Source organism: Hylaeus volcanicus, chromosome 2 (assembly GCF_026283585.1).
Source record: "Hylaeus volcanicus isolate JK05 chromosome 2, UHH_iyHylVolc1.0_haploid, whole genome shotgun sequence".
Lineage (NCBI taxonomy): Eukaryota > Metazoa > Arthropoda > Insecta > Hymenoptera > Colletidae > Hylaeus > Hylaeus volcanicus.
This window is the reverse complement of record NC_071977.1, coordinates 6,679,128-6,823,306: the sequence shown is the minus strand read 5'-3', so window position 1 is coordinate 6,823,306 and position 144,179 is coordinate 6,679,128. Positions and strand designations below refer to the sequence as shown.

Here is a 144,179-nt window from a genome sequence, read left to right as displayed (position 1 = left end):
TGCTTCCCAACCTTTTCCACATCCTCGCACACTTAGAAGGGCCTGTACGTTTTCATCGTCCACGAGAAGGTCCCACAAGCAGGCAGCAGCAACTGGCATAAGCATATCTCCGATAGATCGAGGGAAGTCTTTGGCAAATAAAGCCTTTTTATTGCTTAATAACAAATTTTTTCGCGGCAGATCTGTTGAGAAGCACTGGATTAAAGGACCAACAGCAACAAGGGGCGTCTTCGGGGCTCCTGGAAACCTTTGCGCCGCCGCAATACTCATAAGCTACGAATTCTTGGACGGAACTCAAAGCATCGTGATTTCTCTTTAGGATTCCGCCATCGTCGTCTTAGCAGACCGCCGCGTAATTAAGCCAGAGCTTAATTAGCATCAGGTATTTTCCATAGCCTAAGCGATGGAGATCTCTGTGGGGTTTCATTAGACGGGGATCGGATTGATATAATAAATGCAGTAGGAGTAGCAGCCTTATTGGATGAGACAGCTGACACTCGAGCATTGGACACTGCTGCCAACTGTAGGAACGTGTGGAAACCATTGACAGGTAATTCAACGGAAATACATAAATAAATTGACAGAAGTTTCGAAGATGTCCTCGAGTTCCTCGTATAAAATGTCCCTGTGTCACTCCATCAACTTTTATTTATCATTAATGGCCAATATGATAAATCGCTCGGTTTAATATATACTTATTAAATAAATAAATAAAAGTACAGCAGATTTTATATCCCGTTTACGAATAAAACAAACAAATATATCGACAAAGGAATACTCAATTTCAACTTCAAACATTTAAAATTACTCCGGGAGCCAGCTGCTCTCTATAAATTTTAACGCGGGTCTACGTTTTTAAATTGTTTAACAGTAAAAGGCTCGAACGACTCGATCGGCTGAAAATTCTTTACCATAGGTTTCCGATCGAGATCATTTGCGTTCGCTCGGTATGGCGACGTCGGCACCGATTAGGCCCCTGAAAGACCGCGGTTGGAAATTATTTAAGCGACAGAGCTCGTTCAGCGTAAAGCAATAAATTATGATTTCTTAACTTTATCCGCGACTCGATACCCCGCTCTGTTCGACGGCCGTCATCGTACACGGTGCCTTGGATCAGAAATTATCGGATTACCGCATTGTGGCTGCCGGTATTCATGCTCGTTTATGACAGTCTTCTCGTGTAATGCTACCGATCGAAGACAGACGTTAATAAAACCACTGACCACTGGCGCGCGCTTACATTTTTTCGTAATCGAACATGAGTCTTAAGAGTCGAAATAATTCTAACGAGGCAGTAATTTATCCATCGACAGTAATGTAACGTAAATATGAAAAAAAAAAATGTAAGCACGCTAAATAATTTTTTTATAAAAAGAAGAACGTCATCGACTCGTGCATATTCTGAATAATACATGCGACGTTTCCGAACTTACGAAAATATAAAACGAAACAATGGATCTGGTTTCTTCCACGCTCGCATATGCGAATCGAAGGATATTATTATTCATATCGTCGAGTCGTTAATATTCCGCGGGCAGCGTCGTTTCTCCCTTTTTTTCGAAAGAAACTCCTCCGGCGTATCAGGGTTTGCCACAATGTTGCAAATTACACGGTTCAATGCATCCATGGTTCCTTTCATACATATTTACGACGGTCTTTCGTGGGTGGAAGGGGATAGGGGGCGACGACGACACGGAATAAAATGGTGGGAAAACAAGAAAGTCGCGGTGATCGCGTATAATGCCGAATACCTTGTCATAAATTTACGTTAAACACTGGCGGTTTCAAATGTAGACGTCTCGATGGCATGCGAATTGTACATTAAAAATGTACCCCTATATACTCTGGAGCAAGCACAATGTCGTTTCTAGACATACAAAAGTAGGTGCAGAGTGCCTTTGTATACGATACGTATACTCTTCAGGGATATCGACGAGTAATGGAGCCAGGCAAATTTTCTTTTCTTTTAATAAGGGTTTTAAATTATATATTTCTACCTCACGAATGTGTTCTTTTCTTTCTGAAGTGAAGCTGCCATTCAAATATCGAACAGTCTCCCTGACAAATATTAGCTTTCAACGTTTCTTTATCATTCGACACAGAAAACGCACGTCCGGCCATAGCTGAAAGCCAAAATCGTTAAATACTATACCTATTGCACCGTAACCATCACGTTTATGAGATTCTTTCACGGGCAAGAAAAACGCCAAGGCATTTTCGTAGAGAGAAAAACAACAGATTAATAAAGATCGACCAGCTCGGTGATTAGCTCGAGTGCCCTTAATTAGGTAAGTCGAATTACGTAAACCTCCCGCGGGGAAACACTCAATATAACCCCTGGAAAGATATAGGGAAGCTCGCAATTTATGAAGTTGCATTAGTTTTCAATTACAATTAAATCCAGCGTCCAATACACAACAATTAATCCCCTCCATTTGCCAATAATGATGTCGCTACCATCGCGACGGGAGATTTAGGAATCGCCTAGAAAATGAAAAATCGTTGATATCAGCGTGTCGAAACGATTTTCGGAACGTCTGAACGACGATATTTCTATAAAACACTCGCGCACGCGTAATGGGTCATTCGAGAGCCAATTAAGAACCGAGATCGGCCATTACGGGCGACGTAAAACTTGGATTACGCGCTGTAACAGGTGCTGCACACCGTGTCCGTAAACATAAGATGTATCTCAGTGTCAATGAACACGAAGGCATCGATAAAATGGGAATAATGGAAAGTAAAAGCGAGGAAAAAATGACGAACACTCGGGGTAACACCGAGAGAAAAAGAACGAAATGGGGGCCCCAGTTTGGATACGATGTCGTTATCTCTAGCCGATTAAGTGCAAGGATACGCCGTAGTAAACGTCATTGTTGGGATCGATTAACGGGCAACACGAGACCCTTTACCTATCCCGAGCAAAAGGGGCCAAAGAAATAGACGAGAGTGACCTGGCTGTAAACGTGTTCGCACCTAACAATTAGCGGGTACACATCGGGGAGCACGTAATAAAGCAATGATCGTGGTTTACGAGGCAGTATATATCCCCACCAGGAAACCGTCCAACCGCAGAGCAGTCTTCTCCTTTGCCCGCTGCCTCTACCTATCCTAACGACGGGCACAGTCTGTCCCGTCCATTGCAGCACTTATCACAGAAGAAACACTTTGTCCTCCTGCCCGTAAAAGTAACGCCTTGTAAATTGCCGGAGGGTCACCCACGCCCGGTAGTCGCGCTCCCTTTTATTTCAAAAACGATCCGAATACCCTTACCAGAGATTTCACACCGGACTACCCGCTCCCCTTTTTACACTTTTCTTCTTCAGAGTTCTCTTGGAGTTCTTTTCCTCTATTTGTAAGCTTGGGTGATTCGACAGAACTTTAAAAAATTTGCGATGCAGGCAGATTCATGTCCAAGCATAAGTGATCGAACTCTGGCGTGGACTGTTGGTGGATAATTAGAGTCGTACGCCATTCTTATTTCTCGCTCTTTGTCTCTGGAATGGAAAGGTTCTCGGTAAAACACCTTCAGATTTTATTTTTCTTCGGATTGATGTACTTTACTGTTAGTTAAACTCCAATAAAGTCACCTTAAGAGACACAACTGGAAGACAGTTTTAAGGTGGCCCAAAGATCGAAGTCAAGAAAAAATTGTACAATTATATCATTGTACCACCCATCGAAAGGACTAGCACTCTGAAAAAAGACGATTCTTCGATGCGTCAAAACCCCGCAACGACGACCGCGTAACGTCGATTACTTTGAAACGTGTCCCCCGCGAGGTCGATCGAGCTTCGACCACTTTGGCCGTCGTAAGGAAATTCGCGTTCGTTCGGTTAACTGCGGGAACTTCTGTCGGGAGCCAACGAAAATTACACGATCGTTTTTATTATGGTTACGGTAGCAAACTCGTAAATATTCCCGGTGTCAGGTCCTCCCTGGACGTCCGCGACTCTGGATAGTGGAACGCAAGAGGAAAGGGTGGGGCAAAGGGGTGGAGAGAATATCGTTAATTGGGTTCGACCAAAAGCGAACGACGAACCACCGCGACGAAGTTGATCCCGGGCGGCGAGCTCGCGGAGATATACAATGATGTAGCAATATCTCTGATGGCAAGGAACATCTACATTTTATATGCTACGTGGCTCGAGTGTCTGACTGGTCCTGTCTCCTCGCCCCGTGGCCCGCTGCGCTCACCGAGCCATCTGCTCAATAAATTAGGTTGCTCGAACCTGGCCTCTACGCGCACGCCTCGCGGCAGAAGAAAAGAGAAGAGTCGTCGAAGGTGGTAGGGGCCGGGATGCTCGAGGAAGAACGCGATAGTCGAGAAATGGTAGAAAAGGAGCGAAAAGCTGGACCGTGGAGGAGGAGGGCTGGATTGGAGGCCAGAGCCAGAGGAACATCACGGAGAACGAAACGGACTCAGACAAAAATAAACGAGTGCCCCAACAGAAAACCCACTCTCGGTCTGAAAATGAAGCGAATCATTCCCCGCCATGCTTCGCCGCCCGATCCGTGGATCCCCTTCCTCCTTCGGTCGTCTCGTTGATATATCTTGCCTCTGCTCCCGCTGATCCGCGGAGTTCGATGCTACCAAGCCGATGTCGTTAGGGGGTCGCGATCTCGAGAAATACATTTTAGCTACAAAATCCATTCCGTCTTCGTCATCGCGGATAGTGGTGGTGGACTCGTGGCGACTCGTTGGATGGGGATGCTGGCAGATAAAGAGTGGAGGATCAGCGATGGCGGCAGGGAAGATCGACGAGACAGAGACAGCTATGTTCAGTCTGTGTGTTCAGGGAATCCTCCTATCCTTCTCCTCGCGCGGAAGAATAAGAAGGCAACATCTCGGGACCAGACCCAGTCTCCTGCTTTTTCATTTCTCTGTCGTGGCTGGTATGCGCCCTCCCCACCACGCCGATTTTTCTGCTGCCTTCCTACGTAATCCTCCAGCCTCCTGCAGACCCCCCGTCTGTCAATCCGGTGTTGTCACGCCGGATACGAGTGCAAACATGATTTAGAGTAATGTCGCTGGCAAAGGAATAAAATCCACGGCTCCGATACTGAACAAATAACTCCAGACGTCTTGGTTCTGCTAGCCTATCGCACGCTCCATCTATCGCAGATCTTTATCTATCTCTCGGGCGTGATATCTCCCTTTCTCTAATTTTACAGATGGCATCTGGTGCTCTTGATAGTAAAGGTTGGACGAGAGATTCGATACGTACGAGATATGTGTATACTCCGTGTTATAGCTCCTCGATTTGTGGATTTTTCGAAACGCCACCTGGTTTTTCAACCTTTTTATCAACCAAGCGTTCGATCATGGATCATTTTATTTATGATCTAGGAGCCTCGATGACGTAACTTCAGGACACGCCTATAGCGGTCGAACACGAAAGTAAAATGTACGAGCGTACACGCGAATGGTTAAATTCCAGCCGATCACTTAGAACTGCTGGCATAGTCTGATCCCATTTTTTCTACTCCATATTTCAACCTAAAGTGGTTCGCACTCGCGTGCCAAGAGAATTGCATCATCGTTTCTTGTCGATGACTAATTTTTCCAGAATACCTGCTTCGTCCACTGTCACCTTTTAAAGTAGAATACGTGTCGTGGTGTATACAGAGGGAGGTGTACTATCTGTGTTCGTACGTGTGGATGAAGCAGCCATCGATGGACCTAACATGGATTCCTTGTTGATATTACCAGTCTGTATTTGTATACTTCAGGGCCTAGAGATTTCATAACCTAGGGATGCTGGAGTACAGTAGAGGTTACAGTAGACGTTGACAGAGCTAAGGTGGATTTCCAGATCGTGACGAGCAAAAGAAAAGCCGCGTGAAATGTTAAATAGGTCGCGGTCGTAGGCAGCGGTGCACGTTTCGAGGGTAGCAGTTATCTACCTTTATGAGGGAAGGTGGTAAATGGTTTAATGTTTCGTACCAACAGGTGGCCGCTATTGGACCGCGAGCTTATGGCTTTACGAGGACCTAAAGCGTTATTCTAGCGTTTCCACTGATGTATGGGCGGCGAGAAGTAGTCGAAGAGTGTCGTTTCAGCTTGTGACGGAAATTGGCGTGCTCACCCACTTCTAGTCAATCTCACCCTAAAAACAGTGGGTGTTCTGAAAACCTCTTCTAAGGTAAAACAAATATCAACAATTCAATAAGCCAACTGGTAGGCTTAATTATTCGCTCTGTCAATAAATATTTCTATCGATGAAGAACCATTAATGGCGGAAGGATACCAGAATCGTTTCCACAGAATTTTTTTGTCAGTATGTAAAACTACGCTGTAAATCAACATTGTCTTCTTCCACAATTATAATCCTCGTTTTTCCGATTGATAAAAACGAATCCGGTTTTCTCGGAAAGAAAAACGTTTAAGCGTTTTCCTATTACAGGGTTATGTTGCTCGCATAGTGACACCCAAGTTCCAACTCGAGATTTCCTAATGGAAATATACCGAATAGGATTAATCCTATTACCGATCCTGCATCCGTGACGATTCTCGAGGATAGCTCGAATTCCCCAACCAGTTATCTTTTTCAGAATCTCGTTAGAAGAAACGTGGTTAACCTTAATTCGTCGTTTGGATTCGATTCATGGTAGCGACGTGGACGCCCGGCTCGCGCAGCTATGACGGTGTTCTTCGGAAGCGACAATTATCGCAGCGGCATCTGTATGGGGATCATTGAAATAGGTCGTAGGAAGGAGTGCATAAGGCGGTTAGCCCGGGACCCCATTCCGCTAACGGTAACGACCGACTCGCTGGTTCGAGTCTCGGCTAAGCTTCGAAACGAATCGAGCCGTCATGGCGGTGTTCCGCTCGATTTTTTAAATCCCCACCACATCGACCAGCGTGCCATATTGCGCGTCATCACGCAGGCGCACTGGCGGTGAAATTCCAAAGATCGAAGCGACTGGTGGAAGAGAAAGAGAGTAACAATGCTGGGCGGAGGGAATGAATTGCATCGTGAGAAGAATTGAAAATTTTCTACTCTCATCGCTGACTTCTATCGGTGTAAAAAGAATATGGGAAATTTGGTGGAAACGCAAAATGATGTAGAAAGTTACTTCCAATGGTTTAGTAATACTTCACTTTTGAAATTGTTTGCTATATAATGAGATTAGGTTTACTAATATAGGCTATTATGATTCTTGAAAAGTTAAGGTTGTAAGCTTTGAATGAATTTCTTTGTTTCGAGTGAAAGGACTGTGTTTAATCCTGATATATTCGTTTGGATAGAGGTATAGCTAGTATCCCCAGGCTGCAGGAATCGGGAAGCCATAGCGACCCTACCGGTAACTTGCAGCGGCTTTTACGGGGATCCACCAGGAGCACTTTATTACCGACGCGGCGATCGATTCTGCCACTCATTGGCAGCGCTCTTAATCCTGGTAATCCCCTATTAGCGCGCAACGATTCGAATTAACTTATTCAGGATACTAGAATATTGTCGATATTTAATATTGCATTCAATATTGTTTTGCTTTTTCACGGCTGTAGAAGTAATTCGCACTCGTGCAATTATGTTTTCAAAATATGGTTTCAAATCTTTTGTTTTAAATAATAAAATAGAAAGCTATCTCAAACTTACTGCTCCGATCACTTTACCATCGACACTCGCACAATTGCCTTAAACAATATTCACCTTTTTAATTCATATCCCGTCACCAATGTTTCTCAATATCCTGTTATACAATATTTGTCAGCAATCAATAAATAACATGGGTTAAGAGTCGATTATTGGTAATTTGATTCTGACTTTGAACAAAGTGAATTAAAGTCATCGATAATTTAAAATGTAAAGTATACGTTAATTAATTAACGAAACGATTCATTTCTATCAGATGGTTTCCAGCAAGCTGGAGAAAGGAAACGGAACTTTTATTCAATTTTATTTTTATGGTATTTTATTGTACCGGGGTCTGTGACATTATCGCCTTTGACCGTCGATACTTGGTAATATATGCTGCAATCTCACGCGAAATACGCTGTAATGTAGAGTTATCGATGCCTCGCACGATTAAAATGCCGTTACTGGCGCGAAATAATAAAAGTAAACGACACACGATGATTTAACGCGATTCACGCAGACCCCTCATCGAGTCTACGCAAGAGCTCGTAAACGGCCACCCGTTTAGTAATTCCGTTCGTCTTATCTTTATAACCGTTTAAACTACGATGATTAGATTCCCATTATTAACAGGACACGGGTTAGAGTTTTTGGAGAAGTACTTAGTTTCAAAATCGTCGGTAACATCTGAATTTCCTTGTTGCTTTCCTTCGAATTAAAAGCCAGTAACTACTGCTCTATAAAGATTTAGTATCTCGAATAGGCATTTAAAGCTACACTGGTAAGTATACGCTAAAGTAAATTAAACGCCTATTAAACGGTAATCAAGAATTACTTTCGTACACCCTTTTTACATCGAATAAAACCCATGAATTGTATGCCTCCGTTCTTGAGACCATTACAAACGATTTAACGTTATATTGTTAGTGTGTAATTTATGTATTTAGTTTCAACGTCTTCGTTATAGTATCCTATGCTGTCTTAAGTTAAGTACCAACATGTCAACAGAATCATACTTCTGGCCAGTACAGCAATAAATAAAATAATTGTTTAGGAGTACTTAACACTGAAAATAATTATCTGAGCTCAAAATTTAGAAATTCAATATGGCGGTTTTATTACAGCAGAACAAAATGCGAAAAGTGATTCGATTTGAACGAAACTTGGTATACAGGAAACTTTGATGGCACTGGTTCAATGTCTGAACTCGAAATTAGAAAATCAATCTGGAAATTTATAGTTTTACTTATACGTTAGTTTATCGTATTAATGCGTTTATGTTATTATGCATAACGACAGACCGTAATCGACGCAACATTGTTGGCAATTGATGGAGTTTACGAGTGCATTAATGGTGTCTATTAACTCGCGTTTACTATACGAAGGTTCGCGTGCTGACTATCTATCCGCTGACCTTGATATGCACAATTCAATACCGCATGTTTCATCGCGATACTTTTCTTCTTCAATAAGAATAAAAAAAAAAACTATATGGAATATAATTAAATATAATTAAATAACAAGGAATATAATTACATCTAAATGAAACCTGTTTACCACTCTGTACCCGACAAGGGACCAATTATTTGCTACGAATAGAGGTAGGAACCACAAGGGCTCATGAATAGCGAATTTTCTGCAAAATAAAGAATAAAAGGTGGATGCAGTAACTCATGCATCTGGACGTTATTATGCATCCTGCTAGATAATATCGCCTCGCGTGCTAGCAGATCCTACATCACCCGGACAAAAGTCAACCCCTGGAAAGCAACGTGGAGAACACACGCAGCATGAAATCCAAGAATGCGCGTATACCTGCGTGCGCAGCGTACACAGAAATTTCTGAAAGCCTCTTTAAGCAGACAGGAACATTATCGACGATCGTTGAAGAGTCGTTACATTTAACTTATGCCTGACTCAAGATGGAAGCTCACGATTTTAATTTTCGAAACGCTTGGAACGAGCGGCGAACTATGGCCGTTTATGAACATTCGAACGATAGACGAACAATAAGCAGAAGGACAGGCTGGTAATCGACCGAAGATCTCCGGCTAAACGGCACCATTAGCTCGACAGGTTGACAATTCCTACAATTACGTTTTGCTTAGACCGTTCAGCAAACATTGCGAACAAAAGAAATGTGACAATGATAGTGATTTACTTGCAGATATAAAATCCTTTGGTGTATCTACGGTTCAACCTTTTTGTTGTCTATTTTTGTTAGCTACTGCTCGGCTACTATTTTTAATCGATCGACCTCCCCTATGCAAGTGCGCAGAAAAAAGTGATGAATTAGAATCCGATTTAAACGTTTATTAAGCGTATAAAATGCGACATAGTAGTAGTTATTTGATATTTCAGACCATTAAGCATGAATTCATAAATTATACCGCTGCGATTTGAATTATGATAATTTTCAAAAAAATGCTGGTTTAATCTCTACTATAAACGTAACATGTACACGAAACTCCTGTAAAATATTCTACGATGAACCTACTTTTGCTAAAACGCAAACATGTGCGTTTTAGCATATCTCGGTAATTGCAGGATACCAGACTACAGGTTCTTACTAGTACAAAGGGTTTATGTAATAATCAAGAAAAGTAGTTCCTTCTGGTTACTTCACTTCTTGCTAAGTGATTGGAACGTGATTGAATTTAGCGAGGTTTTTACAGCAGTAATGACAGCAAGGACGTACTATACAAACGAATGTCCTTCGTAATGGATCGATTGCGTCGACCACATCGCGTAAATCTCCATACTTGTAGAATTTTCCGAAGAAGACCAAACTATTACAATATTAATAATGAATGCCTAGTGACTAAAAACACGTTGTACTATCCAGAGATGAGCAAAACCCTAGGCATCAAATAAACCTGAAGTTTGCCGATGTGTTTGTCTCGTTTCTTTCTTTGGAAAATGTTCAAAACAAGAAACGAGACAAACATGTCGGCAAACTTCAGATTTATTCGAAGTCTAGGGTTTTGCCCATCACTGGTACTATCGAACCTCAAATTTTCTACTTTCCTGAGGAACATACGAGGTTCTTCAGAAATTGTATACGGATTGTTTACACGTCTATTCAGCTGAGAAGCACTGAAGTGGGCCGATTAGAAACGAAAGAAGAGAGAAACTAAGAGGAAAAGCCAACGGAAGGTCGAGAGGGTGGAGTTGCCAGAGAACGAGGGTGGAGCAGGCCAGGATTAGGATTGGACTTCGTTAAACGCGCTCGACCGAGACGAAAATGGTAGACGACGGCCAACTTTCGAATTTTTTCAACAAAGTATACAATTTCGAACAAATATCTTAATCCTCGGAGCCGGTCCGTATTTTATTGCCGACATTTAACGCCAGATGCGTGACGCCGTAGCAACATAGTCTTCCTGAAATATCCTGCGGTCTCTTTTCGCGCCGGCCTACGCCTTTTCCCTTTTTTTTTCTCTATCAACCTCGTTCACGCCGATGAACTTTAGTGCTTGCATGGATCCTGGAAGCTCGATTCGAGGAACGATCATCCAAAAGAATTTCGTACCTATTTGCATTCGGTGCAGGGCGTTCGTTCTCAAGAAAATTGACTTTGAAGCCATCCGTGTAGCGCGAGCGCGCGTTTCGCCCAGAATTTATCGCGTTTACGTGACAAGTATACGGAATTCGTTGTAGAAAAAAGTAGTAGGTATTTATAAACCTTCTCCTTTCTAATTGGATACTGTTCGAGACATGCACGGTAGGTAACGAGGAAATTAACGAGAAGAGTAGATTTAATACTAGAATCGTGGCAAAAGGATCGTTAATAAACTACGGTTACAATGTAGTTACTGACAAAATTTAGAACATTTATCGTTCCATCCGAAGACGATTAATCGTGGAATAAATTTCACGTCACCTCGACTTCACGTTACATAAATGTAAAACGAAAACCTGGTCTCCGAGTTGGTAATAAGTGTGTTTTAATAATTCATGTACTCTTTTAGCCGAGTTCATCTAGGCAATAAACGTTTATGTAAGCAGCGCTGATATCGACGCCGTGATACGCAATAACCCATTATTTGTACGCAATTAAACGCTCAGGATAAATAATGCATGCTACCAGTTACGTGTTAATAGTACTATAGATCTCCCTTTCATTCACCCGTGAACATTTGATTGAAATTTTGTCGAACGTGGACGACACCTTCCGTACATGCAAATCAGTCCATTGAGGTTAATTCGATAGTTAGAAAGCGTTTCGCGGAAACTTCAACGAAGCGTGGTTTCAGATCTTACTGATCGCAAACATAACGATTAATAAAGTTATTCGAGCGAAAGAAGTTATGATTCGATGATTGCTGTACGGTCTTAATAGACTAGTTAATTAGTTTGGTCGTATTTTTAATTTGTGTAGTAGCGATCTTAATCTGATTATCAGTATACAATTCTTTTATGCACTGAGAGCAACTCGGGATAAACCAATAAACTTGGAGATGCCTTCTCACTAAGAAACGACACTCGATTACAGGTACTTATAACAAGAACACGAATGCAACTCGTGAAAAAGTAGATGTAACATTTAATATTAGTTGAGTACCAGTGTTTTATTTAGAAAACAGAGAATCCTTGTTTTACGGGCGTTGAAGTTTATTCGGTACAAAGTTGAGAACTCAATATAATATATTACGAATAAACAAATTGATATTACCAAACAATTAATTTGCAATTGAGGGAACTTTAACGACTCATAAAGAACGTTATGGTTCCAGCGGATAGGCGGAGGTTATCTAAACAAACGCGCGAACCGAACACAAAATTATAATCAAAACGTGCCATTTTCCAGCCTCGACGATTCAAGCTCTGTAAGATAACAAACGTGTTAAACCACGCGTATAACCAGCCGCGTTTCGAATTCCCTCATTTCGCTTCACGCTGGTGCGCAGCGATATAATTTTTCCATCGACCACCCCGAACTTTTCTCTGTAAAAGCAGAAAAATGGCCACGCCGGATGGAGGCCGTGTAATAATACCGATCTTTCGGCGCGAACGATAGGGAATAGTTGGTCAGACGGTTGAACGATAAAAATACATATTTCCACCGAGAGTTCGAAGTCTGCCCCTTACACCCTCGCCGCTCAAAACGACCACACCCTTCCAGATTTCGGTCCCGGCTCACAGTGTATACTCCTTTTCTTTTTCTCTTATTTTTTCCCCTTGTGTATCCATTCGACCCAACGCACCATTTTTTGCCCAGACGAATTCTCCCCTCCCCGTGCCTCACGAAACGCCTAACCCCAGCTCCCTTTGGCCGCGGTCACCAGAAAGGCAAACCCGTGGATGATTCCCGGTTCTGTAAACGCGGGCAAACGTAACCCAATATTTCAACCCGTGGCCCGTGTTATACGGCCAGAACTCTCGATTGGAGCGTGATTCTCCGCCTCTCGGGCTACTTATGGGCGACCATCTCGAACGAATCCCTTGAAACATTGTATTGGAGACCCGGTTTATCCCCCCCCCCCCCTCTCCGCCCCTGGTCCATCGACCAGCGATCGTTTATTTGGAAGCGACAACATCGAATTAGATTGCCAGGACGAAGGCGAACCAACACTTTCACGGAGCGGAGCAACCCTCGTAGACCTTTCACGAGACCGACGAAGTCTCCCCCTTGTTTCGTCGCGACTCTGTTGGCCAAACAGAGTGGTATTCATGTTGTCGCACGAATCAAAGATAATTGAAACGGTTATCTCGGATACGACACAAGTAAATTTTCTCGATTCTCGAGGTAAACATACGCCCCTATTCTCGGCTTCTCGACCCGTTGGAAATTGCAGTAAAATTTCTGGAATAATCGGGACGACCAATTTCGCGACTAGCTCCTTACTTGTTGCTCGGAGACCTTCCGCTATCGACATCGTGCAATAAACGAAGCTCTCGCGCAACAATCGTGACCCTACACATCTTATTTTTCCCCCTAGCATCAAACTACTCGCGCGAGTTGCTCGATATCTCGACCCACCGGTGGCCAGACCTCTTTTCCGCGAAATCTTGATCGATAAATCATAACGCAACGAACCGCGGGGCGTGGTCGGTTCAAGTTTCCCGCGGTTGCAATTCCGCGAGGTGGCGCGCTCGCACGGGAAAGCACCGCTGGCGAACACACGCTGGCGAACACGCTCCTAAATTCATATTCGCGAATAAGCGTTCCGTGACTGTTGAGATAAGTGATTGGTCGACGTGGGACGAAGTAAAAGTGGGAAGGGGGGATTTCAAAGGGGAGGAAATTGTGCAGAGGATGCGGGTGAAGTGGGAGGAAGCGGAGGTTTGCGTGCAACGGCGGCCCCCGTCGCTATTTTCGCATATTTCTATGCGTTCTCCAAAGGGGGCAGGAGATGGAGGATCTCGATGCGGTTTTACGAGTTATTCCATATCCGAGAGAGAAGCGTACTCCGCGCGGAGTTCGCGGGAACTGTCCAAGTTGAACGATTACAGTAAAACTTCGGGTGGGAGGAGAGGGAACACCGAAGGGAACCGTCGACCGAGCAGTCGTGGGATTTGCAATGCTAACAGCAACTCCCACCCTCGAGTCGTCGTTACACGCGTTTATACACGCCGTCGAGCCGAAGTTTCAGCTACATACACTTTGTACATTTGCATCCCGCGGATTAACGTGACCGACTCGACGATCTCTTCGCCTTTGAGGCGCGCCAACGGATGACAAAGAGATTTATACGTTAACCATTTCGATTCACTTGATACACAAGAATTAAAGTTTCACCCTACGACGATGTCGACCATGCATGGATGCCTTAAGCGATAAAAATAACCAAAACGACTCGAGTGCACCCGCATCGTCATGGTACCCCGTAATGGTTGTATCGCCATGGCGGAGATTCTATCGGAGACGTCGAAAGACAATCGTTTCGTTGTCCAGGTAGACGGTGCGCACCTCGAAGGTTGCACGCAAGTGCGTAAAAAGTTTATCGCCCGTGGGAAGCACCTTTTAAAAACGTATCGCGATCCCCTTTACGAGGCAACGATTATGTTCTAACTCGGGACATCATCGAGGCAGCATCGCGCGCCAGGGCTATAAAGAGAACGTTTTGCGCGACGTGGTTTACATCGATCTCTTAAAATACGTCGCACGGTCGGTCCCTCTAGCCGCGACTGTAAACGCGGGGGCGTGACGCGTTCCGATTCCGTCGAGAAAAACGAGGGTGAACACGGAAAAGCCCGGCGAATCGGCTGCGATTAGGCTCAACCGTGCACTGGTCGAGAATAGAATCGAGAAACGACGTTAAACGTCGGATACGTCGTGATAGAGGAGCAACAACACCGCGTCTTTCGCGCCTGAATCATGCGGTAACTCTTCGGGGTCTTTGATATGTTAGTCACCTAATAGCTGTAACATATTGGAAATGCGAGGGCGACGTTAGCACACAGTATTCTTGAATATCGAGTAGTCTTTTGCTCTTTTGCTCTTTTGCTCTAATAAACAGTCGGACGAGATGCTGGCTTTGATGTCATTTATTGGACGCGACGACAACCAAACTATTCTGTAAAATCGATTGTTCTTCTTACCGACTCAGGCATTTTACTGTCTGTAATGCTCGATTAGCTGCTCCAAGAGCCGCACTGTTTCTAAACAGGGTTGAAAACTACGCGAGTCTACTTTAGCGCTAACAACCCGTTGTTTAAGACTTTCCCTACTCAATCGTCTGTAAAGCGAAGAGTATAACTTTCAAAGAAAGACTTCCTTTCTCCGCAAGAGCCATACTTAGACCGTAGTCTTCCACGGAACTGTTCGACGAGGCTTGTCCACCCTGGTAATTGGCGATCCAACGCGGGATCCGCTTGCGTTATCGTTCCGGAGAATGCAAGATCCAGAAGAAACGACAATATTTCATATGCGCCGAGTCCAATAGAATTTAAACGGCACCGCGTGATACGTTTCGCTTTACGATGCTCGATAACTCAAGGCGTAACAACTGGTCCAAGGTAGAATTCGAGCGCTAGCCATAGATCCGGCGGCTTATAAAGACAATTTCACCGAACGGGCTTAAGCCCCCGATCGAAATATCGCGTACATTCGCGGTGGAATTTGCTCGTTGGCCAGAGGAACGTTTTACGAACCCGATGGCGCGTTAGGGCGGATTTCGAAGACCAATCGAAATATTTCTTTGCCAGATGCCTGACGCTTACTTCAAATGATCTCTCGATTTATTTAATACTCTTCTGGATTTCTCAGTCCTTGTTTTACCAGTCTTTTATCAGTCGTTTCTTCTTCCTGTAATGGATTATATACAAAACTCTAATAATACTTTATTCTACTAGAAATATTCAACACGAGTGATCGATACATGCAAGCCGAGGACCTCCAATATTTATTCCCATGCCTGTACACTATCAACGAATGCCTAAACAGCGCTTCCTTTGAAATGCAAGTAAGGTGGCTGCGTCTGCGGAAGTGGGCGTCGATTCGCCGTTCCTCTTCGTGATTATAAAAATGTCGGACGCTCTGTGAAATCTCTGTAGTATGCGTATGGAAGCGGCGAGTAGCGTAGCGAGCGTAACTCGTACAAGCAGACCATATCTCTCTCGAAGTTATACGGAATGTTGCGTTAATTAGCGGCGTCCATTGGCCGTCCCCTGTCCGAAGGGGATGGCGTGGTTACGCCGAAAAGGAAATCGAGTTTGGTTAATCCAGGACGCGTTATTGGTGACGCGCGCGGCGAACTTAACCATGGCGGATGGAAAAAAGGAGTCGAAAGGCATCGAATAATAAAGAAGAGGCCACACAAGACGATCAGACCGCACGCTGCGCGATTATTGGAAACGTTATTCCATGGCCCCTGACTCGTAACGCGCGCGAGGACCGCGTCCATTGCATTCCAAGTAAAAATCACCGCGAAGGAATTTCGATAGGGTCGAGTAATTGCTGCGCGATTGAGTAATTCAAGATTATAGGGGGACACTGTCTGGCCACGTGGTTGGACGAATAGGTATCGAGGATCCTATTGGTCCGCGAAGACTTTACGCTCTTTCGCTAGAGTTCTGGCTCACCGGGTTCTTTAATTTTTTTAACTCGTCCGGTTGTGTTTCATCCGTAACGATTCCAGACGTCGATTACTGTACGCGTTGGTAGCCCTGAAGGGGTTCGGATGCCTTCGCGCATAAAGGTTGGATGATCCTCTTATGCAATTAAATTTGTCTGAGGAGATATTCGAATGTTGTCGATACCACTTGAATATAATTAAAGTAGTATACGCCTGTCGATATCAGACGTCGTTTCTTCTCGAAAAATTAAAAACAAGTTCCGAACGTTCGGAGGTTCGAATTTCGACGGCAATTCGAAGGAATTCTCTGACGATTTGCTCTCGCTCGGACAATTTATTGTCCCACGACGTCTGGTTTAAACGGAAGCGACGGACCCTCGACCTCTCAGTTTTTATACCACGCATTTCAACGGTTCGGAGGTTTTCGGAGCCGTTACCTGGACATTTTTTTCATTTAATTTTTTTGCCAAACAGACCTCCTACTTTCCTTCTTCCAGCCTTTCGCGAGGACACTCATTTTTTTTACGTGCATTACACCGTACGTCTCCCAAAGATTCCCACTTCGAGGAGCGTGAACGAAACAGCCAGGAAACAGCGATTGCCCGATGCGTACCCAAAGCTGTCGCGGCCGATTGTCCACGGCTACCCGCAACCCGTTACCTGCTCTTTCTGCTTTTTTTATACATAATTTTCAGCTCAGACCGACCGCGAGAAGAAAACCACGGCCAGAAGAAACGCGGCGCAGCGACAGAGCCGAATTCTTCTCGGTGTTTACAGTGCTTTACGACGTGGAAGAGGGCGAGGAGGATGAGGAACTAGAGGAAAACGAGAGGCTCACCGTTATGAATGTCGAGCAACACGAACGAGAACATCCACCGGTGACTGGCCGACCTCCGTTGTCGGTTCCCCGTCTCCCCTTCTGTCGCTGGCGAGCTTTATGGTGGTACCGGTGCAAAAAAAGGGTTAGACTCCCTCGTACGTACCAGAATCCCTAAGGTCTGGCTCCTCTCCGAGGGTTACCGTTATTATCCCGAATGCAAAATGTCTTCCGTCTGTTCTTCACTCAAGTTCGGACTCCCGAGGGCGACGCTGGTCCTGTGTCTATTCCAAAATCACGCTCGTCTCCTCGTGAAAGTGTCCGCATCCGATATTCCCGTCGGATGCTCACGGAAAATGTCGCTTCGATAGTATAAAAACAGTGGTCGAAGAGATTGGGAGATCGTCAAAGCAAGGGTGACTTTGTGTCGGAAGAGTTGACAAGTAAAATTTGCCACATCGATCGAGCTCGCTCAGCCCACGGTTCACACTCGTGACCTTTGGTGAACAGTGGGCAAATGGTGGTCGCCAAGATAGGCGACGAAGACAGTGCGCGAGTGTGTGTGTCGGTGCACCGCCATCTTCGGACGCCACGGCTTATCGAAATGGCTTCGACAACGAGCATCATCGAGAACCTGTCGTGGTTTACTCCTGGCAGAAGATACATTAACATAAATACGAATAACACTTTATATACATTCCACTTGCATACGAGTTGGTACGTTTCGTAGTAGAGTGCAAGGACTTTCTTAAAATAGCATGATATCACTGCTTAACGTAGTACTAAGTGAATTATTCTATCGAAGACAAACCTCCGTATCAGTTACTTTATAATACTAACACAGTATACGCTGCCATGTTTGGACGACGTTCTTATCGGAATGACTTCGACAAAGAGCGCCTTTGAGGTATCTAAAAGTGTTTATTCTTTCGTTGAACGACGGGTCAAGGGCCAGCCCCGTTAAACAGAACCCTCCGACGCGGTAATTAGCGATCGTTCACCGCGTTTTAATAGAGAGATTCATTGTCCCCATGTTCGATCCACGCGATCAGTCGGGAGCAGTAAATTCTCGTCCGAGTTTTACTGCCTTCGCGCGAAGCACGAGTAATATCGCCCGCTGAATTCTTCCTGGGAAGATTAACCTTCCAGATCACAGCGCCTTCATCTTTGAAAACAGTCAACCCTTCAACGCGTAACGGTGTCACAAAATTCCTTCGACGTTATTTAAAATTATTTCTTGGACGATGCTCTCTGAAGTATCTGAATCTTTTTTAAAAGGATTAAAGAAGATCAAGATAGAGAAACTTAAGGCACGACAGATGAGGTTTCCATTTTTCTATATTTTTCAAGTTCTATGCATCGCTTCATCAAGGATGCACATTTTCTTAGTTTTAATTAATTTTTCAGGCTTGTGGTGTTTTTCTCTATTGTCACATCTTCCTCCCATTTATCATCTATCTTGTAGATTTATTTTCCTCGCGATCTAGACTCTCCCGAGCAGTGCTGTTCGTCGACCCCGGACCAGTTTTACATAATTGAAGGATCACGGTTAGCGTAAACCTTTCGCGGAAGACGTTGGTCGCAGATGTTCGCCGAAGAGCGGCGATCCCGCGCGGGCTAGCTTTGATAGAGCGACAGAGGGGTTACATAAATTTTCGCGAAAGCTGAAACGTGTTTTCGACGCTCTCGATCGTGTCCAACAGAGGCTGGTACATGTGTTCGCCAACCCTTCGTGTTTACACCGCGTTCTCCGGAACTGGGGAAGGATTTCTGTCGGTCTTCTTTTCGAACGCCTCCGACTCGAGCGTTTATTTCTGGGCGTCCACCCACTTTGCATCCCCTCGCGTATGGGAACTTTGTGAACTTATGCCTGACGAGCTCTCGCCGCGGTAAGCCGAACCTACTTCCTAGAAATTTCTCTGGGTGCCACTATAAATTTCCCCGTATACAACGCGACGTTTATTTTTTTCTTTGTTCATGGGCCTCGATAGGAATTTTGAATGAGATAAGCAAACATTTTTTTTAGAGAACCATATTTTACCGGATTCGAAAGTCATCGGCGCATTTTTCACGGGATGGCAGGTGGAAGTTTCATTACTGTAGCTTGTAAAATTCGAACGAAATTGCATTGTAAAATACACCTCGTATATAAATGGAGGTCAAGCTTGTAATTTCAACGAAAAATCGTCGGCGACTCGAACACACCCAACAACCACTCAAGTTCGAATCGAGTACCTTGAACGGAGTCTAAAGATCGGTATTGGCAAGTGCAGGGAGGACGAGATGGAGGAGGATGAACGTTCGTAATATCTTCATTTGCATTGATGACCTTCTTCGTCGATAGGATCCTGGCTCGAAGCCCTCGAGGCTCTCGAAACTCCGTGTCGCTCGTAATCCGCAGGCGAATCAGAGCTCGTCGTGGAATATCGAGTTCTCAGGCAGTTTCCCTCGATGTCCCTAACAAGAATCAGGGACATTTCGGACTTAACGCAAGCCAAGATCCCACGACTAAGGATCCCAGGACTTTACATTCATAAGGATTCATAAAGACATGTAGGAAGACTGTATAATACTGCGAAATACAGCATAACACAGAATATTCCAGCAAAATACAGGATAATTCTACAAAAAACAGAGCTGTTCTGTAGAGAGGAGAGACTAGAACAAACTCAACTATGTTCCCCAAAGTTCGCGCTCCAGAATGCCAATTAGCGAAGAACTAACGAGAACTATCGTCCCGCCTGCGTCAGGGTATGAAAGATTGTCGTGTATCGTAGTCTGGAGATTCGTTGATACTCTCAACTTTTAATTGGGCCCCGAGAAAACATTAATACGTTCCAAACAACGCCGGTCCCAGAGGCCTCGCGGTATCTCTTTGGCAATTTACGCGCGATTAAGGCGAAACAAAGTCGGCCTCTGACAGAAGCGCGTTAATTCAACATTACGATAACGCTGATAAAAGAAATAACCGACGATCGGTTTATACCGGACCCGTGGGGAACGCAGAGCTTCCAACTTTGTAAGCAATTACACGTGAATATTACATGGAACAGATATACAGGTGGCCCATTTGTCGGGAACGAGAAGGCAGAAGGAAAGAGAGGGGGGGAGTCGTCGCCGATAAAAAGGGCGGCGCTCCCCCGTACCTCGTTAATGGATCTGGTTTTGCTACCTCGATGCGCTACACCTTCTTCGCTGCTCCTTGTATCCCCGATTTCTCTCTGACCAACTCCCGCGAGGCCATCCCCTCTCCCTCATCGAAAGGGGGGGATCCCTTTTTCCCAACGGGTTACCTTGATCCACCTCTCGCTGGCTGGTTATTACAAGCTATTCCCCTAAAAGGGAGTAAAACCTGAAATTAGTTCGGAACTTATGTCTTCGCTACGCCAACGGAATCCTGGCACGTAGAAGAAGCTCCGCTCCGATACCTCAGTCCAAGCTCGTCTTCGGAATCTCGTTTCCTTCGGTACCGTCGTTTTCTGTTATTAAGGGGTTCGCTTCATTACTTTTTCGGAGGTTCCACCGATCGGTTGCGCTCGATCGCATTGCAACGTCGTATTGCTCGTATGTTTAATTAAATAAAACTAAAACGGTGTTGGTGGAATAATTCCTTGGAAGCACAGGCTGTCACTGAGGTAAAGGACGACTCTTCGATCGTATATTATTAAAATTTTCCTAAAGAATAAGAAATCTTGGAGTCTTGCAGCCTCTTTGCTTGACGATGTGAAATAAATGGGCCTGAAACTGTTGCCTCATTTTTCTCTGCCATTTCGAAAGAGACGACTCGGTCGATGTCCCTGTTGCGAGACGTAAAAATTTACCGCGAACCTGGTAGCGAGAATCTCCATTCCTCCTCCCTCTCTCTCACGGAGGGTCAAAGGGTTGGAATTAAATTTTCCAGTGGGAACACGCAGCCTTCTCTCCGGTTTCGTTGTCTCGCTCCCTTACGAGGGATCCAAAGTTCTCATTTCTAAATTTACTTCCTTGCACTCCGGCTGTGCTCTAAACTTTTACGAATTTAAAGGCTTTTCTCTGCCACGGTTGATATCCTCGCCTCAAGGATGCAGTCCTTCCTTCCTACCCTGATACGCGCTTGAGCATAAATCCGCCAAGTGCTTTTAAGCTTTACAAGTTCCAGGAAGAAACCAGAATGTCGCAGACTCCGTCGACATCTCGAAAGTTTCGACTCGAGCAACTTGTGTGGAAAAATATCACCCCTCTTTCGCCACTCCTAGCTCGCGGTTATTACGAGCTTTATCGTAAAAACGGCCAGAACCCAAAATTAGTTGAGGAAACTCGCACCGTTGCAGCTATGTGTAACTTTCGAAACGCTAGCCTTTGCCATCTTGCGACACAGAGGAAACTATGGGCGTGGCACTTCGATATTAACCCTATGTTAGATAACGTGTCGAATCCTTGAATTTTTTATAATCCTTGGACGTAGATGGCATCTATCCTAGCTCCTATTCTTCCAGGATGTCATCCTCATTGTTTCATAAAAAATGTTCAAGTTTAATTAAGATTCTCTTTTATTTTCATGGGGAATTTTCGTGAATTCTGGCACGTCTTCGAGCCTCAATTTTCCAGCATGAATGCACGGGGTAGCAAATTGTCGGCGTCCTGGATCTTGAAAGTTTCAGAGCCGGCCAGAAGCTCTTACGACAGAGCGGAAACTTTTGCCACCGAGTGAAATGGTTCCGGCCATGCGATGCTTGTGGCACGTCACTGCCAACTTTCTAGCAAAACTTCCACCCGACAGTGTGTATCGTTAAGGGCGTGGCGATCGGGAGCTCGATAAGATTGATTCGCCAGAATTACGAACACGAAGCTGCAACCGTTTTCGTGTCAGTGAACGCTCTCTGCAATTTGTAGTCCCTCCGGCTCGGTGGGATCAATAAGTTGCAAGATAAGCGCGAAAAAATCTTACTCGCAAGGCAATCGCACAATTGAACCCTTTTAACTTCTGAAACGAAGCGTAGTACTTCAAGGTTCGAAATAAATGGAAATATCGAGCTAAGGGTTGAATCGAACACTCGTCCTCTGTATAAAAATCTTACGGAAGAAATGAGTCTATAAATAGTACCGTAATTAATGGAATTCGGTACATATCGGTGGAATTTCGTAACAGAATTACGTTTAGTGAATTTCACGAGGGGTTATGCAAGGTTAAACAACTATTCCAATGAAGAAAATGGCCGGGACTGAGAATGTTCTGGAGTCGACGCAATTTTGTCGCGGCGCGAAGGGTTAATAGGGAGACGAGTTACGTTTAGCGATCAATGAGCAAGTCGCGACGATATCGTTTAAAAATACATATCAGCCGCGGGAAGGACGCTCGTAAATTCCGCGAGAAGGTTAATTCTGCAGCGAACCGGAGCGACGGACCAATGAAGCAGAAAGCAGCGGGAATCGACGACCGGCGCCAGATCTCCTCCGCTACTCGCCAATTTCCTTTCAAAAATATTATTCCCCGAACCGTCGCCTAGCCAAAAGTTGCTAGAACCGACGGACCTGCTATTATCTAACGTCCGATTCGGACCAAACGTGCCGAATCCTCCAGAAAAATCTATGGAATTTAATTTTGCTGGATAGTCTATCCTTATAATGATTCGATATCGTGCAATTGCTCGAGTTTTGTTTTTTGCTTTTAATACGAGCTCGAGAATCGTTAAGAAAGGAATAAAATAGAGTAAATGTATGGAGAAAACTACTTGAGAGATAATTAATAATCAATGATTGCCCTTGGTAATTGGAGCGGTTTATTACCGTTCAAGCGAGAACGTGTTTTCCATTTATCCTCGCTCCGATTAGAATATTTAAGAGGAGAGACGGGAGACTGGAGACACTTGTAGGACCCCCGCGTTACTACGTTTCTAAAAAATGTATTTCAAGGTTAGACAACTCGTGAAAAATGTGTGTATTTCAGAGCTTGCCTTTGGTACTCACATTTTTGCGAGAACCAATACTGGCTCGAAATAATCATAAGGAAATTTATGCGTTATCCGCGGGTAATGTTTTTTCGCGGTATCTGGTATTCCTCGACGATCGTTTCCATCGCCGGTTTGTGTAAGTAAAAAGCCCTCGAAATGCACTCGAAACGCCAGGATAAAGAAAGATACACGGAAGGCCGTGTCCATTTTATCGACCCGGAGCGACGCGCGCAGGTCTTCTCGGTTGGTTCCGTCGGGAGGACGATCATGGCGGCTGAATACTGCCTAACCTCGTGAATTTTCGACACTCTTTTTCGAACTGAGCAAAACGTTTCCTTATGTTCGTGGCCGTTCATCCAAACGCGTCGATTTCTCAAAAGTTCCGTTATCTTCATCGTTTCGTTTACAACTCTCGCACTTTCTTAAGCTCGGTGCATAAAAATGCATCGTATTTTAACGTGAAATCAAGGTGAATGTACCAGTAGTGGACTCCTTCGATGTTTTCTGTCGATGTTTTCTGTCGACTCAATAAAACGCTCACGAAGTGACAAGATGGGACGCTCCATTAAATATGTACTGCGATCCAAAGAGGACTATTACATTAAACGTATTTATTGTGCACATTGCTACAGCGCAAGTTGCACGTACAGTAATTTGCATAAAGACAACCTACAGCCAGAGACTCCACCCTAAAACAGTATCGTTCCACTATAACGAGCAAATACTCGAAATTAGAATAACGAGCAAATACTAGGAATTAGAATCTTATTACATTCTAGAACGATATTCCTCTTCCAACCAGATGGTTCGCCATCTTTTAAACGAAACTGGCAAATGATCGAGTTACAACCCAGCTCCCCACATACCTACCAGCGAAATTCATTTCCTGCTCGATGGAAAATTCAATAAATTTCAAAGCAATACAATCTTGACGTCGCCGTTCCCCGCGCATCGTCGTTCACGAGCCACGACTATTCTTTCCAATTCACGTTTACGATACTTTTCGTTATCTGGCCGGCCCGCCGCTATTTTTAAACGCCTCGTTTTATCACTTTTCGATACACCTCTGTGTTCGATTAATTTTCTTTGGAGCCACTCCGTTTCAGGCATAAATTTCGCGGTCGTTTCTGGTTATGCGACGGAGACGCGTTCGGAGAGGAATTCTACAGATAACCGAAACGACGTTAAATTATCGAAACAATTCCGTCCGGTTGCAAACGTAAAATCTCGTCGCTGGACGTTTCTTCCCCCTGTCCCAGCCTCCTCGGATCTTAGAACGGTCCAATTACGTCACGGGATCGTATATTTTACATTGCTAGGCGCGTGTTCCGTTTCGCGTGTAATATAGGGACGATTAACTTCACTTTCCAAGGCGCGACGGGCGTTTTCGTCTATGAAAACACGACCAAGCAAACTGGATTCTGCGCCGAGAATAAGATATTTTGCATGTAACCATATCCAACGCGTAACTGCGACCCGTGTCGAGCAAAATCCATTTCGTGTTATCGCGTAGAGTTCTCGTGGCGAACACTGATAGAATTTCCAACAAAAATTGAAATCCGAAATTCTAATTCGATAGAACAAATTATACGAATATTTGGATTTTCGATTTTCGTCGAGCTGCGCATCGCCCTGGTTGCGACAGTTTCCGCGCATGCACCGTCAATTCCGCCTAGATGCAACGCAGATGCATGCGAACCACCGCCCACGACCTTTTACTAGCTGAAACTTTATTTCTTTTTTCAAGCAATTTAACGACATTCCGAATACAAGCATCGGTATTCCTCGACGGCAACAAATGTTTCATATTTTCTTTCGTTTCGTTTCCTTTCTGTTTGCGAGATTAGCAGACTTTTTGTGGAGGCATAAAGTAGAAGCGAGAAAAGATAACAAAAAGGGAATCGTATTAAGGTCGTCCGCGAAGGAACCCTATCGGGACATGCAGTTTTACGGGCTTCCTTACGTTCGTCTATTACGCAAGTCTTCTAGGTTTCACGATGGTTATCATTACAGGTCAACGGTCCACGAAATTGCTCGACCCTTCAATTCCGCAGGGCTTTCAGGGCTACCGAGATTCTACGCGTTTCCTCCGATCGACCCAAGTTGCGATTAAAAAGAAAACTCGTTAAGGAAGACCCAGCGTTGGTCCTCCCACGCACACGAAAAGTTGTACCGATTTTCGTAATTGGAGGAGCTTCGGAATCTTTCCAAATTTTACGATGGAACATGCTTGTGCTTCACAGCTTATTCCCGGGGGTGTTTTCATTTTAATTAGCTGTTCTACATTTCTAAACTTCACTTCTCACCGCTTCTCGCTACATTTTCTTTTATTCTTCCTTACTTTTAAGCCTGGCGAACTACCAGAATCCCGAGAAAATGGAAGTGTTCGATAATACTTGGCTATCGCGTTAAAAACCATCAGACACGGAGGGGGTTAATCAAACCATGTCTCGAAGGGTTAATCAAACTCAGTACTCGGAAGCTCTTGGCTGAACGCGTATCCTGGGCGCCAATGCAACGATAATTAATGGCGCGCAAGGAATGAAATTGCACGTTCCATCGGGGTCCTGCATTTCCCTCGGAGCTCTTTGACCGGCTGGCTGCGAGAGGTCGTCCAATTCGGAGCCAGACATTCGTCCCAGCATCCAGCAGCTCTCATCTTTCTCGGAGTGTATTAGATTGGCTTCGAAATACGTGACCTCGCTCGAGAATCAGCCTCATTCCCAACCTTTCCCGTCGTCCATGAGCTTCGTCACTCCTCCCACCACCCACGTCGACGCTTCCAGCGAACCATCGATGCAACCCAACCCAACCTTCCTGGAATACATCCCTCCTCCTACTCCCTTCGTAGAGTCTTTGCCCTCGCAGAATGGTTTTTCCCTTTTTCCCTACTTTTTTCCAACCCTACACCTCCTCTCGCACGCTTTGACGAACAACCAGCGTCATGGCCGACATCCAGACTTTCTGTCCACCCAAAAGGGAGTTCGCGAAACCTGTGTGTGCACTTTGCGCTCGGATATCGCCCATGTAGGGGTAAGTCTGGCAAATTTTGTTAGTGGTTACGTAGAAGAAATTTATGCTAGGGCAACTTTTTAAAAATGCATATTTCCTTTAAGTTTTCTTATTGAAATTGCACGAGAAGCAAACTAGAATATGTGAGTATTACGTGGAAAGAGGATGAAGTAATGGGTCTCCTAAAAGAGGCTTCAGGGTTTTGTTTTTGATAATAAAATATGCCCGTCAACGTGGCGTAGTGGACACCTTCAATTATGTTTAAATATATATTGAATGTATTAAAAACAAAAATTCTAAAGCCTCTTTTATCTCGGGAAAGTACTGTTGTGGGCTGGGGAGAACGATCCTGGGAGGAACGTGGGATTCGATTGGTCGGGACTTCTATTTCTTCTTCTTTAGGACGGTGGGCAGTTCCGTCGAGGGAAATTCGGGCAACGCGTACGTCCGAGTTTTCGGTTCTGGGAGACGGGATTAAAGTGGTGGACGCCATGTAACGTAGCTAGGATCCAGCGGAATGGTCAGAGCGTCTCCTCCCAACCGGTTATAAAAGTTCGAATTTCATGCAGCCACGTTGCTGCAGCGCCACATGCGCGTTCCCACGAATGTGTAAGTGTAACCCCGAAGTTAACGTACCTAGAGGAGCAAACTCGTTTCCAATGTGTGCCCGCCACGGACTCTTGTCTCTTTCTCTTCGGCCAGATCCAACGAGCAATTCCTATGCCAACGACTTTCCGTAAAAACGTCTCATATCGTGAGACATTGTTAAATATATTACGCCATTGCCTTCCCGGGCGCACAGCGCTATGGTGCAATACATATGTATGCGAGAGCAAGGAGAGCCACATCGTCGATACGGGATCACGTGCCTACAGAGTTTTACAGTCCTCATGTGTTGATCACTGTCTAGACGCAGACCATCTGACGTGTTTCTCGAATCCTACTCCCAGACCAGAGGATTCCAAATTTTATCACGACTCCATGCCCTTATGGGGACCCGATCGATATACCCCGGGCTAACGGAAAAATTCGCTCGGCTCGAAATTAGCTTGCGCGCCATTCCGCTCGGACGCTTCGTTCCTTTTGTTTTCGCTGCTGCCTATCGGAAGATGAAACGCGCGAGGGTCCGTGTCCTCTTGTTAGCTCTTTTTACCTTTTAGTTTCGCCAGAGCCGACGAGTAATAATTGAATCGTCGCGGCTGTGTCGCTCGATGCAAACTCCTCCCGAACACGTACTCTCAACAGTGTAAAAGGTAATGAGCGTTTAAAGATAGTATAAAATACGTCCGAGGGAAGTTACGGTAAGACTGCAGCCGGCGAGAATCTCCGCTGATTCCGCGAGGGATATCTTCTACTCTTGCCTTTTATCTCTACGTCCCTCTTAACGTTCGTTCACCCTCGGCCCTCTCTGGTTATCGCGATCCCCTCTTCGTCGCTCTTGGCGCGGTGAAATTCTTGCATTTTCACAATCTCTCCAAGTTTTCATGTCTTCCTCCGAATATCCTCGGACGCTTCAAGTTTCCTTGGCTCGTTCCACGGGACTTCAGTCTAATGAGACTTCCCCAACGTCGCCATCGAGATAGACGCATGGATATATACGTGTGTATGTATCCCTAAACCCTTCGCAGGGTTACATGGCCGCTGTACATAAACCCACGACGGTGTACACGTCGCCGGTGGCGAAACACACGAGAGCGTCGCGCACACATCCCCGTTCTCGTCCGACGTTTCTCTCTGGAAATTCGTCGACGACATTCTTGCTCGGTCTCCTCGTCTTCCGCTACCCGTCCCCCGAACCGCCTCTTCGACGTCCTCAGGTTTTACGTAGCCAATCTTCGCGTCAACAATGTAATACGCTTTACGTCTCGTTGGAGGCGAATAAAATTTCGCAAACGAAACCCGTTCCTGATGAGAAAACTTGCAAGAGGCCGTTCGACTTTCCGCTCACTGGAGTGGAATGCGGCTTTTCCTTGTTTCAGCCCGAAATGGCGGGGCCCACTGTGACGAAAGACCCTGGCGCGGGGTTGTCAGAGGGTTCGCGGGGAAAATTTGCATCTTCTTTTTTTCCTACGTTAATTCTTAGGGCTTCTTTGATGATGACCAAAAGTTTCGTAGGATTACTGAGTGCGTTTCCGTTGAAATTTCACAATACGTAATTTGGAAACACGAGGCTCTTCGATACTGTAGGAGTCTCTACGAAAAATAAGGCACGGAGATTCGAACCCACGATCCTCGGATCCACAATCATCTGCTTTTCTTACGCGACCAATCCGGGGCACCCTACGATTCGTGTTCTTGTTTGACTTATTCTTGGGAATGGGGGGCGCGATACTGCGATATTTTTCGGACAACAATAGGAACTGTAATTGACACGTTGATCGCCACGAGAATATTTGCGAACATTCCTAGGAGAATCAAATTTACAGAAGGGACCTACAGAATCTAACGTTTAACGATTTGTTAAGTCCTGACATCTACACGTGTGTGACGTAGCGATGAACGCGTTAAAGAATTGAACGATAAAGAGTTTTTCCTCAAAGCTTGGACCGCTGGTTTTAGCGCACCCTGTGAAGTATCATCGTGGGTAGGGCGCGAAGAAAGACGAAAAAAAGAAGACGATAAAATCAAAGGGTCGAGGCTCCCGCGTCCCGACGCGAGATACGAACCCGAAAACATCGTCAATTCGTGGCGTCGTTTCGCGACGCTAACATTGCAACAAGTTGGACATTGCTAAAAATAATGAGGGGAAGTACGGGCGAAAATGGTGATCAACAGCTGGACGGGGAGCCAGTGGACGCATAAACGGCCAGAACGCATGTGACTACCGCGGCGATCGGCCGCGAATCAGCGTAAAGAATCCTCTTTACGATATCGCTTGGCGCGTTTTCAAGCGGACTCGAGGCTCGGCGACCAGTTGGTTGGATTATCCAACTTGGATTCCTCAAACGAGGAGGGACACCTAGATGCCCCTTGGGTTCGACGACGACTCGCAGCTCTTCTATGCTTCTCGCCTGCCATTGGTCCAGGCGGTTTGCGCACAGTGTCGCTGCCATGGCTCGATTAAAGCTCCACTAAATAATCCCTTGTGTCAGGACGATCTCATCTTCCGAGTATACTGGTCTTACTCTAGTCTACGAGCGTTATTTTCGCCTAGCCGGGTCCGAGAAATTGGTGTTAAATTATTGCAGAGGGAGTGCCCGCGAGACAGAACTCGTGGTGAATATGTACAGAATGTCCCAGGATTTATATATATTTTTCCTTTGTTTAAGTACGGTATAAAATTCCACGTTCACTCTGAGATGCTTATCAGTGACTATATAGTTTCTCTGAAAACAGTGTTCGCTAATAAAGGGCAAATTTGTTTTCGCTTTAAAGCCGCAAAAATTTGTATTTAATTTATATCCGAAAATTTCGGAAATTTGCACCAAGCAGAGTTTGCCCTACAGACTCTGTTCTCAGGCCCTCGGATCAACCTTCCGCGAACCAATTATCTTTTGTATGAAATAATTCTAGAGAAGCGCAAACTCCTCGCCGCGCAGGTGTAGATAATCGTCCGTAATGATCGCTCATGCATATGTAGGCCGCAAAACGGAAGAGTCAAGAATTAAAGCGACACCGTCCTCATCCATTCATAACGTTACGATCGACTAAACTCTCGAGGCATAGTGTTTTCCAGTCTTTTTTCAGATACTTTGCAGCCGTTTCCAAGAAACGAAAAACATGAAATTCCCGATCGTACGGTGGTTTCCGACGGTTTAGTTTCACGAAAGACGACCGTGATCTCGTTTCTAACAGGAAAGCAATCTAGCAGAATCGTCGGGTAGGCCAACGGTATCCTTCGGCGTTAAAATGGTTAGCCGAGGTATTAAAAAAAAGGGTTGATTTTCTTTTCCTCTTGCTTCTAGGATACTCTTCAAGAAGGACGCAACTCGAGCGGGTCTGACCGCTGAAAAAAAATTTTTTTCCACCACCGTTTCGCTCAGGTAAACCAGTCTCTATATACCATCTCGTCGAGGTACTGTTAATATTTTTCATCGATTCCCCGTAGAAATTCCTGCGTTATGAACAGCTCGACATAATATTCCGTGTCGAATACTCTGATGTTTATCGAACACGAATATCCAACAGCTGCCAAGTAAAAACAAGCGAGCCGACTACCAGCCAAGTATTGGAAGATTGTCGAAAGTGCAGGCGAAGTGAACTCTAAATAGAATTGATTAGATTTCAAACAATGCAATAAAAAAAAATCCCGTTGATTTTTTTAATTCAACGTAACTTCTACGATAAAACTTTGTGCCTCCTTCTCAATACAACGGCAGCAGGGATTCGTGGCGGAGGTGGTAATGGCGGTAAGGGACACGACGTGTCGGTCATGCAGAGTAAATCGTCTGGCTACATACTACCCGGTTGAACATACTTATATTTTACGACCTTCCATGAATACCTCTGATTGTTTCTTTTCTATTGCCAAGGCCTTTCGAAGTATGAATGACTCGTTCGAAGAATGATTTATAACACGGACACCTACACCATACCGTATTTATGTGAAAACATTTATGCACATTTACAATACCCATTTTTCAAGGCGAGAGGTCCAGTTTCTACGCCAGTTCCAACATGTCCGGAGCCGGATTTGAAATTCATCGCTGACCAAATCATGGCGAAACAGTTAATAAACTCTCGGAAGTGAATCCTTCCTGGCCGTATACATCAAGCAAGTACCTACATCGAGCCCTCGTAAGTCCATCGCGTGGCAAGTTATTAACTACCAAACGGTCGTGCAAGGATAAATCATCCCCAGGACTCTATAAAGTAGGAAAGCTTATCGCGAGCACAATTGACTTCAACGATACCCGGCAAAACTCGATTCCCCTCGGACCCAATTACGCGTACACCCTGAACGTTCTCGTCTTTCAATTATTCTATAATTAAGAACCCACCTTCCGCTAGCCGTACCTTCATTATCTCACGTTAACGGCTTAACCGAACGAGCCCACTAAATCGACGATTTTATTCCAGCAGTATTTCATCGTGTCGATCCAGCTGATAAATACTTTAATTTGTTTAGGCGTCGAGCATCTTCGCTTCTCAAGATTACAGCCCCTTCCAGAACACGGGTCTTATACGATACGTAGCAAACTCCTCGATTTTATCAAGATTTTGCGATATAGTATTCGTAACATAAAGTCAATCCCATAAGTATTCGTACCTTCAATATCTATTGAAGAAATTTGTCTAAATTAAATTATAGAATTAATGTTTCTGAATAAATTTTTCATTAAAAGTATTTATAATGAAAGATTTCATTCGTATGTATAATGAAACATTTATTTGAAGACATCAAACCTATCATTTAATTTAAACAAATTTCTTCGATAGACACAGAGGGTGCGATTATTTATGAAACTGACTGTTTCCTTTACTGTTTACTTTAGTTAAAATCCTGAATTGCCCAAGGTGCACACCTAATAAAAGCACGGGACTCTTTCCTACACCTAATGCATACCCGTGGCCGATGTAATTTCTCCCAGGGAGCCTGACGGTCGCAATAAAAGACGAATACGCGCCGGCCATGGCGAAAGATCGAATGTTGGACGCGTGACGAGCGTGGTCGAAGCAGCGAATGAGAAAACGCAGGTGTATGGCACGGACGAAAACGGTGCAACACAGACCACGACGAAATGGCACCTAGAGAGCAGCCCACTGCGGCAACGCTGCGGCTAAAGCTGAAGTTTATTCTGCGCCCTGGCAAAATATTTCGCAGCGAGACCGTGGCTGCGGTTTGCGTTGGGATTATGCGACGAGGACATTGTACCGTCTAAAATCGTCTGGCTATCAAAACTCGCCTCTCTCTCCGCCCGCATACCTCGTCGGTAGCGAGCTCGAGGTATGCCGCATCGACGAGAAACTAGACCAGAAGGCACAGTCGACAGATCTTTATCCAGGCACCCCGTTTCAAAGGGTGACGAACAAACGTTTCGCGTCGCTACAGGTCTGTTTCGGCCAAAAATACGGGCAAATACGAAGACTGATCCGCGTTAAGATCTCGCCAAGTCCTCTTTGTTAGAGCTACTTTGTCGTGGGATGTCTGTTTCATGGCTATTTACCGCGTGGAACGACGCATGATCGTCTTATCTCCTACCAAGGTAAGTCCTGATATATTTTGTTAATATTTTGTTTCGACTACAATCTCGCAACCATGTGTATACTAAGATTCAGTTGGTATCTGTTTTTAGCGCGACGGACGTTCCCCCTAGGCTGGATTCGAAAACGAAGAAGAGGAGAGGATGAATTTCATTTTAAATTTCCATCACGTAAGCTTCATCGAGCATCCGTTCCATTATATCCCTATGAACGTTGACTCCTGCCTATCGACTACCATTACTCTATCTTAGTAGGTTCTAAGTAAAATTAAGAGGTTATTGGCACGATGCACTCCAATTTTTCAGAACAAGAAACATTTACCTCCTACTTCTGAATATTAAGTAAATAAAAAATGAACAAGTCAGGAGTGTCCAAGGCTCTTTTAACATGAAAGCCCGAAGCTTCATTAACTCCTCAGTAAACCCGCCCCTGCAGACGTATCTCGAATACTTCCGCGAGCACCATACGATTCGAAAGATGTTAATGTATTCTACCTGTCCGTCTTCCACCTTTACCGTGGCTCCCGTCTCTGATATCGAAACTAATAAACTGGACCTTGTAATAACGACAACATCGCGCATGAAATTTCGAGACAACCTGATATATATTATAAATTGTACCGGTTACGATCTCCGAAGTGTCGTAAAGTCCGTATCTTGTCATCTTGGTCTTTGCACCTGTCCAAATAAAAGCTACCAGCGTTGACGCGAGATTCGACGATAAATTGGTGCACGGTTTAATTGTAGTCCACGCGCGCGCTCCAGAATAGTCCGTCCGCGTCGTATACAACCAAGCGGGTTAATGAAATCGCAACGTCGCCGCGGGTTTGCATGTATGTTTTTTTTTTCTCGTAGAAATTGCGAGCCGTAACGAGATGCTGTCCCGGAGATACCCAACCGAGTGCCACGAGGCTGCGGGGAAAAGCAAAAACGCGTAAGACGAAATGAAAGCCGCCGGGGTGCTCATTTCTCCGGGCGATCGCGAGGTTCACGGTGAAAACAACAAAAACAAAAATACAAGAAACACGAGAAAGAAAGAAAACATTACTCGAACTTTATTTTACGTGACAAGTGGCCCTGAATGTCAGCTTGGTACAACGTTGGTACGCGAGCGGCGCGTATGACACTCGGCGGCATAAATCTCTCCGGATACATGGTTAATTGTACCATCGCGATAAATCAAACGATCAGCGGGAGACCGTAATTACCCGTATGTGGACAATGATAAATCAAATGTAAAGGCGTACAATCGTAAAATGTAATAGCCACGTAGGTTATGAATAGTTCTGGTAAACGTGCCCAGTGTCGGGCCTCTGATTGGGCTTAACGAAGATACTTTGCTAGAAAGAAACTCTTCAACGCGTACCGTCCCCCTGCTGCTTTTCACCGTGGAATCTGATACGTTGCGCGTGTTGCAAATAGCTTTAGGTGGGGAAAAATCGCAACTAAACCTCAGACATTACCTTTGCATGATTTTATAAAGACAAGAGTTTGGGAAATTATTCGAAGAACATATACAGATATCAGTATTCCAGCCTAGCATGATTTAAAAGTATTAGCAGAATGTCTTTCAAGAACTTATTTATGCATATACTATGAACAAACTGGATTGGTTAGGTTCGGTTTCCAAATAGCAAAGAGCTCGTCAGATACAGAAATTCCAATATTATGAAGTTGCTCTTATCTAGAATTACTCGAAGCTCTATTCCTTGCGATATATTCAAATATCATAATTATCTATATTCTATGCAGTATAAGTATTGGTTAATAATTATCGAATGAAATCTCACCCACTTTGTCTCGTCGCGCCATCGTCAGGAAATCCTCTTAACTAGCGTGCTCTCTCAGCTGTGAGCCAGAGCTCGTTAAACTGGCGTTTCACTCGCACGACATTGTCTCGGCTGCGTTTAACAAACGACTGACAAATGACGGAAGCTCGCTCGGCACTCGATCGGGCTCGATCAACCGCCGCTCATGTGTGCTGCTCACTATTCAAGGTGCCATCTCGATCACTGTGAAAACACCCGCGTGACATTGAAGAGAAAATGCTGACTAAAATGGTTACGTGACTCGAACACGCATTTCACGCATCGCCCGTCTGGCGTACGCCTCAAGCTCCGTTTTTACGTGACACGTGAAGTCGCGACTTTTATTGCCGTGACTCAATTTACGACACGGCATTAAACGTAATTAACACGTGGTATTTTATCATGAGTCGTGATTTACGCGGAATAAAAATACCCCTGTCTGCTCCGTCGCGATGACAATACGATTGACAGACAGGTTTGTGCGTCAATGGGAAATTTATCTCGTCACGGCCTAGCAACGAGAGGTTTAATGTTATGGGATTGACAGTCGACGCTTTATTGTCACGTGAGAACGGAGCTTAAACGACGCTACGTGTAATGCTATTTATCGTTCGAAAGAACTGTATTATCTATGAGATGGAAATATAACCTTAACATGGAAAGAAACAGGATATGCTTATCGTGCACGTCTGGCGTGGCATTATCGTCGATAGGAGAAAGCCCGAAAGGGCGTGAGCGGATCGATGGTGAGACGAAGCTGTTGTACTGACCTGTGCGTGGTAGCTGACAGAAAATTCCAATAAACGTGGTGCATCGTTCACCTGGACAATTAAGCCGGTCACGTGGCCGTATAACACGCACGTTGCTACGCTTCGGAGAGGACGCCATATTAACGTTCGACGCATGCGCGTCGACAAGCACACTCACTCGCGATCGCACGGCTTACGCGATAGAGGTCGCAGACGAATTATCCGCGGGCAGCGTTACTTTGTCGTTGATTCCCAGTAGAGCGCTCGAGGAACATTCACGCTCGAGTGACGCTCACGCCACATTAAATACACGGAGAGCGCGAGTAGTGTCCTCTCTGGTGTAAACTCTCGCGTCTGGAGCAATTCTATAATTACTTGGATGATGAGGGACGAGATAGCCGAACGTGCTTGACACGATACGTATCTTTGCTTGGCTATACTTTTAAGCGAAATCTACGCGAATAAGAATACAGATAAAATTGCGCAAACTATGATTTTCATTACTAAATAGTTACTACTCATAATTATTCATTAATCAGAAACTATCAGCTATGCAAGTTTAAACATGATCGATTAAGAATTATACATTCAGTTTATTATTATCGGTCAACCTAGCAATCGTGAATGATCATCGCAAGCGTAATCACTAAGTAACCACTGCCTAACTCTGCCTACGGTCCGACGGTGGATCTTTAACGAATCCTCGCGATCGACCCAATCGCGTGTCGCGGCTTCAACTGTTCACAGTTCCTCCTCTTCTGTCCTCGCGTACATATACGCGCGGGATCGTCAAAGAACGGCCTCGTATCCCCGATACGCTATGACGGAACGGATCACAAATCACGCGGTTGATTACACCCCGAGATTAATCTTGCGCGCGCGCCTAATCACGCGTGCGTCCACTCCGTCGACGCTTCAACCCCTTCGTACCCCAGCGCTCTGATGTTGAGACTATTTCTTTTTTCGTACACGTGCCGAGTACAATAAAATTGCAAACAAATCGATTACGTTCACTTTGCATCAACTGTTTGATTTATGCAGAACTTTAAACAGTTTTCCCTATTCTGTATTTTATGGAGTTGATCTGGAGATGTAAATTACATGACATAGTACAGAAAAAAAATATAAATAGAACGCGACAAGGGGACAAGTATGCTGCCTACAGAAACTCGTCTCATAAAGTATACGTTTATATCATTCTGTCTAGGCGATTCGAACCTTAATCTGAGAATCTAAAATGTTTATTTAACCACCTGTCCACTTGAATAGCAATAAAATCAAACCTTTATTTACAACAACTCTACCAACTGTACTAATCCACACAAAAATAAAATACACGCAAATATTTCAATATCAATATAAATTGCCTGAGACTGAAGCCGGAGAGTTATCGAGGATACTCTGGGCGCGAAGGGGTTGAATGGCCTAACCGGATACTTCGAGATACTTTTCTCCGGCACAGGACGACGTCGCAGAGCCAGATCGACGCGCGTTTTCGCGGTCGTCGCGTTCTCCCGATGAAATATGTAGCTCATGATATAATCGAAAGTCCACCGACCGCTGGAGCCCTGTTCATTGGCGCCGGCGTCGACGACGACGCTCCAACCTACGTCGCTTTCGTCGAAGGTGTTGCTGCCGTAGGTGGTGCTGTCGTTTCGATCCTAGGTACAGGTAACTCTGTCTGAACAAGCCAGGAGAAGAACCACCACGGTGGGGGTTTATGGGTTTGCATCCTATGCACACCATCGTATCTCTAGTTATGGCGCCACGACAAAACCTACCTATATAAACTCCCTGGCGTTACTTTGTGTATCGAATGTACCGGTGAACGTCGATCCACGTAGGTATACGTGCGTACGTGTGTAGAAAGGATGTGTGCTACATATGCAATACACCTTGCTAGGCATGCATGCGCCACTCAGTCTTCGACGCGGTGGATGACGCCGGGGCGAGTTTGTGTAACCCAGTGCTTCCCAACCATTTCGAACGCACGCTTCAGAAAACGGCTAATTATGTTTTTTTTACAGAGGAGTATATATAGAGTAAAATGTTCCTATATCCGTTCCTGTTTTAGTTTTTATTTATCATTGAAACTCAAACAATCTCATGAATTGAATAAAAACCCTTGCAACAATAACTTGCAATTTCTGATTAAATGTTTGTAACAGCAGCCGTTTTACATTTAATTCTAATTACCACTTAGTCGTTCGTTCACATAAATAAGTAGTAAGAATCGACCACTGGGTATACAATTTTAAAGAAATGTTTGCTTTCGACATACTTATTGAGAAGCACTGGTGTAACCAGAGACGATTCGGTAAAAGGTGACGTTGCATCGCCTTGGTATGCATACCGGAGGATTTTAGTAAAATTGAGTTTCCCCCTCCTCTCTTCTGCTAGTAAGCCCTTGCTTCCTTTACACGATGTGTATCTACGCTGGCGCCAATGCTTCCATCGTAGTCGCGGCGAAATTGAGGCTTGTTTTGTTCCCTCCAAGCATCGCGGTATCTCGCTGAAGTTTATTTTTCCTCGTTATTAGCAACTTCTTGTTTAGATTAAAATTTTTATTCGCGGCTTGATAACCGACGAGGATACGTTTAAGCTGGGGTAATATCGCGTTGCTCAGTGTTTCTCAGCCGTTTTTGTCTGGTGGCTCCCCGAGTTTTATTTATTTACAAAGGCCCACCTCGCACCAATACTCGAGGCTGATTTATTTCAATTTGTCTTGCATCATTTTGTCAGTTTACTTATGCTGATACTCTTCTAGAGCGAATACACTATCGTCCTTGTAAGTGATAAATGTAAAACGTGTAAAACAATTCGTACAATAATATGCGTTTGTTGTTTAATTATCTTAAAGCATAGAAATGTACGCCCTGCATAAAGGACGCGGTTGTAAACGAAGGATCGCACTGGTGTGCGTTGCACGAACACGCATAGGACGCGCGGATGTTTATAGGATCGGTACAGTAGGACGCGGTCAAAGTTATCGACCGGCACGGTCCCCTATTCGAAACTGCATTAATCAAACTCGGGTTTCCATTGGCGCCAAACTCTTAACGATTCAGCGTCCAATTAACTGAAAAGCTACTTAGAAAAAAACAACAGTTTCAATCAGTCAGTATACAACGAAAAAAAATACTCTTACAAATTTACATTCCTCTTGCAATAAGCATTTAAAAAATAAATCGATGATTTAAGAATTCTATGTTTGTTTAAATTTTACGAGCAACGCAATGGTTATTTGAAAACTCTGTATAAACTACTGAAAAATAAAAACGATACACACTAATTACTAGGAAATACACGTGTGCTGATTAGTCTGTCATTCTGATAAAAAAGTAATAGTAATTCAAACTTGACGCGCCTAAAAATGTCATCCCAGGGAGATTCCCCAGCAAATGGGGGATAGACGAGGAGAAAAGCCCTGCCTGGCTACCTATTTCTTTACCCTGGAAAGATTTAACATAAACAAGGATAGCGAGGTTAGGTCTGGAGGGACGGAAATCGGTGGTTAGGGTCGAAGTGGTGGGGATAATCCTGGACAGCGAGCGGCCATGATGCTTCTCGCAGCCAATCAGCGTTCAACGTTGTCCCGTTACGGAGTAATGGCCGCGAGCCACCGCCCAATGTAAAACTCGATGGACTATACGCTTATTGGATGCGAAGGCGTTAAAAGTTTTATCGCGCTACTGACAGTTACACCTCGCATTCGAAACCCCGCCACGGTCGTCTTTCGCCCTTAAATCGTAAAAGGCGAGACGCGGGGATCCGTCGCGACCCATGGACGCTCCTGGGAAACCCTTAGACCGAGAATGCCCCCTGGACTACGCCCTATGAACCAAGCTTCATCTTGCAGAGCAACTCCATTTTCTCCCTGTTTTTCTACCCTCCCGCCGCGTACAAACAACCGCGTGGGGTTTCAAGGGGAACATAGTCTCCACGAACCTCCATGTTGTATTTTTTCCACCCCTCACCCGACCTTCGAGTTTTTAAATGGAAGCATTTTTGGGATTTCGATTGAGCATATACATTTCTTCGTCGTGCATCAGTTAGTTAGAGCGCATGAGACCGAATTTTATTTATATAATATAATATATATAATTGTTACTTCCGTAAGATACTTCTTAAAAGGATCGCCAGATGTTACGAGTCGATATCTGTTTGAATTTGTATTTATTTCAATCGGAGTAATCCATCCTCGGTGAAGCTAAGCGTGTCTGACGCTGAATTAAGTGGAATATTCCGTCTGTGGTCAGACAATCGATATTTCAATAAATACACCTAGTAGGTGTTTGTTTCTCGTATCTACTGCAAAAAATAGGAACAAAAAAACGATATCAAAGTACTATTATCGTTTAAAACGAAGATTGTCGAAATGTCTCCATAATCAAGAACGTTTATCTCGCCAGCGATATCAATGGCTGTATCCCACGTGAATGAATAAATGCATAAATGATTCAGTGAAAAACAAGGAAACGGCATTCGATCAATGTATAATATACGTAAATAAAGCCGCAAACATGACTTTGTAACAATTATTAAAAGGTCAGCGGTTATAAAACAGGGTACTCACTCCTGGCAGCGATCGATGAACTCCGATCCCTCAGCGGACGCTGCACTCTATTATAACCAGCACGCTATCGTCTAACAATAGACCACTCCCGTGTCGCGGCCTCTTCGACGTCCCAGACTTCGCCCATGAATTGTACCAAGGAACAATGGCGATCATCGACGAACGCGACCAACCCAAGGCAGCCATCGATGATTTTTTCGACCTAGGTCAAGGACGTCCGCTATGCAGCTCTCACAACAGTCACTCCCTTCTCGTGGCATCATGCTCTTCTCCACGACAATTGTTTCTGTTTATTAATGGCTTTTCTTCGTCGCATCTTGTGATTCCCTTGCTCGAAATAATATTCAACGTAATCCAATTCTTCTATTCCATATGCAAACAGTTCTGTAGTTAATACTTTTGTAGCTTGAGGTGCTCTCGCTTGAAATTTTTCATACTCTAGATTTATCCTACAGATCCCCTATAGACACGAACACAGAGTATAATAGATCGTCCCTGAAAGAGGTTCCTCTAAAAGGGACGAGTATAAGACGTCTGCGGTTTCGTTTATTTTCCCTCGCACTCGAGCAACTCCATTAACGACCTATATTTACAACATTCACAACACCGATCTCCCGTATGCACCGAACATTCACTTGTCGTTTATCTTCTCTTCGTCTTCTTCTTCGTCGAGCCTTCCACGAACACTTGGCGTTTAAATGCACGCGTATTCGCGCGTTCTCCACTTTGGAAACAGGTGTCGTCCATCGGCACACGAGTCTCTTTGAGCGCGTTATCGTTTCTGGGGTGTATCCGGTGCGAGTGGTGGGGTCTAGTGTTCGTTTCGAAACATATCAAGCTTATCAATCCCCAAGCAGTAACCGCTACGGTCTCTTCGAGACATTTGTTTATCAGAGGGGGACTCGACAACTATTTTCAGCATGGTATAAATGTTTTTAGTTCTAGGAAATGTCTGTTCAAACACAGTGCCTGAGATTGAAACCGCTTGCTTCAACCCCCACAAAATTGCACATTATAAACAAATGTGTTCACCACTTCAATCTCTTTCAGTTCACCCTACCTATGCATCAGAATACGGTATAATTTACCCCCACACGTTTGCACCACTTGTATGAATATAAATAATCGCGTAGCCCACTTTGATTCCCTCTTACCCTCCCCGATCGTCAACTGTCTTAAAACCGCTAATGTTCTTCTTCCACGAAGAGATAAGAATAGACAAACACTGGGTCCGTTGGAGCATCGTGATTATTTAGACGTTTCAACCCCGAACGAAAGATAGGAAGCCAGGAGGACCGCGGAATAGGAGTCGGGGCGACCATGTGCTCCGCGAGGCTCACGAGTATAACTGCGCTTGCGCCCCATCTCCGTGGCTGACCCCTGCAAACGTCACACGACCATTTCTCTCTCTCCCCGCCTTGGGTTCGTCCTCTTCCTGGCCGTTGCGCCCTGCCACAGGAGATGGATGTGCCGTGAGAGCCCGACGAGTGAACTGTCGCGGCGACAACGTCGGCCATCTAAGAAAGAGGGTGGCTCGACATGCTTGGAATCCTCCGAAGTATACCTATACTGTTTCTTCTTCCACTCGTACCGACTCGTATATACAGTAGTCCCTTACTTTAATAGCCCCTCTTTGCTACCACCACTCAGCTGAAAAACCGCTAGAAACCACCCTGAGTCTACAGCAATTCCCACCGTATGTTTCCTAAGAAGATGTAATTCAAAGTATACGTATAGTGTTTTTCTTCTTCCAGTCATGGAAGTAGTCCCTTACTTTAGTAGCCCCTCTTTGTTACCAGCACTCAGCTGAAAAACCGCTGAAAACCACCCTGCGTCTACAGCAATTCCCACTGTATATTTTCTAAGAAGATGTAATTCACAGTAGGGGTGTAAATGCCAATGAACGTAGTCCACATATGTATACAGGTGTTCTGATTATTTTTCCCACCCACTGTATGCGACACGTGGTAGCAAACGTGTTAATCACCTCCTCACGCTCGACACTCGTTGGTGGATCAACGTCCATGTGCACGACCACTATCGCCTCTTATTAGCGGACTCTCAGAGGCCATACTGGCTATCGCGTGGTCCATTGTGATCATATGGAGGTATCAAACCGAGATTCGATTAGGTTCAAGCAGCAATAACGGCAAGATAATTCCGTCTGTCGACGATAGAACCTGACCTATGTCTCCATCGATCATTGAACTCCTCTTCACCCTTGGTCCAGCCCTCAATCAAGCTGGATCGTTGTTGTCACAAGTATCGAGGTCCCTTCTAAGGAATGCACTTCCATTTCGATATTTGAGATTTATGATTAACTAGATATACAACACCGAATCTTTCTAATAACTCGAGTTCCAAATGCTCGTTCTTCTGGTCCCATTAACGAATCATAATCGAAGTTACGTTATTGCCACCCTCCCCAGCATCGAGGTTCCTGCGTGTTGCTTCAGGTGTTCGGAGGCGAGGAAGGTACAAGGCGACATTTTTCTCCAAGGAAACCACTCGATGGCTGACGTTCCCACCTCGACATGATGGTGGCGCGCGATCGAAGCCGAGGACAACACGGACACTGGATATAACTTCTTCTTCTCCTCCCAAGGTTTCCACTGCGCTCGTGGCGCATCCCGCTCGCCCGATGCAACCCCCTTTTACGCACTTGGCTCCGACTGTCGGCGTACTTCCTTCCAGGTATACCCATGCGCACTGCACGAAAAATGAAAAGAGCACAGCGGCAGCATCGTCGAAGAAGGTGAAGCTTATTCGTGTATCGAGCATTCGCGTCACGTTGCCGACGGTCACAGGCACGAAAGGTTACGAACCAATGGCGGCGAATGGGCGTTCACGTAGATGCCTCCTTTTTTCTGTCTATTAAGCATACTAGGAAAGATTATCGTTTCTCGACGCCACCGGACGTCGGGGATGATCAATCGAATATTTCTGAGAACCCAAGCTAGGGCTTCTTTATTCCGCTCAGCGTCCACGAATTGAAATTAAACCTTTCTCGTGTGATTGGGGTCGCTGCAGGCCCCTACAGCACGCGTAATTATCGGATTTTATTCTCAAGCTTGAGTATATCTTTTTACAAATTGTTTAATGTGTGTCTTGTAGATATTGTGCTTCTTTTTCCGCATCAATATTCTAATAAATTTCCTCGTAAAATTTCCTGTTATTAACGACTTACGATCATTAAGATCTTTATACTTTGAATATTATACTTCGTTGCGAATATAGTTGCGTAGTTTGCATAACGTTTACGTTAAATGACTGATTATGTCACTCCTTGGGGTCTTCGGTGCACCGAGAACATATACACGCCGCATAACTTAGCGTGCCAACCGAGAAAGTGAAACGTCGCATACCAACATGTGACAGTGGCCGTCAAAGTGTTAATTGAAAGGCACATATTTGGCTTCGGGCGCACGTGTTTACCTCGACATACTAACGACAGTAAAATTCCGATTATCTGAATTAATTGGGAAACACGGTATTCGAATAATCGTGGTTTTGTAATATTTTACAGCGTACAACGATCCACGTAAGGAAATTTTAATAAAAATTACGTACGTATTGGATATCATAGCCCGATATTCAGACATCGGAGAAAGCAGAGACAACTGTTTGGAACATTTAAATGGAACTGAGAGAGTGAACACGCTTGTCATATTATTGTACCATGAATTTATGCAAATTCGTTCCGAAATTGCTAGAACAAGCATTCCAATAAACAATCTAGCGTGTCGTAATTGCGTGGATGGGGAAATTGGTCTCCTGGCGACGTGCCAAATTTCGGATGTATTTTCGTTAGTAAACAAAACAAGAACTCTTCTCGAGGAAAAGCAAATGGCGGTGTTCGAGAGCTTTCAGATATTCTACCGTGAGTATTTTTAATTCGACGTTAATAACGAATTTTAATCTATTAATATTCCATCCACGTCTGGAGGAGAGCGCCATTTTCCAGGAAAGTCAACTCGAGGCGATCGTTCGAGATCGAATCGAAGGATATTCTTAGAAACTTTTCATTCTCCTTCGTGCAGCCCCCGGATGAAAAAGCGATCGTAGAGAGAAACCATAGAACGTCGTCTCGTAAAACCCGTGATTTGCGTACGATGTAAATTACACGATAAGAGCATAAAATCCTGATTGCTTCATACGCGTTATAAACCTGTTGTCATGCGCGATCTTTGATGCAAATCGTTCTACGTTATTACCGTCGATATCTCCAGGACGGGGGTTGGTACACGCCTCCATTGTTACTTTGTCCAACGAGAAACACGATGGGACTCGCTATTGCAACGGAAAAGGCCACGACGGCCTTAAAAACACTGCCTGGCGATTTCAATGCTACTTTCAATCGCGATAAGAAGCGGTTGTTCCGCAACAACGCGGTTGCCCTGTGACAAAATTGCATTTGCCACGACAGCCATTGCTTTCGAGAACACTGCCGCTCATTTCAGTTATTGGTAACACTATGATCCATGAATTTTACTTTATCTTTCAGTGTTTGTACTTGAATTGCAAAGTACAAGGGACCCTGTAAGCGTTAAATTTGAGAAAATATCGAAAGTACTCCAACGTAAGCAACCCTTTCGTACTGGAAGTCTCTAAACAGACATTTGAAGCCAAGAAAATTTATGCGTTTCTTTTAAATCTCAATGAAAGTGCAACGCGACTTTAAATTCGTGGAAAACTGAAAGAGAAAGTCTAGGGCGTCCATTGTTCCCGACGGTATTCGGCGTGCAACCCTCGGAAGGATTGCTACATATAAAAACCCAGGTCGAAATTGAAAACATAACCTACTTTCTCTTCGGAGGATTCAGCTGCACGCCAGACGTACATGAAAAAAAATCGGACTGTATTACGAGTGCCTGCAACCCCCGAAATGGACGAGACAAGGGGAGGAAAAGAGAAAGTACGGTATGGCGTCGCGGCCGAAGGGAAACTGTTGGTCGGATCTGAAACGAACATAACTCGAGATTAAGAAACAGGTTCTCGAGGAAACAATTTTCTTCGAAAACGTACGGGGGGAAAGAGTCGGCAGCGAATAATTTGCGATTCTGTTTATCGCGTCGCGGCCACGGAAGCCTCTATAAACAACATTTTTTATAGCGACTATATTCTTGCTGCTGTAAAATTTTTAAACGTTCGAAAAAATCTGAATTTACATAAAACGATTCGCCATCGAGGAGCTTCAACTGTGAAATAATAAACGATTGTTCAATAAATTCGGGATGCAATGTCGAGGATTTGGTCGAAATTTATCGGGATAAACGAAAAATTCGGACTATGGCGATTGGAAAGATAAAATGAAGCGAATAAAGTATATTTGGAACGTGGACCACTTTTCACTGAGCTTATCTATATTAAAACTTTTCTTATGTAAAAATGGTTGGCAAAGGCTGGTCAATCGAAATACATCTATAGATACAGCTCGAAATGTCATAAACGCGATTGTTTATTTCGCGTTCACCGTGTAATTTAACGCGTTTAAATGTCATTATCGTTTAACACCTCTTGATCTGCATTTAAATGTCGCCACCGTTTACCAGGACTTTGATTTACGTCGTATTCGTTCCACGAGCCATTGTTTTCGCTGCGCATCCTGCTCGTTTCGTTTTATCTAGATTCTTTGCACGCGTTGAAACAAACGGAGATGCAAATTTCCATATGAATTAGACGGCAAGGATCATTCCCACTGACTACGCGTGGTTGAATTCGCATTTATCAGAGTTAAACGGCCGTAGGTGTATTTTATCGCGATTCAGTAGCCTATGGACACCTCGAATAATCTATTTCCCTGCCTACTAAAACACAGTCATGTTTCCATTACTCATGGACGATACAACTCGCGATCCATGTCTTTTTATACGATGTTATCATAGATCTGAAACCGATAATAGCTCGAGTATACAGTTAGGAGCACTCGGGCCAACATTATGAGAAGAAACAAGAAGGACGGAAGGGTTCAGGCAACGGAACTTAATATCTCCAACATATATCGCAAAAAGGAGCCATTGGAACCCAAAGAGATGGTTCAACGATGGCGACGGCTTCGCGCTCAAGCAACATCGTCGTCAATCTTATCAAAATACTCGGTCGTGAAACGGTTTGAGAACAAGACGATCATCGACTGTAGAATCACCTTGAGAGAGTTCATGTACCTCTGAGTCTACCATGGAGGTTCCGATCCGGGATTACTATTCGGAATTAGCGTCCGTTTCTCACCGAGTTCAGCAACGCACGGAAGAGAATTTGCCTCGAAGAGCTAATTGACTGTCGTAGATAAGTTTGTCTAGTTCGAATGTTTTCAACTCTTCAGGTTTAGTATATTCTTCATCCCTAAATAATCCTCTTATCGTGTCATAAAATGATTTCGATCGAGCTTTTCGATGCGAGTACCCCGCCGTGCGTCGTATGAACGCAGGATCCAATCAGATTGGGGATGGCGGGCAGTTGGGGAGGAGTGGACGAAGGCATTGCCAAACATTTACGAGAAGACTACTTTGCATCCAGGGGGTCGATAACGCGGGGAATCCCGACCTGCGCGTTTATTTCGCCTGCAGCGGATCGCGAGAGTGCACACGCGAGTCACATGGCGCATGGTCGCCGATGCACGGATCTCGGCGTCGGTGGAGACTATTGGGCGTGGCCAGCAGTGATACGACCGCTGGACCAATCGATAACAGTCTGCCCCCACCTCGGAGCACCGTCCGATCGGTGCACCGCTCCGCGAGGAATTCACGAGGTTCCCCTCCTGCGTTGTGGTCTTCTGCAACGTCCACGACCGCGGAATAAGCTCCCCGAGATCCTCCCGCTAATTGAGTATTTGGGTGGCAACGTTTGTTTATCCGCCGACATGCATTCCCCGAGACCAACAAACGGGAACACGAGATTCGCAGCAAGGGTTTAATCATGCTATGAAGGAGGTAGCGCCCTGCAGGAGTGGTGAAAGGACTATTCGAATTTCTCCCTTCGAATGAAAGGATAGGTAAGAACTCGAGTTGATAGCATTGAAAAATGTTTTGAGACAATAGATTGAGTAACGAATGCAGTTTTGGTGGCTTAGGACTTGGTCACCTAGGGCCATAGCGAGCTAGAAGTGGTTCAAAGATTACTCGTGTCGAGACCCTAGTTGTGCAAGGGATCAAAGGGTTTCTCGAGATAACCAAGAGAAAATCACCAGCTCCAATTAAAACTCGAGCCTTGGTTGACGACTTTCTCCTAGAAGGACAAGAATCCATTTAACTCGTTATACCACGTTTCTTTAAATGACGACAAGGCTCTTTTAGCTCTTCTCTGGTCTCCATGTACTCATCCAGACCAGGCATGTCCAAACGAAGCTTCGAGGCTTAGGCACCTTCCCCCACTCTCTCTCGTAAGCATGGTTCCACACGCCAACCGATGCGCGTCCAGTGCAAACGTCTCATTCCGAAAATTAGCGTAGCGTCTGTCGTTTCATGCGCGAATACTTCGATTTCTCTGTTTCGTCTACCTCGTGACGGAGGAACGAGTCTCGCGGGGAGACCTGTCTAGGAAGCACTAATTCTTGCCCTCCAGGAGAAAGTCACCAGTTCCAGCGCGCCTACCCGAGGCACAAGGAGTCTCTGATGACTTTCTCCTGGAGGGCAAAAATTAATGCTCCCCAGCGTTCGTGGGTGGTACAACTCGTAGCGTGTAAACGCGGTCAATGGCTAGATTCGCGCACCGCGAACGGTGGAATGTGGAACGTTCACCGTTCTCTCTAAGATCGAGTACGTTTGGAAGCGCAGTTATCGTTTGCAAGGCGCTTACCATGAGGTCCGAGAGCAGCTCGAGTTCCCCGTTGCTCCGACGACGACGACAGCGACGACGACGACGCGTCACGCACATAACAGCACGTAACGAACCCACCGGTCTTCGGTAATACCGGGCAATCACGTGACCGTAACTCGACATGCCTGACGCCGAGGAACGTCGAGGATCTCCCTGGCACACCACTGACGCGACACGTCTCTCGTCCCCGAACTCGATGATCTCACGAAATTTTCCACGAAGATTCACCCCCGGTGCAGGTAGCGGCGCGTGTGTGCTTCGCGAAAGGGACCGTGTTCCTTGGGGGGGGAAACGGCGCGCTGGATTGCACGCCAGGGCTGACGAACGAGGGAAGCAACCCCGTAGGCGAGGGCGAGGGTAGTCCTCGCGACTAGAAACCGAAAATACCGGCGAAATACTGATGGGCAAACGCGATGGAACCGGGCGTACGTTCGACGTTCGGCGCGCTATACGCCTTTGGCTTTGCTATACTATAAGGTAGTAAGTGAGGCGAGAGACCAAGCCGGGACCCCTACCGGCGCAGCCGTACATCTTAGTATTATGGGCAACTCACATTGGAAGATACGCCATCAAGCATAGCCCTAGCGAGAACGCGAGAGCGAGCGAGCCAAGCCGAGCGATTGTAAAAGTTTTAGGGACACTTTGCGAACGTTCCCCTCCCTCTCAGCCCTCTCCCGACCGCCGCACAGCTACGGGTCACTCTCCTCTCTCCTCTCTCCTCTCCACCATGGCTCTTGGTAGAGCTGCGCGGAGCCGCGCCCCGGTTCACCAGCGTAGCACAGTCCTCGAGCAGAACGGAGAGAGGCTGAGGCTAGATCTACGCCCAGGGACAGAGACGAGAAAAACACGACGGTGTGCCCCCTCAGGAATCCCCCGCCCCACGACCTGGAGGCAAAATCTCCCTCTCCCAGCGGTTGCCGCGTTGGCCACCACCGGAGGAAGATGGCGAGTCCAGGGGCAAAAGCGAGACAGGATCCGAGAAAACGATGATGCGCGCTCTCGACGCTCCGACCGGCAACAGACGCGAGTGCAGCTCGATCCAACAAGGACCGAGACACACCCGCGCGTCGCGGCGTCTCGTTTCGTCGGTTCGATAACAACGGCCGCGACGCCGCGACGGCACACCGTTTGGAGCAAACTTTTGTTCGAGATGCTCCAACGAAAAATTGGGGCTCGGTCATGAGTTCGACTGGAGGTGCTATTCGCCACCTCGGCTGGGCCTTTACCAACTTGGGACTCCGTTAGAGCTCGGGCTATCGACTTTCTGTTCGATGAAAGTTGGTACAAGCGGTGAAATCATTGTTCTATGGTTGAGAAGCGCTCGATCGGCACGTTCCTTCTCGCGTAGGGCCTCGGGAGATCCTTGACTAAACTCTCAGGAATGGAAGGGTCGATGGCATGATCCAGTCTTTTCATTCTGGAACGAGTTGATAGTATGATTACCGCCATTTTAGAAGACAGATCAAGGTTTAATTACAGTAGAAATTTTCAAGAGTATCAGTCTGACAGTCAGTCAGACAGAAAGTGTTAATCGGTATCTAGTCCGATTGGAATTTCACTTCGAACTAGACAAGGGATGTCTAGATTTCCAAGCATAGTTTAACGAAAGAGATGTCTCTCCCTTCGCGTTGGCGCGTCGCATCGTCAACATGGGCGCGGCACTCGATCAGAAGAAGAGAGGCTCCGACTGGAGCGACAAAGGGCTGACGATAGAAGGAGAGGTTTTCTAGGGACGAAAAGAGAAGATGTTGGAAGAATACTGTTCTCTGTTCGCACTTGGGAGGGCGCGGAAGGAGACGACGTGAAACAGGGACGAAGAGGAAACACTCCTTCGTCGGGGACGTTTCTTGTCGCTGTGCAGTGGCGCCCTCCGCTATTCCTTTCGAACCACATGTAACTCGTACACGTTTTTTCAAACGTACCTCGTGTCATGAACATCTCTGACTACTGCTTATAGATGCTGGAATAGTTTATTCAATCCCTACCGCCATCGCGAGACTAGCTGCTGCTCGAGACGGTTGTCTTTCACGAGCATTTCAGCTGGTGGCTTTCCTAGTTCGTTGGAAATGACTTTGACGGATGCTAAATGTCGAGGACTATCGGCGAAGATAAGGATTGTCGAGAGATAGAGCTTGAAGAATGTTTCGAATAACGGAAAACACGAGAGGAACCATAAATATAAAATAAAACTGAACAGGATGGTAGATTTAAAAAGAGCACAACGAGGTATTGATAGATGGAGGATCTGATTGCACGTTCATGTTCATAATAAAACAGAAGAACGTGTGTTTCTAGAGGAAGAGAGTCGTAATAGCGGAGTTTAGTTAAGAGCAATGAAAGGAAATAGAAAACGATCGTTTCAATCGAATAGACTAGTCAGAAGAATGACGCGACATATTTGAACGAGGTTCGAGTGATAAGGAAAATAATGGTTACGAGCAGTCTCATAAATAAGAGCAACGTCCACCTCTGTTTCATATTTAACCTGACTCTGCAAAGAGGAGCGAGAAAACTGCTAACATGGCAGGATACAAATAAAAGAGAACACAAAATATACACTGGTTATGATATAACAAGTGTACCACGCAGTTGTTTTACATCCTCTTGCTGAGCATATCGCTTGTTTTATCTGTTTAACGCGTGTGAAAAGTGCGTGCTCTTCGTTGGACCATCGCAAAGTGGAAATTACTCCGCTGTTCGTGGCCACCGATCGGTTCGCTGGACCATGTCTTCGTGCTCTGATAAGTTCCGCACTCCCCGAAGCTCGATACTGTTAGAGAAACTTCCTCCCATTTTTATCTTCGTTAATTCCATCGTCATTGGCTCTGTCAAAAAGTCTTGGTATCATTGTCAATCGATCAATTTTATTTAATAGAGACTTTAAAAATTCACACTAAGGATTGCCATTCGAGAAAGCCCAATTTATCTATGGCGACCTATACTATAACACAACGTGACCAGAATAGAATCGAGAGTCGCGCTTAAGGCTTTTAATTATGTAGAATACGGAAATTACGGTGTAATTAGTATTTTAATTGCTCCTTCGATGTAACTGCGAGCATGTGTTTTACATGCACCTCGTTTTTACAAAAGAAAATAGAGTTCAACGCGTAGTCGATGGATCTTTAGAGAGGAAAATATTCTGAAGTTTTATGAAATGCGAGTTTCCAGCACGTTTCTAGACTTCGCGCGGCTCGCGTCCTTCTGCGTTTCCAGTTCGAGCAAAGTTTTGTCACAGCGCATGACCCAGTGCGATTCCTAGAAGGAAATTAATGTACCATAGCTACATAGGCATTGTCTGGATCGATCGCATCGTTTGGTTTCTCTGAACCACGTAATTCCCGGTAATGGTGCTCTCCCGTGGAACAACGGACGAGAGAAACGTTATTTTCCCATTCCGTTCATTCGCCTTTCCCTCCTACCTCTGTGCCCCCGTGCCCCTCCCCCTTCCAGTCTCTTTTTATGAACGACTGGTATCGTCGCGTAAATTTGTCTTCGGGTTTTCGCCCGGATGGAAACGAGACGCCATTTAATGCGATTCGCGAGTACGTTTACTGCTTGGTCGGTCCAATTAAAATCGCGCGCGCTCCTACCCCCCTGCGTCCCGTCCTTCTCTCTCTTTCTGTTCACGGTATCGGGTAACACTTATTAAAGTCAACCGAGGAACGCTTAATCGTCCCGATTCCGGTTCACCGTCCACGAGCTTCGTTACCGACAACGTACGCTTGAAAGAATTAAAACCGATTCCGTATAACGAAGCAACGAGAGACGCTGGATTCCACGGTGGTATATTCCCTCCGCCATGTGGAATTCCTGATTCCCTGCTCGGTGTACGGCCTCTCGTTCGCGAATTCATCTGTCGAAATTCCAACGTGGACGAGCGCGAAATATGGGACCGTTAAGCTCTCCGAATGAAAATGGCGGGACACACATGCGAGGAGGAAAGAAGGATTTTTCTTCCATGCAACTTCCAGTGCTTCCTCACTGTATTTGTGGTAAATTCGAAGCTTAATTAACACAGGGTAATGTTTGAGGGTTTCGAATTGAAGCGAGGAGGAAGGAAGGATTCTTCTTCCGTGCCATCGTCTAACGCTACGCGCTTCCTCATTGTATTTTTGATTTTAAAGCTTAATTAACACAGAATGATTCGTGGGGGTTTCGGATTGAAACGTAAGCAAAGTTTAACGCACATGCGTGCAACACATGTCGCGATCGGTCGTCCGTATTAATCCCAATTAAGTCGCGGATCGCAGAAGCGCGCGCGAGGGCTTAAGCCCTGTCCGCGAGGGGAGGACAAACGGCGATATAATAAAATCTGAAAATGACGGCACCGACCGTCTCTTCTCAGCGTTATTATCCGGTTGCTGGCAAAAGAGCGCCACGGCCACGAGGGAACGTCGCTGGTGTATCCTATACACGAGGAGCATAAAATAGCCGGTTAAATGCGCCCAAGGAATACGAAAAAGTCTAATATGAGGAACCCTGCAGCAGCCCGTCCCGAACGACCCGTCCGACTTTATACGCCACGGGGCCTGGCTGCGGCCAATCGGAGCAGAGGATTTCGCGGGACGAGTAAATAAATTGAACGCGCCCCGCGACCAGGTTCCCGGAACCGGTGAGACATCTCTCGCGGCTCTCTCCGCTTGGAATCGCTTCGTGCCTAAGCCCTGCCCCCGAAATCGGACGAAGACACAGCCGTCGCGGCGTCAATGGATCCCGCGACCTTTGCTTCATTCGTTTGTTCAATTCTCGGAAGAAATTCTGCTCTATCTATCGTTGCTTAAGATACAATTCGAGTCGTTTCATTGGAAACGTTCGCGTACGAGAGGGACTAGCAAATGTTAATGAAAACCTCCTTAACCCTTTATAAGTCACTGGTACTCAATATTACCACTGAGGAAGGAGCGGGAATTTCGTATTTTTAAGTTTCTACGCTCATCCATAAAAAAAAAGTGAAAAAAATGCCCAGAGAGTTCCGCCCTATAAAAGGTTAATAAACATCAACTATAAAGAACTAATAAGTGTCGTTTTGCTTCGAATTTTCGACCTGTTGGAACGGAGATGATGGCGGACCGAGGCGACCATCGGGGATTTCTTCGATTCAACGTTTGGTCGTTCGAATCCGGTCGAAAGCTTGCTGGAAGAATGTCGGGCCAGGAAAAGGGGAAGCGAGGGACGAAGCAAGAGAGGGAGAAACCGATGTCCCACGTTACGACGGGCAACATGGTGGCCGTGACAGCGACGACTTTGCTCCGACCAAGGAGAGAGAATCCAATGGACAACGATGCTCTCGTCCCACCCCATAATGCCCCGTATACTCGCCAATTTATGCCCCGAAACGTATTAAATACCTTTCTGCCACCCCCCTCCCACTGCGTGTGCAATCTTTGAACCAACCAGTCTCCAGCCACGACGGTCGCTATATATTAAGGCCAATATTTCACATGCGGTACACCTACATTGTAAATACGGGTGTTTCGCGAGATCCTTTTCTAAGAATAGAGCCGCCCGCGACATTCGTACGACACGATGAACCGCGAACACGTACGAAACGGCTCTTTGTATGCTCATCTCTGCTATATCCGTTTTGTATTCTCTTTATAACTAAAAGTGCCATACTCGTATCATAATAAACGAAATTCTCCGATAATTCTACCTATTATCACCTGCATGTATAATTAAATTAAGTGAATAGGTTCTATCTATCCGCGAAATTAGCATTCCTTTCGATCTATGAAGCAACATTCACACATCTTCGATAAAGTAAGAAGCCTCCATGCTAATTGCAGATGCAAAACCCGCGTGCCTAGTTAACGCAAAATTACACACTCGTCCGACAAATTATCCGTGTGGTAACACCTGACTACGATCATTCCTTAATGTCGATAAAGCAATCGTTTTAACGGTTCGTCGGGATACGGGAACACGCCGATTTTTTTTTATCGTTTCCAAGGAGGAAAAGGAGTCCGGGAGCACTTACGATCCGGCTTGTTATCTCGGAGCTTCGCTTTGCTCGCCTCGTAAATGATTCATTGCGACATTTTTTTTCGTACGGTACCCAATGAATTACCGCTATCGAGTGCACAGACGTTTCGCCGTGGACGCCAAAGCGTTTTTACCGCGTCGCTTCTGACTCCGTGGCCTTCTAAAAATAATTGCGACGGGTCGAAGCGTCTCGTTTTACCGCTGCTGGACCCTCGGAACCGGAGATCGGGATTGAGGCGTCATCGAGCGAGTTCAGGTGTCTTGGAGTAACAGTTCTCCAAGTATTTTTGCCTCTAGCCGATTACGTGAACGCTCCATTAAGGCCTAATTCATCCTGGAATGATTGGAGCTAGGTCTTTCGAAACCCAGGGAAAAAGAACGTTGAGGCACCTTTAATTTCTATTTCAATGTTACTTAATCGAATAGTCTATGCATTCGAATACCTCTCAACTCTAAAATCAACAGCATTTACCATGGAGTTTCGTTTCCCAACGGGTGGGAAGATACATTAACGATCGTCGTCCGTCCGATGCCGCGGAAATATCACTCGAGACTCGGTGAATTCGTCGACAGACATCTCAATTCGGTCCACAGGGGGGTCCCTGCCACCCCCTTCTGCAAGGGGATTCGTTCGCGACTCCATCGAATTGTTCTCTGACCCTCCAGACTCTCGTCCGCCTCCTAATGGAATTGCTCTCCGTTATACGCGAATGGGATTAGCTTAAACAAAAGCGGAACTTTCGTCAATCCCCTCTCCAGACCAGTTTCGACCACTTTCAACCCATACCCCTATCGCGTCCCTCGATTGGCCATTCGGTGAATTAACGTTGGCCTGGCGTTCGATAGCTCCTGGTCTACCAGATTTTCTTCATATCTAATTTTGTTTACTTATTAGAGCGACTATTTTTACGTAACAATACATTACATGTCTGTTGGGGCCCAGTAGCCTCCCTAATTCCAAGGAGTTAAGTTTTCTATCGGATTGAGTGAGTTTTATTTTTATGAATGCGAAGATTTATTTGTTCTTTACATACGAATAATTTTTGTTTTATTCTTGCCTTCCAATAGCTCGGGTACCTCGGGATCGCTAAGCTCGTACTGTAGCTACAATCAGACGTAGCTACAGTCCCTGAGGTTCTCCATTTCATTGCACTTCTTCCTGAGAAGCCTGCGAAAATTAATTTTGTCGATTACTGGACCATTTAAAAAGATCCTGGTGCCTCCAAGGAATAGATATCCATGTGTATGCCCCGATACTATTGTATTTCCATACTATTTTCTAGATAAACAAACCCCAGGACGGGTCTCCTAATATGAAATTCAATTCGAGAAAAGGAATAGAATCGCGAAGCTGTCATACGGACGAGTAGGCGTACGTTTTCGTCGGGGATATCTGCTCCTGGCAAGTCGGCGTCGAATAGTTGGACAAAGATGGGCGGTCGACTCCGCTGGCTCCAAGAACTGGATATCCGCTCCACCATTTCGGTCGGGAAAGGACGTTTCGTCAACCTTTTATTAAGACCAGAACCCGAACGCGCCGTCCTGCTCGCTCATTTTTCGCACAATGTTGCAAATTCCAATCCCGTCGCGTCAGGGGATTCCAAATCTTTTTATTTTGTCGAGATAACCCCGCGGGCGATCGACGTTAACGACTCGTGTCTTTTACATTTTTATATCGTTCACCTGGTGATCCTGTCCCGCGATGGAAAGTCAGTCGATTACGATAAAGAAGGCGAGGCAAAAATCGATCTTGGTATTCGCCGAGGAATAATTGCAGCGTTGCACACTCGCGTTTGGATTTTGCGCGGTTAGAAACAGGGTTTTACAAAACGGAGTGCCGATTGGCTGACAGATCCGTGACACGTCATTTTCCGCGAAAGACTTGGAAAAGGTGTTCCACCGAAGCGTTTATCATTTGAAATAACGAGGCAAACGATTCGACCGTCACAACGGCCAGATAAGAAGGACGCATCGTCCTTCGCCCACTAAATGACGCAAATGGAAAAAATATTGTGCAGGAAGACTCTGTTCTCGTTGCTTTCCAAAATTGGCCAGAATTTTATTTTATAGGGATTTATTCGCAAGTTTTTATGAGACAAAATGACTCGCCAGATCAATAAATAGCTAATTGGTTTGTTTTTAAACAATTCGTGTATCTCTACAATCCATCGTCTCTACTTAAATAAAACCAGAAGTGTATGGAAAAGAGGAAATTCATAAATATTATAATTTTATTGTGTAATTCAGACTGCAATTTTTATTGAAGGAATGATGAATGTTCATACTTCAGGACATCGCGCATAAGTGATTCATTGCAAGCCAATTTTCCCGCGTAATCGTTTATACCTATCGCTTGGCTATCTTATCCGTCTCTTCGATGTTTTCCAAGCTTAATGACTACCGTTTAAAACTTTACAAGTGCAAAAGTATTCGTTCTACACTGTACTTCGCTCGGAAAACACGGAGAACGTTGTTGTATCCACTTATCGCGACAAACGATTTGAATATATTACTTTAAGCGGTCGAGAAACGCAATGTTAAATGAGCGCCTTCCTTTGCTTAAACATTTTTTTATCGATAGATAGTGTTTCTAGAGTAAGGGAGGCAATTAAGCAGTCCTCGATAGATAATTTATTACGCTTCGGTTTGCATATTTTCAGAAAACTTCGGAATGATCCAAATTACACCATCGATAAATATAAAAATTGAAATTGAAAATATTTAACTATGTTTGTATAGTCTAAGAATATTCGAATAAAAAGATTGAGATAGAATTAAAAATATTTAAAAAACTTTAACTATGTTTGTATAGTCTACGAATTTTCGAATAAAAAACTGAGATAGAACTAAATGATTCTTAAAAATTTGTAGAAAAATCATTGACATTCGAGGAACATCTTTCGAATTTTCAACGCGTGATTTTAAAACATGAGTTTCGCATTACATAACAATAGCGACGAAACTGCATTTAAGATTTATTCATGAGTCGACGTGGGAGCGGTAATCGTGAAATACTGTCCCACAAATTACACCTACCAGGCCAATTCTCGTTATTAGACCTTCCGCTATTCTGATTCGATATTTTTCCCTATGCAAGTGTCGTTTTCTCCAGAGACGAAGTTTTACATAGAAAAATCCTAGCCACCGTGCATGAGAAATTAAATTTCATAGAACTTCAGTAGTCACAAATTCCACAAGATTGGATACAAAAAATACTGTATTGCTCTAGAACTTACCGATTTTTCCGAAGTGGTGATCTTTGGACGAGTTGCAACAGGATCTATCGATGTCTGATGTCTTACCTGCGACCCTGCATGATTATTGTTCACCCTTCCCTCGTTCACATTAGTCGCAACACCTCGGCACAGCAAACTGACAAGTTTCGAAACTAGAGAGACGATTTAAGGATCACGTCGTGGCCGAAGAAGGCATTTCGCGAAACTGAAGATGTAGGTGAACCCAAAAGCTGGTTAGAAAGTTTTTGAGTGAACGAAGTTTCTAATTTTTTTTCTGTCAGCCCCGACGTCAGAATTTCCAAGGGCTAAGGCTGTTCCCAGGAACAGCAATAGCGCAAGCATAGTCGACCCGTTCAATTTTTTGTATCGATAGAAAGTTGGTCACTTGACCTAGAAGCCAACGCTGCAGAGTTTCCAGCCAACGGTTTTCTTCTGACCATCTCTCGTCGACGTTAGCCCCGTTGATCGCTGCCAAGAAACGCAAATGTCCCAATAATGAACGCCTTTCTGGACAGCCATCACACTAAATGGTAATCAAATATTCTGGATACTTATAACGTAGACATATTATACAATAATGTGAGATTATGGATCATTGCAGGGGGTGCTTCTTTATAAAAATAATATCAGTTAGATGCAATCAGACGCGTTCACTTTAAACTGAAAAAATATATTTAACAGAAACAAAGATTCACAATTCTCCAAAGATCGTGATGTTAATTTCTTTTGAAAGAATATAAAATATAGAATATAGAATTCTTTAAGAATAGTGACGTTAATTTCTTTTGAAAGATTTTCGGACCCGTCGTTTAATACTCCGTGATCACCGAATCGCTCTCTTAAAATGGAAGCGCGATTAAAGTTCTGAAATTGCAGTATACGCGCAGAGGTAAGCGAGCAGCTCCAAGTTCCGTGGAAAACCGTTTATCTTTTCCCGTTACTTTCGCGATGAAAGCTATATTTTATGAAGGAACTTCTTCTTGGCGCATTCCGCGCCCCGAAGTCACGAGGATCCCTCGCGTTAGAGGTGGGCAAAATTCTTATCTAGATACAAATTTCGTATGACGAATAAAATATAAACGTCCCTCTCATCCATCTCTCGGCGAATCGAAATTCGATAGTAAATCGTAATTTAAATAAAATTTCACCCACCTCGCGAAAGAGGATCTTGTGTGTGTCGTTGTTATCTCCTGCAAATTACTTTGGCACTAATTAAACATGTTTTTATTATTGCACTTCAATACAGGATAAATCTTGTGTGTCTTTATTTACAAGTAGCGTATAATAGTCTACCTTACGGCCGTAATTAATATCATACAAATACAGCTAAGAACAGACAGAGGTTTCGATTACGGAAGGGAGGACGAGTGTTCGGAAGTGTGACCTTATTTTATTGTAGGTGGGAGTAGGAGAACCAAACAATTTTCAGTGAGCAAGTGACGACGTATTTTGCAAACGATACTCTCCCTTAAAAGATACTCGAGGCTGTCACCGCCATGGTTCTTGCAATCGATACCGTTCGAGATGACCAAAATTCTCTGAGCATCTCTGTGTCGGAACTTGGACGTTCGATCGCATGGTATAGTCATGGCTAAAATAATAGGAACGTAGCTTATCGATCAACTAGTTCAATTACTAACACGATTGCGCCTAAAGCTTCAAGCTTTCGTATTCAGCAATCGATAAATCAGACACAGGGAAACAAATTTAATTATGTTATTATTAATATTCGTTATAATTAGGTCCGTAGAATCATTTCGTAAAGGATTGCCTACCTGTGGTTGAGAACACACTGATGCGTCGCGAGTTCCCATCGATCCGACATTATTTGAGCCATGATCATCGTCGCGAAACGTTGCAAGTAAAAATAACGCGTTCTATTGGTTTCTATTTTCTTCCCGTTTCTGTATAGCGTTCATGATCACGTTTGCCTCGCGCCAATAGAAACCAAACACTTCCAACAAATCGTACGAGGGAGGGTGAACGCGAAAGTCGAGGGGGTGGTGAGGATTCGTGGAGATACAGAGTGAGACAATCGCAGTGGAGTACACTCAAGGGTGGCTAGTCGAATTGCTGTGTTCAAGGTACCGGCTTTCGTCGTTCGAGTAAATAACAATATTGAGCATGAAACAATAATATAATTGTAATTCTCTTCACATGTTCCTTTCGTCCACCAGGAGAAAATATAAACGTGACCGCCTAGCCGTCAATGTACAAAAAGGAAAAATAATAACGCAAGAACAATTTCTTCCTCTTCTTTCTCTCTCTCACTCTCTCGGCAACTCGAATATATATATGTATAAAAAAAATAAACATGCGGTCTCTCGCAATGCATAACATTTTCTTTACGTTTATTTTCGGGTAAACGAGACGACCTGGTGTGTTCTTCTCTCTCTCTCTCTCTCACACACACACACACACACACACACACACACACACGCGCGCACGCACTTTCGTTCAATCACTCTTTCACTATCACGCCAAAGAGGGGCACAATTCTTATCGAGATAATTCATCCTGAATATGGAATCGAAGATACGTAATACAAATTTGAAAATTTAATTAAATAAGAACATAACTGAATAGTTTGATTAAATGTCGAGAATGAGATGCAGATGTTCCATTTGTTATTCGATGAAAAATTCTGCCCAGCTCTGTCTCACCCTATCTCCCCGATACCTCGAGAACTCAATATCGTCGATCGCTGTCGCAAAAATCCCTGTAGACTGTTCGGATCGATTCTCGAGCGGTAGTCGCGTCGCTTCTTGTTCCGTCGACGCGCGCTTTAAAGCTTTCGAACAAGTAAAATTTAATAACGCTCTCGCGAACACGGTCCTAAACGAAAGTAACATTTCAAGAAGAAAAAGAAACGAAATAACAGAGGAAATTGGGAAATATTCTCTGGAACGAATTAAGAAAAAAAAGAAATGAAACGGTGACCCCCGTACGATGTGACCTAGAACAGTGTTTCTCGAACTTCGCCTTCTTGACGACTACCTAGAGTAAAACTAACGAGCAACGACAAAAATAAATATGAGGATAGAGTTGCCGTTATCGCAGGCTTCGTGAGATTTTGATGTTTTCCTGATGCTGTTTAATAATAAATTAATTTCCTTTGGAGTACTATTTATAAAATAGTCTGTATTTATAGTATTTATAAACTGTCTTCCGAGAGTTTGAGAAACACTGCGCTACATCGTGTGAGCAGGTCGAGAAATGATCCCCCGACGTGGCTTGCGATGAATTAAAAAAATATTCGCGCACAGTTTAACAACCACCGTGTTCCTCTGTATATTTTCTTAGCCGTGTGTTTCGTGTGTGTCTGTGAATGTGTATGTGTCTGTATACTTGTACACGCGCGTGTGGATCTATTGTGTCGTCACCGTCGCAATAATAATATAGTGATCGTTATAGACTGATAGGTACATACAAAACAACACACAATAAAAACAATAACATAATATTAACGTGACGCTCACAATAATAATAATAATAATAATAATTAATATAATAATATAATATAATAATAATGATATAATAATAATAATAATAATCGTAATAATCTTAAAAATCGCGATGAACATCGTCAGCAGCAGAACAATTAGCAACTAATTGCAATCGATACGCGGTGAATTCCAAACGGTCCGTAGACCGCATTCCTCACCTTCGGCGTCCGGGGACCAGAGATGGCCAACATTGTCATTTAAATAAGAACCACCTGTAACGATTAAAAAGACAGCCAACTTGCCACTCGTTACTAGTAGAATAAGAGTTAAAATTTCAATTATCGAATGAATTATCGAATAACACTATACGTTTGATTGTTCTCGTTGTTTATCATTCCAATGACATAAAATTTTGTCCATCTCTGTCAGACACCTATACGCTCGCGGAATTTCTCACTTGTTTTCCTCCATTTTCCCTTATACGGCTCGTTACACGTCTCGAATCCTCTTACTATCCTCGTTTCCTCGCGTTACTTACACTGTATCATATTTAGTCGTCGTTACACAATTAATGTACCATAATTGTAATCCTGGGAGAACTATATTATCGGTTAACCCCCGAGTGGACACGTGGACTACAGTTCGTCAACTTTCTCCACTGCCCCTAAGAGAGGCTCTGATAGCTTTTGTAAAAGGACATCCTTGTAAACGAATTGGACAATCAAGAAAAGTTGAGTTAATAATTTTTTTAGCGGGCTACGATTGTAGTCCACGCACCCCGAATACGTGACAATTGATCACGCGGCCAGCGGAGGGTTAATGCGAGTCCCAACCTCGCGTTTCGTGTGGGTGGCTGTGTGTTTGTTACTCGTGTGTACGTGTGGTTCGTGTGTTTTCCGCATTTACGTCTCCATCAATTAAGTTTAGCCTAATTATACGATACGCATCTCGCTCCTGTTCACGTCATACGATACACGTCCCGTTTCCGTTCGTCTTCGCCTTTAGAGTCGCGGATATTATCTGTAGAGACACTCCATCCGTTTTCCTCTCACGCACGCACGCACGCACGCTCTCCCTTTCTCCCTCGCACTCACGCGCTCGCGAGCCAGCGCACACGCGCACGTCCACGATTTCAATCGGAGATGGGATACAATTTTCGCGAGGATTTCTCGTTAGTTACTGGCCGAATACAAATTTGTCGCGTAATGTACATGATCGACTGCTTGATTTTTCTTGAAATTCTAACTTCTTCAATATTTGGAAATTTAATTCGTAAATAAAACATACGTGTTCGAATCACCGTCTTTGCGATTCGTCGACGCGCGCATGAGCATGGGCAAGGACATACAGAAAATACGCGTGTATGTGTACATTTATATATAGCATATCGTAGGCATGCACACTCGCGTTCAGCGGTCCTTACAATTTAGATAATGTTGCACCTTAGAGAATAGAGATCCACTGGGATATTTATTTTCATTTAACATCCGATTAAATTACCTACTTACTCGCTGACGTACCGATTAAAAGGTAGTAAACGTTTCGCCCTTATCGCTCCGTGGCCACGATTAGGACTTCGTTCTCGAGATCGCTTGGAACACCCTTTGCTACTCCTGCTGCTGATCGTTGCGCGACTGTCCTCTCATGGCTGTCCGAGATTACGTTCGTCCTCGAATCTGAAAGTGGAACTTCGCGGCCAATTAGACGTCTGGGTTTCAATTTTCTATTCGCCAGATTAGATTATTTGAATTGGCCTCATTTCTAGATCCCTTCTTCCTTGGATATATCTGGCAATTTTTTAAATCTTGGAATCTTCCAGAGCTGAAAGTCTTTGAACGTCTCGTATCTTTTTAGATCTTGAGATCTCATCGTGCAGTCATCAGATTCAAGGATGAACATCGCCTGGGACCGCCAGTGAGGTTCGAATTGCGACCTAACCACGCTTACAATCTTATTTTTGCAACTCGTGAAAGGTGTCCGATGGAGGGAGGCGTTCACTGGATATCGTTTACCTCTCAGCTCTGACTTCCTCGCGAATACAACAGTGTCTTCAACGTTCGACAACACTCAGTTCTGTAACGTCGAATCGAATACTCTTCAACTAATTACAATCGAAGAGCATCCACCAAGTTTTCAACAATCAACGTTGATGGATACTACTCGCACGTTTCGTGGATGAACAATAATATTCCATAGACACACACACATACGCGGGAACTCTTTTCTGGATCTGACGATAAAAAGAATAGAACCGAAAATCTCACTTTTAACAATCTAATAATACCGAAACAATCAACAATCGAAGTCCATTCGCCTCGATCCAAACGCTATTCAATGAAGCGACGCTTTCCAGTTCCGTTGCTCGCCCTTTCTTCGATCACGAACAGCCTAACCCTTAACACCATAGTTTCGAAGATCCTAATCTCAGCCTTGGAGTGGTGGCCTCGACCACCCGGTAGTCCTCTAGGTATGTCTTTAAATCTAAGTCGTTTGTTTTTACATATAATATAAGAATTATAGGTACTAGTTTGCGATCCTTGGTAGGCGACAAATATGACATTCTGGACATAATTAGACTAATTCTCCGAACGCATGGTAGCTTCGAAACGGGTCCACTCGCGGGTTCTCGAAATTCTCAAATTAACTGCGTCGAAGACCCGCCGACCCGTTCCAATTTCCAACTTTCATCTCGGAATTCCTTGAATCGCTGATGACGCTAGCGGGGGAAACGCCCGACGTTGAATAGAGAAGTTATCTACAAAGGTCTGAACGCTTTGGGATCGCGCTAATGTTCATCAGCGATCCAAAGAGTCTTGTTTCTTTCCTTCGGTCCGAACGAATTCCTGCAAATTGGATCTACTAATCTTTCCTGGGATTGTGTACGGAACCGGAACTTTGTCTGCGTCTCACTGCTCAACTCGACTGGCGACGACGAAAGGAGTTCATTGGATCCCGTGAAACGATCGATTCATTGCGATTTGGCTTGTCCCACGACGAAGCGTGGAGCAAATTGGACCGACGCACACCCGTAGACTGTGCAAACACACCAACCAAGACGTCGATCGATTGCGCACCGTACGGTGTCCACGAGACTTGGGCATTACGCTATATTTCGATGAAACTTTTACCCGAGAAATTATATTGATAAAAAATCTCTAACACACGAATAACCTACACGAATTATTTGTTACGAGTTCAAGAAAAAGTCTGCCCAACTCTAAACGTCAATGTTACTCTCCAAGAATCCCAGATAGCAGCGACGGACGTTTATCGTGGCGCGAAGCTATCCCTTGCATTTAATTAGATTGAGATGAAAAATCCGCGATACCGCCCCTTGTAAATACGCGAAGCAAACTAACCCCAAGTATCCATCCCGATCGAAACTATTCGTGCTCTTTCCACTAACTTACCCCTGCAGCAAACGAGCCACCCTTCTGGCGATCCTCGACAGACCGCAGTGTCGTAGCCACGGGACCCAATGGCGTCGCTTCTCGAACGGTTCTCTAACTCTTTTTCCTTCCGACTGTCGAGGTGAACAGTGCAATACAGCGCAAACGTACGCCAGGCCACGGTGAGTCTTGTCTAAAGAGAGAAACACCAAGTGCCCATCGAGACACCTGCCCGAAAGGTAGGGTGTTTAGATCGGCACCGATGCTGGCGACTTTCTCTCGTCTGCTGGAATCACTCTGACCTACCGTACATGCTTTTGGGCTGTTGGACCTGATAAGATTGAGGGGATGAGGAGCAGGAGTAGTTCGTCCAGGCTGTAACGAAGAGGGGTGACACACGGGTTAGGACAGATACTAAGTGACACTAATTTTCTTTACTCTATATATATATATATTATATATATATATAATATGTATAACTGGAGGAAGTACTACCGAATTACGAATTGGACAGATTGCTTGGTGTCGCATATACGATAATGCGCGCTACTCGAAGAAGACCGACGACACCTGACACCGATACGCGGAAAAAGAGTCTGCTGATGGACGTTCCAAGGACGCCGCTAAATCACGCTCTTCTATACAACAGTGTGTTCCTTTTCGTTGGATATAGTAACCATGATGACGATGGGTACGGAGAGGTGGGGGTGGGGGTGGGGGGATGACGATGATTCGTAATAATAATAACGTTAATAATAATAATAAAATAATAATAATAATAATAATAATAATATACTACTCGCGAAACGTTGTCTCTCCTTACAAGTGGTAGGCAGTCTTTGAACAGCTGCTGAACAAAGTTCGATAAGTGTGCGGGTCTATCTATCCGACGTAGTCGTTTAGGCCGGCCTCTAGCAACGACGACAACCACGACGACGACGACGACGACGACGACGAGGTCGACGAAGGCGAGAGGTTGTCGTTGCAAGGTCGACGATTTCTCTGGGGCGTCCGTGCCATTTCGGATGGTGATCAGGCGGCCAGGCCATGGGGCGTCTGATGAAGAAGCGCAGGATACTGCTGAGCCACGTGCGCCAACTGATGATGATGAGCGTGTGCGTGAATGTGAGGATGAACGACGGCGGTGGGGGGCGTGACGGTGCTCGAGGCACCGGTTGCGTGGGTCGGCAGAGGCGTTTGAGGTTGGGGCGCGTGAAGGGTATGGCTGTGACCTGTAACCAGGCTCGCGTGGCCGCTGACGTTTCCGGTACCAGTCCCGGTTCCAGTCCCGGTGCAGCCGTTCGCTGTGCCGTGGCTGTGATGATGATGGCCGAAGACGACCCCAGAGAAGGCCACGGGTCACTGATGATGCTTCGCGGAACCGTTCGCGTGGTGCGCCTGCGCGACCACGTGGTGACTCGACGGCGGCGGATGCCCTGCGCTCGGATGATGATGGCTTCCGGTCGCCGCGTGGTGATTCGCGTTGTTTGCGCTGCTGTTGTTATTGTTGTTATTGTTCTGCTGCTGCGTTTGCCGTTGGCTGTTCTTCTTGTTCTTCATCCGACGATTCTGGAACCAGATCTTCACCTGGCGCTCGGTGAGATTCAGGTTGCGCGCGAGCTCCCATCGTTTCTGCTTGGACACGTACGCGTTGAACAGAAACTCCTTCTCGAGCTCGAGGGTCTGGTACTTGGAGTAGGGCTTGCGTTTCTTCCGCACCGTCACTTGACCGGTCCACTCCAGAGGATTCGAACTCCCGCAACCGACGCCCATCCCTGCCACTCCGACGCCGACGCCGACTCCCGCCAGGGAACCTGCGGGAAACAACGAAGATGGGGAGGAACCCCACATCACTTAACACAATTAGTTTGCCGGTAATAAACAAAACCTAGCTGCTACAGCTAGGAATAACTGACTAGTCGATCGCTTTCTGCTCTCGACGATAAGACGCACTCGCGAGGAAATGGCTCTAAGTGAAAGTCTGATCGATCGACGAGGTTTTGCGCTGAGAGGGAGTCTCGAATATTAAACTGATATGATTTTAGAAGACCTTCAATTTTTTTTTAAATATTCTTCGGTTCGTTCATCTATGACAAGTGCAGGGGACAGTACTTGCCCCTATCATTGTATTTTATTAATATTCATTCTATTTAATCATACGTTGATACGTCAAATACGTTGATTAGTCGACCGCCTCGGTAACCAATACTGTCAGTTTTTTCCGAATCACCCTCTGTTGATACTACAGCAGTAGAGTCACAGTTATGTGATGGATCGATGCACAAAACCTCATCGATCAACCGACTCCATTATATCGATGTTTCTTGAAATCAATTCTTGATTTGTAATACATATTCAATGTTATAATTACGTATATCAAGTAAAAACTATGAAACATATAGGGTGAAACGCGTTGAATCTGGTTAATTGTTATATATATACTAAACGTCCAGAGGTAACTGTTTTTAATCATCAGCAAAATAAACTTTGATCGATAGGAAATTTTACGATTTCCTTCGAAAAGATTGAACATCGTCGATCAGTTTTCGAATTTTTTCATCGCGGAATCTTTCCAAAGCGAAAGCAAACAGCAAAAACAAACAAATTCCCCGCTTCGAATCCGTATCGGAATCCAGTCTGAGAGAAGCTCGTGTTCGGAGTAGTCTCTTCGACGCTCTGGGTTGCAAAATTCATGCTGCAGGTGGGAGAATTGAAAGGATTTGAAAGCAGCGCTGCGAAATGTAGAAAATTCACGAGTGGCCGAGTTTCTCGGTGAGACAGGGTTTCCCCGAGCAGTGGCACATCCACAGGGGGTGCAAGGTGCCAATTTCACACCGCTAATTATTGGACAACTAATCATCGAAATTCTCGTTTATGTCGAAAAGCTAAGTAAACTTCTTCCATGTTTTCTCAGAAAAAATTTATGGTGCTTTTGGAAGCACAGTGATTTCTTCGCGCAGTGACGGGTGTGCAAGTACAAATTAACAGAGAAATATTCGTCTCTGTGAATTTTTCACTGCACCATCCTGTAATATGTGTGGGTGTGCCACTGTTCCCGAGGCGAAAGGTCGCGAGGTCACAAGATCGTGAATTTCACACCCAAAGCGGCTCCCCAACGCTGAAGCGTGCAGTGGGAACCGCCTACGCGTGTGCGTGACGCACGTATGCGTGTATATGTATACACGGAGGGTTCGCTACGCCGACCCGACGATATGATATAATTGGACCGGTTGTACTAACCGCTTCGAAAACATGAAACCAGAACACGAAACGCGGAACTGTTACTACGTTTCTCCTCGTGCCTGATAGTTAAATTCAGTAATAATCACGTTAAATCTATGCAAAAAAAAATAAATAAGATTCATAGATTATACGAAAGCTATCTTTGTTTCGTTTCAACGTTTGTTAGCTTTTCCAGGTGTTTGATAATTGTATCGTTTTCGCAATTACTCGACATCGTACCGATACTATAAACACAAGACTGACGGGTATATTCAACTTCCTAAAAGAAATGTACCGAGCCCAGAAACCGAATAGTCTACTCGATGCACTCAACTGCTAAATATGAAATGCTAATACACAGAACATTCACCGACCAGTCTGTTACAAGATAAGATAAATGTCCCCTTCATCATCAAATTATTGACAATCGCTGCTTTGAATGGTAATAAACAATTCTGAGTACTATATTTCACCTACAAACAGTATCTGTCCTTTTCATAGATATTACAAATTGTTATGTATGTACTTAGAAATTGCGTAGACCAAACCTTTTTTCTTTAAATAGCTACTGCAAAATATACATGCATGTTTTTCTCGTTAAAATTTACGAAAATTGGCTCGATTCTCAAAAAGTCACGATAGTTGAAGCTACAAAGTCAATTGTTTCAGAAGCGCGCAAAAGAAGATAACAGCAGCCCCCATTTTCGTTCATTTATCTTTAACTAGAGGACGATCAAGAGTGGCAAGAAATCATCGCATGCTCGTAATCGTGCCGACCTGTAGCAAATTGTTCACTCACGCAACAAAGTTGCAATCATCTACGTGCCAGCCCACCCACCACCTACCCTCCAAACCGTCGATATTATTTATGGGGCGCGCTTCGTAGTTCGAAACGCTTTTGCACGTCCTCGCTAAAAATCCCCCAGACTTTTTCCAACGCACGCTTTAACGACGAGCGTTATTGAACCGTCTAATAATACGACGCTCTATTTACAATTGAAATAACGTTCTCCGTCGGGACGCGAGTGCCCATAAATTAATGCTACGCGAGTTTAACATAGTTTTTGTATTTTTTTTTGTACGATTTCTTCCTCATGGTCAACGTTGTATCTTTATGGTATTTTTTAAATTAAAAAAATAGTCGAAGGTACTCGTTGCACATTTTTTCTGATCCGATTAAAACGCGAGAGGATGGACAGAAATATAATTAATGTTCTCGGCTCTTTTTATGGAGGACTCTGGGGTTGCTCCGAATTTCGCTTTTTCTTCCTCCCTTATTAGATCGCGTAATATTCTTTCTCTAGTCTTCCATCTGACGTCTCTCTCGCAAACTCTGTCTCTTTTCCCCTCGCTGTCTTCCCCTGCTTCTTACTGCTCTTCTTCCCTCATCGAGACTCCTCTCGGCGTTCGTCCGCCTCGTCTCGCTCGGCGGGTATCGCGGCGCGATTGCTTAAGCGTCAGGAATTTATTGCCCACTAAAACCATGGAATATGCAAATTATTTAACAAAGGTCAGGATTCTCACGAATGTCAGCGTGCACGGCGGACGTGTGCGCGTACGAAACTGCGGAATCAATGACGTATCGATTTGCGACCAACGTGTTAGCCCCGACGGCCGCGATACGAACCTTGAGAGCAACCAATATCGAGGAGGCCAGAGTCGATATTCTCGAATGATTTCGGTCTAGATAACCAAAAACGCGTCTGCCATCAGAGAAGATACAATCCTTATCTGGATGAAAGTTGAGAATAAAGGGTGCAAGATAAGAAACTTCATCCCTTACTCGATGAATAAAAACTGGGACATGAATTTTGGAGTAAAATGTTTCGTTAAATATACATTAAAATTATAATTCTACAATACGACCCTATGCTTGCGATCAACATATCAAACCTTAATTAAAATTTGCCCAGCTCGTGACGATCAGATGCCACGGGGCGGCCACCTCTTGCGAAGGCTAACTCCGCTGACCAGAAACCCGCGAACAGGATCGATAACTACAATGCGAAACAAGAGTCCAGTGAATCGCTCTAATCAGTTCAACCCGTAAATTCGCGCGAACGTCAATTAGAGCTGGTCGAAGGGACATGGTGGGCGCTGATAATTGTACGATAAATTAAAAAGCAAAACGACGAGAGTCGTTTAGCGCTCGGAAGTGGCCTTTAAACGGCGAACGACGTCCAAGGCGCAGCCGTCTTTCGACGAACGACGTTTCCCGGACGGAGATCCTATCTCGTCAACCGGAATGGGTCATCAGTGGCCGCCCGACAGCACCTGTCGGTGCCTCTCCGACTCGTCGAAAGTCGTGCACGGTGGCCGTCGAGACGCCCGCGATACGGCTGGCTCGCGCTCAAGATACCAGACGAACGAACAAAGATAATGGAGCTGCCATCTATTGGTGCACGGTTAAACTATACGCCGCGCTGGTATTCCCCTACTTTGTATGTATCGCACGCCTGCGCGTGCAACTCCCCTACCACGCATACGATTAACTCCGCGGACGAGAGGATCACGCGAACGATATCTCGTTTATCGGGCTGTGCGTGCCCGTATGAGCAGCCGCCGTGTCTCGTATTTTCCTATTCTTTACGATTCCGTCGAGGGACGCGCGTTTTTTCTCGACCAGCGGGAGCCAATCGCCAGCAAAAATCTCTGTCCCGTTGCGTTACGCGTCGGCAACGAGTCAACCGCCTCGGAATGCACGTTTCGTTCTATGAGAAAAGTCTAGACACTAGCATGCTTCGACCCTTTGGACATCGAAAACCTCGCGTTATCGATCGCTATCGCCGAGAGGAAAGCCGCGAAGGCATCTCTTCATCGATAGGGGAATGCCACCGAGGAGTAGTCCAGGATCGAATGACCCTACCATTCACGGATACTCGAAGAAGATGCCTCCGAACGGTACGCGAGATTCGAACGACTCCGTTTACAACGGTGCATCCGCGGAACAGCAACCCTCGGAGGTATACCTCTCGGCTAGCAATCGCGGGAATGCGGTAGGGTTGAACTGAGTCACACGAACCGAATGTACTTCTCCAAGGAGTATACTGACAAAGTTGTCTAACGTTGCGAACACACATCGCGCGCAAAAGTTTGAAAACGCGTCGAGAGGAAAGGGAACGGAAAGGGCGAAAGCGAGCCAGGCGACAGCACACACGAGAAGGAAAGCGAGAACGGCCGTTAGTAGGAGAAGACCGAACGCCCGTACGGGTCATGGAACGGATCAGCTGATCGGAGGCGCACGCCAGAGTTTACGAGTTACGGCCGCCAATAAACCCGCCGCCGTTCGTTGTTGCTCATGCGACGTTTCATGGGTTCCAGGGACCCGAGAAAAGGACGGCGAGTGGGGACAAAAGAGAGTGACCAAATACGTGAATGAACGATGACTCGACCGTTTATGCGACGGGGGCCAGTTTATTTGCGGTTTTCAAGCATTTAAATTTCTCGCTTGTTTTGCTACCAGTTTTCCTTCCTGTTTCGTTGGCAAGGCCGATGCAACACGGATTCGGAGTACGATCACGTGACTATTCGCGATCCTGTATTCTCCTGACGATACAGCGCGACCTCCTCGAAGGCCTCGAACGTACATGCTATTTTCGCGGTCCTAGAGATCTGGGTAACGAGGCCCGTGCACGCATCGGATTGTCGAAGGCTTTAACCGCGACCGTCTTTCTACGCTTCTTTCCGTGGGAAAGACGATCGATTCGCGAGTAAATCTTCTATAAACCTCTGAAGGTTGGTTGATTAACGGTACCGTGACCAGGAGGCATAGGACATTGTGTATATGCGAGGAAATTCAAAAACTAACAAGGGGTTAAAAATTAGATACGAATCGCGTACAGTATTCTTTTAGCTGCGTCATGATATAAAGTCTTCTACGAAGTCGCACACGACGACCTATGCCTCCGTGGAGTATAACTGAGTTCTGGACTCGATCATACGTTACCGTGAGGAGGACTTCGGCTGAAAGGAAAAATGTTGATGAACGAAAGACGACGGAGTCGATGCTTACCTGGAGGTGGGTACGGGTTGGAGGTGACAGGTTCGGGTGCCCCGTAATTCCTGAGCCCACCGTATCCATCGTGGGGAAAGGCGCCTTCGGCGACCATGGCGGCGGTGACCCTGCCCCGGTCGTCCGCCGCGGACGGCGTCAAGTACGGGACCCCTGCTTGCGAGTGAGGATGATGGTGGCCGGTCGTGTCGACCGGGTGATGATGCCTGGCCGTGGTGTACGGCGAGTAATTGCACCAACTCTGGGAGAAGCTCTGGTGGCAGGAGGAGACGGCTGGATCCGTTGCCCCTGTGGCAACGGAAGAAGATCCACCACCGGTGGAGGAGCTGGTGGTTGCCCCGCTGGCCGAGCTGTAGGACTTGTAGTCGGAGGCTGGGCTTCCGGTGGCGGCCGAACCGGCCGTGGCCGCGGCTGGTGACCAGAAGCTGAGCGTGCCCGCTTTCCGGTTGTCCCTGGAGGAGCCGGACGTGGAGGTAGGGTCGGCCGCCAGGTTGTAGTAGGTCGGGGGATTGTTTCCCCCGTACGCCTGATGATGATTGAGGGAGTCACCCGCGGTTGCGGTGGTCGAGTAATGCGAGTCCTGGGGATGATGGGGGCTGTAACTCCAGCCGCCTTGCGAGCCAGCGGAGGACGAGTGGGAATGACGAATGACGCCCGCTGGTCCAGCGGCGGACGGTGCCGAGGAATCGACGCAGCCGACTTCCCCGTAGGAGGAAGCTGCCGGCGTGGCGGTCAACCTTTTGGCGGGTATGTGCAGCGGGCCTGGCGCGCTGTTGCTCGCCACCGACGAGGCGCTCGGCGAGGTCGAGCTGGCGCTGGCCGTTGGTGCCGAGGGCGCTGTCGTTGCCGAGGAAGCCGGTGCAGCCGGGGACGTCGGTGTCGTGGCTTGCTGATGCGAGCCAGGCGTCGAGGTCGGTTGCTGTTGCTGCTGTTGGATCGAGACGAGGCTGGAGGCTGTCGGTGGGACCGGTGGCGGGCTGTCCTCGTAGAGGGAACCGTTCATCATGGCCCACCAGGTCACCCCGGTGGAATTCCCCGCTCCGGTGGCTGTCCCCATCGGCGTGACGGAGCCAGGGTGGCCCACGCCGGAGCCGCACAGCGGCGCGGCGTGAACATTGTCGTACAGCGTCGCCGTCGAGCAAGCCACGTGATCGGCGATGGTGCAGATGGTGACAGTTGATTGACGGTGTTATAACGACGATGCCCGGTACGGTGGCGATGTCGATGTCGGCGAACGATGGCGACGATGCCGATTCCGTGGCCCGATCGATGCCGATCGGACGTTGCTCCACGGGGAGGAGGATCGGGAGCGCGGGAAAATGAAAAATCACCGGGCGACGCGAGTCGATTTTCACCAGGCGAGCGGGTATCGCGATTGCATCGTTTTTTCGCACGATTGCGTTTACGGAGCTCGTTTGCGGTCCAAGGACGGAGGAGGCAAGGTAACGGCGGCGAGATGACGTTGCTCCGACAGAACAAGACGGAGAAGGAGACGGTGGAACGAGACGGAGACGGAGACAGCGAGCCAGAGGGGAGCGGGAATGAAGAAGCGGGAGTTTTTATCGTGGATTTTACGAGGACGGTCGCGTCGAGAACAGGCGCGAGTCGACGATCAGCGACGAGCACCGAACAGATTCGTCGACGGCGAGCGAACGATCAGAATACGCGAGACGATTTCAAAACGACGAGGATAGGAGGAACGCGGGAATCATCGTGTACGTTGCTCCGTGGAATCGCGGAATAAATAAAGAAAACGCGTGCGGAAGGCAGAGGTGGCGCGCGGAAGGTGGGGATAGGGAAAATCGTACGGATACGCGCGGCCGTGCAGGGTTGGCGGAGGAGGAGAGGGTGTGCAGCGGCGCGGCAGACAGGTGGAGGGGTAGGTAAGCGCGGGTCGGAGGGAGACGGCACACGGCAAGGGACAGAGAAGGAGAACGAGGAAGAGAGAGGAGAGAGAAAGAGAGAGAGAACGTCGACGAGAGGAAGACCAGGACGCCCAGGGGCGCGATAAAATGCGTAGCAAATCCGTCGAGCAAAGGTCCATGCACCACCACCACCACCACCACCGCGACGAACGTCCAAGACGACGACCGAGGTTGATCAAGGTTGACGATGAGCCACGTGCCGAGACGTCGTCGATGAGAAACGATCGGTGGAACGTCCGGGTGCGGGTTCCAGTGGTTCAGGTGCGAGCAGATCCAACGATGACGCGCGGACACGCGAGAGGTTGGAACAAATGAAAACAAAACGACACAGCACGCCTTTAGCAACAGTCGTTCGTACACCCCAAAACAGAGTACATCTATGCGTTCTCTCGGTTACTCCTCGAGACGGACGATCACGTTTCGCGCGTTCGACGCGACCTGACGATCGTCGAACGTCACCAAAAATAACGGATGCTCGGAATTGTCAACGAATGGTACGCGACTGGACCATGTCGCGGTCGAGACACTTGGCAATCGACGTCCCCTCGTGAAGAGGAACGAACGCGTCGCGTCGTACAAACAGTACGACCACGTTCCTTTCACTGCTCCACCGATCTTGCTGTCGTCGTCCCGCTCCAGGCCATGCTCGAGCTGCATGTCGTCCGGTCTCCTTCCTCGACGGCAACGGCCACCCTGCTCATAACTCTCTTCGAATTCACACGCGACACGTCTATTCAGCGAGCGCGCACTTGCTCTCCACTCCGCACCGTGTATCTCTTCTCTTTACTCCGTTTCTCTCGACGTTTAATCCAACGGTAGTTCCGTGGATCGGAGCAGATTGGACGTGATCTCGATTCGGAAGATCGCCACAATCAGGAGAAACGGAACGTTTGTGGTCGGACGTTGAGGGAACTCCAATCCTCTTTACGGCTTTTTTTTCTTCGTTGTCGGTCCCTTGTGTTCGCAGGAGTCAGGTAGCGGACCCCTGGACACGGATCGCGAACGAGCGGCCAAAGGTTTCTCAGGTAGAGAGGCCCAGTCCCCGTGGCTGTCGCGGCGATACACACACGCGCGATGTTTACACACACGAAAAGACTCCCTTTCTTCTCTCTGGCCTCGCTGAGCCGAACTGAGCGTCAACTGAGAGCTCTGCCCGCGGCTCGGACGCGCAAACGGGCTGAACGCGACGCCAGCGCGATCTCTCGGATCGTTTGGCAACCAAACCCTGGACGGACACGTCTCTCTCTTCCCCCTACCACTTCGCGTTCGATTGCTCCGCTACCCTTCCTCGTCCCTCGTCTATCAGACCTCTAATCTGACTCCCACCTCTGCATCGCGAGAACCCGCGGCCACGAACGCACCGAACACGCATACACACGCGAGGGTGCCGCGGATCCTCGCGAGGCATCGCGCGACTTCGTGTGACTCGGCGCGGCTCTTTTTCTTTCAAATCGAAGAAACGAAAGGGAAACGACTCTGACCCGGATTGTTGTTGCGCAATGGATGAATAGCAGGTGTTTCCACCGCTCCCTCCCTGCTTCTGTATTGTCCGGACAGGCGTTTTACCTGCTGCCTCGTCGATGGTACGTTCGCGGTAAATTGAACGGCGCTACGCGCCACCGATCTTCCGGCGCGCTTTTCTTTTTTTATCACCCCTTCGGACAGGGTTCTGATTCGTTTAAATTGAATCCTATGCAATTTAGTTTTGACAGAAAGGAATATCTGGGTCGGAATGAAGCTACTTTTCCATGTGGCTTAACGAACAATTTTTTTGTTTTAAACAATAACGTTTTTTGTTAAGCTGAGTTTGCAACTCGCGTGTCGTCGACAGAACTGTGTACAGCACCTGACTGTTATCACCCGAACGTGTCACGGTATCGTTCGTCACGCAGCTTTTACGATGCCCATTATCTCGCCCAATAACTGCCTGACGTCGCGATCAAATTATTTGTCTGCAGTCGCGCTGTCTACCGACGGGGCAATTACCGGAATTACTCGGTTCGTTGGCCCAATTTTTCTGGCGAGTAGATGGTACATAGAAATGTACCTTGAACTTCAGCGTTAACTTCTTGTGGTGCGAGATTTTGGGTGAATATAGATCCCACTGCTCGCGAGATCGTCGAGTCTCGCTATTCTTCACGCGTGACGTCACGCGTGAAAGAAGGAGCGGATGATGTCTCGCGGCTGCCGCTATCTCTCGACAGTGCGTGTATCCACGCACATCGTGACGGTCGCACGTGTAAGTGATCGCGAACGTGCATACTCGCTGGGAACGTCGGCAATACGTCATGGCAGTATTGCAGTCTAAATCTCGGTACTTTTATGGGGCAGTAAAGTAAAACGGTCTGACAACAACTCCGGTGGCACATACGCCTTCCATCTGTCCATCAGGCTCGCGCGCCACTAGATCGCGCCACGCGCGGGACCTGGCGCGCGTTAATCGACGGGGACATTATGAATCAGCTGGGAACCCCCGCTCCGGGCCTACGGTCAGGTGTAACGGCGTCCATTTTTGGAACCGATCGCACTTACTTTGGTCAGCTGCGGTTGTTGAACTCTGATTGAAAACTGGAGCTGTCAGATCTACCTTCAGTCAATATTATACCTAATCTACTATATCGTTTAAATTATAGCGTTGTAGAGGCTAATTATTGAATGTAATCCGTGAAAATTTTGGAGTCCATTGGATAGAAGATAACCGACGCTGACTCCAATTTTTTTGGAAGCATATACCATACTAGCGTTAACTTGGTAATTGTTGGTTAGTTACGATGAGAGACGTGCATCGGTTGGATGGCGTATTTGCGCCACAAGTGGCGTTAGAAGTGCTTGACGCAGAGAAGTAACCCTATACCATGTTTGGGTGGTCCTCTCGAGAGGGCTCGTATCCCAGAGGGATTCTCGAGTGGTTCCCTCGGGTTATGAACAGCGAATGTCTAACGTCGATGCTTGTCAAACTGTCCCCTTCCACAATTTATATGTCACTTTTCTACACCCTATCTGTCACGACTGGGACCTCGAATTTAAAAATCCGTCTACTGGTGCGATACAGGGTGGAAAATAACGACGAACTGGTCACAAGGAGAAAGTGTTTCCGTTCGTTCCGAGCTCCATTCACCGAGGAGATTGCCAACGATTTTTTTTCTAGATCCTCCTGAATGGGACAGTCGAGCTGGAAAGTCGCAATAAATGAAGGGTGTAAGAGACGTCTGAACCTGACACAACGTCGTATAAACGACGTATAGCTGGTCTTTATGTAATTGATCCATTAACTGGTTTATTATCGGTTGTAATAACGCGACGAGCGGGAGGTTCTCGAGGGGAATCTATAAATTTCGCGTCTGAATTCTGACGTTTGCTTCGTGCACCGACTTCGCAGTACCGTTCTCTGAGCGCGCAGAATCTTTCGTCGTAACTCAGAACGAGCGATCGACGTCGAATATCGAGAAGGGAACGGCTCGTGCACCGAAAGAAAAGTTTTATCGCTCGCCCGGTGCCTTCAACGTCTCGTGAAAATGTATAAAGGTCGGAACTTTATGAGGAAAATTCGACAGAAATGTCGGATCCAAGTTCTCAGACAGAACAGTGGCAATTAAATTGTTGCCTAGGCATAGAGTCAAAGCTTAATCAGAAGTGGTGGAATACGTTTCAGATGTAGCTGAACTTTAAAAAGTTATTGCTCTAAATGTAGCATTCGTAATTAAATCTCTACTCAAAAAATGATCAAGCAGTTGCTGTTCAAAGAGAAGAACAAAAGTCACCTCATTGGAATTGGAGATGCACCGTTTCATAACGACCTTTAGAAAGGTTAATTCGCGAGGATATTGAACACTACGCGATATTAATAAAGCGTGTTTCCAATGGAAAAATGCCGAAGGGATTCGCAGCCAACGCGACTGCAGTCACAATTTGAGCGGGAGCTCTCGTCACAAGTTTGTCGCAATTTCATAGCTCGAGGAGCCCCGTTAACCGCCTCATTACTCCAAAATAAATTATCATCCGTCATAGTGCACGCGTAGCAAGCAGAAAGCACGAGTTGTGCTCTAACACGAGAGCGATAAATCGCGAGGGAGGCGCGAGCCACCTGACGTTTGTTGTACAGGCGACGCGATCATGAATGGACTTTATAGCAACCCGCCCATTTATAGGTGGTATGCGCGGTTTAGTAGCTATGGGTTTTAGTGCGACGCAGTTGTATACAATCCTCTGTTTACGGCGAGTACCGTACCTAGGAAACGGTACGTTTATCGTCGAGTTTTTAGTTCGAGATTTCGAGGTCGTCTAGAAATTGACTCCTCGAGACGCGTCGTAGACCTCAAAGTTCTCAGCGAACGATGACAGCTTCTTAACGGAGGATCGCGCAAACAGTGCCATTACGTTCAACATTTTTTACTTGTACATTGTAAGCTGTATTTCATCGAGAAGTTGGACGTCGCGTTGAGAGGTCAGCATTTCAGTGACAGGCTTCGTCAAAGGCTTGAGGGAAGATTTTCTTCTTAGAACGGCCATGATTTTTCTGAGCGATTGTGTTCAAAATGGTTTCCTTCTGCATTGTAGGCTGTGTAAGCTTGAGAAGGTGGATGCCACTTGAAGATTTAAAAGTCCAAAATTCTTCTCTGACAGTAGTTTAGTATTTAGGGTGCACTTCCATCTAAGGCAGGATTCGCTACAATTCAGTCTTAGCGATGAGTCATCTAGCGGACCCAAGGCAAAGCGCCATTTTTAATGTGCTCGTAAAACCAACGAGTTCCATTTACTGGGAGTAAAGCCTCCACCGAGCAACTGTATCAAATTAATTTGATCAAATTAATTTCTGATTAACGAAGGTGTTTCAGCTACAGCTATCTCCTGTTCACAATTTTCTTCTTGGTTTCTTCACTCCAGTTCAAAGTGGTACATTCTACATTCTGATCAATTTCCTTTTTGATTATACCAACACACGTTATGTAACGTTAATTGCATAATCGATTGCCAAGTGTCACTATAAACATGTCCCAAACGCGAAGCACTCGCGACCTTTTCTAAAGTTATCGATTCACTGAACTGAAGTTCGATTATATCGCATCTGTAAATGGTTCTAGTTCGAAAATGGAATACGGAAAAATAAGAAACACAACTCACCTTGTATACCGGCCAGTGTTCCCGGCTGGAACACGCGGGAAAGCCTGAAACATTAACAAAACATAATCAAACCGATACCTCCAATCGAAAGCGCTTCAACGAGCAGCGTGTGACTTTTTCTTCGTTTGATACGCGTATTCCTACCGCAAAAACCTGTAATTCCACTCGAGGCAATCGAAATGGCGTTATTAGTTACCTGCTGCACAGCTCGAACGGGTGGAACGTCTTCTCCACGGCGCCGTACACTTTGAGGCCTTTTATTTACAGGTCCACGAAGAAAACCATCAGCCTGAAAGATAAAAAGAGAGCCTGGATTAAGCGAACCGTTAACCGATATCGTATTTCATAACGCATCGTCTTGTCATCGTGATTTTATGTAGGCTTTAGTGGTTTATATCGCGCCAGGTATAAAGTTCCATATCGTGTACGACAGTTAATGGACTCTCTAGCACGTAAAAGAGCATTCTGTACCCTGATGCTGTCCTAAACATGTCTTTGAAATCAATCTATCGTACTGCACGAATTTTTCAAAACTTGCCTCAGGAAAAAATAATTACAATTGTGCTATTTGATTTAAATTCCATCTAAGGAAATTCTCTACTGCATCGGCAATCTCTGCAAGTCTCCAACTGAGTTCGTCATCCACGCCAGGAAACTCGCTGGAAGGCGTGCCTATGAATTTCGATTTGCCGCATGGCGAGCGTAAATATCTTAACCGAGGCTGAAGGTGGAAATGTGGAAATACTCTCTGGAGGTGTCTGCGAAGTCGAATCTCCGAGGGTGAGTTTACGGTGGAGCGGTGAACGTCGTTCGAGGGGTGAGCAGAGACGTGTCAATCCAGCGTGCGAACGAGCGAAGGAGCAGGAGGGATGAGGGAAGTTCCTAACAACCTCCAGAAACCATTTATTTTGGAAATACCTAGACGATAAGTAATTGGACACGACTCGGACGCGGTTCTGTCTTTGTTCGCGAAGCTTAAACTCTACGACACATTCGCGACTGTTGTTTACAAAAGAAACTGGTCCTCCGCTATAAACATGCGTCCACGCCACTAGACGTCGACAAAATCCCGTGTAACAATCGTTCCAGCCGAAAGGCAGGCATTTTATCCCCGTTATGCTTACACAAATCCTGCCCACGTCCCTGAACAAAAGGGGCGACAAGTTTCTTTCGTAAATGGGAACCGAGAGGGAGCAAACGCTGGAAAAAGAAGAGAGCCAGAGGGGAGGAAAATGGTAAAGCTTGGCGAAATGTGGGCAGGACGTGCCACAGGGGATATTACCAGCAAGCCAAAGTAAAAGCTAAAGGGAGGGATAACTTCGAAAGCACGCTGGCCAGCGACGTTGTGTACCGTGGAGATTGGTCGAGGGCGCGCAACAGCCGGACACGAGAAAGCTCTTGCTTCCCTGCCAGTATCTCGAGGGGTGACTCTGTCATTTCTATGAAACGGTTCGCGGAAGCCGTCCAATTGTCATTTACGCAGCCCATGCCACGCAGTGAGCGCGCATTGCGTCGTGTAATCGAATTAAAAGTCGCACGCTTCCCGACGATTACTCGCCAAACGTGGGATTCATGCAAATTTTTTAGCGGATAGGGGTTAGCTAGAAGATAGAGGGATGGGCGGTTCGGTATGGTCCTTGAACTTTTGGCGGGGATGAAGGACAAAGATGATTGGTTTTGGATGATTCTTATTTGGAAAATATATAAAATATATTAGAGTCAGTACTTCTGTGTTTGTTGAAAAGTTTGCTTAAATTAAATGATAGGTTTGATGTTTCCAAATAAACTTTTCATTATATATGTATACAACATTTCTTTGAAAAGATCAATTTAGACAAAGTTCTTTAAGAGACATAGAGTATACGAATATTTATGTAAATATTTAGGGCATTTATAATTGTTTTCAGTTACCATGGACGGTATGTAGAGAGGAAATGAAAACTACCCTTCGTTGTCGAGTCAAATTCTTACATCGAGCAGCGATAGTTAAAAATTATCAGGTGCCACGTTAAAAATATACGATGCTTAACCTTGACCCATGACTCGGGAGGAAATTTATCGCCCTCGAAGTGACTTTAACGCGCGTTTTCGATAACGCCCTGCGCCACTGTAATGGGTCGATATTTATCGCCTCGTTATCCCACAGGGGTAGTTTATGTGAAGTAGACGGATTTTTCAGTAAATAGCGAGTACTGCTGCCACAACTGCATCGATTCACAGTGGCTATATCGAAGCACCTGACCCGACAGTCAGCATCCCCGGACATTTCTGAAAAATAATTTAACGATGACTTCCAGCCGTGTTCCCATTTCCTCCTTACGTAACAGAGGGTTAAGAACTTTATCTCGTCCGAATAATCCCCCTTCGAAAAATCAGCTTCGTCGAGATAATTAAAAAAAATTCCAATCTCTCAGGAGCTGACGCCAGTCTTAATTCACAGCACTAAACCTCGGCGGAAAGGGTTGCATTCATTGCGCGGACGCCCCAGTTCGGTCATTACGAAACTCGAGTCACGAAAAAAGTTTCCGTGCAATTAAACCCCGCGGAGACACTCTTTCCCCTGGAGGAGTATCCTGTAAACGGTGGAGTATATTGGAAGAGTTCCCCCATAAAAGATACTCGGAACCATAAACGAAGTTGTACAGAAATCTGCTCCAAAAATTGTTTCATAAATATGCAATGCAAAAGTAGCTCAACTCGGGCCAACCATCCCTAACAGAACCAACCCTTTCAGGCATCGCGTTCGCACAAATCTTCATCAATATCAGCCGAGTGAAATTGAAATCTATCCTAGAGGAGAACCTCCGCGAGGGGTCGATGTGTCTTCGCGATGTATGACTGGTTTTTAGGGCAGAGGGGAAAGAGGGAGGGCGGTGGAAAAGGGTCGTCGAGACCCATAACCATGTGATGCGACGCGTGCCGTTTTTAGCGGGGCGTCGAGACGCCTTCCGCGTGGAACACCGCCAGCACCGAGACGCCCTCTCGTTTCTACAGGCAGACGATATGGCCGCGCGACCAATCGGAGCCGCTTCTTCCGACGGTCGACTCCAACATGGCAGTGGCGTGCGCTCTGCGAGACGAACCAGATCGCCAACTGCACGAGTTTCTTCATACGATTCTGGACCTCTTTGGACTCGCCAACTGACCTCTTCATGCACTTTGAGTAGACTCGCACATTTACATGGAACAATTCTTTTTTTTTTTTTGTTTCTCACTTTTCTAGTAGGTTCCTCTAGAAACTTTTCTAGAGGAACCTACGCTACGCCCAAGTCCAGCGAGCCCCGATAATGCAGCGATTCCAAGTCCAGTCGCAGACAGCCTTTTTCCTCTTTTTTTCTTTCCGTTTGAGCGATATCCGCCGCTCGATGTTTGTATTCTGTCCCTACCTCACACTGTTATCCGAACACGCGGCCATAAATTCTATAGTATTGTCCCTTAACGATCTTCAACCATTTTTACTGCATTCAACGATGGTGATTCGACTTTTGTTTTGAAGTCTTCTTTAGAACCTATAATTGTTCAAGACTGAACAATTTTCATTCAAATTTAATCACTTTTCGCATTTTGTCCCGATAAATTGGTTCCGCCATTTTGAATTTCTGAATTTTGAGTTCAGATTTGGAATCAGCTACCCCAAAAACCCTTGTATACCAAGTTTCATCAAAATCGCTCGAAAGGAACAATACATAAATTTGCATCTCTTGTAATGAACTTAGAGGGGTTCTCCCACCAGGTAATACTACAATGTCTACTACTATTTCTTAGAATTTAAAGGGGTTTTCCTTCCAGGAAATACTACTACTGTGCTTACTATTATTTCTTGGAATTGCGTACTACGTATGTAGGTCACTGGTCATTCATGTTATTCTTATACATATATTACTACATATTAAAGGACCTAATAAATGGGAAAGTTTAAAGTGTTGTATCTCGGTGCAGAATCGTCCGATTTAATTCTAACAAAACGCAAATTGAAGGGCAGAATTTCTACTATCTAAGAGATAGTTATTATCATTGTTAGATACTCTATTATTTTATTTATTGTTGTATAAAATCCAATGAAACGGAGCAAAATCAATCAGGTACTTGTTTCTATGGGTTACCTTTCACGATAAGTTCCTGTCTGAAAATACCATGGAACCTTTACCCTTGGCTCTCATATTTTGGTGATTATTATTTATTTCAGATTACCTGCGATATGTTTTAGTCAGGAACGCAAATTATTTATTCTCGACAGCATACACACGCAAGCGGGAACGCGCACGATATGGGGCCGCAGATGGAACAAAGTATAAGCGTGGGATATTCCATTTGACCAGGGACGGCAAAAGTGGGTGGCGAGGGCCACGAGGAAAGGGGCAGAGCTTAAGAGGGTTTGAAGACCGAGAAGAGAAGTGGTGGGTGAGGTTCGACGCGAGCTACGTGAGTATATGGCGAGCCGGTATTGAGTCAAGGATGGCTAGACCGTTTCGTGTTCCTGGGGTTGCGTCGTCATGGGAACCGTCCTCATCAGGCAAAGTCTCCCAAGATCTTTCTTCCCTCTTCTGTCCGTTGCTGGCCAAGCGCATGCCTCTCCTTTCATCTCGGCCCACCCCTCCCCCAGGTCTTGTTTTTTTGCGACACTGTTTTGCATTCTCTATCGTCGCAGGCTCGAAGATAAAGTCCTCGGAGCTGAGAGGCTGCCCAGGCTTCTCCAGGCGCCAACGAACGGTCGGCTGATAACCGCGATGGAAACGAGCGTTGTCTCGCCTTGGGGACTTTACAATGTTTCATATGTTCGCTCCTCGTCCCCTCGAAAGGCTTGGTTTTTAACTTTATCTCGTAGCGAGCCAGGAATCCTATCCGATCGCTCGACTCTGGACTCTCGAATATTTCCTGTGCTGTACAGGAGGTGCCAAAGCTGATGGTCCAATCTTAGAATGCGTATCTTGGTTCTCCGTAACTGAAAGACTACTGATTTTTTGACCTACTTAAAAGGCACGCATTTTTGCTTACTCTGATGGCTACCATCGGTCCGCCAATTTTACCACACCCTGTATGGGCTGTTCTCTAACCGATTAAGCTGTCCAGCTCGTCGTCGAATCCTTTCTCCCCGAGGCTCGTATCCGCACAGGCCCTCATCCTATAATTTTAGGTTAGCGTAGAAGGTCCCAAGCCCTTGGGCGTAACAGAGATATTGGTGGAAATCAGAATAACTTTGAAAAAATTTGAAGAAAGTATCGCTAGAATTTGAAACATGGTGTGAGGAAACTTGGAACTATTGAACTCTGCCGTGGTTGCACCGATCAAAGAGATTTTCCTCCGTCGCGTTGGTCTTTCCTATGGTTCTATTTGGTTAAGTAGATGAAGTGTACTCTCAGCATTCTCGACTTGGCGCTAATTGCAACGTCAAATCTCGCGGTTTCGCGACATTCTGCGAGATATAGATAGTTTAAAGAACAAAGACTTGCGACAGAGTAATATTGAAGAGCTATTGCTACACTCCCAAGATATCCACGTTTCAATCCTGATTGGAGGTGTCGAATCAATGCTAATCATTCCTGAAAATCGCTTCGAAAAATATCTAAAGAAGACGCAATTATATCGGCTAAAGTGTTCCAGTATTTTTAAGGACAGTAGACAGCAGAAATGAAGATACGCTTGTCGACTGCAGGGAAGATTGTCTCAGATAGAAAGTTGTTCAGCGACCACGCCTCCAGCTGCCAAGACTTCAGCCTGGCTCCCACCCCTAAGCACGTCCGCCACCCTTTCGCCCGAATTTATCGGCGAATTCCTTCCTATCTCGAGGCTGCTGAACCGATACGCGACAATACCGGCTCGCTGTACCTTAAACTGGGCCGTTGATCGAATAAAAGTTTATCTCGTGAGCGGAAAACCTTTTCTAAGGAACGACTTGCAGCGATCACCGAGCGGAATCTTCGGAGCCGTTTCTCGTTTCGTCGAAGCTTCCAATCTCGTCTCCGAATTGGCAAAATTTTCTTCGATTCCGTTGCTGCCTTATTTCTACCCCATCCAGACCGTACGTTCTTTCAGGTGGGACCCGCGGGTTTCCTTTTCCAGAGAAGGGCCACACGTGCGCCTTATTCCTGCAACGCTCTATAAATAATTCAACTAAAATAATATGATCCCTCTGCACGGTCGCGGTCTTTCCTTAGCATTCAGCCCTGCCTTTCACCACCCCTCACGTAAACACTGTGGTCGCTGCGAAGCCACATTTCTCCCTTTTTTTTCTCCCCTTCTCCCTAGTTTTGGGAATTGACTTCGATTCAACCTCAGAAGCACTTCCTTCCAAAAAATAATTCTGTACTTGCTCCAATAAGAGCCAAGGAATATGTATCCCCTATATGAAATTCACGTATGCATCTGTACAAACACGAGCATTCATATATCAAGCGCGTACAAACACGCGCACGTGTATTTTTTCAATGGCTGCCAGATTCTGGAATTCCAGCCTAAAAATGCTTCCATTATACTCGGCACTTGACGTCTCCGAAACGTTTTATATTGTGCGCGGAGATTTTTTTTTTTTTACGAAGCACGTTGTAAATCTGTGAATTTCAGGGTTGGCAGAGCCGACGAGGAATTCGTCTCTGCTAAAAATATCCGAGAGCTAACAATGTAATCACTGGGGGCCATTTCGCTACTCTTCATCGACGCTCGTGTACGCGATACATACAAAAGTAAAAGTTTCCAAAAGTTTCCCCTGCGTCGACCTAAATACCGACAGAAAGGGATGCTTACCCCCCATGTTCGAGCTCGAATTCGCTTTTCCTTCGACTCGTGGCCGACTTTCACCAACGAGGACCTCTCCCATCCACCCACGACTGCCCCCAAGAGCCGAATTTTCGGTGAAATCTTAGAACGCGATCGGAGGGGTCCACAATTTTTTCATACAAAGTGAAAGCTGCAACTCCCGAAAGGAAAAGACGGGACGCGCGTAGCAGCCAGTTTCATTTAGTCCTTGTCACTCGGACAGTTTGCTCCCGTCGCAGTTTACCGCGTCCCACGGCGACACGTTCGTTCGTTAAACGGTGGCCGGTGTTTCCACATGCTAGACGTGTCTTCGACGATAAAAGCGGCCCGACAGGAGATTGCTCGAGACGACGGGGTGGCGACGATTGCGCTCTGTTTCAGAAATCCATTCTTCAGTGATCCAAAATGTGTTGTGTGAAAATTCTGTGCAATGATTCTTTGTATAAATTCATACTAAGATATTAAATATCCAATTACATAAAGTGCAAGTGGTAAATTCCTCGACACCGTGTTCCCTGTCTTTCTACACATCGAAGTGTCCTAGATTCGATTCGTCGTCCAAATAACCTGTTAAGTTCTTGGATTTACGAGTGCACGAAGGATGAGACGTTTCCGTAGCACATCGTCCAGGACGGTGCGGTCTGGTGCTCGAATCCTGTACGCGTGGAGTAAATAGAGTGAAGATTCGAACGGGACAGGTCCGCTTTCTGAAAACGGTTACAATGTTCTGGTAACGCGGATGATGAAAGAGGTCCGATGACGAGTTGCCACGAGGCTCGCGCAAAGCACAGCTGCGAGAAATGCACACCTATAGGTACTAAGCATCGACGGACCGCGCACGACCATAAAATGATCGTAAAAACTTAATTTTACGAGAGGCATAATATATTTGCCACCACCAGCGCCCGACGTCGCCGCCGCCAACGGCAGCAACATCACCGTTCAGGAACAAACGTTTTAACCAGCGTCGGGGTGGAATATCGCAAACCGGATACAAGTGACACCAGTTGACGGCACGCGCGATATGGAGACGCCTGATACCGCTGACGAGGTTTGGTCGAAGGTGGGAAATGAGATGCTTTCACTTGGAGAAGGTGACAATCTCTCACGGTCTCCTGGGACTTTGATGTATGGAGGTGGAGTTCTAGATCTTCTAAATCTGATTATTTCATAGTGTTATTATCTTCGTCAGAAGAATTTAACCTAGACGAATCGATCACAAATCCCGAGGCAACCCTCCTTCCGAATTTGGCAATCCCAGGTTGCTGTATCCATCGGCAGATCAGAGACGAGAAGATGTAGCCATAGAAACTACAAAACCAGTCGATCTGGACACTCGTTTAACGCGCTAAATCCTCAACAAAGAAGCCAATCCGCGGCACTCAAGGGTAACCCTTTTCAGCCTACCAGCAGCCGGCTCGCGGGGACGAGTTCTGCCTCCGAACATAATTTCCTTTACGACCAATTAGTAGATCCAGAAACACATCTACGCCATTCGACGTAGCAAGAAGGGAAAAAAAAGAGGACGACGAGGTGGAAGAAGGTAGGGGAAGCCCGTGGTAATCTCTTAAAACGCGTTCCAAGCCCGGAGTCTCTGGACCGTCCTCGGTTTTTGAATTTTTGCTGGCCGCGAGCCCGAAGGTGGAACGTCCGAAAACGGTCGAAATTGAGGTATATATAATCAGCCAAGCTCCATGAGGTGGGTGGTCCCGACTCGCAAGCCTCGTTTAAAATGACCGCCGCGTCATGAGAACGTGAAGTGGCTCCGTACCGACTTCTTCCTTCCCTTCCTTTTGCTCCTTTCTCTCATTCGACGAGGCTCGATAATCGCGGACGTTGGACGCCGCGAATTCTTCGGCGTCGTTTTGTCATTCGCAGTCGCTTCGCGTTCCTCGTTCGCTCAATTTTTCTCGGGGCACCGTGTCACCGACGTGCAAATCAAGCTGCCAAGGACGGGAGGCGTTACCAATTGCCATCGGAATTTTGTCTCCAATGTCAACAAAATCGGTAAGCTAATCTATTCAATCTCCAGAGTAAACCGAGCGCTATTTTCGAAGCGTAAGCAAACTTTGCCCTCAGAACCATGATTAACCAACGCTTTCTTAAGAAGGAGTTACTCGTAAAGTCACGAAAAGTATTAAACATACTTATGCTTTCGAAAGTATTCCCTCGAAAGCTTAATTTCCTCCATGGCCTTTGGATTAGCTCGAGCACGCTCGGCATTTTGAATTGTACTCGTGCATTTTATCGCGTTTTCGTTTGTTTTCTTCTCATTGGCGCAATTTTCTGCTTAGAGTAGGAGAATTATCGTAATCGTCGCCGACTGGAATACGCGGTTTCAGCGTCGACTTTATCGAAGCGATAAAGTTCATTATTTACAACGCGTCGTATATTACGAGATTAAAAGAACGCGGTCGGCCGTTCCTGCCCGATTAATTCCAGTTCCTCGTGAAGTTTAAAAGTATTTCCATAAAGATAAATTTCTCCGAGGCTGCAATGTTTCCAAAATGCCCAGCCCGCCCAGCTGTCTTCCATTCCGTTCTCCGTCTACTTTTTCCACGAACGGGCGTGAAACTCGGACGGCATCCCATTAAACCGGGGGCCGACAAAGTGGCCGATTTCAAAAGTAACAAAGTGGAGAAGCGATTAATTAAGGTACTACGAGATCGTTTCTTCAACTACATTGGTGGAGCTATCGAATCAACCCTGGTTCAATCCCCCTTCGAATCGAACCCTTTCTCAATAATGTATCGATGACGTTTCTTACCTCTTGCTCCAGAAGACTAAAAGTAAACTGATCTTCGAAAACCTCTCCCCGATGTATAATAGAGTGTTAATTATTCGCGTTGACTGCCAAACAACTCGTGTAAATTTATACAAGCCTAACACTTTGATTTTATATAACTGGAAATTATTTTTGTTTTGAACTAGTACTAATTTGTCTACTTTCGCCAAATTTATGAAACCTGCGCAGATTTATTTTCTTTAACATCTCATCTTCAGAAGTAATATATTTAATTTCTTAGTGAAAAATCCTGTCACCCATATATGGATGACGTGTGAATCACCGAGTTAAACGTTATTCTAAATCGGAGCTCCCTCCACCTTCGTCGAGCCGTTTAACCGCCGTTCTACGTCGAAATTGCTGAAATTGGAAATCGCGTGTCCCGGCACGCGTCGTCTCCTCCGTCTAAGATGATTAAACGAGCCATTATAGGTGCGAGAGCAGTCCGCGCAACCGGCAATTACTTTAACGGCGCATATTAATCGGCACAATAAAGCCCCGTTACGAGGGTATAATTACAATATTGAATTACGGTCGACGTTTATTCTTGTCACGCGATATTAACGGCTCCGTTGCCCACGCGGCCCGCTCTGTCGTTTACGCGTTCATTCACAACGGGACGGGGCACACTGGATTAGCAATAGTCAAGTGCGAAACGCGTCTTCTTCGTCTAGCTCCCGCTGCTCGTCCATCTCCAGTCTCGGTCCCTCTCGGGCTTTGTTACTGCCTGTTTCATTGGCCGTACTGATGTCTCTATTTCAATGTCCGCGGAACTTGACAAACTGGTACCGCTTCGCGGAACGACTTCCCGATTTCTTCTGGCGCGTTTAATGGCGGCGCGCTGCCAACGACGATGGCACCGGACTCGCAAGAGTCCGCTCAAACACCGAATGCCCCGTTAATCTGTTCTCGCGGCAAGAAGTCGTTCGTCTCGGTCTCTCCTCGGTAATTTCTCAATACGAACCCTCTGTCTACACTGCTTCCCAGCTGTGCCTTCCGCGAACTCCCTTGGAAGCCACGAGTTCTACTCGAAAAGGAGACCTTCCACAGATGTATATTATCGATAAAATGACTCAATTATACGATCGTTTCGATTAAGCATGCGTAGAAGTGACCGCGTGGGTTCGAGAGGTTTCTTGCTTTTGTTATTCCCTTAGAGATCCAAGCTGTTCTAACAATATACGATTTCGAGGAAACTGTCGAGACCCGAGGAGATACGTGACAAAAGTCACGCTAAACTTTCCCTTCGTTATCGATGTTTTTCAAACACTCCGAGAGTCAGCAGCACCCTCCGAGAACAGAGTCTTCTAAGAAGGCCACCCGATTCTCGAAAGGCTGCTTATGCCGGGAAGGATTGCCTGCGAAAATAAACATAGAAGTTTCTAATACCGAGAAAGGCTCTTAAGTAGCGACGGTAGAGATAGGAATATAAAAATGGGTCCAGTTGACGAAATGTAAGCAGCCACAGGAAACCTATCAACTGCCGTAACAGTGGGAGACTGTTCAACGCGTAACGCTAAAGGCTATCTAACTCGCGACCTTCCTACAGGAAATTTTTTTCCAAAAAGGAACCCTGACAGGGGGGGGAGGCCGATGCAGGTACAACGGAAAGATGCACTTTTGCCAAAGGGACATTAGCCCAGTCGCCGGTTGAGTGTCTTGCACGGAAGCCCGCTTAAACATTTTATGAGGTGGTCGGCGTAATTTGATGGCCCATAAAAACGCCTAGTCTAGTTTTTCCCGAGGCATCGTCATCCGTCGTCGGCGCGGTGCCACGCGCCTCGTGTCCCTGACTTCTTCGACGCGGTCGTTTCGTCGCGCTCGGATTTATTCCTCTTTAACCTCCATTAAACCGGTAGATGCGCGGTCTAGATTAGCGAACCACGCTTAGACTCCTGTGAGATCGTCGTACCGCGAGCAGAGTCATATTTGCATTCATACAAAAGAAACCTGATATCAATTTCGAAAGGTATCTTGCGACGTCTGCCTCGAGGAACATACAAGTCACACACAACTGTATATTCAAGGTCGAAAAAGTATTAAATTACTTCATTAGCCGTGTCCGACGGTTTTTCGAAGCGTAAACTTGAATTACTCCTAGCAAAAAAATTAAAATCGCTTAACCCATTCACTGCCAACTATGAAACATCTCGAAGTTCAGTTTTGAGTCACGAATTATTGCAAAAGAAGATCGTAAATTTTCTTTGTAAAACAACTTTTTATTATCAAAATAATAACCCGGATTACACATCTGTATTAAATCTTGGCGCCCAAGGCAAAACGCTATAAATTTGCTTAGCCGCGAATGGGTTAATCGGGCTTGCCAAGCTTGTTCTTGGTATCCCACAACCTCTGCCGCTTGTTTAATTATTCATACGCTCAATCGACTGCTTCGGACAGTCTACTCCATCGCGAAACATTTCACGCATACGGACTTTCAATTTTAGTCAACGCGCGAGATAAATATCATCGACGAAGAATCCGCCAAGATCGAGTAGAGAATATCTGGTGGGTCGGAGAGTCGACCAGTCACGATTTTTCTTGACGTGAACGGAAAGTTCTCCGCCCCGGGGACCGTTGATGTAAACGAGCGTGAAGCGGGCAGCTTGGGCTGAGCCAATGGAACGAGGCATCCGCCATGATGAAAGCGAGCCCAGGCAACCCAGAAGCAGGAAACGGGAAACGTGGTGGAAATTGAAAATCGGATGGACGCCGAGGCACGGGGGACAGATGGCGACCCGGATATAGGGACGAGAGCTTGCCAGCCTGCGGAAATTGCCAGAGCTCCAGAGTTTCATCCTGCCTTCGCCAGGGTGATTCTGCATCGTCCGATAGCAACGGTAGGCATTATACACTATTATACTACATTTTCTCTATATAATTTAATATATTCGATTTTACGTCCAGCGCTGCTTCGGAGCGATTGAACAAACGACAAGGAAGCTACTGCGTCCTGAGAAGAATATTTAATTTCATCCCTCAGGTATTTATTGTTTACGGTTTATTCTACCTCCGTTTTTATTATTGCTGTATTCTGCATGAAATATTAATTATTACTCTCAAATTCGTGTCCTACGTGTAATATTTAATTCCTCTCACGTTCCCATAGCGCGACAATGGAAAGATTTATCCACCGTTCGCGTTGCTTTCGCAGGTAAAATTTTCATCCCTCGGCCGAAGAAATATTTCATTCCCTCCACGTTTCCCAGACGCAAATCACAGACGACTCCAGGGCGAGCTTTGTCGCGGGGACAAAGAAAAAGGGGAAGGAGAAGGCAAGCAACCGGCGAGCAACCAATAAGTCGCGCACCCTGGGGCGGTTGGTACGTTACATATAGCGATCCAAGTTGTGTTTATGGCTGAATATATATGCATAGCAGTCCGGCGGATCGTGGTGGCGCGAGGAACTCATTACCCCACGTCGGGGGTATTAGCATATTTAGAGGCAGTTCCCTCTCTTCGCACCCCGACACTCCACCTCGTATCAAACCCCTGCTCCTCCGTCTCGCGCTCATTCCCCGTCCTCCGTCGCCTAGTCATCCCTCCTTGCACCCCCTTTGGATCCTTATTCGCAGACGAACTCGGTGGATCCAATCTTGCGCGATTGGCCAGATATATTTATGATTAATGCATTATATAGACCATAACGCGTCAAATAAATCCATCCAATTCAAGCTTGGTAAAATCTAAATTCGAGAGGGGTGCCATAGAACTCAAGTACTTGACCAAGTACTCGAACTTTTACAAAAATTGATGCCTAATGTTTCTCCTCGTTTGCAGACTGACGTCGGCCATTTCTGGTCCAGCGTGGAACCAACAGCATGGATAGAAATACGTACTCCTGGCAGTATACGCGAATAAAATGCGAGACAACGGCGACGGAGCCACCGTAGCGGCGGACCTGGCTAAGTAATTAAGGAAGCTCATCCTCGGAGACAATTTAGCTTAATGAGAGTCAGCCAGTTCCACCCCAGCTATCTCGCCAGTCCTGGAGCCCGTCCCACCCCCCTGTTCACTCAGTTTTCTCTCTGCATCTCCACTCTCTCTCGTCTGAAAGCAGTTTCCCCGTTCCACCGTTCGTCCATCTTGGAAGTAAAATGTCTACTTTCCAGACGTCCGCCGCCGCCCCCTTTTCCCTTTTTTCGCTTGTATCTCACCTTACGATCCGGCCAAGAATTTAGATAAGAGTTTATACGAGCCCGCGGCAAGGGGCGTCGATTATTCCGCCCACTAGGTGACCCGAGCACTGCTTGTTTCGAATGGACGAGAGTTCTCCAAACGTATGCATTCATAAATGATAAATTTATCGCGAAGCTCGGATGGAAATGAAAGACGAATGTGGAGAAGTAGCGAGAGGCTTGCGAGATAAGGAAGAAGGCTTTGTTATCAGATTCCCTCGAAAATATCAATGCTCGATAATGATCGGTATTCCACGTTTATTAAACAGTCAACGGAACGTTCTCCCTTGTTTCGCAGACTTTGTATTCTCCATTTTCGATTTACTCTCTATTTTTAGTCTAGATTTAGCAAACGGTAGAAATACCTTCGTTCCGAACGAATCTTCCAGCGCTCAAACAACTCTTCCTCGAAATTTCAACGGCGCAGTCGACTTTCTTGCGAACTCTCCGCGTTCACGAATATAGACTCATGCAAATCGAGTTACGAGCACGCGTCTCTGCCTACGTAACGCGGGCTACTATAAAAACCGTATTGTATAGCGATTCGCGTCGGCGAACGCGATGGAGGTAGATGGCGAACGCTTCGCAAATTGAAATAACTCGGAGTGTTTCGTTCGGAAGGGAACTCGAACGCTAAAAATCTTCTTTCTTGAACGCTAAAAATTATTGTAGGTCGAATTATATTGTTAATTCTTTATGGAAATATAATTAAGAAAGAAACGTATGAATTATTTTTATGTACAGAGTCCAATGTCGAAGAATCGGCTGTATTCGCAGTTTATTTGGAAATACATTCCTTCCCAGGAAACGGAGTAAAGTCTGCCAAAGATTGGGCGTCTCGGGACATCTCTTTTTCTCCGCGCCGCGATAAACATTGGCGGAGATATCCCGCAAACGCTCGACAGCGGGCTTTTTATAAGCGTGTAGATTCGTTGCATCAGACCGTAGGAAAGTCTGCGTTTACATACCGGGAATTCGTGTTTAGATCGCTACATTTGCCGTTCAGCTGTACGTCTCGCAAAAGTTTACTCGATCGTAGTCGCCGCGGCAGAAAGATCAGAGAATAGATCGCGCTGGAATAAATACAAAAACCGCGTCTGAATCCTTCCAACCGATAAACCGTTTCGACGAGCAACCCAATTGTATACAAGGCGATTATATTATGCATAATAATTATAATTATTTGCTGATACTCTGCGAGACAGTTTGCTATAAGTAAAACTATGTTGCGCGCTTCAGGACGGTGCTACGTGCATTATTTGCGAGTAATGGGGGAATCGAGGAGGTTTTTAACGGGACCTCCTCGCGCGTCGCGCCGATAAAAATCAAAAGTCCGTAAAACTTTTTTCCACAGCCACGGACGGCAAGTTTATTCATACGCTCGTTGCACAGCATCGTCGAACGAACAGCGAAAAACGTGTCATCGCACTTGTTGCGTTCGACGCCCTTCGCATTTGCCGGATAACGCAGGATTACGTTTTATGCGGGAAATTATAATGCCTGCATCGCGAGGCAATTAGCTTTTAAAGAAACTCGATGTACAGTTGACTAATGAATGTTGATTGCGTACCGGATAATTTCCCCTGTATTCGCGCAATAAACATAACATTCCTTGCGATCCTTTTCTACGGTACCTATGTTGTTTTTATTTACATAGTTCGCAGGAAAACAAGGCGAAACAAAAATTGACGGAGGAATGAGAAGTCACTAGCTCCACACCCACCTCTTGTAGGGGGTGCCTCGAGGGGTTGAGATTTGCCCAAGAGAAAATGGTTACAGGGACGATGGGAGATGGTAAATAGCTCCCAGGGCAACTGCTTTGCATTTTTTTCTCCTCCTGGCGATTTAGGATGAAAAGGTGGGACGGGCCCCGTTTGAAAGGAGGGGGTGTGTATCAGTAAACGCGCTGGTGGTGGGAGATCATTGTTACGGAAAATGGATGGAGATCCGCGATGGAATCTTTTTTCTGGGAAGTAAATGGAACGGAGATGGAGACGGTGATGGAGGGTATAAAAAGGTGATCGACGCCCTTGCAGTTCGTGCGTCCATGCACCGCTGACTCCTGAGAATGCGAAGGTTTACACGTTTATTAGAATTAAGATGAAACATGCCGGTAATCGCGACGGTTTAGTCGCGGTTAATGAAACGTTCGCGATGAAACCGTAGATCAATACTGTGCGAGATTAGAAAAGGAAAATAATCGCTACACTGGAGTACTGTGACAATATTTATCTTACTCGGGGAGTATTTATTTTCCAGTATTATTTCATGCTTCATGGTAAGCAATTAGGTAGATACCTTTATTATTTGATGCTTCTACAACTCCAAATTCGAGATCGAATCGATGACTTCGTTAAAAAAATAATTTTTTATAGTGGTCTGTAGTTTGTATTATATCGGGAGGGTTCGAAGCTGCAGTTCGATCGTGGCGCCATCCCGCGAAGGACCGTCAAAGATCGATAGCAGTAAACGGATAAAGCAGGGATAGAGGGGGTCGATAAGGTCGAACTGGACGAAAACAACCCCATTTCATTACTCGTATTACGGGGATCGTATAAAATCTTGCTCAAAGACGCCGAAAGGGTGAGGTAATATAAATAAGAGGGTGGCCCCGTTTCGCGAAGATGAAAAGTTGTTCTCCCCGGAACGGAAATAAACAGCTTCATAAATTTCAGCCACTCGGCGTAAACAAAAGGGGTTGCCAGGAAAAGTGGAGCAGAAAAAGGAGAAACTGAAATGATTGATTGCATAAATTAATACTTTCTGTGTCTATCTTTACACGAAAGGATAGTCCTAGGAAGACCAACTGTAACTTACAGAATTTAGATTCTAATCACGATATTCTTGATCGCTTCCTCGAATATTGGAATGGATCCAAGGCTTCCTTTGATCGAATTCGATCACACGTCGCGACGGTAATATTGCTTTCTGTTTGAATCATCAAGCTGTTACGACTTTCGTCTAACTAAAACGAAACTAGACCCGAATAAATACGTCATTCATTGGAAGGACTATATAAGAAGAAAAAATCACCCACTCGTCGAGTTCCATCCCGTCGAGTAACGTCGAAACGTGTCGAAAAGTTATTAGAAAATACATAGCAAGGAAGATTACCGCTAATTGAGGATTAGAGCAACGAGATGCTATAGTGCTGGAGGAAAAGGTAGACAGGATAACGGGGGATTCGCGTAAACTTGTCGTCAGTCGTAAACTGCGACGTTTACATGTATCGCCGTAGCGATTAGCCGGTTTTATACGCGCGCACGCGATTCCAAACATAGGAAGTTGATATAGAAGTCTATTCTCGTTGTGTAAATAATCCGTCCTCGCGGCGCGAAAACACACGGCCCCGTAACATGGATTTTCTGGAGGATCACGGGGGCCACCTTCAAGGAAACCGCGATCTCGCGACTGTGGCGCCATCTACCCTTCCGGTAGCGACCTCTGGTTCCAGAATCCGGAGTCGTGGGACAAGTTACCCACGAAAAATCGATTTACGAAGTCTGTAGTGGATACACAATAAATACTGGGACCAAGGACGTTGGAAGGCCAAACCCAAGAATAACGATTTTGGAGCAGAAGGTGCTATTCGAGTAAGGACGCGCCAAAAGAAATGGGAAAATATCTCGAGATCAGAAGGAACAAATTTTTGTGCTTCTGACTCGAGAACACTAAAATATTTTAGATAAATGTCTTTTAAATGTCCTAAAGAATCACTGAATGTGCCACTGAGAAGACCACCAAGTACCACGCGAACTGGCGTGAAACTATAGCGTGGAAAAATTCAAGCGGCTAATTAACGAACCGGTCGAACGTTTAACAAGCGAGGCGAGTGCATAATAAGCGAACCTCTTCAACGGCCATGAGAAATCCTCGAAGATCCTTTGGTCTCAGGCGCGAGCGTGCGGGTAGAATAAATTCTGGAGCTTATTAGACCAAAACCACAGGAGAAAGGGAAAGGACGGGGAGAGACTGGGGTGGAAAAGGAAGAATACCCGCAGACGAAAGCGGGAGCGGGCGTGATAAAGAGTTGCCGTTCCAAATGGAATATGCGCGCGCGTAGAGTATACAAAATGGTGGCCAGACGCGAGCCATGTCGCGGGTGCAAGGGATGCACGACGGAGATGGGCAAAATTCTGAATTAAGTAGAAATATCCAAGGAAATGAGTAAGTATAACCGAGTGAAATAATTTTTGGCGGCGATTTTTAAACGACACCTCGAGCAACGGCTCATGAGAAATTCAAATAAACTCGAGGCCGTTCCGTTAAAACACGCACATACGGGATATGCTTTACGACATTATACCCTGTAAGTTATGAATATTACTGCTCGTACGTTTGATTAAGTGGACGACCGTCGGCGGAAAGCTCGCTCGGCCCCAGTCTCCTTCGAATCGCGGCCGCCATTAAGAGGAAGACATCCAACACCTATGACGGCGTTTACGCGACAAGACCAAAACGTCCTCGTTTTCTTTTCACGCACGTTCCCGCGAGCAAGTATCGAGGGTAACGGGAAAACGACACGTCTACCGGTCGGCTCGATGTTTCAACGTTTTAACGCTCGCAGCTCCGAATTTCTACGAACGCTCTCGACTATTTCGAGACACGGAAGACCCTGCTAACGAACATTTCGCACCACGTTTCGGATCTTATTTAGTGCCAGAACTCACTCATTCGTGAACTCCACTATTAGACGCACTCTGGCTCCACTTCATGGGCGGATCACCATCTATTTCTACGAGGCGTGTATGAAAAGTGGAAACAGAACTCATTCGCAGAGACCTAACTATCTCCTGACCCCAAAATGAATACAGATTTGGTTACCTATTGTTCGATTCGTTACTCATCATACTATCTCTCGAATATACACAACATATGTTACACAACGATTTTCATGAAACTTAGGTTGTTACAAATATAAGATAGGTATTCTTCTTTAGGAATAAAGAATTTGATTGGAAATCACACCTTTTTGGAGCTGGAGAAATGAGTACAATAACTTGGGTGTAAATACAGTCAGTCCCATAAGTATTCGTACCCTCTATGTCTACTGAAGACATTTGTCTAAATTAAATCATGGGTTTAATGTTCTCAAATAAATATTCATTATAAACATACATATGTGTATTGATTTGGAATTATCAAACCTATCATTTAATATAGACAAATTTCTTCAATAGACATAGATGGTACGAATAGTTATGTGACTGGCTGTATAAATAACTAAGAAATAAAATAAGCTTCACAGAGGTTATCTTACCGAAAAGGCGAGCCAAAATGTGGCAGGCATTCGATTCGTTTGGACGCTCCGTGCGTCGAAGGAACTGGTGGAAGGAGTGGAGAGACTGCCACCAAGCTGGCCGAAAAAAGGCACGAGATGAGAAAAAAAAGGGATCTCCCGCCAAGAGGAGTGCGCTGCAGTCGAGCACCGGAACATGGCTGCAACATCAAGTATCAACAATATTGCCTCGTGGCCTCGGTCCTTTGACATCCGAAGAATAAGACGAGAACGCAAGCCCGTATCCGCAGGCTTCCTCCCGTCCCTCCCGATGCTGGCTGCAGAAAGCCTGCTGGAATTCAAAATGGCTGGCTCGGGTTGCAGTGTGCGTGGGCAACACCGTTCCTCCGCTCTGCGCCAACACGTGTGTCCCTTGTCCGGAACGTGTCTATCTCTTCGCGTTGGCATCGCGTTCCACGAACTCTCCGCTCTCGATCGAGCTTCAAAAATGGCCTCCGTGGAAATCTCAAACGCTTGGAACGACAGCTATTCTGGTCTTAAGGCTCCGTTTGCTCTTGTCGTCTACGTCCCTCTTACCCTTCACATTTCGAACAGATTTTCTAGTTTATAGAATCCACTTCATTTACCACAAAGCAGGGAATTCTGTACTTTTGTGGTATCTCGAATTGGATTCTATTTTCATTTGCATCTGTCGATCTACCAAGTGGACCCAAGCTGCGAGCTTCTTACTCTACACGTTAATTTTCTCTCGGGGTTCCGACGCGTTGAAAAAAAAATCGCTGGCAATCAAGAAATTCCGGAGGTATAGGTTATGCGTGGTCCAGCCAGTGTTGCAGGTACAGCGTACGCTGCGAACGGGTTAGGTGCGGACCAAATCGTGATTCCCCGAAGTGGGGGATACGACGGGTGAAAGGAACAACAGATGGAGGTAGAGCCGAGAGGAGCGGATCGAAAGCGGGAGAACGCCATCCTCCAACGGCGGCCATGCTTCAGCAGAAACGGTTCCATCTTTGATCATTCCCGCGCTATCTCGTGAAATCTTCCTCGAGCTCGATCCAAAGAGGGATCGTCGCTAATGAATATTAAGGAACCTACACCGAGTTCCGTTTTTACTAGAGTTTTCCTGCTAAATTCCATAGTGGGTGTGTTCGTGCAGTGTCGCCCAAGTTCCCGGCGCCGACGTTAATTAAATCGAATTTCGTAACGATAAACTTATCGAGTCGTGCACGGATTTACGGTCCTGTTCTGGCGAAAGATCGTATAACTTTGAAGGAAATTAGAAAAGTTTCGAAAGAACTCTCCAGTCCAGACGGTTACGCATTCCAATGTTGGACGGGAATTTATGGAAAACCTAATCGAGCTTACCGAATACAAATAATTCGAGTTAATTAGATTGATACTGCCTCGATTATTGCGGAAACGAATGTTACGCAACCCCCTGTTAACCTAATGGAGAGGGAGGTATGTAAATACAATTAGCTCTGCGTTATTGAGTTGCTCAAAAATATCTATACTCAGTCTCGTAAGTACTCGTACCCTCTATGTCTATTAAAGAAATTTCTCTAAATTATATAATAAACTTTTCACATATATGTGTTTATAATGAATATTTATTTGGGAACATCAAACTGACTGACTGTAAATTCTGTAATTATTTCGCACCTGTTTTAGGTGCTGTTTCGTCTTGCTACCCTATTTCGAGCAAAGCTAAATAGAGAACTCCGTTACGAAATTCAGCGCTCAATAAACTCCAGACAATGTTTTCGTTAAACAATATAAAAAGTAGGAGAGAAACGGCTTCCAGCCAATTGGTCTTTTCATCGCGACAGCATAAACCGACGTTGTAAAAACATGTCGGCTGTGTACGTGCGACGCACACGGACGTCATCGGGGTATCCATTTTTCTCATGCGAGCAGAAACGCAACGCACCATAACCGCCTACCCATTCGACCACCCTTGGAACACGAGTATCGTTCCTTCTCTGTCTCCTGTTTTCCCTGCTATCTCGTTCCCCGCTCCCGTCGGCTATTCCGCCTGTTTCAGCGTCCCATTTTTATTCAAATTCATCGGGGAGAGCTTCTCCGACGCTGGCCGAGGGAGTCCTCGTCCGTTCATAGGCCCTCCCGTTCTCCAACGCTCTTTCCTCTCCGCTTGGCAACGTCTACCTTTCCCTCCCTCGTTTTCCATAAATTCTGAATTTTATTTAGTCCACCAGCGGCCAGCGCTTTGCGTCTTTATCCCCACGCGAGAGGACCGGTCGAGTGCATCGGCCCAATCCCATCGGTGGACGGTACCCAGGACCGAATAAAAATTTAGCAGACCCCCAAAGAAACCGCGAGGCACCCAGTCGCAGCTGGGTAGGATTCCGTAGCCTCTAACACCCGTACCTCGATACAGCCCTGAAAGGAGCAGGTCATCTTCGATGGCTGCAAGTTCAAGAGCATCGCGAGCCACGGTCTGCGCGTAACCTGACCAGCAGAATCAGGATTTCGTAAAATCAACCGCGAGTGATTTAGATAACGACGGCATTTTACTTGTTTTATAACTGGAGCTTCAGGGCCACGGTCACGCTTCGCACGGCGCACGGTGGTTGACGCTCACATGCATGGAGATGATCGAAATAATGCCGAACATCCGCGCGCCATCGGGGGATCGTAAAACAGAGGGACCGAAACGAACTCTGCGCTCATTTGATAGTTCCTACACGGCTTTCTTTCGGCCGAGTCACCGTTTAATGAAATTGCCTCTCCGTGGCGGGAATTCCGAAACCCTAATGAAGATCATACAAGCCGTGCCCGTGCTGAAATATGGCCGCTGATAGCCGATGATAAAACAAACCCTGGATCGCATTAAACCGAGGGAAGAGCGCGACGACACCGACGCAGGACGTGTCCGACCGTTAATCTCTGGATTACGACGGCTACCTCGTGAAAACGTGACTCGGGATTTTTTCTTCGCGAAGAGGAACGTGCCCGCGAAAAACGGATCACTCGGGGCTACCGGATGGCGACGAGTTTCCTTGGAAACTACTTCAGCCGTTTCTAGCTTTTGTTTACTACGATTAGCCATGGAAAAATCCCGAGTGGACACTCGATATCGCTTTCCTCCGGACCTCCGATGCCTTTCCAAAAGAATAAGAGCTAGCCGGAGAAAGTGATAGCATGCTTATTACGCGTCATAAAAGAAGAGCGAGTTATGGTCACTTTCAGAAGCGCTCTTACCGACGTTCCAGCCGACTAGAAAGGAAAATTAACCTTCCATTACACGAATTACCTTTAAAAATACTAACTACCCCTGTAACAGAATATTGACCTCTATATTAGGCACATTGCGCAGCAGAGGAATAATCCTTTATGAGAGGACATCTTACACATTTTATTAGTCACAAAATCCTTTATGTTTGCAGTGGTGTCAACGCTTCAAGAAAGCTATAAGAATTTATAATCAAGTCTAATTATAATAAGTGTAATACCAAAAAAGACACGTTTCCACAGTTAGACTATTTTATGTAACGCGATTCTTGTTCGCATACTTTGCAAGGAGATGCCGCAGAGAGCAAGGGCTTAACCATCCGAACCTAGAGGACCAGGGTGGACCAAGAAAAAAGTATCTAAAATTTCACTCACCTTCCGGCTGAAAAGATTAGGACGAAGATGCGGGTGGGGTGGGACGACGTTGCAGCGTCGTCGTGCGTCGCGACGGTAGCAGGGCGCAGGGAGGGGATGCCGCTGCCCTTTTCCCTTCCAAGGGTTTCCGCGACCCGAGCGGCTAATCCATGCCGTCCCGTTTTCCAGCTGCTGAAACATCCAATGCACGTTCAAGTCGATTTCCACGCGTACAACCAAACACATCGGATACTGGGTCTCTATCCTGGGCTTGGCCGTCGCAAACCTCGCGCACTAAACGACGGAGGTACCCGTCGCGAAGTCAATCCCAAGAAACGAACGTTTTCGTCCTGACACTCCTAAACTCTACGCACTATGATCCTTTAGGTACCATTCCTTGCTCTGTACACTCACTGCAATGCGACACGAGTGCAATCCATGTCTTTTGGAGTCTTCGACGAGGAATAACGAAGAACGGACTCTAGGACAATCGAGATCTCAAATGTATACACTATTTTTCGCGTTAGAAAATTACTGCAACACTGAAGTCCTTGATGCAATAAACTGGTGACCTCAGACGAACGTTGCTCCGATGACGCTCGAGCATCCCGCGAGCGGATCCATGTTGGATCCTTCTCCCAAGAGTAAAGTACGCACACGTGGAACCGGGAAAAAAAGGAGAATCGTTGATCCACGAGACGAAACATACGGAGACGTATTCTAGGAGCGCATCGCGTTGGCGAAGTTTCGACTGCGGCTGGCTTGCCAGGCGAGCAGCGATGCGGAGAGGAAAGGCTAAGGTTCTATACGCGCATTGGCGAACGTAACGGAACGGAAATATACACGCCGAACGAGCTGAACGAGTTAGCTGCCAAAGCTTGGCGGGTCTACACTACGCGTGCAGAGGCCAGATCGTCGGTTGGTACCGGCCAACGGGATTTACTATGCTCCAACTGTGGCTGAATCGTTCGATCTCTGTCTTCCGCTCCATCCGTCCCTGTTGGTCTCTTGCTGGCTACACGAGCCGAGAACAGAGCAAACCGTGCACCAAGACCAGACTTGCTAGCGACACGTAACAACGACCGCCTCTCTTTGCCCTCGCACACCGGCGTCCTAACACTGTAGGATGGAACCCGGTCGAAGCAGGCCAATCAGGCGGCCACCGTATCTACCTGCGGACTGCCTTCTGTGTAGCACCTGCGGCAAACGCGCCAGGGCCTTATACTTTGTAAAACGCCGGCTCGCGTCGATGACAGATCATCTCTGGGACCAGCTTCTCCAACCCCTTTATCCCCGTCTCTTTCAGTACGGCTACCTTCGTCTTTCTAATAGGTCATCAGTATCAGTATTTGTTTTAAGTGTTTCGACTATGCGGCCATAGTTATTGCACTGACGCTCTCTTCTTAATTATACGTTTGTCATGGTATTATGTATCGCTTTCAGTCTTCTTCTTTTCGTTGCTCCATAGTTTTAATACTGTTTACAGTATCTCTTACAATCTCTTACATACCGTGCCTGCATACTCGCATACTACAGCCCCTGAGGGTTAATCGATCATCAAGAATCTATACGCTATCTAACTCCAGATTTAGGAGCACAGAAAATGAAGGAGAAATTGATCGAACAAAGTCAGAAGAAGACCTCCTATAGTTAAACCATAGAATAGCTGCAGTATAAGGGCTAGAGAGGTAGCTTCCTTGAGAAGGAAGTTGCATGTTCGAGGGAGAATTAAAGAAAATTTTTATAGCAGATTATAGGAGGAACCCCTTACGAGGATTTATACCTCTCCCTATATTGTGTTTCGTAAGTCAGTTGTCTCAAGCGAATGAAGGTCCCTAAGCTGCAGAGCTTAGGTTGGACCACACTTTAGACTTTGAGCTGTTTATCAAAGACATTCAGTGGTGTAACTTTGAAAGTCTTTATAAAGTTCCGACAGGGGCAATTTCAGAGAATAAACAGAGTAGATTCCTTTAGAGTAAAAGGCCTCCAGTCTTGGAGAATCGACCACCATGATCGCGAGGGGATCCAGTTAATTGCGAGGAAGCGAATCTAAGGAAACGGAGCGGCGCAGAAATCGCGTACCAGAACGCGGATTGATTGAGTCACTGCAATTGCTTTTATTTCGTTTCCTATCCCTGGAGGCTGTCCTTAAATGCGAAACAAAGACTCGCCATTGATTGAACTCGGCTCGTCTCTCGGAAACGTTTACCTTTCGCCTGGGCGTTGCTCGTCGTGAAATTGTTCGGTGCGTCTCCTTGACGGTGCCGGCTCCGCGAGACCATTCATTACCTTTATCATCGTCGTCGTCATCATCTTCATCGTCACGGGCGTCCGTAATCATCGTCGTGATCGCGGCGAATCGAAACTTACGAGTGGTGCTCGCTCGTTCCGCATCGCACGACGCGGATCCCCTCGTAAAAATATCGTCGACCGCGTGCGGAATGCCTCCAGCAGACGTAAACAGTCGTTGCGTTTATTAGAGATGCATATTGTCTTCGTCCGTGTTAAGGCGTCTCATCCTCGATTTAATTATTTATTTTCAGTAGCGATTACGACGGGGCTGAAGGAACACTGGCGATCAAACGTATTTTTGTACAAGCATCTTTGTAGCCCGTGTGCCAGAAGGTTCCAGTTATCAGGCTACTAATAATTGCATTCAACACTATGGAATTTTGGAGTAGACTATCGTTGCTACTCGATAGAACCGTCCGAATAGGCGTCGAGGACTAGAATCGGCGACGAAAATAAACGAGCGGCCATAGTGAGCCTCGCAGGGAACCTATTAAGATATCGTGGGCTGGACCTGAGATCTCCGGATGGTTGGAACAAGCCAATCGCTGGAATCAGCATTAAAGATCTTTCAAAATTTTCGTTCGCGACGGAACGCGTCTCGTTTCCTCCGAGCGTATTAATTAAAGTATTTAATGCTACGAGGCGGCCCCCGCATACAAAGGGCAATGGATATATTTGACATTTTTATCGTCCATCTCGAACACGGTCGATCGGCTTGGTACGAACGACGACGAGGAAATATGTCTGCAGGTTGAGCTTGAAAAATGAAAGCGTCGACCGTCCGCAATTATCGCGGCTCGTGATTCTTTCGCTCGGAAGATTTACGGAACGACGTGTATAAAATAACGCCTTGTATGGAACGTCCGACTCCATTCGAGGGAAATCGAGAGAATTTGCTTTCTTTTTCTGGAAGAACCAAACGGGGACCTACGGTATTACTCGAAGTCGTGAATATTGTCTTTCAATTTTTCCTAAGGATCGAACACCAACTCCTCAAGTCGGCAGCAACTAGAGGTTCTCGGAAAGGAAGCCTCGAATGAAGATATTGAGACTTAATGGGTTAAAATGCCGGCGAAACGAACAAGACGTAAACCCGATGCACATTTCCAGCGAGCAGTTTCTGCGCGGCAAAGCGCACCGCTGCAGGTAAAAGAGTCATTATAAGATCCTCGGGCAAAACAATAACGCTGCCAGCAAGAATCGTTCACCCGTAAGATTTGTCTAAACTCGGCTGCGTCGAACAATAGCCGAACGACATTAGCGAAATGGTTAGTCAACTATTTCTCGACGAGCAAAGGTATTCAGGTAATTTTCACAACTCCCCAGTCGTATAAATAATTGGATGCGATGGTCGATTTGTCGCGAATCAAGTTTCGGATCGCTCGCCATTTCGAAACCGCTTGAAAGCTAATAAAGATATATTCGAACGAAAGAGCCCGAGTTTTTTTCACGTTGGATGAGGAACGAACAGTATAAAACGATAAAAAAGACGCTGACCGCTTAATTGTCCGCGAGATGAGAGCTGGTCGCTCCCGCGACGATTCGTCGTCTGTTTTATGTTTATTATTTTATAGTAGTGTAATCTGTGGACGGTTGGACTTAAATAGACGGCCACTGCGTTTAAATAATGACACGCTCGGCGGGTTTGTAAAGCCACGATTTATCGTTCATCAGCGTTCGTCAAAAAGGTCGTTCGAATACAAAGTTCGAGGACGATAAATTCACAACCTTAGAAACGAAAGCGTAACAGAGTGATACCTGCAGCGAATACCTGCGGAGATGTTCCCATCGAGCCATCAATTAACCTTACGACGTCTGGGAATATTTAGATGGAATGTGGCGTTCGATGGAGTCGTGTTTGTTAAGGTACTCTCAGATCTCTGAGAAACAAGGTGGCAAGGCGTATCTATTAAAACACTCACGGTCACGATCGCGACGATCGCCTGTTTAGGATGACGCTGACCGATTTGTCTTCGAAGTCAACATCGAGGCGGTTAACAAATCGGTCCACTCGCGGCACGCTGGAACAGACGCCGAAGAATCGGTGGGGGAACATAAGAGCTCATAAATGCGAATTTAAGAGACGCAATAAAAACACATTGAAATTGAGAGTGAACGTGCTAGAGCACGTGCTCTGCCGGCGAGCTTCTGTTTTTCCTAATATTCGAAACAACGAGGAAAACATTGCAGATTTTTCCTTTTGAATTTCACTGCAATGAGGTGTGTCTGTATATTTCACGTGTTTGTGTTGGTACAGAAATGTAATCTAGCCTAACTTATCATCCAAGCAACTTCTGTCTGACCTACCAATGTCTGAAACAGTTCCCGTCGCAATAATCACAGGGCAATTACAAAGTTTCGCAAGTTTTGAAATTATTCTACAGCCTTCGATGGGGTGCCTTCAAAGGCTGCCACCGCTATTACGGAAGAATGGCTGGTTTACAACGGCGGCAGAAAAAACGGAAGGAACAGTTTACAACCCCCCGTAGGCTCGCTCGCGCCCCAACCTCGTTTCCTGCTCGACGACAGGGACATTTCGGAAAGCAATAATCTGCATACTTTCGTGTACAGGTCCGAGTAACAGAGACCAGGAACGTCTACGCACGGCCACGTTGACCTCGTAAACCCTAAATGCGTTTTTGCTTTGGTCGAGGTTATGCAAAAAAGAGGTCGGGGAAGGCTCAACCCTTACGACTGTTTACCTTTTCCAAACGGTGTTTCGCCTTGGATTTGTCACGATCCAGCTTTTTCTGCGCTCGTCCTCGAGCAGACGAGCAGTCTCGAGACGAGATAGAGGTCAAAGCTTCCATAAACGCTCGAGTAATCCGCGAGTAGCCCTGAACGACTGCATTTGGGTGGCTGTCTCGAACGGTTCAAGTGGCCTTTTCATACTTTACACGCTGAGAATTGGATGCGAAATGTTTCAATCGTTTCCAAGAAGTTCCGCGAGCTTACTGGTGTAGTTTTTTGTAATCAATCATACCAAAATATCCAAACGAAAAATTCTGGTTGAAGTTTAAAAATTCTTTTGTGGTTCGAAGAGAGGAGGAGAGGAAAATTGACGCAGTGTGCTAAGAAAGTGCAAATTTCAGGGGAAGCCAGTTGGCAACACTGCGTCCCTCGCAGAGACGCAGTATCGACCGCGGCCCCCAGAGGCCAAAGCGTCTCAACCTCCGAGTTTCTCCTTCCTTCTGTAGCCTGAACAACCTCCAGGATCCTCGAACCTCTTCACCCTTTTACTGCCGCGCCGGCAAACAAGACTGGATTCCGTCGAATAATTAAAGCGAATTAAACATTCCTCGTCCCGTTCGCGACGGTTCTCCAATCGTGGAAAATGGTGGAAACATGACACCAACAATGCAATTCCTTTTCAATCGAAACGCACCAAACACTCGACAGGCTACATCAAGTACAACAAATCACCTGAAACGCACACCCTACTCCGTACCTCGCTAACAATTCCTACAGCAAGCGCGCATTATCAGTCAGGAAATCATTAAACACCTTCACGACGCCACAGCCTGTAATTCGTATGTCCGAGACGCGTGCACAGGTGTCCACGAATATTCGACATGCACGGACACCGTCTTGCGTATAGCTCCACACACATAAGGTACTCGCAACGAGGAGTCTCTACGACCAGTTTATGGACTCTCAACGTTATATCGTCCGTGTATATCTCTGACAATTCGTCGCTAATGTCTTTACCATTAGTTCCGATTGCGCCGTGTCTGCCGCGAGTCGCGGACACGTTTAACGGTCAGAAATTACGCGGACGATTCGTCGGATCGGATTGCCCTGCGTTCCGCTCGTCGGCCATCACGAGAACCTCGTTCGCGAGTCAACGAATCGAGCGAATGCAAACGGTGTCGTTCAAGACCCAACCGTGGTATGTTTTTCTACCGATCGACGCGAAGACCATCGCGACTTCTACGCTTTGATCATCCTGTTCCTCTTGGCAGTAAAGAAGAAAATTAACTCGAAGCATAGAAAACGGTTTCATGCGCTCCACGAAAAACGAACGTTCCGATTCCGTGGGAGAGTAATTGATTACACACGAACCGGGACGAAAGAAGGGTGGAAAAAAGGGGGAGAGAAAGAAGGAAAGGCAAGAAGAGAGAACAGGATGCAGGCGAAAGAACCGAGCTATCTAATGGATGCGAATATATTGCCGTAATAAATTTCGCAAAAACCCGAAAGTGGTAGGATGGGGGAAAGGTTTGCTAGCTCGACCAGTTCCACTACTCGCCCTAAGGGCACCGCTTCTTGCGCCAACGAGGAGGAAGGACGAAGAAAAGCCAAAGGAAAGCGGTCGAACGAGCGTGTAGCGAGGCGATCACGTTTCCGGTACGTGCATCGACGGCCATCTTTCCCTCGCCTCGACCAATCGGCTGGCCGTGTCCCTCGGCGGGGTTGAAACTACCCTAGGATCGACGCTGCTCCACCCCTAGGGCTCTTCCGACGGATCAATAACGACGTGCCACCCCTGACAGGCCACCCGCCGTTCCTCTCGTGGCTGCTACCCACGCGCTACAACCCATCTATACGTGGCTCGCAAGCATTTCGAGGGGAAAACCTTGTGCTATACCCGAGCTGACTTTAAAACGCGTTTGTTCGAGTGGAAATTCTATCGCTCCGAAGAAATGTTGCTTCGGTTGAACTCTTTTTTGACACAGTAAAATTCCAATTTCCGAGGTTCTCGACCTAGGAGAATCCGAATTTACTAACTTCTCATTAGGAAGACGTTACTAAGATACCCGAATATATTAAACCCTTTGGGTGTCGAGGGTGCAATCTTTGCTTAAAATTGTTTGAACCTTAAATCGATGAACTTTACAATAACATTGAATGCAAGAGCAACCTGTCTAGCAAAGGAACATACACAGAGCACGACAATGCGTAAGTTCGAAAGGATGTGGTTCGACACCAGGCATACCTACGTGCGTTTATATGGCACTTCTTATCATTACAATCAGTACAAAATACTCCCGGGACGAGACCTTTTAGAAGTAGCTCGTAGTTTCTAGCTAAAAGCGTGCCTCCTGACAAGATCGTATCTGTCTGGTGCTATGTAGTCCTGTCTGTCAGGAGACAAGGCGAGCGACGTATCCGTGAAAAATGCATGGCTGAGGCGTCGGCGCGAAGGTAGCAACGACACCCCACGGTATTCCGAATACTCGAGGTTACATGGAACTCGGGCCGCGCACGTTCCCCTCGCGTGGGACCTTTTCGGCTTGAAATGGAATTCCGCCAGCATCCTCCACCCTGCCCCTTAAGCAGGGAACATGGCCGCCGTCGGGTTTCCTCGAACGCCGACACAGGATCATCGAGCTACGACCGAGGAAGACGTGGGGTGGAGACGCGGAGAGGGCTGGTGGAGAGAACGGTTGCGAACGGGGGAATTCAGCGAGATGCCCTGGGGTTAGAAGCTACGCTAGAGCAAGGTAGACCGTCTTAATTTTAAATGCCTCGCGTAATGAAAACTTTCCTCGTTAAGGCCTCCCTTAACGTTCCGCCGCCATCTTGGCGCTGTCTAAATGTACGTCGAGTTCGCGAATTGTCTAGAATGTACGAGTAGCGTGAAGTATTGTATCGAGGCTTTGCAAGAGACACTCTATCGTCCATTGAAGGGATAAAAATTAGCGGAACCCTATCTTTGACTACGACGACTCGTACAGTTGAATACAGTCAGTCCCACAAGTATTCGTACCCTCTATGTTTATTGAAGAAATTTGTCCAAATTAAATGATAGGTTTGATGTCTCCATATCAATTTTTCATTAGAATCTTTTATTTGGAAATATTAAGCATATTACAATAATACCATTTAATGTAGACAAATTTCTTGAATGAACATAGAAGGTACGAATACTTATAGGACTGGATGTATATCGCCTGCCCTATCGTCCTTTGTTCCGCCATAATTGATGTAGATAACACAACCGTGCCCAGCGTTAGTCATCTTCTGTTTAGCTATAAATTGTAAGGGTACGCATACCAGCATCGTCCCATTGTATTTGGTTCTCCCTATCGCACTCGCCGTAATTGGGTCTCCGCTTGATTGTTCCTCGTCCTCGATAGTTCAGCCTGGTCCGAACAGTACCAAGCCAAAATCCCATGGCTGAGGTTGTCGCTTCGAATTTGCCAGAAGTTGCGGTCACGGTCGCGAGCGCAGGGCCTTCGAATGAGAGGGAACCGAGGAGGAAGCCGAAGAAACAAGAAGAGACCGCTAACAGCGATCAGCGACCGTGCATAGAAACCGCTCTTTGATTATCTGCTGGTTGCTATAATAACGAGTTCATAAAGATGTTGGGGCGCATGCGCGTGCAATCTGCCGATCTCTTTTTCCCTGTATCTACCTCTCTCCGCCGGGTTCTCCTTCGTCCGAGCCTCTGAAGTTCCGAGGCACTCACACGCTGCAGAATCCTCCATTTACATACTTATAAGCTCACACAGCCGTGGATCGAAGTAGAACCCTCCTACCGAGAAGCCTGCTCTTCAGCTTCCATTCCCTTCGTTCCTTCTCCTTCTCACTCGCGAGTTCTACCCCTAGGCCTCTCTCTTCTCCCCCGCTTCGTTCCCTCTCCCTCTTTCTTGAACCCCTCCTGTGTTTTACCTCCCAGCGGGTATATCTCCCTCGCTTCTGGTGAACGAAGACGCCGTCTGCCTCGACCTTTCCGTCTGCACTTCTCTCGAATAAGTTTCCTTCTCGTTCTTATTTCGATCTTAATCTCCATCTATATGCTTATGGGTCTGCTGAACCGTGGATCAAAGGAGGATCCTCTCGCGGCGAGAACTTCTCATCGTAACCCTTTTTGCCTGCACTCTACCTGGTCTTCTCCGTTTTCAGTTTCGATTCTTCTTTTTCAATTCTGGCCCGCTCTAGACATCCAACGTCAAACTTCTGATTATCGTAAATAGTTATCCATCGCGTAAGAACGTATTCTACCGTTCACCAGAAATCTGAGGCGTTTAAAACACGTCGTGGTTTTATTTATTTCAGCATCCACGACCGCTTATGATCGTTATCGTCATCCTTGGCCTCTCCCTTCTCGCTCCTGGCCCAACGACGTCTCCCTCCGCGCTCCTTTCTTCCCAGAGTCCTTGGTAACGTTTCATTATACTTTGTTAGCGAGCGTTTTCTTCCTCGCGACTCCCCATCGCGATCCACCTTCGTTCCGGAGCCCCAGACACCGCGAGCAGGCACGCAGCTTTACCTCCGAGGGGGATAGACGCCAACGGAGAGGCTGAGACGTCTTATTTGAAACAATGTTTCCTCCTCGCCTCGCTGCCCGCCCGTAAATCCTCATTTCAAATCCCGAAACTCATATAAAATCTCGCTGTGCCAGGTCCGAACCCTTTCTACCGAGGCTCCCCGACCTTCGGCCCGATTCCACGGCAACGCTTTCTCGTCGCCCTTCCAACGTGCCTTCGTCCGTTCCCTGTTTGATATATCGCCCCGTACGGTTTTTGCGAAACTCAACCACGGAACTGTGCGCGTCGGCTTCCTCGCGCTGAGAAACCGTCTGCGAGAGACTCCGGAGAGACTTTGAACGGTCAATTCGAGATTTGAATTATTGGAGGCTCTATCCCTTGCTGTAGAGACGTGGAATGTCGTTGCATGCGAAATGAAGAGCTATTCTCATTGAAGATACAGAGATTTGATCGAGATGGGGTGGTAGAGGACCTCTTGTGGTCGAGTAGGACAGCGACGATTGAATCCAATGGGGAGGATGCAATTTATAGCTAAGCAGAGGATTGCTGAGAGTGGACAGGGTAGCATTATCGACGTCGATTATAATAGAACAAAGGATATCGAGGGCATTGGCCACCCTGGGACTTTTCTTGCCACCAGAATAGAAGTCAACAGCCCGAAACAACGAAAGATTGGAAGAAAACGGTTCAACCATCTGGGGATGACGCGAACTGTGCATGCTCGGCTGCTGAGAGGTTCCCGAAGACTCCCTTGCATCCGCAAGAACTGGTCCAGAACAGGTGAACGCCTATGGCACGACTCAGGTTTCGCCTCGCCTCACTTAGCTAGGTCTCCTTGCGGCGATAAATCAGGAAAGCCGAAGCTCCGCGACACGTGAGTCGTAATATTTAAGTTAATGACTCGGTATAATAAAGTTAATGGCTATATGATAACCGTTCGCGGGCCCGAGCAGGATCGAGTGTCTCGGGATAGGGCCAAGCGAAGAGAAACGCACTCATGCTCGCGTCGAATGCACTTTCAGCGCGTTTGCATCGCGCGAAAGCGTTGAAAAGACGCGTCGAGACATGGCGACGCTTTAGGACGCGTACGTTGTCGTCGATTCGCGTGATTCAGGCCACTTTCGACGACCCTGTGTACCCATTCTCGACGCACCTCGAGCTTCGCTTTTATCGCCTTATAAAAGGAACGTCATTCGTGCGTGCACGTGGCCATAAATAACGTGGGCTAGATATACTCGACACTTTCTTTTCTTTCTGAGAGCACAAGCGCGAGCAGGAGAAATGGGATCACTGATTCTAGGCTTACGAAGAAACCATGAAGAGCGCAGACTATGTAGAGAGACTGAGTAGAAACTACGAAGCATAGTCAATGAAATTTTTCGTTCCGAAAAAGCGATGGAAAACCGTGGCTCGCAACAGAGAATCACGGCGGTTCTTCGAACGCCAGACGCGTGCACAGAGTTTCTTCTGTCGTGCAAGCAGAAGGGGGAAAAAATGCAATTTGCTTGGTACGCGAAACAGGGATTCTATACAATCGTGCACACGTTCGCTCGTAAATATCGGAAGCCAGTGGCTGGAGGATTTTTTCCAAGCGGGTTTTACGACGCGATGCATGCAACAAATCAGTAGTTCTGCGATCGCCATTGCTCGACCTCTGGTTTACCGAACCCCCGAGTCACTTGTTCATCGACAGAGTCCATCCCCTGTTCTCTCTGCGAATCTTCAATGATACTAAAACCGTAAGAATATCAGACACTAAAGGCTCGATCACAGAAATCTCGATTGCCTCGTGGAACTGCTCATTGGTAACGTTGATTTTGTAACGAATCACCTTCTAATAAGAACCTACCATTTATTATTCGAAGCGTGCTGACCGTGGCCCCAATTTATTTTGTAATAACAATAATTGCACGCCTCGCGGAACCTGATGAACGACGAGGAGTTGATGATCAATAACAGCGATCGCTATTAACGCTGATCATCCGAGGCATACAGGGGAGGATGTTCGATCGTCGCGACCTCGTTGGTTATCGTTGTTTATGCAACAGATATATATTAATCTTTTGTAACGCGGCTAATACCGATGCGTCATATCGCTCGAGGGCTTCGGGATTAATTTAATGAAGCTCGGTATCGAGGAGGGAGGAAAATACGACTGGCTATAAATATACCACGTCAGCTTATCAGGGTACTTTCGAACTACCTCGGTGATATTACGATTTTCTTGCGCGTCGAGATGATTTAGGGGTAAACAAATATTTACTTGCAGGCGAATCGCGTTATTTTTGTTGCTCGCGACTCGGTGCAGAGATGTTTATTTCCCTGGTCGGTTCTCCTTGGTATCGTCATTGCTCGGCGATACAAGATCGATCAAAGTCGATTTCAGATATTTTTAACGAAATAAGAGTGTAGTTTTGTATCTGTTACCTTTGTTACAATCTATTCCATCTTCGTTCCAGTCACCGAGTAACTCGCACACACGAAGGAAAACCATTTCAACGAATTATTAAGAAAAATTCAAACTTCGCAAAGGAACAGTACGCGGAAAAAGCTCGCGAAATCCCGGCACGCGTGAAACAACCTGACGCGTCCGTAGAACATAACGCACTGACTAATACCGTATTCCAGCAGCCCTTATTTGGGACCCTAAACCCTCGAAGGTGTGTCCCTGCAAATTTACGGTTAGGCACATGTGCTCGATTTCGCGGACCTGTTTGTTCCACTCCCGCCGCCCTTCGAGGGGGACTGTGCAGTCTTCGACGTAAATAGTTAAACACCGTCTCGAAAGGGAAATAAGAATAATCGTAAAACAAAGCAAATCCACTGCTCTGTCCATCGATATTCTAATACGAAGATAAAGAACTACTACATTCCATAATTCAAAATCTAATTTCTCTTGGACGTTTGAATCAAATTCAAAGTTTCCAAGGATTGTCGATCGTGATGGGACAAGTGACTAGTCTCAAAGACCCTTTTCTCAAGTAAATGCAAAAATATTTCACGTGGAACTGAATTGAATAATGCATGATAAAATTGCATACAATTCATATATGGCATATAAGAACTGCGTACAAAAATTTGGAAACGGCCGTTAGACCGGATGCGGTAGGTTCAGTGTTAATTTCCAGGATTCTGAACCGTCGGAGGGCAAGGAAAAGAGTAGAGACAGTCGCGAGGACTGTCGTCGAGCTGGCAAGCTGCTAGAATTTTACGATACGCGTATTAATCATGCTCAGAGACGTAATGCTCGGCTCGGGTCGAGCAATGCGTTTACGTCGAAACAGATTTACGACGAACGACGTCGACAAATTCGCGTTTAATGAGCGGCATGCGGCGGAATACTCGGTTGCGTAGTCGCTCCGACGGGAATGGTTGCAGGCTTTTACAGAATCCTGAGCGCAAAAACGTCCATAATCCCTTAACGATGGCCGACACGCGACGACAACCCAACCGCGACCATGCCAAGAATTTCAACAACGGCACTGTTGCACACCGGCACTCCAAGAATAATTAATTTCCGATGCATACGTCGCATCAAACTTAATTGGCTCGTTTTATACGATCCAGTTTATGGCAGGAATATGATATGTAGGCTAGACCTCATTAAGAATACGTTTCTATTATAATGTTAAGAATGAACCGATCTTTAAGTCGCGCATAAACATAACATTGTACGCTCCATTTGAATTAATAAGCGGTACTGGAGATATTTATTGCTTTACCTACAATTCCATTTAGTATTCATTGTTGGAGTTGTAGTTTTAAATTTATGCTAGCCTATATATCAAGTTGATCGCTTTTATTTAAGGATCAAGCAACAATGTTTCCCATGACAGCGCCAAAGTGTTAAAGACTTGATTGCCTTTCGATAATCAAAAGAAGCTATATTCCCAGCTTAATTAATTGGAACCAATTTCCTTATGGAAGAAGAAACCTGTAGTGCGCGTCAGAAATCGATTAATGATCGTCTCGCAATTAGTAAGTACCAATTTAACGAATGGCGACCTCGTTTGGCGTGGCGCGATGTATCTTTTTCACTCGTTAGACGTTCGTTTCGCAAGGACTGCTTCGTTACAGCTATTCTCAATCGGCTAGGTTCCTCTGCAATTAAGTATCGTCCTCCCCCTCACGGTTTGCGCGCACCAGTTGTAAATTATCCTTTATTGTAAGCACTCACCTTTGATGGGCCGTAGGTGGAACGGTGAATGAACAGCGATGACTCTTCTTCGCCACATGGGGAATCCTGCAACGAAAAATGACGAACGGTTAGATCCTCTAACCATCATTCTCGAATAAGTACGATTACTTTGTGCTTCTAATGTACCGACACGATGACAGCGCGAGTGTTTATGCCGCAGTATTCTTTGATGCTCGTTTTATACGTCAAGGATTACCGTTTCTCGACAAGGCATCCTAAATCTTTTATCTAAAATCAATCTACAGGCATACAGTCGAAGGATTCGTTAAAAATTTGACAACTAACGGCCTTCTGGATTGAGATTAGATAAAATACCAAATGTATTAGTGAATTTCGACATTTTCAAGTCTAGTCTAAAGTAGAAACACCATAAAACGTTTCGTGAATAATTCATTTAAGCTGCCACGATACTTGTAATAAAATTGCCTGTAACGCAATTTAACAAAAACTCGTACCTAAACTAGCCCTCGAGGAATATCGTCCAACCGTAATACATGAATTTAACAAAGTTTACATACAGGTTTTTTAAGCCTTGAATATAAATGTCGACCAATAGAAGAAGTTCAAACTTCAGATTTTTTTTTTGTGACGTACAAAGTCGAGAAAATCATAGATCAGATGGATCAAGTAAAATGTCTTAATCGGCTGACAAACATATCGTTTCTTTCTACTCGAGCATAAATAAACATCGATGCAAAATCAAGCTTCTACCTTGAACCGCATCGCCATTCCGAAGAGACCACGAGTACGAGAGCAAAATGGCGTCGCGGTGCTCCGTCGGATAGCGCCTGGATCCAAGCCATGGATTCCTCACTCGCGACACGATCGCTAGGGTAAATTTAAAATTCGCGTCAGCTCCGCTCGGTGCCAGGACGATAACTGGGCAGACAGCTGCCGAGGGCTCGACATCAGGACGAAACGCGCAAAGAAAAAAAAAATCAAGGCGATCGTTACGACACGGCCTTGGATCTCTATTAGTCCCGGCTAATGCTTGACGATGGAAAAAAATTGGAGTATTGACGGAAGGGGACCTTCTGCGGGGATGAAAAAAATTCCACGGATATTCGAGCCTGGCTCGATTGTCTCCTCGACCTTCGAGCGGATCCGCGTTCTTGGAACGCTTTCCCGACGGAACTAAAGCGCCTTTGACCGCCGACGGTTCGCTTCGACGCGTAAACACATGGGTTAGGTCGCCAGATAACAACGATATTTTAACGTGGATACAAATTTCGAATAGTGATTAACTCTAGAATGGAAAGATTGAGTAAATTTTACTCCTTGCACTACCTTTTGTTACTTTTTTATACTTTATTAAAGACTTATATGTAAAATTTATTGTTATTCTTAACCATGTTGGTACCTTATTCCTTGATGTACTAATGTACTAATGAAAAAAGAAAGGTAAAAAATTGGGTATTTTGAAAAGGAGTAAAAATTACTCAATCTTTCCATTAAAGGACTAAACAGTGACCTTTACTTCCAGTCCACCTAATATATAAGTATTACTTTAAGAATAATTTATTTCTTCAGGAATTCTTGTCCACGAAGACACTCGCGACCGTGATCCAGACGCTATAAACGTGCCTTGTCGAATTCGCCGATGTCAGTGACCCTCCTCGATGATAAGAAAGCATGCAATAAAGGCTGCTCGTATGCGTCGCCGTACCCAAAACGGCCTAACAACGCCATTTAATTCTGGTCTCAGGGACGTCGCCGAAGGAGCAATCATCTTTCCGCGTGACTTCATAAATCGAAAGTTATACCGTCGAGACAGTAGGCGGCGCCTAGCCTCTCTTTCTTCGATATCGATCCCATCTTTCAGTTTACTCTCAGAACCCCTTTCCATCGAGATCAGTCACAGTCGGAAAGCTTCCCTTCGAATTACTCGAGGGAGCACCGCAGGCTCCTTTAATCTCGTTGCTTATTTCCTATGATAAACACAGTGCTCTTTATATTATATTGCTTCTTTACTATATTTTCCTTCGTTTTGATACAGTGAACCGTATATTCTGTTCATGCAAAAATAATCATAGCGTTCTTGTGTTGTAGATCTGTATAAATAATTCGAGTTTCGAAATAAAGCTCGAGTACTTCTTTTGCTTAGGAGCGTCGTAAAAGGTTTCTCCGTCTATAAATAAATAAATTTGCAAACTGGTTGCGGAAAAAAGCATCGATTTGAAGCAGCGACTCGCAAGATGGTCGTAAAAGGTGGCCGCCAGACCGAGCGTGCTTCGTGACCTCCACGAGAGAAGAAATTCGTCTGCTCGTCATTCTAATTAATCGTCTTATTAGTAAGGGGGGATCGAGTCAATTGGACGTTTCAATTTGCCAATCAATTGACTCCGACGAAGAGCGCACGAGAAAGAGATCCATCGGAACAATGGAGCCAAGCTCGAAAATGGACGCTGAGGAGGTATATCCTCCCAAGGCGAGATCGGCTAATTTCAGCGAATCGATTTCGACGTTTAATTAACTCTGGAACGAATATTCGAGTTTCAGGGAATCAACGACCGAGTCGGGGGTCAGCCATCTTACTTCGCGAGGCGAATTCCCTTGAAAAAAGGTTGAACACGAAGAGAGGGGGAGACAAAAGTCAGCAGCTTGGTGATTCGACATTAAAATTCAGGTAGACGAAAACATGGAAAGGAGAGGAAGAATCCGGTTCGAGAGGGGGGCTGTAAAGGGAAGGGGATGGATCAAGGAGGGCAGGACGAAACCAAGGACCTCTCTGGAGTAGCTCGTTTACCCGGCGCAGGACGAAAGGGCGAGGAAAAAAGTAATCGGTAGCATGCGAGGCACGCTCGGTGCCTTCGCAGCGCATACATTCTCGGCTCGTAATATACGACTTCCGTACGTTGATGGAATATTCGAAAAATCCGTGAGCCCGTCGACGATAAAAGTATGAAAACCCCTGACGAGAATGTTGCCACGTGTGTGGTCGTGAGCTGGTGTACGACGTTCTTCAACCTCGTTTCCGTCCGTGTTTTCCATCTAGATGGTCCCTCTTTCTAGAACTATGGAGGTTCCACCGCCATTCTTTAAAAATTTTCATCGAAATGATTTCTAAACTACATATCGATTGTTAACCCTTTGTTGTCTTATGTTGAATTAGACTCAACAGAATTGTACTGAAATTAGAAAATCTAAAATGCAAAGCATTGACAAAGTATAATCTGATCGCAGAAGAGAGAAAGAGAGAGGAAAAGGTTGATTAACGCCAACGGCATTTGCATGAAATACCACCTTCACGTCGAACGATCTAGGCACACGCGTTCAAGTGACGCGACAGATTCTTGAAAGCTGTCGTATAAAAACACTGTTTGCTGTCGACTGGTTCGTTTATTTATGACTTTACGTAACGAGGCCTAGAATGCTCCGGAACGTTGCAACGTTGAACTCGCGTTTATTAAGAAAACCTCTGACAACTTTGGCAACCTCGATCTGCTCGCACAAGATAATTATCCGGGTAGACATCTACCTGATTAATGATTCCTTCGACAGTGCGAACAGAACGTTCCTTACTTAAACGCTCAATAAAAGTGTTGTATCTTTAAGACCAAATAAATCGTTAATTCATTTGAACGAGTACTTATCGTGGATTAAAAACAAGAAAATCAATTCATGAATCTTATTTGTCTAGAATCCACTTCTAGATGTTTTTATTGCCACCATTTTCCGCAAAAGTAACGCACGATGAGCGAATATTCTGTTCAGGATCATATTTCACAAAATTAGGAGACCGTTAAGTTTTATTTAGCACTTTGACGGTTCATAACACGAAGAGGAAGTGTTTCCGGAGGTATACGCTAACAAAACTTTCTTCCACCCTCGGTATAAGTAGAGCAAGCTCCCGAAGCTTAACTATTTATTTGTAGAACACCTCCTATAAACTCGAAGCGCATTCTTCCAACGCAACCTCCTGCTGCTCGGGGCTTTTACGAATTTTTCAGTTTACCGAACGAATTACCGTAACGATCGTCTTAACTCGAGCCGTTTAGTTTGTCGAGGGAATTACTATACTATCTACGATCGCAAACATTTGGTTAGCGTGATAGAATAGACTCGCAAATGTTTGAGTAGTAAAAGGAGAGCTTGTGTTGACAAACTCCTACATCGTTTAGGTTCAGATTTAGACCAATGCTTTCCAAACCTTCTGCCCCCCTCCATAAATGACACCAAAAAATACATTGTCACAGCTGTTAAACTTTGATGACAAGTGTATTAACCCTTTACACTCCAAATTTTCTGATCTCAGTACATTTTTCTCAAGCCTCACTCTACATAGGAACGCAAAGGGTTAATATAGAAAAGAATGTTTAAGTCCACAATCCTTCGTTTCGTTCGTGTATACACAACATCAGGTTCCAAAGGGTTGAATTGTCCACACTATTCTACAGTCTCGCTCATCTCTGACGCCCCCTGGGTAAGTACCGCTGTAGAACGACCATAACACCGATACCAAAAGGGAAATGTGTCCCCCCGAACCGAGTCATCGAAAGCAGAAAAAAAAAGAAAGGTGAACGACGACCAATGAATCAGGTTTCCAATGACCGGAGTCTACCAAAATCTCTTCTTATCTGGCTGCGCGGTATTTTAACGTAAGAAACTTCTCTCTCACGTACGTACACGTAGGTCGATTTGTGGGCGTATAACACCCAGCCGCAGCCGATATAAGCGTACAACCTCGGAGATATTCTTTCGAATATACGATGGTGCCAAGTCCGAGTACCTGTCACGATCCCAGTGTTGTGTTGGTATACAAGCTTCTCTGCCCGCTGGAATGCAAGACATCTCCGTGGAGGCACAAGAAGGCAGAAATGCAGATAATCTGAGTGTTTATCGCCCGACTACCAACGAAAAGAACGAAACCCCGGTGAACGTGTTTTACGCTGGCTTCGGTGACCATTTTTAGAAACGGCCGTTCGACCGAACGCACTCGGCTCGCAATCGTGGTCTATTTAGTACGACTGGAGCCTGTAACTCTTGCTTTGGTTCGTAATCATTGTTTCAGTCTTTTGGGGCTCTTCCTAGGTAATACTTGAGCAATCGAATTCAATCAATTTTTTAGGCATCGAAATCTTATGGACGTAACCATCAGTGTTTTATTTCATTAACCCATTCACTGTTAGGCAAATTTAAAGCTTTTGCTAAAATTTAATACAGATGTAATCTAGGTTATTATTCTGATAATGAAGAGTGATATAAAATTTGTTGTTTTTAAAAGAAAATTTACAATCTTCTTTTGTAATAATTCGTGACTCAAAGGGCTGTAAACTTATTCCTTGAGTAATTGCAATAAATTTGAACTACGAGACATCTCGTAGCTAGCAGTGAATGGGTTAATGACATCACATAGTGTGGATTCAAATTGACAGCCGAGCTACCAAGTGTCCAAAGATTAGGTTTCACAGAATCTCCAACCTCGCCTTGAACCTTTTCCCTGTCGGAGCTCCCAGCTCTGAGGACGAAGGGTGCATCCCCAGGCTCTGTCCTCCTCTGCTCATTTATCTCTCGGCCTCGAGCCGGAAACGTTATGGATTATAAACTTCCTTCCTTCTCTGGTAGGTTCCCGCCTATAACGCGTCCTAAGACTCCCCCGACACCGATGATCGCGTCCCCCGTCGAGCCGCGATGGACTCCACGTGAATACAATTACGTGAAAACTTAGGATGGCGGACACCCTCCGGACGTGGCCTCCGGAATACTGTCTCCGCTTCTAGATCGTATTTTACAACTATTGACCACGCCTTGCTTCCTGTGGCCTTTGAACGAGCAGGAGCTTCGGTGGTTTCCCGACCGAAGGAAGCTGGGGTGTGCACCACCAGGGGGAAAGTTAAAGATTCTTAGCTCTCGCATGGTTTGTTCTCTTTAGACAAGGGGTGTCAAGCTATGTTGCGTGAAAGGAGGGTGTCGAGGCAGTTAGGAAGTTCGGTAGCAATCGGACAGAGTAACAAAAGCAAGACTAACAAATCCATGGTTCAAACTATCGCAAAACTGTAACACTAAACCAACCGACGTTCATTTGTAGCTATTTCAGAGACACTTTCTTCGATTAATTACAAAAATATTTTACTCGGAACTAAATTGAATAATACATGAAACAATCAAAAATTTGGAAACGGTTATTCGACCGGTCGTAGTAGGTTAACCAGTATTCCGACGATGCACTCGAGAGTTTTATGCATATCTGTTGAGTGTTTAGCAGTATTTAATGCGTCGTTAAATTAACGACGTTGCAGTCTAGTCTACAAACATCCGTCAGCAATATGCAACACGGCATCAGTCTCGAAAGCAAGCAGGAACGATCCACGACACGTCCAACCGTGAGTTCCGACCTACGTGGCAACTGCCTCGATGAACTTTTCGACGGCTCAGCGATATTCGCGTCAGGTTTGCGTCTTCCAACCCCTTCCAGCTCGAGCAAACCTCGCCCGCGTTGTCGCCGTGGCACCTGACCGTGGAATCGTCGAGGAGGATGGGCGAGGAGGATGAGAGTTCGATGGAATCGAGAAAGGGCGTCGAAGACGGGAAGGTGGAGCGAAAGATGCCGACGAAACTGGAAACAGAGTCGAGGGAAAGAAAGGTTGGTCGAACGAGGACAGAGTGCGAGGAGGAGGGCGTGGAAAGAATGGAGAAAAAGGGTAAAACGAGCGAAAAGGGAAACAGAGGGGGGGGGGTGGAAGAGGGAAAACTCAGCTCACCTCTAACCGTAAGATAGGGGATGAGAAATACGCGGTCGTAAAAGCTGATGCGCGGTCCCCAAAGAAAATACGAATTAAAGCTGTTAACCGGTGATCCGAGGAACTTCTGTATAATCAAAGAGAGACGTCACCGAGTGCTCCTGGTTCTCGTGTAAAATCCACTTGGCTAGTTAATGGTTCCGAGGAGTTCAACGACGTCGGAGATTTAAGAACCGGGGAATTAGGCTATTAATTGGACCGCGAGAAATGAGCAGCGGTAATTTGCTTAGCCGACCGAAACAGTGTTTCTCGAGCAAGAATACCAACTAGCGAACAATTTCGTGGAACTTTCTTCCGCGGACGAAGCGTGTCGAACGCCGTCGGTCGCGTGACGGCCACGTCGCTGGTCGAAACGGAGACGGTGAACAGAAGGAATCGTTAAAAGGTTGGAGCCCGATAAGGTTTAAACGAGAACGATTTTGCTGAAAACGACGGGGGCAACCTTTAACATTCTCGTTGGAAATGGAAAGAAAAACGGTTTGCTTTAACGAGTGGCGAGCGTTCCCAAATGTTCAGGTAGCAATGTTTTGCATGTCCCACGCAAAAGATATTTGTCGAATCCTGCACTAAAAGGAGAGTAGATCAACCTCACAGCTCCCTGGGCGACTACCATTTAACTTTAAGCATCGTACCCGCGCTTACACGTACCAACCCCCTGTGTGAGGAACGGGGTGGTCGCGCCAACGCTCGACCCTCCTGAAAATCCCGCAGATCCTCCGTCCACCCTCGAAAACGGGAATTAACTGTAGATAAAGGGGGTCTCCGCGAACCCCTGCGACACGATACAATGGCAGCGTGCGGTTTCAACCCTTTCGGTAGCTTTCTCTGCACACCACACCATCAAATCCACCCTTCTGTACAGTAACGCTTGGAAACGCCAGTAAAGGCCAACCCCCTTCGTACTTAATTTACTGAATAATTGGAATCAAGCTGCCTCATTTGTGTGCAGACCAACCCTCCTTCCCTCCCACCGTCAACGGAGAAACCCGCCCTGCAATTTCCAGCCCCCACGGAGGCTGGATCCGGGATCCCACGGGAGCCTGATGAGGAGATTTGTGCGCGTTCATAAAACTCGCCTCAACCCATTCCTCCCTATGTCCTCTCTGTGCCCTCTGCGCGTCCTCTTTCCACCTGGTACCAGCTCCCCCACCTCCTCCTCCTCCTCTACCGATCCGCGAGCTACGAGGGTGAATAAAGATGACCAGATAATGGAACGGTAGGGAAACGGGATTACTGTTATTCAGTCGTGGGGACGGACTGGATCCCTGGTTTAAACGAGTGTTCCTGTAAAATGTACAGTCTCGGCGTTGGAACTTCATATACAAATATTCGCAAGGAAAGGAGGGGAAGGAGGAACACGACTCGTGGTTTGAAATTTTGTTCCTGAGATCTTGCGAAGCTCATTGTTCGTTGGCTTTGTGCCTCTGACATCGATGTCGCGTTGTTTGACTGCTCAAGGCCACCGAGTAATAAACCCCACAATACAGAAGACCTTTCCAAAATTACCTTCTACCTTTAGCTACCACAAATTTCAATAGACCCGAGTCTGTCACCCTCTCATAGTGGTAACAATAGCGTTACACAGTGTAATCTTTTAGAGGATCTAATCGGTGATCAGGGTTGCCATCGAGACCAGAATAATTCCAGAGCGGCTGATTGCACGCAAGATCGTTGGTGGAGAGCCTAGTGGGCGAAGATATAGATATAGGAAGAGAAGAGCAGAATGGCAAATGGAGGAGAGTAGCTCCAGCTAGCACATGCGCCATGGAAGTAACTAGAAATCGATGGGTAGCTCGTCCTTTGCTCTCATAGTATGCACGTACTTGGCTGTACAATAGCCAGACGACACGTAGCCTGAAATAGTAGACGCCCATGAAATAGAGTGGAATGGAAAACAGTGTCTCTCACACTCTGAAATTTCATGTACTTATACTTTAATTTCGTCTAGTCGTTGCTACGACACAAACTTGGATAGGATTTAACGCTACGCAGCAATATGGGGAGGACATGAGAAGATGAAGGGTCTACGAGCCGACGATGAGCACGTTTCCTGGTAAAAAGTCAACCAGCTATTTCTTTTGTCGAAACCCTGATGGAAAGCGTGAGCTCACGAGCCATGAGCGGTCGTGACCTCCGAGGGTGGATGAACTCAAGTGGGATGAGCAAAACGACCTTTTTTCTCTTAGGAACAATAATATGAACAACAACGAAGCTTAACATTTAATAGAAAATAATATTGATAATACTTTTCCCAATATTCAGGAAAAACTATGCAATTAAAATTTAAAATAATGTACCGGAAGTACATGAAATAAGTTCCACTTTCTGTTAGCATCTAGCGGCGCACAACGCAACTACCTCGAGCTCTGTAGTCGGTATTTCCAACCGTACTTCAGTCGATATTGGTAAACGGATATCTCGTCCTACTTTACCATCATCGTACTACCGCCAAACTTGCGAAACACCGTTTCAGCTGTGGATAAATTCTGTCTATGTAATTGTTTCTGAAAATATGTATTAATGTACGGAGTATCTTTCAATATTTGTATACTATAAGTGTTTACATATACAGGAATTATTCGTGGCACGAAAGTATTACCAACCCTTGATATAATCTCTTCTAAGTTTTACACTTCCTGTAGACGAATGTTTTAAATAACATATTGTTTATTATTCCAATTGGTTTTCTGTGGTATAGTCATTTGACCACGATAAATGAAGTCAATAATATCGAGTGTAGATAAGTTCAAGATAAATATCCCCGTCGATATTTCAGAAACCTACCATGTCGATTGATTCGGCATTTGAAAGAAATAATAAAATACAGTATCGCCTAAAAATATCGTACACTCCAATCCAGTTTATACTTATACCTAGATACGCCAATAAATTTGCACAAAATTTTCATACATAATATTACTTGCTAATGTAATCACCAGAACTAACCTTAATTCGTGGATATTATAAACATATTTTGGAGTTGGTACAAAGCTGCTTATCATCGAAATTTTGGTAATGGAATCTACTGCAATTGATGGCCAGATACGATAAATAAATTCACTGCTCCTATCGATATTTTCAAGCATGGCCTCCCGCCACGAGCAACGGACGTCTTATGCGCGCGCATGCGATCCATGATGGCTGCAGCAACCGAGTCGTGGGTGGAGGAAATAGGGGTGGGGAGAAGGGAACCAGGGGAAAGGAAAGGGATTCGCCAGCGAAGAAATAATAGGTCCTGGGAAGGGACGGGTAACGAAGCCATCGTGAAAGCCATTGGTAGGACTCCCATGAATCGAGGGGAAGCCATACGAAAAATAAGGGCGGCCATCATGGATTTCAACATGGCCGGCACCACTCCGCGTACCGCACATCCTTTCAATCTCCCTGTCGTCTCAGTCCATTGAACTCGATAATACGACTTCGATATCTAGACCAAATATACCATGTAAATTTGTACTAAATCTTTCCCTCAAATGAAATCACCAGTTACGAGTTTATTAAAAAGCAAATCTTCTTTTTTATTTCGAAACGAAAATAACCAGACATCCACCGTACACCGAAAACACCGATACATTTAATCTCACGTGTTATATTTACTATTCGTAAAGAATACTTGATCCTAGATTCTCGATTAGCACCTTGTTAGCATCTGTGTTTTCTTTCAGGAGGATACGTCGAGTATAAAGCTTAATTGTCTCGTTAAAGGCAAAATGGTGGGCCTGAAAACACGGCTTTAGGATTCGTAAAATGGACTCCTGGTGTGAACTAAGCAAGTAATATACCTGTTTGTCGTCCGTCGTAAAAGTCAAGGCCGAAAGATCCTTACGCAAACCGAGCGATTCGTGCATCCTAAACGAAAAGGAAAACAGTCGTAAATTTTAACTATCGCCGACTGCATTTACTCTGTCAATACTTAATTCATTCACAACGGTACCGACAGTCACTCGACCGTCTACCTCTATGCGGGAAGATCGCATGCGAATAAGTCCATTATTAATCTATTCAAATAAAATGCTCTGAAAATTCAAGATATTTCTTCTACGCAACATTAAGACTGGACATCATCATTCAGGCCAAAAGGAATGCTGGATAAATATTTCATAGATTTATTACTAGGTACTACCATTATTAAATGCAAGTAGTATTGATTTCGAATGCAAATTCAGCGAAGGAATTCGAATATCGGAGCGAGAAAACGTTTCAACTGTCGCGCGGTTGTTCCATTTACGCGACACTCGGGTTTCGTGAACGAGAAACAAGAATCATCGTTCACCTGTTCATAAGGTCAATAGGTAATGCGATAACGACCGTTCATAATGGTTACGGACGAAGGAATTACCGTGCAAACCGACACTTAAGGTTTATCGTGTCTCTTACCCACGGAGTTATGTATACTGTTCTCTTAAAAGTGAACGGTAGTGAGTTGTAACAAGATTATTGACTTTAAATCCTCGCAAATGACCCTATAGGAGATTGAAGCTACAAATATATCACCAATACGAAACTGCTCGCGTGCGCAAATCCTTCCGACCGCTTAACGTCGGAAAAGTGCGCGGCTAAACGTATTGCTGCGGACTTGTTCTCAGTTTCATGCTCGACTACTTAACCCTAATCGTGTACCCGTAGCATGGAATCGAAATTAAACAGTTTGGACTTACTCGGTTCACAATTGGAGTCGTTATTAGACTAAAGAGCTGATCGATGGACATTTCGTCGTGTTTAATTAAACGTTTAATATGCAATGATATGTATCGTAAAGATCAGGTTGTAATTGTTATGGTTAATTAGTATACGAATTAGCACCGAGTGAGAACCGAAGCATGCACAGTTGCGAAGCTACCTGGCGTGTCTGATCGGGTACGGAACAATCTCCTTAGATAGTAACGCGTTCGCGCGCGGGATGGAGATTGTACCATCACTGATCAGACACGCCAGCCAATTGCTCATCCTCATTCAACAGATACGTTTTTAACTTGTATAGTACCTTAAATGGTACTACAATGGTACATTTTCCAAACTCTATCCCAAAAATATACTACTACCCTATACTTTTATCGAACCTGAAGTTCACAGCAACACGTGTGCTCTCATCTAACATTTTAAACATTCGCTCCAAACCTTAATTAGGGTGTTACCATCAAAGTGTCAGTTTCCTACGACAATTTAGGGGGTCAAATGTCGAGAGACATAACAGTTTTAAGTGCCCACGCCACGAAACTAGAAGAGAGAAGACTATCCTCTAGCAATCAGGTAAATACTAACAATCATCGAACAGCGTATCAGGCTGACTCATACGTAACGATCGAAGATTATTTCAGTCACGAAACGAGGTATTGTTTATTGCTCCGCTGGCGGTAGTAAAGATTTCAATGCATTCCCGCCGAATCCATCGGCGGTCGTGGCCGTTGATAACGAAACCGCGACGGGCAAAGAAGAAAAAAAATACGGTTCTCGTGATAAGCAGAAGTAACGGGCTGACGTCACGCGACAATAAAATTCTGAGACAGCGCCGTTGTGCATCGCCGAAGAAGGTCAAACGATAACTTTTTCACCATCTCCATCTATTAATTATTATTGCGAATTTCGCGATCGAGGTAGACTGCCAGGGCTGTAAATCGTTCCCCGAATTACGCAACCTGGAGGTAATGAAACAACAAAAGGTAAACCCAAAACGAAGGATTTTAGAGTTTCATTGAATATGCCTACACTGAAACTTGGATCACTTTTTATTTACCCTGTTGGATAGCGTAACAAAAATAAATGTGTGAAGAGCTCTCGTGGACGATTCCGTTCGAGGGGCAGGTGTTTACGAGCAGAACAATAATCTAGTTTCATGGAACCTGGCAAACCAGTGCGCCGTAATAGTAATTATTATGCATCGCGATCACGCGGTCAGTAGTTCTGCGTGCTTATGGTCAGACCTAATTCGCCAAAACGTTAACGATCGTCTGTGCTTACGAGAGACTTTGAGTAACAAAAATCGTTTTTCTTTTTACCTTTGATAGTAAAATTGACGCGGATATTCGACTTTGGCGAAACACCCGCTGGAAAGAAACGTTGTTCAACCTGTACGCGAGGGACGTGTGGCCGATCGTAGGATAAGCACGTTCCGTTATGTATAGAGATCCGACGATAGTTTGCACAGTGAGTCTATCCTATCTCCGGAACTGTCCCCTAATTGCCAAAGCAAACACTCTGATGAGAAAGTCTAACGCAGAGGTGCAGCGGCGACCCACGCCTGGGATCGGTCAATCTTGGCTTCGACCTTCCCGCGCGCGGCCACATCCGGCGTGTTAGCGTTAGAATTCGCACCTTCGTGGAAATTATTAACGGCGAATCCGTTAATAATACGATTACATTATATGAAGGAAGACACGTGGCGTGTAGGCTTGGTATAGTCGACGTTCCTCGCCGCGACTTTGAACAACATTCCGAGTATGTTGTGCTGATTACGGCTAATGAAAAAACGTGATTATCTTTCTAATGCATCTAGATTCCAATAAAATGTCTTTCAAGCTATTTATGTGCTCGTTGACCCCCTTCATATTCGAAGAACTATTCGGATCGCGACCTGCCATTGTTAGAGAAACAGATTTACAACCGACATTGTCAGCTCTAGGATGTAGTATCTAATAATAGGCCATTCTTCATCGTTCCCCTGACTCGAATGTCAATACTTGTTTATCGTTTATCAGCTCGCTGGGTATCAGGTATTGAAAATTTGTACAGTAAATGGCGAAAGGTTGTTGATAACGAGGACGATTACATAATTGATTAAAAATAAAAACATATTATAAAATTTGTTCGCATTTAATGTAAAAGAAACATTACTTTCTGGTCCCCCTAATATCAAGCACAGTCGCAAAAGGACTATCCTCTTCGTATAAACGTATGACACAACCTGAGCCGAGCCTGATAGTGCCACACCCGCGCAAAATGAAAATTGACAAATTCCAGAGCGCAAATGGGTTACCTTAACCGTCGTTTCGGCGTGGAGTCATCGGATGACGGGTCGGATGGTCCTGTCCAGCATCGATCGTCCACGACGACCACACAGCAACGATGCGACGTGTCACCGTGAACAGCGTGGATTCTCACTCACACTTCTGTCCCGGCCATTTCTCGTCGTGCAGAAACGGAGCACGCGGACCCGACTGTTATCTGCGGCCTCGTAAACCTACATCGCGTCGAAACGTTCGACGCTATCGTCCACCCACCTCCCCATGTCCTTATCACTGGACAACATTCGCGGTGCACTCACTCGAGAAACCCAAAAAACCTCGGCGCAAGGGAGCCCCCGAACAACTACACACGGTGTCTCGGTCGTCAAAAAGAGCAGGACCTCTCCTCGTGGACAACGCCGCGAGGGGAGACAGAGCAATGACAACGAAAGGACAAGGGAAAGGGAAAGGGAAAGACAGAGGAAAGGGAGCGCCGAAACCGCGACGACAGAGGGGTGAGTTTTTCGGAGTTCGGAGCCACGCGTGAAAAAAACGCTGGAGAAGGTAAAGGGAAGAACGTCCGGCGAAAGACGCGAATCACAAAAGGAAGAGGTGCGCGTCTGCGTCTCCGTCAACAATGTACTCCAGCGCTACTTTTCGAGCGCATAACAATGCACCACGTTGGTGAAACGGGGCTCATGGTTTCTGGATGGGACGTGCCGCGCACTGAACCAGTTGTTCGACCGCGCAGATTCTACGCCCCACCCTAACACCCCCACCTAACCCAGACCTAACCGCGTAGGGACTATGCGATTGCAGATCGTTTCCACCTCCAATGGACAGAGAACGATGGACCTCTAGGAACTGTCCTCCCCACCATTTGCAAAGTCGTTCCACCACCACTGTCGCTCGACCAACAACCTTTTGCTTCGACGCGTTGCGACGACCGACAGGAACCCCCCGCCACTGGCGATCGTGGTTCGACCGGCACCATATACCGGGTGTAATGCAAACCATTTGACTTTGGGACTCCCTCGAGCTTTTCCTTCCAAGCTTTGCTATTCCGAGCAATGATCATTTCGCTAAAAACTTGAATATTTGATATGCAAGATTGTTGAATGCAGCTATAGAATGTAACGTTTCTAAAGCAGTCAAGTGGTACCCCCTTAACCGACGCCATTAAAATTTGTCCGAAGCCCCCATGGACCCTTTTCCACACTCGAAAGATTACATTCGTGATTGGAGTGGCGACCTTTTCCACGCTCGACTAATTTTAAAAAAGCCGAACCTGTTTTCCAGCTACCCTCGAGGTCCTCGAGGACCAACCCAACCCCCGGTCTCAAAGACGACGCGAATGTCTGATTCATGGGGTGTGGTTTCCTTGGAATCCACTTTAACCATAACCGCCATTAATGTCCTCGATCCACGGCAACAAAAGAGACATCTACAATAATTCCAGTGCTGTAAATCCGGGCAAGCAATTGTTTAAATTATTAGTAACATCGTCTTTAAAGGAACGCGAAGTTTATTTTCAAAAGCTATTAGACTCTATTTTGAATTATAAATTAGTTCAGAGATATTGCAACGCGTTCTATTTTTAATGCCGAATCAACCGAGCTAAGAGGAACCGCATCGATCCTCCATTCCACTGGTTTTATTATTCGTGCCATCGCCGATACTGGTGTTTCTTCTTTTTCGTCTCTCTCCCTTTTCGGTCAGACGAAACGCTCTCACGCAGAGCTCGAGCTCGCGAGGGGTTTTGACACTTGGCATAAAATACGAGCCAGTTCTGTGTCATGTCACGAGCCGCGCCTACGTATCCAGTTGTGTTGGATAGCGAGCTATACAATCTGAAATCGTTAAAACGCTCCATCTTGCAATGTGCTTCGATCTTACTCAACGCCTCTCAAATACAAATTATCCTGATGTAGCAGTGAGTATTATCATAAATGAAAAAAAAGGTGGAATATATACTATGAGATCTATTTCAACCCAGAACAAGCCTTTAAATTTAATTCCACAGTCTCAGAGTCCTAGATCAAGTGGAACCTTCACCAAAAATGTGATGTAAGGGTGTGTAAACCTCTGAAGAACGTTCGCGCACTGGGGAATAAAATCGTGGGGGTTAATAGCCAAAACAGTGCTCGTCTAGATCCAAAAAACAATTTGGAGGACGAAAGCAACGTGTCCGTTGGTTCTTAGGGAGTTGCGATTAAGGGAAAGAGGGGATTCACTAAAGAGAAGGGTAGAACGACGATACTGGAGAGCTGCCTGCCGAGGTTACCTCGCGCTTGGGAACCGAATCGATCTCTCGGAGGCAGCCAAAGCCCGGGTTCGACAGTCACTTCCCCTCCTCGTTCACCTTCCTACTCGTTCTACACGCAAACAACCACGGGAGACCAACACTCGTCCACTGCTTCGTAGGTACAGCATAATTTACAAGTGGCGGATCGTGGTGCTTTTTTAAGCGGGGTTTAAACGGCCTTAAAGATTGAAATCCGCGACGTTTGCGTGTCGTGGTGAGTTATGGCTCGAAGAAAGCTTCGAGCCGAGCCAAGCGCCTCAATTTACCGGGATTATGCACCCTCGCGGTGGGAACCAGTGGCTGGTAGAATCCAGAATGTCTGTCTAATCTCCTCTGATAGCTGATCAGCCCTTTCACTCTTTTATTCAATCAACCAAATTAATATTATCGATGGTACATTTAATGTGGTAGAATATTTGTTAGATTATGCAGAACATTAATCAAAACTGGCACAGTCTGACCTCAGACATGTAAAATATTGATAAAATGAAGAGAAGTAAGGTGGGATGAATACAACGACAATGGCCATGCGGAGTTTACCTTCATTTCATGGATTTAAAATGGTTCATGCCACCAGAAACGGGGAATCGATCGTTTTCGCGAGGAAATCCACTAGTCTTGACTTACCCATGATCGTATAGTAAATCAATTCGTACCGAGGGCAGAATCTCAATTTAAGGAGAACGATGGATCGTACTAGAGAATCGCGAAACGCGTTCTTTTTTTTTGTGGAAACTGACACGGAGCTCGCGATTTAGCGGGATTACGCGGTGTTGAGAAGAGACGGTCAAGCGTGAAACGTTAAGACAGAAACACCGAGAGTTGTTATATTTATCGTGATACTCAAACGCCCTTTACGATCTATTAAACACCGCATCAAACATTTCGTGTCGAAACCGCGACAACAGATCTTTTCATAGCCATGTGAATTCCATTGATGTCTTTGGATCAAGAGAGCAAGATTAACGCGCACGATCCACCAAACTGGACAAATGATCGATTAACGAACTACGCGATTAATATTAATATTCACGACTACCGAAGCGCATTTGCATTCCTACGATCCAATCGCTCAGAAAGATCAGTCCTATCACACGATTGAGACGTCAAAACGAATCGAGGATCCAGCGATCAACGGCGAATCGAACAAAAACAAGACGTGAAATATGAACGGGCTGATTTAAGACGCTAGATTATCACCTGGCGAGCACTTATCGTGTAACCAAGCGTACATTAACCGCGGCGTCGGATAGCGTCGAGGGCCGCGGACGAACGCGCTTAATGCGCCTATTCCTATTTAACTTCTCAATTAACATAAGCGCGCGACTTCGTTATTGCCGTCGCACGCAACTCTGGGTTGAGTCGAATGGAAAATACGAGGCTTTCGTCGTGCTTCCTTCTCCCGCACCTGCCGCACAAGTTCGACACCCACCTGTCACTCACATAATGAGCACGTGCCGTTTCTTCGCACTTTCGTCAGAAAATGCCTTCGAATTTTATACACTTTCGCTGTCGACTCGCTCCAACTGACGTTTCACTCTTCTTTTCGATTTCGTGCAGGTCGTGTAACCTTCGTTCTTTCATTACTTACGTAGATCAAATGGAACTCCTATGGAAATACAACGATAAGAAGATTTATCGAATAGAGTAATCAAGTGATTTTGGTGTTTAACTTGGGATAAATGATTAAGGAAGACACAGATTGCTCAAGGTCCTTCCGAATTGCTTCTACCCTCGAAACGTCCACTACCATTTCCACCGTAGGGTTGAACGCAAACTGACTACCTATTTAAGAAAGGATTGCGGTGGAGGTGTTGTCGAAAACGGTCACGGGCTCGCAGGGAATCTGGGGAAACTGAGATCCCTGGCGGAAGAATAGGTGTGACCTTGTAGAAATTCAGTAGAGCACTTCCGTGTTCGAGGAGAAAAAAACGGGGGAAAAAGTTGCGGTCTAAATTGCGGCAATCTTTCCAAGGAAAAGTGAAATCTGGCCGGCGCTTCTTGGTGACACGACCCACTTTCGAAAGAAAAGATGCCACGTGTATCTTTAGCCATTTTAAAAATAAGGGATATCGAAATATCCTACATTCCGCGAAACGCCGTTGCCCAAACTAGAAAATAATTAGTCTATTCGCCCAGGATGGTTTGAACCAAAAGGGAATGTACGATAATAGGACCTAAACCCTTCCAGCTTATGTGAATTGTAAACATTCGAAGTAAAGACAATCGTGTCACTTGGAACGCATAACGTTTACGAGCTATTGCGCGATTCGGTTCGATAGCGACCTATCGTTTCGTGCGTGCGTAATCTGGTCGATTAAACGGTCGTGACTGCGACGGAACAGGTGCTGGAACCAAAGTTATTGTCATTGTAAACCATAACGATGGTAGTGCACAATGCGTCGAACCTCTACGTACACATTCCTCCTTTCTTTGTCCTGTGCTATGCGAAGTCTTCTTACGCGATGAAGTTATAACAGATTTCAACGAGGTCCTCGAAGAGGACCGAAGCTTCTTTAAGAGAATAGAGTTGTTGTCTTATTTTACGCGGGAAACTCGACAGCTACCGATGCATGCAGTTAAATCGGGTTACGATATTCGACCCATTAACGTCGGTTATGAGGCATCGTGTGCTGGAAAACGACGACGTTTGAATATCACGGGGACGTGACGCGGAAAAGCGCGTGTTTCGAACGTAATAATACGTTTCCTCTCTGTTAACTACTAGTAGATCCGAATGACGGAACGTAGGATACGTGAGAAAAAAAGAAAACATTCTCCATATTTTAAACGCAAAAATCTGTCGATGACTTCAGGAAGGACTTGATTCTCGTCGTTTAAGGTAAACGTTGAAATCCTCGACCCCCCAACGAAAGGATAAGTAAACTTAAGTCGTCGACAAACGATTCAACACTCACCGTTCTCGGTCAGCAACAGCCCGATGTTCACCGAACTCTCGTTTGAAGGAACTCGAAGAACTTCGTAGATATGGAAACCGGAAATCCTCTTGGTCGCGAGGAAAAGAGGACGAGTCGCAGAACTGAGCAAAGTTTATGGTATTACTGACGCCGACAGGTCCGGTACAAGTGGCCAGACATAAGGAAAAGTGTCTTCACCTCTCGAATCGAATCGAAATGGGGTGCGGGCATCCCGGCCGCGGTTCCGGGTTCCCGTGGACCCTGCGTCGGCGTCGTTGCACCCTTGCGCGGCCGTCACGGCGCAAATTCATCCCGTCCCCCTTTCCCGACCACCGTCTCCCGATGGACGTCCGCCCTAATCCTCCTCTGTCGCCCCTCTCGCGGTGCCATCCTGCCTCCATTTCCACCACCGTCACTCCATCGCGATCCTGTGTGCGTTACGTGCGTCATGCAGGGCCGTTTCTGTCAACCCTTGGAGCGCACCAAGACACCAAGATCCCTTTCCTGCCTTCGTCGTCTTCCCTCGAGCCGCGGAGTCCCTGAAAAATTCAACTGCTGAAGTTTCCGTTCCTCCGTGAATAATCGCTAGACGTTCGAATAAAAGTTCTCTTGCTCGCGATGGACCAAATATGGCGCGACAAAGCCTGCCTCCGCGGTAGCGATCCAAGCACACAAATATCGATGGCCGCGTTTCGACCGTACAACATGGCGCGCGAGTTATAAACAGCACCGAGCAATTTTCTTGTAACTAAATGAAAAATAAATTCACGACCGACTAATGGTATTCCCTTCGACAGGGCTTCGGCCGGGCCTTCGCGGGGTTTTATGAACGCAAATTACAGAGCCCGATGGCCGCCTCCTGCCAACGCCGACACCCTCGGTGTTTCAGGGCCTTGGTAACTTTTTCAATTTCACGGTCAACGACCCCCGTCCACCCTCTTCCCCTTCTATCCGCGGTTCTGCGATCCGCCGTGCAACGATATTTCTTATCACCATCGACGATCAACGACCCCCTTTACGAATAAACCACAGAGGTGCTGGCGTCGACTAAAAAATACTATCGTTCGAGATGACTCAATCTATTCTACATGGCTGTCAATACCGGCGAAAAGAATAGATATCAAGGAACGCTAAGCTACCTATACCAAAAATATTCTTGGTGGTCTTAAACGCACGTAGCTATAGCTTGCATCGAAATCGGTGTCTCGAGTGGGCGGAAGACGTCTGGCGCGTTTAAAATCGAAATAAAAGAGGGCGAAATTCGATTCCGTCGCGGCAGTGGGGTCGGAAATTCGGCGCGATGCAGTCTGATCGTCCAAGGTAAAAACATTATCGCGGTCAGAATCCCGAAGAAGCATAAAAGAGTTATCTCCTTCGCGACTGGCGTCGTATCCCCGCTTTACTATTTCCTACCGAGCTCACGGAGCCATCGCATTCGCGATCTTGATTGTTCTTCTCTTCCTCGTCTCTGCCTTCCGTCGATTTCCCCATCTCATCGTCCTCATCGTCCATCCCAACGGGAATTCTAGCAATTTCCTCGCGGATATTCCTGTCCACCCTGACGTCCACAAACACCTCTGATAGCAGCGTGTTTAATTAGCAGTCTATGAAAACGAGAGAAAGGGGTGACGTTGAAAGGGGAACGGTCGCGAGAGTGTGATACCACTATCGTCGCCTCGTTCTCATTCATTTCCCAGGAGGATTTCGACACGTCGAGTATCGTAAACCGAGGATTACGCCCTTTTGTTGATTAAACGGTGAAAACTATCTATCGTTGTTGCTACTCTTTTCTCCGGCATTAGAAGGCCTCGGTTCTGGATCTCCTCAATGTTCTCAGCTCTGAAGGACTCTATCTTGCCGCAAGGGTAAGCTTCCCTATCCAGAGGACAAATCAGATTCCAATTAGTCGAGAGGAGAGGAATCATTACCGCAGAGAAACGCTTTCCACCGTGTGCTTCAGGAACAAACGCCAGCAGTTTAACGGGTTAATGAGCGACGATAATTCCCCGTCCTGTGAACGGAACCGTCATAAATCGCCGTGTAAACCTTTTTATCGTTCTCGCCGGTACAAACCGAATATCATTCGCACCCAATATAAAGAGGAGCGTGCTCGAGGAGGAGCAGCGTAAACGAAAATTGAAGCTCGCGGAACGGGCACTTCGATGGTCTCCATGCAACGGTCGGCTTCGATTTATTAATATTCCACCGATCGATATCACCCTCGTCCCTTTGCCTCCGCCCCTACACCGTTGAAGAAGCCCCCGTAAATTCCCAGCGGCGAGATCTAGACGAGAGCCAACAGCGTTGTAGCGACACGAAGAGGTCGTTGCGGTGGTCGTAGGCAGTGGCGTATTATCCTACGTATAGGCAAACAAGACATTATGGAAACCAGTGTCTCAGAGTCAGAGTCTCTGTGTTTCGGAGTCAAAAACGACGGCTGAACTTTCAGAAATTGTTTCCTTCGTATGGGGGCCTCAAATTTCATCTCGCGTTGGGCCCCACAAGGATATAATGCGTCACTGGTCGTAGGCGGAGGCTGAAGTTGGGTCGATTTTGCGTTCGTTTGCCTGCTCTCCACCATGGCCGTGAGCACCGGGGGGGAGGAGAGTTAAGGGTGAAAGCCCCGTAGGGCTGCGTGCACGCCGGAAACCCGGCGAACTCGAGGAAGAGCCAATGATGGCGGCGAGAAGAGAAGGGGGGGGGAGAGATAAAGCGGAAAACGGGGGGATTTATGCCGTTGGCTGTCGTCGGAGGTTGGATTGAGAGCCGCGAAGCATAAATAACGGCACGTCAACCCCTACCGAGGTGGGGGATGCACCGCGGCGGAACGACCAAGCTATCCGGCGAGCTCGAATTCATCAGCGTGGACAAAACAATGGACGGATTCGAGCGGACCCTGGCCATGAATAATTGAACGTTGCGATGAGCTGCGGCTGAGGGGGTGGTAAGCGATCGTTCGATTTCAAGTGTCCTGGAAGGATCGTGTCGAAAGGACGTTCAAGTCGCTCGCGCGAGTTGCACCCTTCTCTAGAATTCTTGTTTATATTTCGTCTATTATTGTGCAAAGTTTCAGATGCAGCGACCCACGGAAAGTGGTAACGACCGAAAATCGTCGATGAACGGCGATAAAAGATGGCGCTGAACAGGTAATCGGAAAAATTTGAAAAATTGATTTGATCGTTATCAAAGAAACTATGGTAATACCTATGATAATAACGTATGGTTTATAACGGACAAGAGAGACTATATTCCACGATTATCTACTCGCGCCCGAGCCGTCCTCGCGGTATACCTTTTTCATAGCTTGTTTAAGATCTCATAAACTACCGCTTACTGAAACTCTAAGTGCTCGAGCCAAACCGAAGGGTGGCATCGGTATGCGACGGCCGAGAAACGGGGAGAATAACCGGGCTCGCTGGACAAAATCACCCCGCATTCTTTCCGTTGTAAAATCCGCTACAAAAATACCCAGGGAAGACATTCGAAAAAATTGTAATTTTCTGAAATTGATTCGTGGCTCTTTCCTTCGTGATTTATGGGGTGCCACGCGTTTTTCTACCTGCACGATGGGAAACGGAGAACGACAGATAGAAAATGTAATAATACGTTTCGGATTGCCAGTCGCCAGGCACCGAATGCTTGTCTGGGCAGGTCCTTAATCCTCAGAGGAGGATCCTCCAATTAACGCGCGACATCGAAAACCACATGGTCGCTACGAGCGAATCCGAGATCCCGGTAATCAATATAATCCTTTATGTCGACGTTGTAGAATTACATTCCTCGTTCCCTGGGACGTCCTATATAATACGGTGTTCCTTCAACAGCACCGCTGTATTTCTTCTGCTTATCCCCGTCGCGTCGGTTCGCTCGCCGTCGCTTCGGTATCATCCTCGTTCCTCCATGTTGGAGAGCGTGGATCCAGTCCGCCCTCGGACATCCTCGTGTCAGGCCAGCTTAATTCATGGCCATCTTAGTTATCTCCACGAGTTTGCCGTGTCTCCTTATTCCAGCCGTCGGCAGAAAAGGAACGGCGCAAAAATCGCGATGGACACGGCTCGGCTTGGCCCGTCTCATAAAGTAACATTAATTGAAAATCTCGTATATTCGCCTCCGCTGCGCGCCAACGCGAGGACAAAGACAGCCTGGAGGAAGATGGCGGAACGGTTTACATACGCTAGATAACACAGTTAACGATCGCGACTGCCATACCCAGGTGAGCCGGGACGCTACGTTCGAAAACGACTACGACTTCCCATCGAGAACGCACGAATCGATCAACGCACCCAGTCAGACGGTTGTAAGAAATTTACGTCCATGGAAAAAGGAAACGCGACGCTTGCGATGGCTGCTTCTTTGAGTGACGATTTAAATCAATCCTACGCTACGAAGCGGGGCGTGAACAAAAATAAGAATTATGACTTTATGGATAGACATATATAGTCAGTCCCATAAATATTTGTGACCTCTGTGTTTAGTGAAAGAATTCTTAGAACTCTTTCGCGAAGGAACTGATACCAAGTACTGTGGTATATTTCATGGTTCCAAAGATGAGGACTTTCTATTGAATGATCATATTTGTAATGTTTGTTTACGCGGCTTATACGCTATCATCGTAAACAAGGCAGCAAAAAGACAGCGTGCATCGCGTTCCAAGTGTAATCTCCGCGAAGTGGCAGCAATCCAGACGAGTAGAAGTAATTCTCGGTCCACCCTCGAGATTCGTTGTTGAACAGAGGGAAAGGGGGCGGAGGTAAGAAGAAAGGGACGGATAAGAAAAATCTCTCATGAATAAGGGATGAGACGAAATCCTGTGTAGTGTCAAAGCCGAAGGAGTCTGAATGACGGACGGAGGCTCGGTTTCGTTGCGCGGTGCCGAGCTTACGGCGCCATTAAAATAAAATAAAGCCTTCCTCTGTCTTCCAGCTCGCACCCGCCGGTGCTCCCTCCGGTTGGTCCACCCTTCCCCGTCCCTGTTTGCTTCGTCCCGCATCCGTTTCATTTTTCTTATTCTCCATTTTGCTCTTCCTTCGTGCGTCGCCCAGGCACCTCAGCCGCGCTCTCTATCCTCCCCAACGCCACCCTCTCGACTTCCTCCTACCATCGGCGTTTTCAGAATGTTGCCAGCGCGGATAGCCAGGGCGTAAACGTAAAATCATTGCCCAGAGTATACGAGCAGAAGAGCCGTCTGCGTGCTCGAGAGGGTCCGCGTCGTTCGTACAGATCACGACGCTTATAATAACACTTAACCACCGACAGCGAATGGCCGCAAGTTGCAACTTCTCTTCTTTGTGTTCCTTCCACGCTTTGTACTCTCTAGCGCCGAGTCTCCAACCCTCGTGATTTCTCTTTGTCTCTTTTGCCTTTTGTCAGGCTTGTTTTCGCCGAGAATCATTCGACGCCATCGCATGCCCGCGTCGATTCTCGCGGTACCGATAAGATCCGACTCGATTCTCCGGGTTTCGAGTGCTACGACACAATGTAAAGTTATCGCCTGCTGGCGCATTGACGTACGAAACGTTACGGCATATTTAAATATTTACTCTCTATAAACACAGAGCGCGGTCGTAAAAATCGCGCAAAATGCCGCGCGGTGTATGGATTGCGAGAACGAGAACGGACGAGGTACGCTTCGATCGAATGTACAGCGAATCCAAGACCAATTAAATCTTCGAGAGGGTCGAACGCACTGAAACGCGGCTGAAAGACGAAGGCGATAACGAGAGACGTAAGCGTGCTCCGTGGCGGAATAGCTTTCATCTTATCAATGTAACAAGAGGACGCGAAAGACGAGCCACAGCGACAGGTCCCCGGCTCGAGAATCTATTTCGTACGGAATGAACGAAACGATTCTATTAGCGATACCATTAACGAGTCGGGTTTATTATGCTTGACGCACGCTTTTATAGTTATAACTCGAGCCAACGTTCATCTTCCCTCCAAAGATTTTACCGTCGCGATAGGGGATGACTGGCACCAATTAGGCCCGATATAGATGTATCCTCGTGATATCTACTTTCCAATTCGTTTAGGGACGGTTTATCGTCCTCGTTGCTCGCGACTTCGCCCTTCTCTCCTCGTGAAATTATTTATAAACGTTCCATTTTAACCCACGTAAAAGCGGCTTCGGAACGAACGATGAAAAACGAGCGGAATCGACTCGTGTCTCCTAAGTGGACCAGAGGAAGTTTGTTCTCCGCCTTTCCGGGCGCAAGCAGGAAATAGGTTCTTCTTGGACCGGCTTCTTTCGAGAAAAGTTAATGTTTACGTATTCGAAGAGGAACAAGGGGTACGAAAACGCTTCGAAAGAAAAACGATCGAACGTCCCGCGGGAACGAGCGCGCGTTTAGTTAGGGCGAGGTTGTTGCGTCACGAAAAGGGAATGGCAGCCTTAACGATCCCACGCAGGGGTGGGATTTGTATGCTTAAGGGCGGGTAACGACTCGGGGGGAACGAACGAGGGGGAAACGAGTAATGTCCTCCGGGTCTGGAGGACGAGAAGCCAGGTCCACGATCACAGAGGGAAAAACTCCGGATATTAGAAACGCACACGCAAACCCGCGGACCACATGCGTTCAATAAGGGTTGTTGCAACCTTCCATTTCCTCTCGTAAATCTTGTCGATCTTCTCGCTCGCGATGGCATTGTACTTGATAAGTCTTGCGGAAGGAGAAACTGAACCGCAACCTTTTACGAGATGTGCTTTTTGCTGCAACGTTGGCAGATCTTGGGGAACGTTTCCACTTCTTTTCTGATAACTTGCCACAATAATAGTACCGGTAGCTACATTTGAGCCGTCCACAAATCGATTAACTCCACATTTTGAAGAATCTTAAATTTAACCGTCAAAGCACTTGGTATAGTCATAACTTTGTATATATATAATAACCTTCCTGAATAATCAAGATTAACACCGTTAAACGACAAATTTTTCAGAGGCCATTTTGATTGCATTTCTCAACTTTTTGTTTTACAGAGTTAATCGATTTGTGCAATGAACAGTTTACTTTTCCGCTCGCTTCAATTAGCCATAGAATTACAAATCCACGTGAGAAACTTACAGCTAACGAACGAAGCATTTCTGTTCTCTGTTCTCCACGCATCCTCCAGCTCGCCTCGCGGCTACCATTGAACACTTGTGAACAGCGAAAGCGCCAGAGATATCTTCGAATCACCGGCATAATAGCGATTCGAGCATTGTTTCACGGAAGTCGATCCGACCGAAGCTCGCTCGTTCAACTGGTCGTTTGATGGGCAATAGACACTCGGTGACCGTTCGACCGGTCATCCAGCCTCTCGGACGACCGCCTCTCCCTCTTCCTGTTAAACGATTATTTTTGTTGTCGTCGTAAATCCTTTTAAACGCGCCACTCTTCTCGATCCGCCGCATACGTCCACACCTAGCCGCGTCTCCCTCGAGAACTATCGTCTCTCCTTGATATCTCACTTAGCCGATCCCGAGGAATCGTTTCGGCGACGGTGACGACTCGTCGTTCGACGACGACGTCTTTCGCGACCAGATACGACCTTACACTAGTTCCATTCGCGAACGTTTCACCTGGACCCGTTTAGGTCTTCCGTGGCTTCGCGGACACGACTGCCTACTCCCTCGGTCGACAAAATCATCGACCCTTCGACGAACCACAGGAAGCTGATTTCACCTGGATTTCTCTCGAGTTTCTACTTTTTGTTAGTATGTTCGACGCGCTCCTGTTTGGACGATGCCCTGCGACTGTTCCTTTGTACTTGACGGGAGCACTCGAAAGAAGATCGAAGGAACATATGTATGTACGTATATTGTATGTATATTCAGGATGCTTCATAAATACCCAATGTGTAATTTCACTGAATCTCAACTACTGTAGGTAGCTCTTAAGCAACCGTCGGCGTCGTGATTGGAAGGACGCAATTAAAGCGGGACGAACGTGTGTACTTATAATCGCTCCATATTGGTACTACTAGCGCCCAAACGAGAGGCACAAATGAGTTAATCAGGATCTTTAATTGTCCAACTGCGTTAGGGGCTACGCGAAACTTTAATTCTCACAGCCACTTGGTTGTCACTGTGGTATTCCCACAAGAATTTTTTTGCGTGGACCTCGGCGTAAGAAGCTTCCATTAGAAGAATCGAATTCCATAGATTGTTCTGTCAACTTTAAGCTTCTGAAACAGTTCTTGAAACGGGATGACGCGTTCTCGAGGTCTACCCGGAAATACTCGAAGGAATCTGTAAGTCTGGCGAGCAGTCGACGGTGAAGTAGGTAGACGAAGGGTTCCCGATGACCTTAATTAGTTTATTGGTAGGGATTACGTTTTGGTCGGCCGGTGAAAAGCTTCGTTTCTTTTTTTCGTTCGGCATCAAAGGCTGCAGGTCGAGGCATTTCCGCATTCCCTTTTGTCGGCTGTTTGGGATTTTCTTGGCGGTCGAGGTGGTTTCACCTCGCTTTCCAACGCAACGAAAAAAATGGCTGGACACAATGGGACGCAGAGGATCGAAGACCACTGACGACGGATTCGAGACGCAAGGGTATCAAATTGTTGAGAATAACGCGATGCATCGATAAGCAACATCGTGTTATTCAATCGCAAAATATTGTACACAATTTCTATTGAATTTATTACACGCATATCTTCTTGTATACAATTTCTGATGAAATATTGTATACAATTTCCATCGCTTTCGTGCAAGGGAAAGCGAGATTGATCTTGGGCTGGAAAGCCACGTGACGACTTAAACAATTTAACACTGGCTACGTACTTGGCGTTTTACAGCGACCACCGTAACAGCCGCAGTATATTTGCACGCGTATTTACGACTGTCCACTCCATTCCGTGGCAAAACTGCTCGCGATCAGGCCTTCACGGAATTTTAAATCGACCCCGCGATATTTGGCAGCAAATAAAATCGACCAAATGCTGATGGAATTGCCGTGGAATAACGTCAACGCTCACCAAATGTTTGAAATATTTACACGACTCGATGGTATTTACCCTGAGCCTCGAGTGTCGCCATCTTCTTTCTGAAGATTCTCTTATGTTCGCAGTTGTTACATAAGGATGCGTCTAGAAGATTTTTCTCTTCTTAATGTGTCGTATGTTTTTACTTAAAAGGCATTATACCTTCGAAAGGAACGATCAGTATTAATTGAGATCGCACGAGGTCGTTTCGTCAATTAATGTTAAGCACTGTAGATTCGGTTGGAGACATTCGAAAGGATGTCCTTCGTTTGGATATAAAAATTCAATCCATTCTACACATTTCTCATTCGAATAAATTGCATTCATTGGCAGAGGCCCGAGTACAGGCTCGATTTAAAGAGACCATAATTCTTTTCGTACAGTATTTACGATTTTCCAGCTCTTTCTCTGATACCTTGAACATTTCTTTACATTTAGCGTTAAAGCAGGAGAAATTTCATCGTCGACGATAAATTCGTAACAAATATCCTTCGAAGCATAGGTTGATTAAGACCACCATGTGCAACCGCGTCGATCGTAAAAGCGTACAAATATTTCAGAGCAAATCGTCCGTGAGAAAAGGAACAACTGAGACCATGTGCGTCCTCACGCCGCCTCTTTTGAGGTTCGTGAAAAAAAAAGCGGGGAAACAGAGAACGACAGAGCATCGTCGACAAAGTGGCTTCTGCAGTAAAATAGTTCGCCACTCCCACAGGGTAGACCGACGCGGGTCCAGTTAAAAAGTTGAAATCCCACCCACTCCACGGTCTCCGGTCGCCATTACAAATAATTCGAAACCAGTTCCCATCGGGGACCAGGAATCGTTCTTGTCGGGTGTGTCGCTCCGTTTTAATGCCCGTCTCGCTCCAACGGAACGCGGTGTCCCTTCGTCGTCGAATAAGAACGTTAAAGCCCCTTATCTGCGGCTCTTGAGAATTCCTCTGTAAAAGGAAACCCGCTCGACCACGACCATCCTGCATAATTGACTCCTGCCATTGCCTTTCTTGTTCCCCGTTTCGTTTCGGAGCAAGTATCCGTGGTAAACGTGGGCAAGCGTCGGAGATCGTTCAGAAGAATATCTTTTTTTGTATTATCTTCTATTATTTCTATTATTATTTGTAAAGACAATTGGACGAAGAACGTGTACGAAGGAAAGTAAGATTGATCACGGGCTAGGAAGTTCTATTCCACGAAAACTGCAAGATTTCTAAGCGAGCTGATTTCCATGCCGAGACCAGGTTCAAGTAGCCTTAATTGAAATGTCTGCGCCGCTCGTTAACTGAAAAAGTCCCTCGCGAGTTATTGCGCTGATCGAGTGGAGATGTCTGCGAACTTTAACCTCTTTACAGTTCAATGCGACGCGACCTGGTTTTACGACACGTATCTGGAAAATGAAATTCATCGTTGCGGAGCTATGCTTTACTTTTGAACGACGGGGTTCGTTGGCAAGAAAACGACGGGAAACTCCGTCGAAAGCATGGGGAAAAGCAGATGGCGAAGAGAATGCTAGAAAAATGATTGGAAGTCGTTAACCGCGCGAAGAAAGCCAATAAAGGAGCGTCGGGCGAAGGAAAACGGTTGAGGAAACGGAAGAATGAGGGGCGCGCGAAGAAGAAAGATGGACGGAGCCTAAAAACCAGCTTGGAAACGAATTCCCAAAAAAAGAAGAGAGAAAGGAAAGGTGAGAGAGAGGTAGCAGAGAGCAGTAAAACGATGAGCGAGCGGCCGCCAAGGAGATCCCGCGAGCAGATAATTGTGTAAGTGGATCCCGGTCGATCCTGCGGAGAGGCAAGTCGAGGACGACTCTGACAACCAGTCGGAGGATCATTCCAAGAGCAGATTGGCGGAGACACGAAAACCGGAGAAAGCCTCGGCCATCTTTCCTGGAAACTACTTCGCTAAGTTTGGTGAACGATTTCTGCGAAATGATTTGACATAGATTCACCCCGATTCCTGTACGCGCGATAAATTTTCAGTGAAAGGATCCGCGCACTCCGTGGCCGACCTGGAGACTCGAATCTTTCGATTTCGCTCAGAGAACGAGGAGCGCTAACGATAACTCTTGCACGATATTTTACGATGTCCGTCTCACATGTACACCCTTGCATATCGGTGCAATAAAGACGTTATATAAATAAACGAACGATCATCGAGACGAGGATCAAACTAGTAGTCTTATTTCTCGGGCTTCCAAACAAATATCTTTAGGACCTTCGTTAACGCGAGCGAAGCACTGCTATAATATTTCTATAAAACAACTGGTCCC

The 144,179-nt window shown here is 45.9% G+C and overlaps 1 protein-coding gene across 7 annotated transcripts; it reads right to left on the bottom strand.

The window, feature by feature from the left end:
- Positions 1–59,106: 59,106 nt before the first annotated feature.
- On the bottom strand, positions 59,107–133,393 carry LOC128872126 (homeobox protein abdominal-B-like). 7 transcript variants are annotated; one of them, XM_054114504.1, is made up of 8 exons: positions 133,157–133,393; positions 132,959–133,080; positions 114,034–114,099; positions 100,372–100,539; positions 77,986–78,078; positions 77,790–77,833; positions 70,744–71,790; positions 59,107–65,362 (listed from the first exon to the last, which is right to left on the bottom strand). In XM_054114504.1, exons 7-8 carry the CDS (start codon positions 71,747–71,749, stop codon positions 64,869–64,871), a joined length of 1,500 nt encoding a protein of 499 aa, XP_053970479.1. In that variant the 5' UTR covers positions 71,750–71,790; positions 77,790–77,833; positions 77,986–78,078; positions 100,372–100,539; positions 114,034–114,099; positions 132,959–133,080; positions 133,157–133,393; the 3' UTR covers positions 59,107–64,868. The 7 variants fall into 7 exon arrangements, 4 of the variants coding, with proteins under 4 accessions (XP_053970479.1, XP_053970481.1, XP_053970477.1 ...); XM_054114506.1 differs by lacking the exons at positions 114,034–114,099; positions 132,959–133,080; positions 133,157–133,393 and having other exon boundaries at positions 100,372–101,214; XR_008456107.1 differs by lacking the exons at positions 70,744–71,790; positions 114,034–114,099; positions 132,959–133,080; positions 133,157–133,393 and having other exon boundaries at positions 59,107–63,884; positions 100,372–101,214.
- Between the last annotated feature and the right edge of the window lie 10,786 nt (positions 133,394–144,179).

What these genes read in the sequence shown, in the direction of transcription:
- LOC128872126 (XM_054114502.1), bottom strand. Translation starts at nt 71,800, where the DNA reads ATGGGGACAGCCACCGGAGCGGGGAATTCCACCGGGGTGACCTGGTGG. An exon ending in CAACCCGTACCCACCTCCAG is followed by an intron (nt 65,363 to 70,743) that starts GTAAGCATCGAC and finishes AATTGTGTTAAG; the next exon opens with TGATGTGGGGTTCCTCCCCA.